General features: G+C 33.2%; 1 protein-coding gene and 1 long non-coding RNA gene across 3 annotated transcripts; one reads left to right on the top strand and one right to left on the bottom strand.

The window, feature by feature from the left end:
• Positions 1 to 383: 383 nt before the first annotated feature.
• MINDY3 (MINDY lysine 48 deubiquitinase 3) lies at positions 384 to 89,971 on the bottom strand. 2 transcript variants are annotated; one of them, XM_074266671.1, is made up of 15 exons: positions 89,539 to 89,971; positions 80,929 to 81,008; positions 79,420 to 79,480; positions 76,710 to 76,883; positions 73,196 to 73,247; positions 72,081 to 72,195; positions 69,874 to 69,947; positions 68,910 to 68,989; positions 52,325 to 52,395; positions 42,947 to 43,027; positions 22,455 to 22,527; positions 8,493 to 8,565; positions 5,515 to 5,602; positions 2,696 to 2,767; positions 384 to 1,512 (listed from the first exon to the last, which is right to left on the bottom strand). In XM_074266671.1, the coding sequence occupies exons 1-15, from the start codon at positions 89,630 to 89,632 to the stop codon at positions 1,363 to 1,365; spliced, it is 1,338 nt and encodes a 445-aa protein (XP_074122772.1). In that variant the 5' UTR covers positions 89,633 to 89,971; the 3' UTR covers positions 384 to 1,362. The 2 variants fall into 2 exon arrangements, with proteins under 2 accessions (XP_074122772.1, XP_074122773.1); XM_074266672.1 differs by lacking the exons at positions 79,420 to 79,480; positions 80,929 to 81,008; positions 89,539 to 89,971 and having other exon boundaries at positions 73,196 to 73,273; positions 76,710 to 76,820.
• On the top strand, positions 14,102 to 69,517 carry LOC141542366 (uncharacterized). Its single transcript, XR_012482138.1, has 3 exons — positions 14,102 to 14,146; positions 18,232 to 18,489; positions 69,346 to 69,517. It is a non-coding gene; the product is annotated as an uncharacterized LOC141542366 (long non-coding RNA).
• Positions 89,972 to 124,328: the final 34,357 nt, after the last annotated feature.

Consider the following 124,328-nt stretch of genomic DNA (forward strand, 5'->3'; position numbering starts at 1 on the left):
GGAAGATCAAATGAAACGTTTGGAAAGTGCTTTGCAAACTTTAAAACATCACACAGATGTCAGTTACTGTTACTGTTGATACTAGAGGTAGATCCTTCTAGAATACCTGTTGACCAGGTAAGTCAATAGAATACATCCATGTGGGTACTACTCAGCCTCAAATTACAATGTTATTTGCTGTGGGTCCTTTTCTGCAGAATGGGGGCATTTTTTCAAGAAGAGGATCAGAAACTTGGTAGTTTAGAAACTCCTGACTTGGTTCATTTATTACTTTTGCTGGTTTGAGATCTACTACCAAATCAGACAGATATTATCAACACATCTGAATGAAAGAAGAGAAATTCATTTTGGATAATTAATGTAAAAGAAATTCTAAGTTGTACTTCAGGAAAAAAGTCTGTTTTATTTAGAGCCATCAACTAGGATCATAATAAATAATGTAATATACGAATGTAATAACAGATGTTCTCATGCAGTTAACACAGTTACAAATATACAAGAAAGCTGGCTTACATAGTTGTTGGGACAAATTCAGAAGAGTATTTGGCAATACAATAAAAGTGAACAGTTACAATTGTAGAACAGAATCTTTCTATTGAACTTATTTTTATATTCCTTTCATAATCTCTGAATAAATTAATACATCATCCCCTTAAATTTATGCCTTTCAACATGCCAGATAATTAAGCTTAAGCAACAGATAACTGTCAAAAGATGGAGTTGATGATTTATGTTACATAGGAATATTTCTGAAGTGTACCATCTGACCAACATTTGTACAAGCTACTTAGTTGAAAAGGGATTTTAGAAAAGAAACAACAAAAACCCAAACTTTTATGCATTTTAGTGCTGAGGCTAAGCTATGATATGATGTAAGCCAGCATTATTTAAGTAATAAAACATGCTTGGATGAATTAAAAATACAAGCAGAAGTGAAGCTTTTCAATTTCCTAATGTACTGTAATGTAATAATGTTTTCAATTTTGATATCCAGTATGCAGATGTTACAATGCTGGACCTTCATAATCTGCCTGTAACGGATGGCAAATTATCCTAGACTTTAAGAGATGGCGAATTGTCCTAGAATAAACACATTTTATTTAAAGCTTAGAATTAATTTTTATTGTCAATGTCACAATGGCCCCAAATGATAAACTTTAACAGAAGACATTTAAAAAGAAATATAAATTAAATATATTCCAAACACTGAAAAAGTGTTTTAAAATTATTTACAATTTATCAATGATACCAGTGTATATCTTCATTTAGCCAAAGTATAATATTTTACATCTAACTGCCATTTTTTCAACCCTTCCGTAAAGCATTTGTATGTACCACCTTCCTTATAAACACTTGGGCAAATCAGTTCAGTGAAGGAGAACGGTCTGTGGTCCAGAGCAGCTCTATATACGGCCATTTGGTTTGGAGACAGCGTTTAACTGGAGTGTCATCTGTCTGAAGCATAGGATCTTCAAAGCCCATAACAACTGCTGTGCCTTCAACATACATGACCTGTAAATAAAGATGACACCTACAAATTTAGCCTATGTGTTCAGAGAAACTCCATGAGGGATCTAGGCAATCTTTAGGATAAGCAAATAAACTCTTCCACTCGGGTACAAAACTTTACATCTGATTTTGTCTCAGTAGAAATTATGCGTAAAAATGCACTGGGTACATTTGTGATGTTTCTAGAAAAAATCCAGAATTAAAGAATAATGTGTATATATGTAATAGTATATGGCTGGCTGATAGGTTTGTTTGAGTTTAATTGTTAAAAACATATAAAATATTTGTGACCTAATAGAAAATATGCAAAAGATCTCTAGTTCATCCAGAAAGAATACCTCAAATGAATATTTTTTCTGGTTGTTTAAACTTTATATATTTATATATATAATATAGTCTATATGTTTCTTTATATATCGCACTTATATGGAATCTATAACTTTAATGCCCAGATATTCACACAATAACAACTGACATATCCTGAAAGGCTATTTTTGCCATAGTTCCCCCACCCTCAACCTTCAGTAAATGCTTTTATAATTTTAATTTTATTTTGCATTGGGTATGGACCTGTCACTTCATCATTGTAGAGAATTAGAGGTATGCAAATTTTTACTGATAATATGTAAATAATATGCAATAATATGTAAAACTTGTAGACTTAGAAAATGGCCTGGTACATTAAAAAATTAAGTCACAGGCTAATAGTATGAATCAAGGGAAGTCTATAGAAGAATTTCTACTAGATCATGTTTCAATAAATTTTAGCCAAAAAAAAATATCTTATTTGAATACTATATGGGAAAATAAAAGGTAAATTTTTTTTAAAGAAGAAATTGGAAGCAATTGAAAAAAAGATGTCAGGAAGAAAGATACAAAAGAATAAAAAGAATTTTATGGGAGGGAATAGCAGTCAGAAAATATTTATATAGGGAAACAATGTCTATATACATACCATAGAAAGAAAGAAAAATAGATAGATTGGTAAATAGCTTGAACTCCCTAAAACATAAGACTAAATGAAAATCAAAAGAAAAAATTTGGACCCAATTGTCTGCAAAGGATAATACAGATAGAATAAAGAGAAAATAAAAAGAATTTTGAGATCATGTTGTAATGTAGATCTCTTATAATACTTATATCCTCTGAACCAATAAAAATAAATGATTTATTTAAATAATCATACCTTTTCATTATAATTAGATTGCTTTAATCCATTGTAGTGGTATACAGTAAATGACTCTGGCACACTGGAATCCTATGACAAGTAAAAGTATCATTATATGTTTATATCACAAACCAAATTGTTTCTAATTAGTAATTAAAAGTTTAAATGTCAAGACTTGAAAAGGATTTTAAAAAGCTGTATCTAGAAAAATGTACCCCAGAATTTTATTCTCTTCTAAATCCAGACTCAGAAATCCAGATTTGTTTGCAGTTGTGCTCATTCTACTGCATAGATTTTGGATTCTCTGCATAGAATGGCCCATGAAGGCTGTCAGGTCTTAATTAGCATTATAATGAAAAAGAAACTATCTCATAGAAAATGTCAGAATTTTAGAATTTTAAGAAAATTTATTTCAAATGTTACTCTACATGAAATGGCCATCTGGAATGTGACTTCTAGCTAACTTTAAATTCCCTGAAAAACCTTGTGATTAATCCCTACTGCCTAAAGGGTAGTAAAGAACAAACTGCTTAACGGGGCATTCAAAGCATTCTGTACTCTGGTCACTGCCTACCTCTCCAGCCTTTATTTCAGTGACTCATTTTCATGAACACTCTGCCACAGCCCAGGTATTTTATTTACTCTTCCTCAAAAATGCTTTCACTTTGAGACACAATTTTCCTAATTATTAATACCAGACTATCAACTAGAATTTCATCCCTTCTCTAAGGGCTATGAACATTGTCTATTTTTTTTGAAATCCAGGTCACATTCATGTTCACTGACCACTGGGAAGTGATTTCCTTCTTTCAATTACTATGGAAATTCCTTGAAGCATTCACTGGTGATTGTTCACCTCTTGTTTGTTATATGTCTGCCTGTGATAGAAGGAATAAATTCCTATTGGAAGCAAACAGTATCCTAATTGCTCTGTATTCTCTGGTATATCTTGCACAGCTGGTGCTCAATAGGGTAATTTTTTAAAAGAATTTTATATATAGCTTGTGTGTCAATGACAGCATTTTAATAAAAAATCTATAAGGACCAAGCCATACAAATGGAGTGATCTAATTAATTACTTGACAGTGGCAATAAACTATAATTTGAAAAAATGCATCTAAACACATTATCTGACTTCTAAATATAACTCTATAAAAATACATAGCTCTAGAACTTTTTTTTGTTGGGGGGGGGAGTAGAGTACAGTTTTAAATAGGAAGATATCCTACTTCCAAAAAAGTTAGAAATTACCTCAAACATTAACATTTTTTTTAAGATTTAAAAATAAGATCCATTTTTATGAATCTTTCCAGTAGGATAATGCAAAATTAAACATTATATGGGTGGGACTATATATATTTTGTATTAAGATGTCATTGAGAAATATATTTGTGACATATTAAGACCACATCAGAAATGCATTAATTAAAAATCAGATTTTTATTTCAACTACAGAAAACAAAGAGGGTGAAATCTATAAAGTTTAAATACTTAAGAAACCTAACATTTTAAGTAGACATTTTAAAACATTGGAATTCACTGGAAAATACTTTCCCCAACTTTCTCATTATTAAGTAACTGCAAAGAATGTTTTAATCAATAGTTTAGGATTTGAACCTCTATTTAAAAAACAAAAACCTCCCTCCAATCTTTTTTTCCTTTCTCAAATTTCTGGGGCAGTAATAGTTTTAGAAAGTAGATGCTTTAGTCATTTAAAAGATGATCAAAGTTTTATGTTCATAATGCTATTACCATTTTAAAACTATTAAGTATTATGATTCAGAGCAATGTGAATCCGACATGTGGGATTAACAATTTAAATTCTTTTAAACTTTTCTAAATGACTATTAAGTCTTTAGCATTTTTTCCTTTCTGTTCTGAGTTATTTTTCTACTTGGCAGCTATCTCCTTTTTGTAATAGTGGTGAAAATGATATGGGTAATTTTACAAAACCACTTAACTTCAAGTTACAATCATGTTATTATTTGAAGAGTAAAGGACCAAGGTATATTTGGATAACTGAGCAACTCAGTTAAGTGATAAAAGCTTACATTAGAGAAGAGATAAGGAACAATCTACAGGAGAGTAGCTAACTTCCCCCAGTATTCAATGGCTCATAGGAGACCAAGAAGGGAAAGTCAAAACTGGTTTGCAGTAGAGCAATAACAGCCAATATATTCCCTAAACTGGCACTGACACACATACACTCACACATACTCTTTCCTCTCCCTCTCTCCCACCTGTGTGTGTGTGTGTTTCTAAGAGATTTCTACCACCCATCTACCCCTCTAGAAGAAAGAAGTTATCCTTAAGATAATTAAGTTGTCTTTGGGAGAATTCTTACCATTTGCCACCCTGGCTTTCTTTCTGGCAAAGAAGTCATTTAAATTTTAAAGATTCCAGGATATGGGAACTGGCAGAAGGAAACTTGCTGCCATACAATACTAGTTATGAGCCTCAGACTGAGTAGAACTCATTTGTATCCTACTTTATGCAGTGATTTTACATGCTACAATGTATTTTTAGTACACAACTATAAAATGCTATTTTTTAAAAATCACAAAATAAGCAAGAGCAGTATAAATAGCAATTTCTCAAACGAAGTGAACATATACAAGTATTTGGAACTCGAGATAATCTTTCCATTAAATACAATGTAATTTAACTATGTCCATACACAAACACATATATCATCAGTATGAGAAGCTTTAACAGACTCTCTTGACATAAATTAATTATCTATAAGCAGGATAGTTTTAAATGTGTAGGAAAATTACCACCATGATCTCTGAAGATTTCAACCATATTAGGAATCAACTAACAATTCCTTACATTACCTGATCGGGAAAGAACTCTTGGAGAAAAGGACCCAGTAAGATAATTCCTAGTCCTTCTGGGTCTAATTTGTTCTTCATGAGGTTGACACTAGAACAATATCAAAAAATACAAAAACAATAAGTGGACTGGTACATTTTTATTCTTACATGATTAAAATATGTGGCATTACAACACATCTCACTGCCAAAAACTTTTGAGAGTTGTTCTTTTTAGAACCTTAATGACAAATACATAGGAATGGCACTTGATTTGCCAAAATGTGGTTATTTTTAAATCAGAGTAATCTGTTACCATTTACAATTTAAAATGAGAAGATAATTTTGAAGGTTTGTTCCTTATTAGGTAAAGCAATTTTAAAATTGGGTGTTTATAAGCCTAGATCCATGACACTGCCCCCTGCCAGGAGGAATTTCCTTCTTTTGTCTTTTTTTAAAGAAAAATTTTTATAGAAGTATATTTCACTGTGAAAGTACAAATCATTCATCTACTTTTTCTCCTTCTCTTTCCTGGCAGAGTGGAAAGTACACTGAACTGGAAGTCCAAGATCCTGTTCCCAGCTATTATGGTATCTAATTGTGAAATCTTGAGCAGATCAGTTTCTCCAGGTTTTATTTCTTGATCTGTGAAATAAAAGCTTGTACTTGTTCAATAAGGGTCCTTCAAACTTGATCATGCTATACTACTTAGGTATAAGAATGACAGTGTTATAGAGTAGAAAGAATGTTGGGCAAAGAATGTTATCATAGGGTTTTCTGTGGTTATTGTTCATCTATAAAAACGCATTTATACTAACTACCTCACAAGGCTGTTGTGAAGAAAAACAACATCAGTGGGTGTATAAACACGAGATCTTCATAACAAGAAGCGAACTTTACCACACCACATGGTTAAAAAAAAAAAAAAAAATCTTTTCAATTCTTTATTTAAAAAAAAAAAAACAAAAAGTCACTTTCAAGAACAAAAAAGTAAGCCCACGCAGTATTAACCTATAAATCTTGGGGTGGAAAAAGGGAATTACTCATTCCAGAAACAGAAATGTGATATGATTTAAAGTGGGAATATATTAGGCTAGTCACTAAAGATCACAAAGACAAACCACATTGTATTTTGTCCCACTATTCCATTTTTATTCCAAGTCTTATTTGTTGGGGAGAAAAACACTGCACATCAGTACTAAGGAGGACTGACAATAGAAAGTGGAGTGAAAGATAGAAAATAAGGTTCTTCAAACCTGAAATTTCTATTTTAAAGCCAGCAATTTAGGGTCCTTTGGAATACCAAAATATAAAAATGTTATTCTTATTTATTTTTTAATTCTCTGCTGTGTCCTTTAAAGTGTATATGTCTCTCTGTGTGTATTTACATGTAGAATAAGGATATCAAACTACCAACTATCTTAAAAAATAAAGGATTTGTATATTGTATTCTACCTAATGGGTCTGTGATGATTAGATCAATAGGTTTGAACAGGAGGCTAATGAGATCAGACTCATGGATTCTAGCCTACTTAAAAAATGATAGACTCTCAGGGAAGGGAACAAGTCATTCTAGTACCATAGACTGGACCTTAGAGTAGGTATGAGGACCTTTTAATTCACCCCTCCAGTCAGCTAGAAAACAATTTTAACAGATCACTGTTGTCTACTTCATACAGCAAGGATACCACCAAATATTATAGTAAGGCATGAAAAATGTAGATTAATTTTTAAAATGAATTTAAGACATGGGAGTGGGAGTCAGTGAAGGCAAAGATTTGATCTTAAATGTCTCTGATTTTTAGTCCAACATTTGCTCTACTACACAACACTGTCATTCTTATACCTAAATAGTATAGAAGAAACCTGGCAAACCATCATCACACCACTTGCTAAAATAGCTGAGGTTCCTTTAGACATCTCCTTTTTATTTCTACCTATGCTTACCTATTGAATATGTCTAAATCATAATTCAATATAAGATTCTTCGATATTAATTTAGATTTGATTAGTATATAAGTGTTTATATGTGGCCGTATACTTGTAAAGAGATCACATCTGAAATTCATCTAAAAAACACGAACAGGATTGTGAATACCAATATTGTTTATGTTGCTTACATTGAAATTCCTTGTTGTATTACTTTACATGTTAAAGTTTATTTTATTATTGTCAGCTAAAAACTGTGCAGAGCCTAAAAGCATTGGAAGCTATCATGCTAATGTTCAGAAGAAACTGGTCAAATTTTCAGATTCAATTTCATGTTTGATTCATTAATATTTCACTTAGTATAATAAAAATGCAAATTATCTCTAAGGAGAAACAAAATGAAAAAATGCTTTTTAAAGGAAGCTATTATATAGTTTAAAAAGTGCCTCTTGCATAACACGTTATGAGATGAAAAAAATGAACAGAAGGACTAGATTCTTCATGTACTGACACTTAAATTATTTGATCCAAATCATTTAGTTATCTAGAAGTATTCAATATTTTTGACTGCCTTTAAATATATATGGTTGAAGAGTCAAAGGGGGGCTGATTATTGATGGAAAACATTATTATCTATATCTATAATAAAGAAAACTGTTATAATTTCCTTCAAAGTTGTCCAAACCAAGTTCAAAATGTCAAAATAGAAAAAAAAATATTCAAAAATTAAGTTTTAGTAGTTAACAGAACAATACTTTAAAATTTAAAAAAAAAAAACTCCACAAAAATAAACAAAACTCCAACACAACTTTTAAATGCCTAATAAGAGACAAGAATATAAACAAGAAAGGTAATTTAAATGAAACTTTAAAATCTTTCTTTTTTATCCATAATCCAAACTGATTATTCTTTTAATTATACTATTATCCACTATGACATTTGTGTATAATAAACACATTGGGTAGAAAGAATATATATCTCAATAAAATAATTAATGATGGTATGGTAAATTTTGATTCTAATGGGAATTTTATTTATGGTTAAATAAAAGCTTTAATTTTCTATTCTCTTACTATTCAGGATCTGAAACAAGGTCCAAAGCTTTCATCACATCTTCTAGAAGTGTATCAGGTATAAATCCATTATCTGTAAAAAATAACAGAAAATAAGAAATTATGACAGAAAAAGGCAACATCTTTTTAAATATAGTCTTCAAAAATCATTGTAGCCACATAAATTCTCATAAAAATCAAATAAGAGGGAAAACAAACACATTAAACTTATTTTAATAAGCTTTTGTCACATCCTCATTTGGACTTTTATTTTGCTTAACCTGGACTTTCCATGGCTAATTAATTTTACTGGCAAGAACTCAGCATTATAATACCACCACATTTATATCCTAACTTGTTCATCTATTCTCCAATTTATGGGCACCTCTTTACTCCTTCTTTCTTTTCTTTCCAGTTTCTCTATGGTGTGAAATGTATGTGTTCTTCCTACTTTTGATCAACTGAGATGAAATTGACTTTCATGTGTCAATTGTTTTTCTCTACTGTCTTTCCTTGTTTGAACTGGTATCTACTTGTACAACTTAATTACTTGAGATAATTTTCCCTAACCTTCCTTTCCTTCTCCTTAACACCAGTATATTCTTCTTCCCCTCAGATCATCAAGATATGACATGACCACTCCAAGACCTTATCTAATTGGTGAACCCTAATGACACAGAGGTTCAGAGGAGACACATGTATCATCTCTCCATATTTGAATGTAAGCAGTTTATCCTTTATCAATGCTCATTCTTATAATGTTTCTCTTTATATTTTTGAACTTCATTGTTTTTAAGCAGCTCTAGTTATTTTCACCAGAAATGTTTGAAGTCTTCTATTTAATTTAAAATTCCTCTTCCTCCCCTTCTCCCCCCCCCCCCCAAAAAAAAAAAAGCATCATATTTAGTTTTGCTGGCTAAGTTGTTCTTGACTCTAAACCTAAATCTTTTGCCTTCTAGAATATCATTATTCTAAATTCTCTGTTCTTTCAAAGTGGTAGTTGGTAAATTCTGTGTGATCCTGATTATGGTTCACTAGTGCTCAAATTCTTTCTCTTTACTTGTAGCATTAATCCATTGAAGGGATTCTATTTCGACTTTGCTTTCTGGTTAAGATATATGGGTAGTTTTCTTTTCATTTTTTTTTTTAATATGATGTCAACGCTTTTTAAAAAGTTATTGTATTCAGATAGTCTAATGAGTAAAATTTTCTTTCTCCTCGTCTGTTTTCTATATCAGACATTTTTGCTATGATATACTTTACAATCTGTGGATTTTGGTTTAATATTTTTGGTTGCCTCATGGTGTCACTGGCTTCTATTTGGTCCATTTCAATTTTCAGGGTAGTTTTTTTTGTGCCAAGCTTGTGCCAAGCTATTAATTTGCCTAATTCTTCTTCCATGGCTTTCAGTTCTTTTTTTTTTTTTTCTTTAAGTTTTTTCTTCAAGCACTCTAATTCTATGTATAAAAAATATTTTAAATTATTTATTTTTTAAACTCTTGCTTCATCTCTCCCAGGAATTCTAGATGAGTGTGTGTCCAAGCTTATTCTGAGGCTTTGCTTATAGATGTTTTGGAATCATTCTCTTCTTTATTGTCTGTGTCTTGAAGGGTATGATTTTTCGGCTGGTGCTTTTCCTGTTTCCTTGGAGTATTGAACTCAAGGGAAAGGCTGGGATATAGAAGCTTCTAGTACTTCCAAAGTGGGCTGATACACACAAAAATTTGATTGTTAGCTTCCTAGTCAGAGTTCTTGCACACTCCTGAGCTAAGATTAGGACTGAACAAGAGTAGACCACTATTGGATTAAGCTCCTGTCAGCCAGTTTAAAAACTTTTTTGGTTCAGAGTGAGCTCCTTTTTGGTTTGGGATTTCTACTCGACTATTCCTTTGCAGGCAAGCTTAGATGCTTCTATTGAGACTTCATGTCTGTAATCTGAGCAATAATGCTTCTTCTGGCTTTTAGGCTTTCTCTTCTCAGTACACTGCCCAGGACCTCCTTCTTTGGGATGCCACTTCCATGCACAGGTTTGTTCAGGAAAACTAGTGCCTCTTGAGGCTTGCTGAGCTCTTTTTAGGGCTGTTCACCCACCTTTAGTATCCACCTGTTTAATCCAATTCTCACTTGTGGCTCCAAAAACCTGTTGCATGTTTAGTGGCCACGCCTCACTGAACCATCTTGATAGACAGACTAAACCCAGTTGAGAGTACCCAACAGGTCTCAAATCTGTCAGTGAGTTAGGCAACGTCTACCCCAACCATTGGATGAGTTCCACTAAATTTTCTGAAAGGGCCAATAAGAATTTATTCCAGCAGCTATTAAGGAGGCTGAGGCGGGCAACGCAGAGGGCTTAGATCTCGATCTAAATCTATCCACTCATACTGGGCCACCACTGGCTAACTGGACGTCGGTTCTGTCACTCCACAAGGACTCGGGAAGAGAAAGGCTGACGACTTAGTGCCCATCTGCTCCACTGAATTCCAATTCATGTGCAAGTCACCACTCCATGATGTCATGGGAACTCTTTGAAAACAAAGTAAATTCTATCCTCACACCTGTCCTCCCTGGCTCTGTGCTCCAGGAGTAGCCACAAAGCTGCTGCCTGTCACCCACGATATGGATCCAGTGGTCCTGAGACCTCCTGTTGTCTGGTTCCTCTTCCTGGGTGTCGAGCTGCTGTTTGCTTCTGGCAAACTTAGTCCCCAGTGAGTGCACATATTTGTCTGACTCTTTGCTGAGCTCAGATGGCCAAAAAGGCTCAATGTGACTTTTTCTAGATTTCCCCATAAGGATTCAATTTGGTGCAAATTCTCACTCTGTTTGAAGAAGTCTGAAGTGGAACTCACTGTGTTGCTTCTTCCTACTTTGACATTGTAGTCCTATTTACTTAAGCACATCTTTTTTTTTTTTTTAATTTTTTTTTTATTCATTTTTCCAAATTATTCCCCTCCCTCCCTCCACTCCCTCCCCCCGATGGCAGTTAATCCCATACATTTTACATGTGTTACAATATAACCTAGATACAATATATGCGTGTAAATACCATTTTCTTGTTGCACATTAAGTATTAGATTCCGAAGGTATAAGTAACCTGGGTACATAGACAGTAGTGCTAACAATTTACATTCACTTCCCAGTGTTTCTTCTCTGGGTGTAGCTGTTTCTGTCCATCATTGATCAGCTGGAAGTGAGTTGGATCTTCTTTATGTTGAAGATATCCACTTCCATCAGAATACATCTTCATACAGCATTGAAGTGTACAGCGATCTTCTGGTTCTATTCATTTCACTCAGCATCAGTTGATGTAAGTCTCTCCAAGCCTCTCTGTATTCCTCCTGCTGGTCATTTCTTACAGAGCAATAATATTCCATAACCTTCATATGCCACAATTTACCCAACCATTCTCCAATTGATGGACATCCATTCAACTTCCAGTTTCTGGCCACTACAAAAAGAGCTGCCACAAACATTTTGGCACATACAGGTCCCTTTCCACTCTTTAGTATTTCTTTGGGATATAATCCCAATAACAGCAATGCTGGGTCAAAGGGTATGCACAGTTTGACAACTTTTTGGGCATAGTTCCAAATTGTTAAGCACATTTTTTAATAAAAAGTATTCTTTTTACTACTGTTGAAATAGTTGCCACAAGTTCCAATTATAGAATACTTTTTCCCCCATAAGACATATCTTAAAAAAAAAAACCAAAAAAAACTTTTTTCCCCCATAAGACATATATTTAACTTCTGAAAGGAATTCAGTGATGTTATTTTTTTAGATAGATAAAAATAAAAAATCTTTACTTGGATCTAATTAAAGAATATTACAATGTTAAAATGCAGAGTAGTATTTAATGTGGATAAAGACTATTTTATGGGAAAAAAAATCCTTTTTTGGCACAACGGGAAAACTATATGAGTTGTGGCTAAATCATACTCATCAGAGGAAAAATATGACACAGAAATGTTGCTAAGATAGTTTAAAATGAAAGTAATTTTAAAGAAACATCTTTTTATATCCATAAATGTACACTGCCCTTTCCCCATACCTAGTTATTCATTCCTGAGGATTTTCTTAGTTTTAAAATACCTTGCATAAAATATACTGCTTAGCAGTTTTACATTCTGCCAAGTAGAATAGGGTATTTAAGAGCTCTGCTTCTATAATCAAACAAAGCAGTCACTGCAAAGTAAGATTTAGTTACTGTTCAACAAAATGTGGAACATACTGTACGGCTTCCTTCTCAATATCGTATTTTTTTTTGGCTCATAAGCAAAAATAAGTCCATGTGTTTATCTGGACTAATATATCAATGGGGCCTGATTAAGTAATGAGAATCATTTAATAAATTTCAAAATCAATATACTTTCAAGTGGTTTACAATAATGTACATGCCAAGATATCTTAACGTAGAGTTAAGCAGAAATTTAAAAAAGGAAAACATTTAAGTAAAGTAATTATGAGCTGTTCAGGCTTAGAAAATTCTAGTGGGCAAAAAAAGGCTTACAACTATTTATTTTGCTTAGTTGTGTTCAGAACTAATAAAATTTAAAAAAATTTCCATATTTGGATAGAGTTTATTTATTAAACTACCTAGAGAAAGACATATCTATATGAAAAAGAGCAAATTTCTGTTCATGGGGCATAGTATATATGGCCCAACCCTACTTGTGTATACTAATAATTATCTTTTTTAGTAAGATTAATAGACTGGTGCTGAACTATCCATGCATGATCACTTAGTTTCAGTGTGGTAAAATAGCAGCCATCTATGAAGCCACTGACAATTTCATGCTAAAGAAATTTTCTATTTGTTGATACATACAAAGCTTATTGGATTTCATGAGAATTGAATCCACACTTCATCTATACGACAAGTTTCAAACTTTTAGTCTACAAAATTCCCAAGAACAGCCAGAATTAAATTAAAATGTAATTGAAAAATGTTTACTAAAATAAATAAAAATGCAATATAGCACAGATAATGCTAATTTGTAGTTTTCTAAATTGATAGTTTTCTAAGATTTGTCCTGAGTTTGATAATGCAGATCTACAGTATGTTCCAGTCTTAGTATCATTTAACCTCTATATAACATAACCTCTATATAACATTACTTTGATTCCTTGTATAAACATGCAGACCTACCCTATCTATGTATATACATAAAATGAAATCAATATTGTCTCTTTTCCACATATGTCATTCTTAAGCTAAAAACATACTGAAAATATCCTAACTCAATTAACCTGCAATACATTCATTAGTTCAAGAAAATGGTTTGAGATGACCAAGGTACAGAATTGTCTATAGTTTTTTTTTCTTCTTTATTTCACTCTCTATCCAATCATGAAGACTTGAGTAGAAGAATTTACTTTTAGAAAGAGACCAGAAATATTAATTATCAAAATATAAATGTAAAAACTTCAGTAATCCAGGAGCCAGGCAGCCAACATTTTTTTAAAAATGGCACAATGGGAAACTGGAAATAGGAAGAAATTGAGGAATACTTGTGTTACCAAAAATATACATTTCAAATAAATTTAAAAGAAAACCTCACTAGATTGGTCATTTTCCTAACTAGGAACCTCTATAGAGCTGAAAATCTTATCGGTTTGTGACCTAACCATGAGATCACAAAAGCCAAGACCTACAGAAGTTGGAGTTCAGAAGAGAGGTAGTGTTATGTATAAAAGTAGCACAGTATGGAAAAGGCACTGGACTTGGGAGTCAGGAAACTGAGTTCAAATCGTACTTTAGTTAGCTATGAAACTCCAGGTAATTTACTTGATTTATGACTCAGTTTGTGACTCATATCTGTAAAATGAAGAGGGTTGGATTTGACTGCCACTAAGGTCTCTTCTAGATCTAAAATTTTAATATTAACACATTAGCCACACTGTAAAAAAGAAGGGATAAGAGGAAAACACTGTATAACTTATTTTAAAAACTTCTTTCTGAATTGTGCTTTTAAAGGTTCCAAGAGAAAAAAAAGACATGCTCCATTTAAGAAAAAAGCAATTTTAAAAAAAATGGCAGAAATCCAGTCACTGAAAACCACAGAAACTGTAAAGCCAAAGAATAATTAATGCTAAGTGAGTCCTGATGGAATAAGGGAGTTGGGAATATGACTGGTTTTAAACCAGAAGGAAATCACAAAGCTGGACTTTACACAGATAAGACAAAAGAGATGTACTATTTCTTTCCTCCATTTTTTCTGTTTTCAATCATATACATACATACATACATATATATACATATATATATATGTATATATATGTATATGCATATGTATATATATAAAATCAAAAGGATAGAGGATGTATGGGAATGTTTGGGGCCTTTACTAAGACTAGCATGATGACAGCATACTTTCAGGAAAGTCACTAGCTACGAGCATGAGCAGAAGGAAATCAAGTCATTAATGACTTTCAATTAATTCATTCAATAGGACAAAAGGCTTTTTAAATATTCAAGCTATAAGTTAATTTGCCAGGAAACTAAGTTAAGGTTGATCATTTATGGATTTTCAAATGTTTAGAGCTACTATGAGTGAGACAAAATGTAGATTTTCTTAGGAGAGGAAAATTTAAGTAATTGCTGTTGTTTAATGACTTAGTAATGAAGTTATCTGTGCTTTTCTAAATTTTGTACTGTTACTATAGCTTACTTTAAATTTTAAAAAGTAACTAAAGATAAGAAAATTATTTAATTAAAAACAATTTCAACAGAGGAAAAAAAAAAAGAGATCCATGGGCCTGGAGAAAAGATAAATCATGGGGTTTACCTAACTAAAAGGAAATCATAACTCAGATGGTGATCATGGGGTTTACCTAACTAAAAGGAAATCATAACTCAGATGGTGGCAATAATTTGACTTGTATTCATAGTACAAAAGTGAAAATAAACTACAGGGATTTCTTCGCAAATCCAAAAATATCAGATGAAAGCATATGGTACAGGTGTCAAGAAAAGTATGATTGCTATGACAAAGAGAAATGCTTATGTAAATAGCAATTAGCAAAGCAGTGACAGAATCACAGCAATCACTGTAAGAGAAGCAGCCCCACCTTTCACAGATGTGTATATGTGTGTAGAAACACACACACAATTATTTATTGCAAATATTTTCAACCATAATGACTGAAAAATGAGAGAATTTAAGTCAGCTTTTAGCTCACCAAAGCATTCATGATGAGCTGAGATATTAGGATAATCAAGAGTCTATTAAATTGCCATCCAATAACTCAACAGAATTAAGTGCTTTTGATTGCTATGATTCCTTTCTACAATGAGCTCTAGGGTCAAAGAACATGTATACAAGTAAAATTATAAATTTTAATATTCTTGAAAAACATTTTTAAAATCAGATCTGTCAAAATTATTTGATATTTGCTACTCAGTATGTATTCTGATTCCATTCTCATTTGCTAATTGTTTTTCTGAAAACATCCTTTTGACTTTATACAACATACAGAAACAAATAGGAACTAAAAAGAAAAGGAAATCAAACTATAACATTTTCTTAGGTCCACAACCTGATTTTTATTAAGTTTGTCTAATTAGCTAAATTTAGACCTTGAGCATATGGGATAGTGTTTATTTTTACTTTGAATTAAGAATTACTCCATAGACAAGGAAGTGAATAATGGAAGGTGATCTGCCAAGGGCTTTCTAAAATTAAAATATTGGTAGGATTCCAAAAGAAGAAATAAACAGTTTTAAAAAAATATACCATCTATGCAAATATATATGTCTTAGATCTTATTTTTAAAAGTATGATAAGCATATTAAAATAATTATCAGTCTTCTAAGATTCTAAGCTAAAGATTTCCTGATCTTAGACAAATTGAGAGTTAAAATTAGTCTCTATAGTTTCACCTTTTTGGTTTTTTTTTTTCCTTTCTCACATTTTTTTCCTTTCAAAATACAGACTTTTCTTTTTTTCCTGTGCATCATAAATATGGAAATATGTTTAGAAGAACTACACATGTTTAATCTATACTGGATTACTTAGTGTCTAGTGAAGGGAGGGAATTTGGAATACAAGGTTTGCAAGGATGAATGTTGAAAACTATCTTTACATGTATTTTGAAAATAAAAAGCTATAATCCACATTAAAAACAAAAAAAGAAAAAGAAAAATGAAATATAAAAAAATAAAATTTACTGCATGAATAAATTTGAGAAGGATAAATAATATTGTCATTTGTGTATTTTTCTTTAAAAATATTGTAATTGAATAGAAAGATGCTTCAGTATACTAGAAAGAACTAGTATTAAGAAAACCTATTGGGGGCAGAGTCAAGATGGGGAAGTAAGTGACTTCTTAATTATGGGAGGGGATAAGGGAGAAAACCTAGAACTCAAAATTTTTTTGTAAAAAATGTAAACATAAAATTTTATTTTGAATGTAACTGGGAAAATTTTTAAATAAATAAATAAAATGCTTGGGGGGAGGGAAGAAAACCTACTTGCTCATCATAGAATTATTACTTACTACAGGGTGACCTCAGACAAGTCATTCTGAAATTTCAACTATAAAATGAAGATAATAAACTCTCTGAATCTCATAAGACTGCTGTAAAAATCAATGAAAAATGGATGGAAATGTCCTTTATGAACTCAAATAACTTGCTTTTTGTTGTATATGACATTTTCTGACTGTTCTCCTTTCTCAGGTCTGCCTTTCAAGTTTCCTAGCTTCCTTAATGTCTCAGCTAAACTTCCACCATCAATAAGATTAGTACTTAAGATTTATTTGTAGATAAAATATTACTCTTAACACTTAACATGCCACTAAGTTAATGTTTATAGACATTCAAGATATTAATTTTTGCTGCCTCCCTCTTGCTTTGCCTCCTCCTAGAAGTGAAGTGGCTCAAAATTGAAGGTTGATTTTGTACTTTTGTTTCTTGAATGGACTTAATTAGGCTTTAGCACCATGTGGCCAGGCTATTGGTAGTAGACCTAAATGGTCCTTTGACTAGCATTGTGCTTCCAGGCATGGTATGATCTGCTAGAGCTTGTACTCTGTTTCCAAAGTTTCTTAGAAAGTTGGGGTCATTTTCATGTCATTATGACATAACAAGGCAGGTCTTTATGGAAAAGTGAGAGGTAGCAAGAGCCAAAAAAAAAAAAAAAAAAAAAAAACCCAAAAAAAAACCATCAACCAAAAACAAAAACAAAACAAAACAAAACAAAACAAAAAACAAAAAAACGACTGCAGAGCAAATAGACAAAAAGAGAGAAAATGACATGATTAAGATATAGTTGAGTTGCAAAGATCTGACAAATGAGACCATGTGGAAAATGGGGGAGGAGGCAGAGTCAAGGACACTATAGGCAAATAGCCAATATCAGGAAGAATGGGGAAATTATAAGAGTAGGAGTTTTAGAAATGTCCTCCATTTTTGTTACAGATTGCAGGACAGAGATGGCACCTCAAAGGTCATCTAATTCAAAGCCTTATATGGGTCTGAATGTGGTGCCCACAAAATTATAATTTATTATCAGTAAATGCTTGAATTTTTATACCTATTTTACTTACATATTAGGATCATGTTAATATTTCTCAGGCAAAGAAAGGCTGTGAGTGACAAAAATTTAAGAAGCCCTGATCTAATCCAATCCTTTCCTTTTATAGCTGAAGAAACTTAGTACCAAGAAGTTAAATGAATGTTACTAAGTGGCCAAGCTTATAAGATCCAGAGGTCTTATAACTGCCTATACGGCACTTTCTATTTATTTTATCTTCCACCAGGTTAAAAGTAAAGTGCTCTAAGAAAATTTCAAGGGAACTAACAACCAGTGAAAGAGGTCATAATAATTGGGAAACTGAGCTGAGCTTAGAAGAAAGAGAAGAATGGATACTAAAATATGGACACAATGTGGTATGCATTCTGCATATGGAAAATATCCTGTGGAAATGCAGGAGGCAGTGGATGGTATTTAGTCTAGTTGGATGGAACATAATGTGTGAAGGTAAAGAAGTAAGATTATGGAGCATTTTAAATGTCAGGTAAGGAAGAAGTTTGCATTTACCCTGGAGATTAATAATAGGGACCCCATGAAGTTTTTCATTTCAATTCAGCTTAAAAAATATTAAGTGCCTACTATATGCAAATCTGTTGATCTCACTGATCTGGAAATTTACTTTCACATGTAAAATTGCAACCATGCCTGTAATTCCCATTTATGTCCACTATAACTTCAGCACAAAAAGTCTACCCGTGTTAGAAGCCGCCTTTGATTTTTTGATGTTGCAAAGACGTCATTGATCCACTAGAAGTCCCTTGTCCTGATCACGAGCCTCACTTATGTTCTTTTTTTGTTATACATGTCTTTGAGAGGTTTCTTTAATCCTAGTTCTCTTTGAAATCTCTCATTATTTCTGTGTTGTAGCCTGATGGTCCACAACCAGCAAAGACCCAAGTATGGCCCACTCTCTGTGATCTTCATTTTCAATCCTTCTGAGTCCATACTGTTTCATGTCTTGTATCCATAACATTATCAGAGTACCAAATTTAATGGATTAGGCTTTGTTTCTGCATGAAGTCTGGGTCATTCAAGGAGTTTTGTAAATTCTTGAAGACATTCTAGCCCAGGCTTCTGGGAGCCAGGACTGGTCTTTGCTACTGTGTTATTTTTTGTGGTTGTTCTTTTCATTCATTTTATTGCAGTCAGGGTGTGTAACATTTTCTTGTGACTCTTCTTGTTTTCCTCTTCATTAGTTCCAATAGATTTTTCCATTCATCTCTGTACTTATCACACTCATCATTTCTTCCTGCATAGTAACATTTCACTACATTTATGTGCCACAATAATTTAGCCTTTCTCCAAATGATGGGCATCCTCTTTGTTTCTAATTCTTTGGAGCTATAAAGATTTTGGTATAGTATATATGGAGACTTTGTTTTTATGAATGACCTCTTGATGTTCGACATGTTACTTGTTACTTTACAAATTGTTCTGCTGTTTTTGTTTTTCCTTCTGTCTTTCCTGTACATTTTAAGTAGTATTTCTCTTTCTTTTCTTTTCCTTTTTGGTAGGCCTATTACTAGCTGCTTCTTTCCTTTAAATAATGAAATATACATGTATACACATATATACAGACACACACATATATAAACATACACACATAATAAGCACAGTCAAGCAAAACAAACTTCTATTTGAAACAGGTGTTAACCTTTGACCATAATCTCTTTCTTCTTGAAAAGCAAGTCAAGTATTTTCTGATTAAGGCTTTTAAGGCTTTTTTGGTCTGCTTTTTATGGCAATGAATTCCTATCAATTAAAATTCTGTACAAAATTGCAACAATAGATGTCAATGTCATTTCTGTAATCATTACACTTTTTTTTTTCATATCTTTCCTAACTTTTAAAAATAGATTAGGGTTTTTTTTCCCAACCGCAGTGTGTGTGTGTGTGTGTGTGTTCGTTCTCATGATTTAGATAACAAAGACAAAAATGAAATAGATCTTGTCAAAGAACCTACATTTTATTGCTAAAGTTATTGAGCATAAGAAGGACATGGTCTGATCTATGCCTTTGGGATGAATATTTTGGCAGCTGATCAAAAAAGGGCAAACAATTAGAAGGATTTAAGAATATATGAAAGGTATCAGGAGATTTGTCTAAGGGCAACTGCCATCATTGGAGGTAAAATGAATTCCTTAGAGAATTGATAAATAAGGATTATCTATGAATATTAAAATCATGACAAAGATTTCAGGGACAGAGAGAAGAATAAGAGCCTAAGTGCTAAAGCCACTATGAAAAATGAATGTAATCATGGAGGTCAACACATAGCAGAGACAAAGAATGGAAGAAAATGCTATAATAGGATTGTTATAAATCTCAAAGAGGAGGAAGTTTTTGAATCATAAAGGGAGAGCTTGTCTTTTTCTGAATTACCTTCTTTTATTTCTTTTTTTAATGTGTCACTGATGTTTTTTCCCCCATTCTCCTCTTTTTTTCTTAGAACCTTTATCTTTACCTACTTCTCTCCTTAGAGATTGTTCCCTCCTCATCCAATCTCCCAAATCCTCTCTTGTTACAAATAAGCCAAGAGAAACAAATCAACAAAATAGCAGTATCTGGAAAAAAACTATCTCTTTCAGCAGTTCTTCTCTATAATCTCTGTACAATGAATTAGGAGAATGATTTATTATTAGTTATTTGGATTTGTCTTTGCTCATTACATTGATCATGGATATTGAATCTTACATTTTTTTTTCTTTTACAATATTGTCATTGTTTATTTCTCCTGATTCTGATTACTTCAATGCTGTTCATATAAATCTTCCTAGTTCATATGAATATAAATTCACTGGATTTGTTCTTTTCATCATTTTTTTATGATACAATGCATTCATGGTTACATTCACATATAGTTTGGCAAATGTCTTCTATGCAATAACACTTTCACATAACACCAGAGATTATTTGGAAAAACATTTTCAGATTAAATATAGATATAAGGTTCTGAATGTTTAGCAAATATAAACAAATTAATCTGATATTGTGACCATATTTAATATAATATTATTTTATATAATTTCTTTCTGAAGTTCTGAGTTTATAAACTGCTCACTTAAAACCTGCAGTTTGAAATTTGTAATACATGAATAAAATATTGGCATTATCTTACTCAGAAAGTAATATTACTCCTTTCAGATTATGCCCAAGGTTTGAGTGCTACTATAAACTTAATTGTCAATTTTGATAACCTAAAATAATTTCTAGCAAGTAAAATGAACATAGGATGAAAAAAGAAATAGCTAACTAGAAAAAAAAAACTTTAAAAAATTTTTAAACAAATTACCCTAGTGTCCAAATTTTCAGGAAATTCACACAAATATAAAATGAGAACTATACCTAGATAGAGAAATAGAAAGACATGAATAACTTCAAATTACTATATGGAACTTATCAGCAGTCATAATTAAAAATTAGGTAAATTAAAATAATTTTGAGGTTTTACTTCACATCTACATGATTGACAAGGATGATAGAAGAAGAAAATGGAAATTGCTAGAGGGACTATAGAAGGATGGGGCACTGATATAGGTGTAGTAGAGTTGTGAACTAGTTCAACTATTCTGCATATCCTTTAATCCAATGATAACATCTTTAGGCACATTAAGAGAGAAGACAGATACAAACAAAAATATTTGTATCAGAACTTTTTGTTGTATTAAAGTATTAGAAACAAAAAGTGTTAATTAGGGAGTGGCTGAGCAAATTATAGTTTATGGATGTAATGAAGTATTACTACATATTAAGAAATGATGAATCTGATGGATTTAGAGAAATTTGGAAAGACTGATTCAGAATGAAATAAGCAGAACCAAGACAGAAAAACTTACAAGCTAATTTTAGAAAAGGAACTTTGAAGGATTAGAGAATTCTGATCAAATTAGAAAACAATCAAGATTTTAGGCAACTGATCCACATATTGGCAGTGAAGTAACAGAGTATAGGCAAAGAATAAGACTAATATCTTGATTTATTTTCCTTAACTATATTTGTTACAATTAAACAGATCTACTTGGAGGAAGAGAAGTAAATACTGACAGCAATGTCAGATAAAAAAGCATCAATAAAACATCTTAATTATATACAAAAGAAAATGAACCAAAAAAAAAAACTCTGAATCTTCTTGTTACTATTAAGTTAAATTTGACACATATTTGAAAACAAAGTATGTAAGAAAATCAGTTTCATATACAATTTTTGTTTTCCACTGAAATATAAAGATTTGTTGAAACATGTTTAACTCATAATTTTCACCTAATTATTAAGTGTTGAGTATTGTGTTTCATTTTCCACTTTGCAAGAATATTTCATTTTTTATTTGTTTTCAAGTTAACAATTTATTAAATATTTTGATAAGATTGAGATGAATATCAATAAATATCAGTTTATGTAGGGACATAGAAAGATAAAGTCAACAAAAGTGAAAACAATGATGTTTCTTACCTTCAGGGTCATATGTTTGAAAAACTCTCCTAGCCTGCTCTGAAGGAGCTTCAGGTGCAACTAAGGCCATATCCTGAAAAATAAAAATTTTTAAATACAGTCAATTCAAATCAACAGCTCAGAGGGGTGGAGCTATTATTTTAAAAAAGGGAAAAAAAGAAAAAGAAAAAAAGAGACAGGGACAAATGAAATTAAGTAAAAGTTGCCCAAGATCACACAAGAAGTCTTTAACTCCAGGTCAAGTGTTTTATTCACTATTCTACCTAACTACCTATGTCTCTGCATAGACTAAAATTCCCCAATAAATAACCATCAAAGAATAAGAACAAACAGTTCTTAAAGTAGAACTGACAAACTATTAACAACTGTGTGAAAAATCTCTGTTAATAAGAAAAAAGCAAAGGAAAAATCCAGAGGTTTTAGATCACACAGCAAACTGGCAAAGACATCAAAAGATGGGAATAATCAATGTTGGTAGGATTGTGAAAAGTGTACTGATATGTTTTTGGTCAAGCTGTAAATGAAAACAACCACCTTGGAAAGCAATTTGTAATTATGCAAATAAAGTTGCTAAAATTATTTAGATCTTCTTAACCCTGAGATTCTAAGGTTAAACATTTATTATAAGAGCACTAAAAAAAGAAAAGCTCCATATACTTCAGAATATCTACAGCAGTACTTTTTGTGGTATCAAATAACTGGAAACAAAATGGATGTCGATCAGTTTGGAAATGGATAAACAAATTGTGATAGACAAATTTAACAGCATAATTCTGTTTTCTAAAAAAATTTTAAGCATGATGACTTCAGAGAATCATAGTTAAGACTTCTATGAACTGGTGAAAAATGGAGATAAGACGACTAAGGAAATAATATCAAAATGGCTACAACAATATAAATGGAAAGAATAATCGAACTAATCAAAAATGAATGTGGTGAAATTATAAAGAACAAGTCTGGCCCCACAGAAGAAATAAGAGAAAAAAAAAAACTTGTCTTGATTCATTATAGAAGGGAAGGGAGGAAGGCAGTTCACAGATGCTGAAATCCTGTAATAATGTCAGATTTTTTGATGTACCCAATGTTTTTGATGAATTTTTTTTTAATTAAAAAAACCTTTCATTATAAGGGATAGCTTGTTGAGTAAAGGGATAAAAAAAGGAAATCTAGGTGATATAAAAACAAAGTATCTCAATAAAAATTCATTTTTAAAAGAAGTTACTAGAAAAATATTCCCAATACACATTTGTAACTAGAACACCTTTTTCCATAGCACTTTGCTCAAAAAGCTTTTGGCAGATGTCCAGTGTTCAAAGGATAATAAAACACATTTAAGGTATTCGAAAATTGGGCTCCAAACAATATTTTCAACTTTATTCATTCTTCTCCTCTAAATTCCATCCAAACTATAACTCTATCTGTTCCCTTATTTTATCCTTTCTGAATTTGTGAGGCCTATCTTACATAACTGAACTGCAGTGTTATATCAGAATTGAAGTCATCTCCATTAAAGCCTTCCCTCTGATTTTCCTGCCTCAAAGTGTGTAGCATTTTGTTTGGAAATCTCCTTTGCTCTTACTTATACTAAATTATATTTATCTTTGGAGATATCTTATTTCTCATTTAAGTGCTTAAGTTCCTTAAGGATAAGAATTGTTACTTCCTACCATGCTAAGAGATTGGAAAATAATCAGGAGAATGATATAGGACAAATAGATGAGAAACTTTCAAGAAAGACTGGATGATCAACAATGTAAAATGCTCCAAAGAGAGCTGAAGATGAACTTTTTTTCTAACCTCTGGTTTGGATAAAAAAGTAGTAGAGATCAATTTTAACAAAATAGTAACCATGGGGATAAGGAATATAAAAAAGGAGGGTCAACAATCTAGATCAAAACTTCAAGCTCATTGAAAGGCTAGAATAAGTTATTCAGTTAGTTATTAGAGTAAGTTATTATTCTGAATAATTATTTAGAGAAGAGGACATATTATAATCATTATTACCATCTCATCTAATTCTTTCCTTGATCTTCATTGGATGACTTTACCTTTGCAAGTCTTGTCCATATGAGACTAATTTTTGTTATTTAACTTCCAAACATTCTAAAATTATGTAGCTGAAAGAAAAGTAAGACCTGGAATCCTTGTCAAAAACAAATAAATGCCCACATATTTTAAAAAGGCTTACTTTAAAAAATATCTAAAGATGAAGTGTCTAACTACTCTAGATAACATATTCTAATATTTAGTCAATCTGCTTATATCTAATCAAACTAGTGAGTCAATTTAAACCCACTCCCTCTTAAGCAGATTGCCATGAATATAAAAAGAGGAAGTTAGCAAAGTATTTTTAGAGATGGTATATCACTCATTAATATTTAAAATGTTAATAGATGGCTTTTTTCTTTACAGTCTAAGTAACACGAGTATAACAAATTAAAATATACATCCCTAACCATGTATAAAATACTTTGGCCTGGTAACAATCCCTCACTTTTCTACTCTGGAAAAGAAAGCATGTTTTCTTTTCTTTTTTCCTAGAATTTTTATTATTTTTCTACCCATTACTTAAAGTCCTTTTAGTAATCACTTCACTTACACTGCAGTAGTAATTCAGCTTGGTTTCTTTGGTTTAGATTATTTCACTAGGATAATTTCTTAAAATCTTCCTTCTCATGTTTCTCTGAATTCCTCATATTTATAATTTTTTGCTCTTCAATAACAGTCTATGAATTCAGTTTATTTGACCACTTCCCACAAGATGGGCACTAGCTTTGTTTCAAGTTCTTTGCTTCCACAAAGGGTGCTGCTATTTTGTTACATAATTGATCTTTGTTTTTCAAGATCACTGTATCAAAGAGCATTAGCTCTTTGGGCTCTGAACCTGAGGCTTACAACTTGTTTAAAAATATTTTACAGCTCTATTATTCCTTCATTTATTTATATTAAAGCCTTTTATTCAAACATATGTGTGGATAATTTTTTAACATCAATCCTTGCAAAATCTTGTGTTCCAATTTCCCCCCCTCCCCTAGATGGCAAGTAATCTAATATATGTTAAATATGGTAAAAATATGTTAAATCCAATGTATTCATACATATTTGTGCAATTACTTGCTGCACAAGAAAAATCAAACCAAACTGGAAAAAAATGAGAAAGAAAATAAAATGCAAGCAAACAACAAAGAGTGAAAATGCTATTTTTGATCCACATTCAGTTACCACAGTCTGCTTTCTGGATATAGATAGCTCTCTTCATCACAAGATCATTGGAACTAGCCTGAATTATTTCACCCATCATAATTGATCATCATATAATCTTGTTTTGCTATTACAGCTCTACTTTAATAGAACTGGTTTCCTTTGTAATCTTATTTTATTTTATGCATTTACAAATATTATGTCTATGAAACAAGAAAGATTATAAACTTCTGATTTAGTCACTTGTCTTGTATAAATAAAAACTGAATCCAGAATACCTGAATCACTTCATAGTGATATCACTATGATGATGGTGGATAAGAATGCTTACATTCTCATATGATGTTTTAACATTGACATTCTCTAACACTGATATTCTCATCTATGATCTTTGTTAATATATATGGCTTAAAACAACAACTCAAAATTGTTTTAAGTTGCATATTTCTTAGTTATTGGAAGAATGTGTTTTCATAGGCATTTAAAAGCTAAATTTCTTTTGAAATTGTACTTTTGACTAATGAAAATAAATTTTAGTGCCATATAATTATATCAATTCATTACATATTTTGGATATCAAATTTTTATGTTTTTTTGATGCATATAACTTTTCTTCTCTTCTGACTTTATTCACACGAAAAGTCTAAGTTTACATGTCTTTTCCACTAATTTGATCTTCTGTTTTTAAATAGTATCAAAAAGCTTTGATGATTACTAATTTATAATACAATTTGAGATGTGATGTTATGCTCCTTCCTCAATACTTTATTTCTCCTTATTTTCCCTAAAATCCTAGACTTACTTTTTCGAATAAATGTGGCTAACATTTTGTATAGTTCCAAAAAGATCCTATTCAGTAATTTGAGCACTAAACCTATTTAGATTGCATGTTATTTATTAAATTATATTGGCAGGGCACATCCACAAGTAGTGAACAGCTCTCCAGTTAAGTCTCATCATATTTCTATATGATGTTTTGTGGTAATATTCTAGATTAAAACTTTCTTGGTGGGTATATTTATGTACTTTGTTTTTCTTCTGAATGAAAATTCTTTTATTGCCTGCTTCTAGTTTTTTGTTAGTACTGTTTAGAAATGCTGATTTTTGCAGATTTGACATCAAGCTACCAGACTGAAGCAAGTCAATTAGTTTCTTTGCTGATTCTCTGGGGTTTTCCTAAGTAAATAATTATATTATTTGAAAAGAAAGATATGTTCTAGTTTTACCTATTTCTAATGGGAAAGCCTCTAAGATTTTTCAGTTGCAAACCACCTTAGCTCTTGATTTAAATCCCTTACTATCTCCCATATAAAGATCTTCAACACTGGTCTATTTGTTGTTGCTCAAAAAGGGTATATAGATCCATCTCTTGTTTCCATGCCTATGCAGCAACTGTCACTCATGCCTGGAATGTCTGCTTCATTCATTTGAATACCACTCCTTTCTCAAGATATAAAGCAATTTGCATTTTAAATGTTTACTATTTTCTAGGAATTATGCTAGATTTTGGGGATGTCTTTGATAAGATAATTAATAACTAATTCTGTGAAGGCTTGAGGTAAAGCTCAATGGTTTATATTTTTCAGATGTCATTAATTTCCCCTTTGTAAAATTAGGACATTTATCCTTTTCTACTTCTATGAAACTTCTATAATTTTCACAATATTTTAAAGATCACTATCAACAGTTTAGCAATCATATCTCCCAATTTAAATTAATGGATATCCTCTATGATAATCTCTAGTTCTAAACTGATGATCCTATGATGCATATATTTTCAGGACATGAATAATTTGCTTACTATGAGTGGACATACTAAATTTGAGATGGAACATCCTGTATGACATATCCAAAAAAGACATTTGGTAATACAGATTTACAACGCAGGAGAGATGCTAAGACTGGATGTAAATATTTGGAAATAATCTGTATGAAGATATTAATCTGATGGTAGCTGATGAGATTACCAAATAAGACAGTATACAGCAGGGGTCCTTAAACTATGGCCCACAGGCCAGATGTGGCCCACAGGGTTATGGAAAAATCAGACCGGAAGTTCAACCTAAACTCGCTTTAGCAACACACACTTCCGGCACTGGGCTGAGATGGCAGAGACAAGAGTGTGAGGAGCTCCAACAGTCTGAGGAACAGTGAACTGGCTCCCTATTTAAAAAATTTTGAGGACCACTGGTATAGAGTGAAAAGAGAAAGGACTAGAGCAGGAATTAGGGAACATCCATGGTTATAGGTATATAGAAATAGAAAAAAAAAAAAAAAGCTAAAGAGACTGAGGAGTTCTAGACGAGAGTACTGTACCCAAAGTACTGTCACTAAAAAGAAATAGTATTATCCAGGGGATAAAGGTGATCAACACATCAAATTCTACACAAAGGTCAAGAAGGGTAATGATGGAGAAAAGTCTATTATTGGGGAGGGGGGAGTTTAGGAGAGGAAACTAAGGAGATACCCATCATTTGGAGAATGGATGGATACACTGTGGTATATGAATGTAATGCAATACTATTGAACTGTAACAAAATGAGGAAGATGGTTTCAAGAACCATTTAAGACCTAAATTAATTCATGATGAGGAAAACAGAACCAGAGCAACAATTATTATAAAAATGAACCATTATGAAAGATATGTGAATTTTAATCAACTATAATTCCAGAGAACTGATAAAAAAAAAATACCATTTCTTCCCTTTTTTCTGCTTTCTTTCCAGTGGATAGGGAGGATGTGAGAAAGTGAAAAAAGAATGCCTGACAATTGAAAACAACAAAAGAAAATATGTTCATTAATTTTAATTAATATCTTTGGACAATTTCTTCTTCTATCTCTCTAGAACTGCTTTTTGTATTTCATCATGAAGGACTTCTCTTCCCCTCCTTTTGTTCAGTTCTTCTGTAATAATTTAAACTAAAAGATGTCACCCAGGCCTTCCATGAGCTATGTAAAAGCTGTTCCTTATAAATCTAGATCATCTTCCTACTTCAAGAAAGGGCTGGAGTTGGAGCTATGCCTAGAAGATGGCTAGGATTTCAATAAAGATAAAAGAGGAAGGAAGCATGTCAGTTGTAGAAAATAAAAAAATGGGGAAGAAGTGGCTATTTGGAGGGAAATTCTTAGTTTGGTTTTGATATTCAGTAAGATAATAATCACAATTATTTAATAGTTTATGATTTACAAGGCAATAAACATTAATTATCTCAAATGATACTCATTAGTCCTGTGCTATAATTAAGCTCATTTTACTGATTAGGAAAACTGATTCTCAGAGAACTAAGTGGTTTGCTAAGAGTTACAAAGCTAAGAAGTATGTGAGGTAAGATCAAAACAAGAATTTTTAGGTCCATAGCTCTAGATTATACATTGCTGTTTCTCTCAGCTTACAGGAATACCAAGCCAAAGAGTTTTGACTTTTTTTTTGTGTGTGTGTGTGTGTGTAAGGCAGTGAGGATTAATTAAAAAAAATTTTGAGCAAGATTATCAAAATTACAACTGTTAATTGAGAAAATGCATATGCTAGGAGTAATCATTTAAAGTATAACATTTCAATTAGTTACTGAATATTATTTCAATACAATTTAAAATCTAAGTCCAAACAAAAAACAAGAATTTTAAAATGTGGTTATGAAATAAGCAATGAGATAAAAGAATTTAATTTTCCATCTTACTCAAGGAAAAGCCTTAAATACACTGATGTGTCTTTTCTGCACTACTTACTTTACCATACAAGTGAAAAAAGTTTCAAGAAAATGTTGCAGCAACAACAAAAATCCCTTAAACATTAAACCTTTTTTTTTTATATAAGTAACCTAATCAAGCTGGTTGTTAGGTTCTTACTAAGTGCTAATGAGATAATGAGATGTTAGGTTCTTATTAAGTGCTAAGTCGGTACTTAACAATTCTCTAGTTCTGGCCTTTACTGGGAGTTTACCCCTTCAAACTCCTGGGGAGGAGCTTGCATGCTTAAGAGGAGCAAGTTCATTGATTGAAGTAATTTTTCCCAGAAGCGCTTGCGTTATCCCACGCCCATTCTCTGGGAAGATAAAAGAAGGCGGCACCTGAGAGATGGAGAAGATTCTCTAGTCTAGATCAGAGTTGAGGTGGCTCTCTGGAGGAAGAAGTTTCTAGAGACAACAGCACATTACAGCTGGTCACCTCACCTAACCAGGAACATAGCAAGTACCAGAAATCAAAGTTTTTTTTTTTTTTTGGTTTTTTTTTTTTTTTTTTTGTCCTCACTCAAAGTATCTAAAATATGCATAACCACATGGGCTATTTTATTTTAATACCTGTATATAAGCAAGGGAAGCTAGGTGGCTCAGTGGATAGAGTATCAGGCCTGAAGTCAGAGATTCAATTTCCAGAGTTCAGATCTGATACATATTAGCTATACAAATGTGGGCAGGTTATTTTACCCCATTTACTTAGTTCCTCATTTGTAAAATGAGGTGGAAAAGGAAATGGCAAATCATTCTAATATCTTTGGTAAGAAAATTCAAAATGGAGTCAAGAAGAGTTGGACATGACTGAATAACCCCAATGCTGATGAACTTCAATATCCAATCTCAAAGATCAAAAGTGGCAAATTAGAAGGGGGGGGGAAGCTACTACAGGTAGACATATTGATAACAGTGGATAATAACAACAAAGGAGAAAGAGCACTATAAAAAGTACAAAAATGAAAAAAATATCATGCTGGGGTCACTTGGAATAAGTGCTCTTGAGTAGTTTATGAGGGTATGTATCACTGTTTTGTAGCCTACTACAGTAATGAATTTGGGCAAGCCACTGAATTTCTTTGATGATTTCCAACATCCTTTTCAACTGTATTACTCTTTGATTCTTTTAATGACTGAGTAATAAAGGTTAAATTATATTCAGATTTTTTTTTGCTGAGGCAATTGGGGTTAAGTGACTTACCCAGAGTCACACACCTAGGAAGTATTAAGTGTCTGAAACCAGATTTGAAGTGTCTGAGACCACATTTGAACTCAGATCCTCCTGACTTCAGGGCTGGTGCTCTATCCACTGAGCTACCTTAGAACATTTTATTAAGACAAATATTAAGGCACCTGTAATATATTTTAACATAAATTTCCATCAACGTGATTAATCAATTGTATGGAAAATCTGATTGTTCCAAAATGATTAATTTTTCTGAAAGGTCTCGATAGTCAAGATTTTATTATATTTGATTTGGAAAGCATTATGTGATTGTACTGCCTCATATTTACAATTTTAATTATGTTTCAGTTAGGCTGACAAGAAAATTAATATTCATTTTCTGGGTAGTGAAGATATATCCCCAAAGCAGTGAGGAGATGAAGCTTAGAATTTAAAGCACATGTAGTTTTTTTTTAACAAAAAAGGTCATTTTAAACTTGATTCTAGAAAATTGTCATATACATATACATATATATATATATATATATATATATATATATATATATATATGAATTTTATATTAACTTTCTACCCAAACTCTTCTACATTTCCCCTTGGAATATAAAGGATTAAATTTAAATACTCTTTTTTTTCCCTATCAAAAAATGCAAGTGTAGCAAGTCATATTACATGTATTAAAACACAGTAAAACCCCATCATTATTTGTCCCAGATTTCCAGGCCAATCAACTACAGTAATACATCTTTCTCTGTAAAAAAAAAAAATAATAATAAACACATTACTGTCCTTTCAAATCAATGTTATAATGAAGTTTTGCTCCATTAAATGTAGAGAAATTTACTGAAGTGGTAAAATGGATGTCAAATTCTGAAAATACCCACATATCTCCTTCCAAAAAATTAAAAGCAAAAGGTTTTTAATGGATTTCTAATATTACATAAGTGAATAACAGACAAAAAGAACCTGACTATAGAAAACAATCCTATCTAGCCTCCCAGTAACAGATATCACAGTAAAAACATTGTCAACAAACCCAGAAAGGTCAAATGCATCTCTCTCCTTTACTCTCACATAAAACTAATTTCTTTACATATTTAAAGTTTAGATCTTAATGTGTTTTAATGTACCCTCAATCTGAAAGGAAAACTGCTTCATCACAAGAAAGGTCAAAGGTAGTACTCTGTATATGTATAAAGAGTCCCTATGTAATCATGAAAGGAGAATAATAAAAGGATGAAAGCAAAACTCATCATTTCCTGCCACATCAAAAGAAACTTTGAAATGGATTTCCAAGTAAATTTAGTCACCCAGCTTCCGAAAAGTGAAACTAGATGCCATAGGTAAGTTTCAATGTTTGTTGTTATTACTGAATCAGTAGCTGTAACACCACACAGTAAGATCTTATGCCCAATCATTGTCACATGAAAAAAAAAAAAAAAAAAAAAAAAAAGGATTTCAATTGCCACTTATTAATGTAATTTAAAAATCCGTAACCATTTTATGGTGTTCTTAATTAATCACATTTTCTTAAAAGAAAATTGTCACAAAAATAAAAGAAACTAAAAAAAAGTTCCCAAATTCAATTTTGGAGAAACTTGAAGGCAAAAATTCTCTATTCGAAGAAATACCCATATATATAAAATATATCTACATGTGGAAATTTTCAAAGAATCAAAAAAAGCACTACATAAGATTGAAATCAAATGTTAATTCCTCATCTTTCCCTTTATTCAATTTTTCTCATATTAAGAATATACTTTAAAGATGAATATGGATAAGACCATTTAACAAAAAGGATTTCTTATAAATAACGCTTTTTACAATCTAACTTATCACACCAAAAGTACCACTTTACTCATCAACACCTGTAACAACAATCTCTGAATTATATTCAATATTTAGCATCTGGAATTAAAAAGGAAATGGGTTGGATAAAAAATACAATTCTAACCGATTACATGTGTGTATGATGGTTAAAGTCACCTACAAATTATTAATTTGCAAAGAAGTATGTGTATACATAATGCTTTGGACTTTAAAAAAACTATAGGTGGTTTGGGCTATTTTTAAAAATATAACTTTCAGAATTATTCCTTTTTTTCCCCCTTTCCAAATTGCTCTTTTGAGTTGATTATATAACTAGGTGAGCAGAAGGTTTTTCACAGAAAAGTCCCACTGTAGTTAGAGATAGCTCTGATGACATGATAATGAAATCCTTTAATTCTACTTAAAGAACAACTCTCCATCTTTAAATAAGTTATTTTTGTTATTTTTAACCTACTAAGAAAGAGAAATATGGAATTATAGAAGCACAGGGGCTTTGTTCTTTTGTTACAATGAACAATTTTCATAAATTTTGTGATTCTCATTACTTAATAAAGAAAATGACTGATATACTGAGTTGGGCTACCATCAGTGTGAAAGTGATTATAAATTAGATCCCAAACACTCACCTCAAATTTCATGTGGGTAACACTGAACTTATTATCTTCATTCTCCCCTTGTCCTTTACCAAAAACTAAACAAATAAAAAAAAACAAACCCCATTTCTTGTAAACTTGTCTATTTTGGTCAAAAGTCACCATAACTACTCTTGTCATCCAAACTTTTTATTCTCACTAGCCTTTTCATTTCTATTTTTACATTTTCTCATGAGGGACTTCTTTTCTCTACTCAAACAGCTAGTACCCTAATTTAGGCCTTTTATCTAAAAAATTTCAATAGCTTTCTAATTGGATTGTCTACCTCAAGGTTGTTACTACTCCAGTCTATCCCACATGGTTCTACAGCCTCCATATTTGAAGTATAGAGCTGTCTCAGAAATCAGGCAACATGAGGTACTCCAAAAGTTAGTGTTTGGTATGCCATTACCAAGTCTAGTATCACTGGCTTTCTTTTTTGGAGCATTTGTAATCAGTGATAAATCTAACTTAGAAATGCTTAAGAATTTTTTCATTCCTTAACTATCTAATAGATAGTTTCTATCAATTAAATAACATCACTTTTCAAAAAGCTAGGCAGGCTTATGTGTGATAGCTCCTGGAAGAGCATTTCTCAGACTGACAGATCAGTAGAGAAGGCCCTTTTGCAATTTGATTACCTTGGTCACCCAATCTATAAGCCTTAGACTTTTTCTTTGGAGTCAAGTCAAAACTGTTATGTATATATCAAAACTTCCTATCTTTGGATAATCCTAGACAGAGCCTGGGATTACAAATGCAATGCTTTCAGTTACTAAGCAGCAACTGCTATAAAGTTTTACAAAGTTAAAAAATTAATTAGAGCAATACATCATAGTACTTAGGTGACTATGTTAAATTGAAATAAGAAATACCAATATTTTAAAATTTTAAATAACTAGCTTTTCAGCTGTTTGCATAAATTTATAGCATTTGTATTTCTTAAGTGATCAGTGCTTAAAACTGCACTAAGGCTTTTGGGATACCCTATATAAATTCCTATTTGGCATTTAAAGCCACTAACAATGTGGTCCCAAAACCTATGTCAGGCCTTATTATATATTACTCCACCACAAACAATGTGGTACAACCAAATTGTCATTCTTGTGGATTCTCATACATGGCACATTCTATGTCCATCTCTCTGCCTTTATCCAAGGCTACTACTCCCATGCCTAGAATGTCATCCCTTCCAATATCCATCTACCAGAATATCTTGTTTTCTTCAAAGCATAACTCAAGTGCCACTTCCCATATTATACCATTCGTGATCCACCAGCTGCTAATTCCTTTTTCCCCAAATCATCTTTTTGTATTTATATATGTACATATTTCTCTATGCTATACTAACCTTTCAGGACAGAGAATGTTTTAACTTTTAGCAATTCCCAGTGTCTAGAATACTGTGAAAACTTAATAAGATGCTTGTTGATTAATTATATTTTCCAGTGTCCCCTAAAAATGTTACTGAACATTATAAAAATGTTCTAAATCTATATTGCTTTTCCCAGCCAAATCTCTCTATCTGACAAATAAATTAAATGTTTGTTCTTTATGGTAGATATTAGGCTGTTTGGTCTCCCTTTCATGACAAATGATTTACATTAGTTAACTACCTTTCATGTCTATAATGTATGTTAGCATCAGTAACTTGCTTAAATAGGTTAATTTTAGAGCTGTTTTAGAAGTTATTTTACTTTTTTGGGTTATTTTATTCTTTCTTCTTATATTAATTTTGATTTTTATTCTAATAAGACTGTGTTCCGAGCTACATAGGTAGTTGATCCAGGAATAGCTCCCAAACTGGTGACAAGTACTTGAGTGTTAGAAATACAATAAATTTCATTTTTAAAAAAATGTCCAGTGCCTTTCCATTATTTAAGAAAGTATACATGATGCATATGAGGCATCTGTGTAATATGAAATCTTTGGTCTCACCCCTCATCCTTCTTCCAACAAAGTTTTCACAGTTATTTAGTATTCTCAACTGTGTATATTTAAATCACTAGAAATGGAACTGCATTATTTTCATTTGCTATTAAGTCCTTATTTGTTATTAACTTAAGACTTAATAAGTCTCTCCATAATCAACGTTTCCTTTTCTTGTGGTCAGTTAACAAGCATCTATTAAATACTTACTGCATACTAGGCACTCTACTAAGTGCAGGCAATACAAAGAAAAGGCAAAATATTGAGTCATTCCTCAAGGAGCTCACAATTTAATGGGTGAAATGACATGTCAACATTTATCTTGTATGCACATGGGCGATGAAAGGTAACCTTAAAGGAAAGGCACTAATAGTGTGAGGAACAAGAGGTAGGTCCAAGATGTCTCCTACCAAAAGTAAGATTTAAATTGAGTCTTAATGAAAGCCAGGGAAGCTAGATAGGAGAGGTGAGTAGGGAGAGTATTCAAGGAATGGAAGAAAATTGATGAAAAAGCAGAGCTAGGTGATTGAAGGCTGCATCTAAGGAACCATAAAAAAGCTACTGCTAATAAGTATAGTTAGGCAGGGAATTAGCAGGGAAGGCAGGACCTAATGAACTTTTTTTTTTTTTTTAACAATACAGAAAAGAAAAGCATATTTCTGTGCTGTAAGGGAGAAATTTGTAGCTAGAGATTGAATATTACAGAGCACATGGCAACAAGAAGGGCCATCTGCTGAAGAAGTAAGGAAGTGATGAGATCAGGAAAGCATACAGAAGTTTGCCTTGGCAAGGAGAAAGGACATTTCTTCATTAGTGCTAAAGGAGATAATAGGGAAAGGCATCTGAGTAAGATGAGGAAAATGGAAAAGGAGGAAAATCTTTTTGAATAACTTTGTTTTTTTTAGTAAAGTATGAAAAAGTGTGCTTCAGCTAAGAGTCTGGAGAAAGGGGTGCTGCTGGATCACTTTAGAAGACCAAGATCTGGATTCAGGGGCTGAATATATAGATTTGTGAATTAGTTATACAAACAAGACATTAAACCTATGGGAGCTATTAATCTTCCATGGAGAATGTATTCATATTTTCAAGGATTATACAAAATGACAAGATATTACTACAGTTGCAAATTTTATCACAGGTGCAATTACAAAACAACATTAAACAACGGTTATATATTATGAAAAGAATGCACTAAATGTAATTTTTAAAAGTTTCCCTTAAAAAGTAAATAATAAGTTTTTAAATTATTCTGCATTAATCACTTATTTGGTGGCATCCTTTAAAAATTTATGTATTTTAATTTTCAACAAATTCAGCCATGGGCATGGAACAAGTTATTAGAGTCTTTCAAATTGATTTTTTTATTTATTATAGGTATCTGTGTTATTGACAATTCTGCTACAAGGAGAAATACAAAAGAATACCAATTTTTCTCCATGCCAAAATGTGCACCAATAATAGTTACTGCAAAATAATACCACCTTGGGATTGCAAAATTCAGTTCTTTAATCTGTTCAAAATATTTCAATATAGAACAATGTATTTTATTTGTTGAGAACTGCAGAATAGAAAGCAACACTGTGGCTGTTTAAATATGTGAGTCAATAAAGCAGAACCACTTCACAGTTATTCTACTGGATTCTGATCAAATCTCTTCGCACAATAACAGTTTTTTAGGTCTGTCAATATCATTACTACATAGGTAGACCAACAAGGTTAACCAACACTCAAAGTAATTCTGTAATAGCTTAGGCCACTTACTTATTCTAAAAACAAGATTTATCTGAATTTGGTTTTATAACTTATTTGTGAATTTTGAGTCTTTTTAAGAAAATAAAATGCTATGGAAAATAGATGTACACTGCTAAACAAAGAAGGGCAATAATTTTTCTGACTCCTTGATGAATACTTTAAGAGGATAACTAACTTAAATAAAACAAAACAAACAAAAAAAAAAACTTGTTTTTTCCTTGGTCATCTAAGTGTTCTTACTGGGCAATTTCAAACATATGTCAGAAAAAAAATCTAAATATGCATATTCAACCACCACTATGAAACAAGATGATGGCAAATTTATTATACATTTTTAAGAAAAGATAAAGTCCTATTTGAAAAAGCAAAGATTCAAATGTGACTATTTTGTGTAAATTTCTAGGACAGCTATTAGAATTTGTCATTTATGAATTTTTCCTTTGTAATTTTTAAAAGCTCTTGGTATCTTTTTACAACTGTAAATTTAAAATTAAACTGACCAAAATTTACCTTCTCTTCCAGAACTATCAAAATTACTTTACTTAATCTTTTGTTAGGCAGCTCAGAAAATGAGGGTTTTTATCAACATGGAACTAAACCTTTATTTCCATTTCAGAAAGGCAGGTCCCCATTATATATAATACTTTGGCAGGAAAAAGAGCAACCAATAGGACTTCTCAAATATATGAAATCATAACTTTATTAAGTACATGGATCAGCACTCAAATTGAGACTCATGAACTTGTACAATCAACATTTCCTTGGAGTTTAATACTATAATTCGAAGTGCTAAAACACCTCATCTTAAAGAGAAAACACAAAACATATGGATAAGTGACATTTCCCCAAAAGGAAACAATTTTCTTATTCATCTAAAGGCACACACAATTACATTTTCATGGTCTAACACCAACCAACCATGAATATTAACTTTAAACAAGCTATTTAGAGTGTATATAATGTGACAAGCTCTATTAACCACATATTTAGTTTAGAAGGAATAACTAAATTTTAATTTGAAGAATTGCTTTACATGTTTGGAACAAAATTTAAAAAAACTAGAAAATAGTAAAAGGAATATAACTTTAGAAGTTAGTAGTTCAATTCAATAGATAGGTTAAAATAACTACATAGATTAGCTATAGTTGTGTGGTTGCTATGATAAAGCTGAGATACTAACAAGGGCCTTGGAAATGATCATTAAAAACTGAGTCAAAACTATATATATGTGTTTGCATGTGTATGTATATGTAGATATGTACATACACATACACATAAAGAATACCAAGTTGTCTTTTGTTGGAATAATACTAAAACAAAAGTCAACATCTATAAACTGTACAGTTTCCTGTACTTCACTATAATTGGTATTGATCATATATCCACCTCACAGAGAAGAAGAAGAAGGAAAAGTGGGAGACAAACATACAGATAGAAAAAGATCAAGATTGAAGTTTGGTGAGAATTCTTGTTGTAGTATGAACCTAATATATCAGTAAGAGTCTACAGGTGAACCCTCATTCTGAGAATGGTATTGGAAGAATTTTGTTGATCAGGTTCCTAGAGTATCTTGTGTACTTTTGTGCCTTTAATGTCTGCTGCTCTGGATCTGATTCATCTGCACCTGGGGGAAAGGGAAAAGTTCTGATCAAAGGACCAGAGGTCAGTTCCTGAGAAAATCCTTGGAGTCGTTCCTTTACTATAATGGTATGTCTATGTTAAGAATTGTGGGACTCTGGAAGTCAGAGTTCATGGAATACCTGACCTGCAGGAAGAATGAAAATGTTATGAGATCAGAGGAAGAAGAAATCGCTTCCAGCTTGAGGAAAGGGAATGGGCAGAGAGAAAAGAGAAGAGAGAGACTCAAGAAAGACTTCATGGAATATGTGACTTAGAGTCTGGCCTTTAAGCAAGGGTAGAAAAATCTATAGTTAGTGACCAGAAAAAAAATATTTCAGCCTCTAAGAACAAGAGACAAAGGCAGCAGACAACAAAGCATCAGGAATGTTTGTAAAATAGAGAACACAACACTTGGGCTGTATATAGAATGAAGGGAACATTATGCTGAAAAGGAAGATTAGATATATAACCGATAGGCCTTGAATGTCAGGCTAAGAAGAGTTCCAAACTCAGGGTGGAATTACTGAATGTTTATAAGCAGTAAAGTAACAAAATCATATTTATACATCATTTCCACCAATCTGTAAAATTCACATGGATTGGGTGGGAAGATCTGTTGCTAAGCAGTATTCTAGCTGAGAGGCTAGGAGAATCTGAAACAGAATGGAGACAGTGAGAGTTGTAGGAAAGGAAGGGAAACCTAACTATGGTCAAGAATCTACAGAACTTGGAGAGAGAATGAATGTATGGGATAAATGATACAGAAATTAAAATTGATTCTTAGGTTATGAATTCTGGTACCTGGAAGAGAAAATTAGTATCACTGGTAAAGAAAGTAAGGGAGGAAGATCAGAATTTGAGGGAAAAAATTTGATGAATTCCACTTTAGATATGTTGGAATTAAGATAATGGTAAGACATTTGGGTGGCGATGCCTAACTGAAGTATGAAAAAGAGAACAGGACTGAAGATGTGAAGATTATTGTCACAAAAATGAAAGCTGATGAGTGAGATAAGAATAGAAAAATCGAGTTTAGAATCCTAGGGCATATCTAGGAAAACAGGAGGGAAGCAGTATCACAGAATCTAAAGAAAAGGAGAAGAATGAAGGAGGACAGGCTTACAAGAATGTTCAAAATTACAGAAGTTGAGGAAATGAATACTGATTGCAGGGCACTGGATATGATGATTAGAAATGTCACTAATGGCTTTTACGATTGCAATTTCAATACAAAAGTGAAGCTCAAAAGGAGTTTAGTATTGAGTAAATAGAGATGAAGTGACAGTGAATATTGACTACTGATTCACATTTTTGGCAGTGACAAATGAGAGCAGTCAAAGGATTATAGACTATAAAGAAGTGTCACAACTTTATATATCAAGAATGCTTCCTTCCAGGGAGAAGGAAAAAGCATTAGAACACTGAATAATAATATTTTAAAAACTGAATTAATTATAATGGAGAGAAAACAATTAATTACAAATGTGGGAATTATTTCTCAGTTAGCTGAGTGCAGTGAGGCTACCTTATGTGTTGAAACAAAGATAACATTCAATATGAAACTAGTAGAATGAATAAAATAGGAAGACATTATATACAACTGTGGCAACCCCAAATTGACCTAAGTGATGGGAAATCCATAAAAGAAAAATGGACTACAATTTTCAAAGGCCTTTTTCTTTTAACCAATGTAAATTAATCTCTACAAAAGTCAAAAAGTAGTTCAGGGCAACAATGATTTAGAGTATTTTTAAGATCTTATGAAGGATGACTGGCTCTATGAGCAGCATTATCTCATAAAAGAGTCTGAAGTGGTGGGAAAAAAAATGAGACTGTAAGAAACTTCATAAAAGATCAATCAAATTCATCTTATAAGTATTAAAAGATGAAATAAAACAATAAAGTATAATTAGAAAACAAAACTTTTTCATTCACTTTCATTTTTCTCAACAACTTCAACTTATCCTAACTTTAGTACTCCTGATACTATTTTTACAGGATGATGTCTCATTCACATTTATTCTGTTACCTAACACTGCCTCCACTGAAACACAGGTGTCTTCTTTGTTCATGGTCATTTCTTTTTTAAAAAGGTATTCAAAATTCTTTACCTGTAATGATCATAAAAGGAGCTAATTTCATTTTCATAACATGATAGATGACATAATTGGCTCTGCTTCTTATATGAACTCTCAAGAAAAGATGATAATTAACTGGCAAATTTACATGAAAGAAAATAAGAATATATGAATAAAGGATACATAATCTACACCTTTGGATCACAGATCTAGAACTGGAAAAGACCCAAAAATCATTTGCTGAAATTCCTCATTTTACATATGTAAAAACTGAGATCTAGGAGAGTTAAAGTATTTGTTTAAGGTGACACAAGTAGTAAAATCTTAGTACTTTTTGTCTGTTTGTCTATCTTAAAAAGAAATATCACTATTCACCTCATCATCAGAGACAGTGAGGTGGCACACTATATATAATGTGCTGGCCTTAGAGTCAGGAAGACATGAGTTCGAATGTGGCCTCATACACTTATGGCCTCAGTACTTCAGTACAAACACTTAGGACCTTCAGTAAATTATTTAATCTCTATCCACAAAATGGGATTAGTAAGGACTACCTACTACTATTCTAGGGATTAGAACCCAAGCCCTGTTAGTGGAAGAATTACCCAAACAAGTGGTCTTGTCCCAATTCAACTTTTAGAATCATCATCTGGGGAAACAACTACTATGGAAAGGAGGCAACCATCTCCAACAGCTGCCAATCAGCTGCAGGATACTCACAGACTAGCCAAGCCAGTCTAAGTGAAGCAGCAAAGCACCCTGAGGGAAGAAACAGGAGGTAGCAGATGCCAGGCAAGTCAAACCATCAACCTTTTAACTACTATCTTCCCTCAGACACTGATAGAAACAGTCTAATACTCTGAACCTGAATCAATCCTTGTAGAAAGAAAAAAGCAGTATGAAATGCTACTTAGTATGTCTGGCTATGTGCTAGAGATGTAAATATAAAAACCACAATCCCTTCCCTCAATTGATACAGCATATGATAAAAAGTGGCCATAGCTACTGAAGGCCCAGGAAAGAAAATTCTTTTCAATAAAGCCCTTGGCACTGTCAAGCAGATCAACATCAGAAACTGATGATGATTTTATTGGTAGAAATGGCTTTAAAGAAGAATCTTTATCATCTGCTGTGTCGCTGCACCCTAGCAATCTTGGGATTTTCCATCTGACTTGCAGTGAAGATCTTCTATAAATTTGTCTCCTTCCTTACAATAAGAGCTCCTGGGAGGAGGTACCACTTTACTTTTCTCCCTATATTCCCAGAACATTGCACAGTGCTTTGCATCCATGCCCCAGTAATGCTTCATTCATTCATTCATTCATTCCTTTTGCTGGCTTAATTTCTCAATCAAGTTTGATCCCAACCATCTTCCTTCCAACTTGCTGCTCATATTCCTTTTCTTCTCCTAGTTCTGGAAACAAGAACACATCAGTGCCAGGGGGGCTTCAGAAAAGGCTGTCATCAGACTTCCCCAAAGCTCTATACAACCAAACTATCCTTCTAGCCAACACTGTTATATGCTGTTTCCTCCTATTAGGATCTAAGTTTTTTGAGGGGAGAGACTTTTGTCTTTCTGTATTTACATCTATAGCACATAGTCAGAGATACTAAGCAGCACTTCAAACTGCTTTTTTGCTCATGTATTCTCACCATTTTATGTATGAGGAAACTGGGGCAAAAAGAGGGACATGATTGTTCATCATCACACATCTTGTGTTGGAAGCAGAAATCAAACTTAGAACTCTCCTGATTCCAACCTCATATTTTAATATTTTGTCTTCTCTACTCTACCATAGCGTCTACTGACCTTGAGTCAGAGGACATAGATTTAAATGTCTCTGACATGTACTACCTGTGTGACTGTGGAAAAGTCACTTTATATCTTGCTGGATGTTTCCACATCTGTAAAATGGTAGGGTTATATTAGCATACATGGAAAGAAGAATGGACTTGGAATCAAATGATCTTGGTTTGAATCTAATTTCAATCTTTATTGTAGGTATCTAATTTCTATAAGCCTTAGTCCTCTCCTCTTTCTTCTCCTCCCCTCCCCCCCACAGACAAATACTTGTAATAATATATTGAGGAACAAAGCTGTTGTGAGGAAAGAACTTATAAACCACAAAATGTCAATTCGGTATTATTGCTATTCTTACTACTGATACTAATATAATTGTTTAATATTACATAGATTACTTTCTCTAGTAGAGCACTCTCAAAGTTTTAGTCATTAAGTCTTTATAAATTGAGCAATTTCTGTGAAACTTGAGAGACAAAAAGTGCAAAGCTAGAAAAGATAATTATAACTGAAATTATACTATAGCTAACAAAAGAAAATAGAGAAAAATGAAGATGTATTATTGTAATTTTTGAAGAGATGATCATGAGATGAATCATAGGTTTCAGAAAAGATTTAACAAATTTGCACAAAGACCTCGATTTAAGGCCATATTGTACCTGTATGCCAGGAGTCTTATTACAAAAAACAAACAAACAAACAAACAAAAAAACCTCCAAAGTATCCAAATATCATACCTTGGCAAAAAATACGGTGAGGTGAGTTTCACTGCCCACAATCCAAATGGGGAACTTTGGCGATTTCAAGTAAGAACCAACCTAGGGAAAATTTAGCAACAAAAATAACAGGTCAGGTGGATTGTTCTATTTTATGATGATAACAGGTATATAAAATTCTTAAATACTTTTTATTTGAAGCTTGACTATTTACTTGAAGGAAGTTTTTATTTTCTGCAGATGTAGGTACCCCTAACCTGGTTGATAAGACACTACTTCTCCAAAGCAATCCCAATAAACTTTAAATAAAAAACACCATCTGAAGCTAAAAAGAGAATTATGGAGATTGAATGTAATGTAATGTGTGGATTATACACAAGCTATATACACTTCTTTTTCTGTTTATTTTTCTCTGCTGTTATTTTTTTTTTCTGTTCTAATTTTTTTTCCTCAACATGATTCATAAAAAATGTGTATTTAAAAAGTTAATATACATTTATAACCAGAAAAATAAAACAATACAGAATAAAATAAAAGATAATACAATACTACTCCTTATTAAATTGGCAATAAGGAGGAAGCTGCAGAACCTCACCTAGAGGGAATCAGAACAGCTCTGAGAAAGTTTTCTGAATAAACTTTTCAGCTTAGAAAGCTATGTCTTGAATTCCAGGTCAGTATCATACACAAAATACCTCAAAACTTAAAATTCCTTCAGTAATAAGTAATGTAGTGATGAATGATTCTTCTATTATTACAAAGAATCTCTAAAATGCAGATCTTAAGTCAAAAACACCCTTGTAATAATAGGCTTATAATGAATATCTCTAAAAAATAAAGTGTGTAAAATATTTTCACTGTAGCACAGTGTTCCATAATTTTAAGTATCATAAATAAGAAATAATTAAATCAAAGTATATGAAAATGTGTACTCTTCCAACAAAAATTCATGACAAAGAACAAAGTGATATCTGACATTTGTATAGTACTTCAAATTTTACAGAATGCTTCCATATTTTTATTTCATTGACTCCTCAAAGCAATTCCATCTGAGGTAACAGATCCATTACTAAAATGGGGGTGCTGCTATACCCATTTTAAAGAAAATTAACTGATTAAATGATCTGCCCATGCTGAAAAAGTGGCTGAGCTAGACTTATAATGCAGATATCTTCATTCTTAGACCCCAGTATTTTCTCAACAAATAGTAATTATTAAGTATCTATTTGGTGTCAGGCCCTATGTTTGGGCTAATGACACAAAGAAAGGCCAAGACAGGGCCTGTTATAGAGGATCTCATAGTCTAATGGGGACAACAACATGCAAACAATATGTACAAAGAGTTATAGATAGGGGGAAGAAGGATGGGGAGGAGGGGAGGTCATGAGACTTACGAGGGATTGAGAAAGACTTCCTGCCAAAGGTGGGATTTTAGCTGGGAACTTGAAGGATGCCAGGGCTATTGGAAGATAGAAATGTGGAGTAAGAGCATTCCAGGCTGGGGGCACATGAGTGAAAAAGGCCTGAAATCAGGTGATGGAGTGTCTATTTCATGGAACAGTTGGGGGCCAGTGTCTTGGGATCAGAGTATATGGTGGAAGGGAGTATCGGAGTAAGAAGACTGGAAAGACAGGTTGAGTGGCAGCAATTATGAAGGACTCTGAATATCAAATAGTTTTGATCCACAGCCCTGTAACTGGTTGCAGAAACGACATGATCAGAATAATCACTTTGGTAACTGAGTGGAGGGAGGACTAGAACAGGGAGGGACTGGAACACTGGTGGGCTCCTGTAATCATGCCGGTGGTGGAGATGATGGCCTGATCCGGCTGTGGGAGAGGAGCAGGGGACCACTAGGAGAGCTATTACAAAGGTCAAATGTTTAGGCTTTGGCACACTGGATTCCAGGTTGGGGGGAAGGAGTTGGGGTGATAGAGAGTGAGGTGAAAGCCTGGATGACTGGATGGGTGGCCAGGTCCTCTTCAGTAATAGGGATATTTGGAAGGGAAAAGAACCCAAGGGAAAGATGATGAGTACAATTGTGGACATGGAGAGATGTCTATGGGTCACCTAGTTCCATTATCCTCTACTTTTTGTGACTAATACTAGATATTGCAAAAACTTCAAGAAAAATCTGCTACATGTAATTAAGTGCCAAAACCAATGGCATTATTTGATACCTCTCACCCAATTTCCTATCCTGCCATGCCCATTCATTTTCCTTTTATACTGCTCTCATCTGATTCTCTTGTTATCTGTTTGAATATTTCCTCTCAATTTCCTTTGTCAAATCAACAATCCACCAAAAGGCATTTATTGAATGCTCACTACATGGCAGTTGATATACCAAATGCTGGGGATACAAAGCCAAAGCCATCTTTGTCTTCAAGAAGCTTACGTTATAAAGGAGTAGTTTATATTTTTTATATTCATCACTCAGATCACACTCCCTAACTGTAGGGTATACCCGATTGTATTAGACCCTCTCCTTTTCTCTTTACACTCCCACTTAGTAATCTTATCAACTCAAATGAGTTCTAAGTAAACTGATTATATTCAGCTTTGATCTTCCTCCTTACTTCTGAACTTTCCTATCATTACTGAAGGTGCCACCATCTTCCTCAACACTCAGATTCGCCATCTTGATCATCCTAGGCATCAGATTAAGTTACAAAATACTGCTTTTATCTACACAACACACTCCATTCTTCCTCACTTCTTACATAGTTATCCCAAGTCAAGCCCTTACTATCTCTTGGTTGAACTACAACAGCCTCTTAACTGATCTCTCTGTCTCAAGTCTTTTGCCTTCTCCAATCCATACTCTATAGAAAACAAAAGAATTTTCCTCAAAAACAAGTTTATTCATATTATTCCACTGATCACCAAACTCCAATGGCACCTTATGGCCACTAGGAACAAAAATAAACAACCCTGGCATTTAAAACTCTTCATAATCTGGCTCCTAAAGGTATTACCTTTTCTTAGTCTTTTCATACATTACAGACTCCTTCTACTCTGCAACCCAGCTCCCCTGATCTATTTAAATTTAGTACTATGTGTAATTTGTATTGGCTATTCCCCAAGGCTGGAACACTTTTCCTCCTTGCCTCCATCTAACAAGGGAGAAAACATGCAAGCAACTATGTTCAAATAAGATAAATATGGGACAATTTAGAGATAATAAAATGAGGGGACGTAGTAGCATTGAGAGATTAGAAAAGGCCTCTTGTGAATGGTGGGATTTTTAATGGAACCTGAAAGAAGCCAAACCATGGAGTTAAGGAAGAAAAATATTCATACATGGAGAGAGGCAGTGTCAATGAATCAAAGAGTGTGTAGTGGGGAATAAGGTATAATATTGAAAAGTTAAGTGGGAGTCAGATTAGGGAGGACTTTGAATGTCAGAGTTTCATATTTGATGCTCAAAATGAAAAAGATCCAAGAGTTAAGTGAATGGGGATAGAAGGAAGGCAACATAGTCAGACCTGTACTTTTAGAAGATCAATTTAAAAACTTAGTAGTAGATAGACTAGGGTGGTTGAGGCAGTTGAGGCAGGGAGAAAGACTAAAAAGCAACTGTTCTATTCCAAGCATGAGATGATGGAAGATATACAAGGATGGTGGCAATGTCAAAGAAGAGAAGGAATATATATATATATATATATATATATATATATATATATATATATATATATATATATATATATATATATATATATATATATATATATATACCAAGGATCTTATATGTATAGAATACCAAGATCTTACAAGATGATGAGGTTGAGAAAATATTACATTTTGTTTTAGACATATTGAGTTTAAGATGTCCAAGGGATCCAGTTCAAGATGTCTGACAGGAGATATTAGTCAAGATTTGGGTTAGTAAATTCAAGAAGCACAGAGTTAAATGAATACATGGAAGTTGCTGAGATCAAAGTGAAATAGTTATAGAGGTAGAAAAGAAAACGGATGGAGAGACAGCCTTGGGCAGGACCTTGATGAAGATACAAAAAAGTGAAACTGAGGAGTAGTTAGAAAAGTAAGAGAACCAGGAAAGAGAATGTGTCATGGAACCTTAAAGAAATGAGTATCAATGAGAAGTAGGTGGCTGGCAGTATTAAAGACTGAAGAGAGACCAAGAATTAAAAAGGATTAAGAAAAAGCCATTCCATTTGGTAATTAAGAGATCATTAGTAACACTGGAGACAGTGGTGTCAGTTGAATATTAGGAAGCCAGACTGGTTAGTACAGAAGAGAATAAGAGGGAAAAAAGCAGAGGAATTGATTGTATATGGCCTTCTCATGGAGTTTAGCTGTAAAAAAAAGGATAAGACATCTGGAATAATAGGCTAGTAGTAATGGATCAAATAATTGTTTTAAGGAAATATGGGTATGTGTGTAGGCAATAGGAAAGCAGCCAGTAGACAGTGAGAGACTGAAGATAAATGATGAGTGAGAACTATAGAAGACATAATCTGCTGGAAACTAGAGGATGGAATGCATGTAGAAACATTATGCACTGGCAAGAATAAGAGCTTTATATTCAAGTGAGCGATGGCAACAAGATTATACAATGACCAATTCTGATGGATGTGTCTGTTTTCAACACTGAGGTAATTCTGGCCAGTTCCAATAGACTTGAGATGAAGAGAGCCATCTGCATCCAGAGAGAACTGGTGGGACTGAATGTGGACCACAACATAGTATTTTCACCATTTTTTGTTGTTGTTTGCTTACTTTTTTATCTGATTTTTCTTGTAGAGCATAATGTGGAAATGTTTAGAATAATCACACATGTTTAACATATAGTAGATTACTTGCTATCTAGGGGAAGGGGTGGAGGGAAAGGAGGGAGAAAAATTTGTAACACAAAGTTTTGCAAGAGTGAATGCTGAAAACTATCTATGCATGTATTTTGAAAATAAAATGCTATTATTTAAAAAAAATGTTCAAGTGAGAGAAGAGATGATGATTGTAGAAGACAGTTCTGACCCTGGGCAAGTCACTTAACTACTATCTGCTTCAGTTTCCTCATCTGTAAAAAGAGGATAATAACAATAATATCTTCCTAAAGTTGTTGTGAGAATAAAATAAGATAATTTTGGTAAACTTTATTTAAACAACATTATTACTGTTATGATGTGAGTAGAGAAGGGGCAAAGAGAGAATTCTTAGTGAATGGCTTCAACTTTTTCAGTGAAATATAAGGCAAATTTCTCAAGTGAATAATAGATGGAGATGGGAGGAGATGGCTTGAAAAAAAGTCTGGAAAAGCCAATGTGGGAAGTGGGATAATGAGACAATTAGGGAGTTATAGTCTTGGTGCATGAGGGTCTAAGTGGAGATTAGGTTACATTAAGTGGATCCAGTAAGGAGGGTTTCTTGATTTTCATTAGCAAATGTTTCCCTTAGTTTTCCCTTCAAGCCTCAGCTCAACTGCCAAATTCTCCATGAAGACTGGATCCACAACTGTCCTCTTCTCTTCTGCATTCCGAATAACATGCTGTGCTCCTTGTTATATATTATATCAATACTTTCAAGTATTTTGCTTTATTGTTTCCCTGAAGCTCTTGAAGGTAGAAGGCAGTTTCATTTTTACCTCTATAAGGCATACTACCTGGCACATAATCACAAATATAATAGTTGTGAACTGACTGCTATATATAATGGCAAAAACTAAATTAAATATAAAATTGTAAGAATCATATAGTAAGTTCTCATTTCTCAATATAATGTGGGTTATTGCAAAGTTAAGAAAAACAGAGTTAATACACAATCATGACCTAAAAGGAATAAAAATACATTTGTAAAAAAGTAAATAGAGTTTGGGAGAGTATTATAAAACAATTATTATAAACCAATATAATAGGTCTGGCTTTTAACTAATGAATAAAAATACTTCAAAATGATATTCAATGTTAACATGGTCTCTAGAATACATTTCTCTTGATTGTCAAATCATTAGAAAAGGGATAGGAAAATGTCCAAATCCAATTACAATGGTCTTTACCCTATTCCTCTAAGCAGCTGGGACAGAACAGATATACTGCTCAAAAAGTTGATGCATCTTCAATACTTTACAAATATGAAACAATACACCTGCTGCTAGCATGTTAGATTCATATTTAAACAGGACAAAAAGTAATAGTCAAAAAAGGAAAATTATTCTTCATTGGTATCTTAACGAGACATTATTCTATTGTATCCAATGGTTGAAAAAGATTATATATTTATAAAATATTCAAGTTGTGATCAAATGAAAAAAAATTAATGCTTACAATATCACAATTAGAATCATCAGGACAACCAACCTTATGTGTCACTAGATTTCATATAAAAGCATATAACCAAAACAAATTGGAGAAAACATTTTTTTTTGTCCTTCAAATTCACATTTTAGTGATTTTAAAAAGTAATTCAGAGATTTAAACATATTTCACTCATTAGGGATTAAATTTCGTAACTTATTAACATTTTTTCATCACAGTTAAAACGTTTAAAAAAAAAATCAAACATAAATGAGGTTGATTCTTCTCTATGCCTGGTTTTCCATAGTGACTATAGAAAGATAAAACATGGTCCCAGTTGTTAAAGAGCTTATGATCTAACTGGGAAAACTAATACATATCACATTGTTAAGAAAGACACAAGACAGTATATACAAAAATAGTGTTGCTGAAAAAAGTCCAACCCTTATAAAAATACCCAACTGCATTGGTTCCTTCCACAAGAGAAGCTACCAACTCAAAAGCTGATAAGTAGTGCACCAAAATAAATGACCATAAAGGCATCTAAAATTTATTCAGTAAACAACTGACACTCAATATATTAACTAGTTACTTGTCATTAATTTTAATAAAGCGAGATTTAGAGGCTCAGATGAATTCTAACAGGCTTTTGCTGTGGCCTCACTTGAGAATCTAACAATTTCCTATGGTAATGTCCTTAGATGAAAATGAATCACAAATAGGCTAAGTATTCCAAAAGCTTTCAAATGATCTTCACGTGGTATAATTCCCAAGCCTTCAACTTTATATAATACTTTTTATAATACTTTAAATGTGGTCTGACAAGGGAAGAATAGCAAACAATAAGTTCTCTTATCACTAAGAATAAGCCTCTCTTAATGCTTCCTCACTTCTCATTAGCACATATAAGTTCCTTGAGAGCAGAAACTATTTGTGTCCTTGGAGTTTAGCAGAGTACTTGGCATGGGGTTGGGAATTAATAACCACTGATTGACTTATGCTACTAAGCCTTCAGTTCTCTCCCTGCCACCTCCCAACAACTGCAAACAATTTATATAGATATTTTTACATTTGTAAGATTCTGGTAGTTGATATTCTCAGATACAAGGTTAAAATTTCATAATGATGAATATAAGGCTAAAAGTAGCAACAGTGAGGAAAATGGACCGGCCAAGTGCTGTTTCCCTGGGATCTACAAAAATATTACAACCAAAAACAGGTCCCTAATATATTAGGTGGAACTTTTATAGGCATTTTTTGAAAGATACGGTCCCCCCTTCAAAAAAAAAAAAAAATCCCACTAGATAACAAAGATCAAGTACAACCTGCCTAGTGTGTCCAATTAAATGGCTTTTACCTTTTGTGCTGCAGATTTTTCAATTGAAAACCCATTTTTCCCTTTTTTTTTTTCTTTTTCAATGAAAAAAACTGAGGAAACATTCTAATAGCTAGATACCTGACAAATATAGATCACCTACTCTAAACTATTCCTGTTACAGATAAGGAAAATGGGTTCTAAAAGCTGAAGTGACTTGATCAATACCATTCAGGAGGTACCAAAGAAAGGTCTTGCATTCAAGACTTTTTGATTTTTAACTCCAAGCCAGATGTCTTTCCCATAATACTACATTCCCTGTAAAAACTCATCTTGTCCAATGCAAAAGGTAGATTAAGATGAGTAGAGACACTCATCTTATTTGACTATTTCAGTAAACATCTATGTGATATATTATATTCAAGGTTCTTAGAAAAGTAAGTTAATATAAAAAAACAAATTTGCATAAGGTAAACATAAAGACATAACAATTTTAACATCAGATTGCAATAATGAAAATATTCAGCATGCAATTTTCTTAATAGCTACAAATACCATATAATATTTTACTATCTTCTATGAAGACGTTATCAAAGGACTCATAAGAAAAAATTGTAGCACTTGATTGGTAAGAGTCTAAAAAATAAAATATTTCTAACTACATCCTATATTTCCTGATAACATCCAATAATATTGCACTTGTTTCTTTAAGGTAGATATATGCAGAGCTTTACATATAAACATTCTTTTGTATGTGCACTTACAAACAAAATCATGTCATGCTGCTTAGGCCCTTCTATAAGACTCACAACTCCACTCTCCATCAGATTGTGAACACTTTGAGTGCAGGGGCCATTCTGATCTTCTTTTTGAATTGTCAGCATGGCACTTTGCATATGGTAAGCATTTAACAAATGCTTTTCGATTCATTCCTATATGTACTAATGGGAAAGTCACCTGGCTTTGCCGTATGCCAACTGTTGGAGGTTTAGTAAAATGGGAACTGAGTGGGAAGGGTCAAAACTACCGGAGAATGAACTAATTTATGTGGAGGAAGTTACTGTTATCAGATTTATTGACCTGTAAGACAATTTTGCCTTTTTAATTGATAAATAAAGTCAACAAAAATTAAAAGAATATAATACATAAAGGGAATGATAAGTAGGAGGGAAGGGAAATGATTATTGCTATAAATTAAAATTATTCTTATTATAAAATCCTACCATCATCAAGGACCTAAAATAGATGAAACATTTTGCCTAAATCTGTCCTTTCCCCTCAAAAAAATGTTATCTTCATACATATAAACCTTTATAGATATCATGCCTCCATAAAATAAATATTTTCAATATTCAAAAATTAAGTTCATGGATATATTTTATTACTAAGGAAAGGATATGACGGATAAAAAAGAGTGCTAAACGGTTTCTACAGTTGGAAAAGATAAAAATAAGAAATCCAGATTCAAATTTCAATTTTTCTTTTCTTTTCTTTATAAACTAGCAAAACTTCTACTAGCTCTGAATTTGCTTTGGGGAGAAACATGAAAACTTTGGACTTGAACTCTACCCATTTCAAAGGCTTGCAATTCATGGCAATTCAAAACATGTTTGCCTTCATGAGATAAATCAACATACAGATACAGATTCATTTGTTATTTTCAAGAAATGAAATGGATCATTATATATTTAGAGTCACTATTGCCTAGCCCTTGCTCTACAACATACTCTCAACATATCCAATAGCAACAAAATACACTTTAAAGCAGTCAAACATTTCAAAAATTATATTAAAGTTACTAATATTCAGTATTTTAAAAAATCAACTTACCTTACAATATCTTAAAGATTCCATTAATGTTAAAAAGCCTATGGTTGCTTGTTTATGTATGCCAAGAAGTTCTGTTTAAAAGAAAAAAAGAAAGATTATTTTATTACCATAAAGATCTGCATAACATTTTCTCAGTTTGGCTTAAAACTATCATTTTCTTTACTCTCTAATAAAGTTTTAATTCCTCTCTCTTAGTAACATTACTATAAGGTCTTATAGACTACCTATTTGTTATCATATGCTATTGGCTCAAATTTAGCATGTGTAAAAGAATACAATATAGTGGCATGTTTACAGATATACACATACATACAAATAATCTATGTATGTAAATATATATATATATATATATATATATATATATATATATATGTTATGTTGCAAAAATGTGTTTTTGATACTATCATAGCAAATTCATCATAGGAGATAACAGTAGACCATAAACTAAAGTTAGAAAGGATTTTTGAGATCAACTAATTTAACCCCCTCCTTTTAAATGAGGTCTCTGATACCCAGAGAGGCCAAGTCACTTGCTGAAATTACACAGTTAAGGAATTAGCCAAAATGACAGCTGAACACTTATGTTCTTTGGCCCCAAATCCACTGATCTAACTACATAAGCAAATTATGTAAAACTTTAAATTTAAGTATAAACACTAAACAAACATCTTTAGAAAATCTTCCCAATAGTAAAAAGCCTTTTATTCATTTAACAAAACAAATGCTGAAAACCTGTAAACTGAGAAAAAAAAAATTAATTACTATTTATGCAAAATACTAATGTACTTTATCCGTATTTCTTATTATTTCCAATAAAAACTATTAAGATTTTCCACTGTATACTTGCACATTACCAAAATTGTGGATATTATACTGTAATATAGTAAATGCAAATATAATAAAACCTCACTAATTCAAAACTAAAAAGGGGGTATACAATTCTGAATTAATGAAAAACTTGATTTATGAACTTTACTTGAAAAATTTATTCTTTTAAATAATTTAAATATTCCTCCAGAAATCCTGTTTACACTGAATTAAGCAAATTTTTTGGCACTGGAATAGCAGACATTCTAGTAACAATTTAGAAAGAATACAAAGATTCTTTTTCTATTTAAACTTTATAAATTCTAAATTAATACAAGCAAAACTGAAGTTTTTTTTAATGTCTGAGGACTACCTGAAATTCTAACAGCTTAATTTTCATTGTCAGAATTGCCCCCCCAAATCCATTTTAATTATGATATAAAGTAGCTAAAGTGTTTTTAGATTCTTATCAAAAGCCAAGTACTTCATTTGATAGAACTTTGGAAATTTGCAACCTACTCTAGCAAGATTTGTCCAAACTTTTCTGTTGATGAGGGGAGAAATTTTTATTGTAATTGTTTTGATCATAAAATGAACAGAATTCAAACCAGATTCAAAATAATTTACCTATACATAATTAGATCTTTTTAACTACTTAATTTACTATCCAAGAATGGTATGATTTAAAACTAGATTTGGCACACAATCTTCCTAATATCATAAAATAGTATGGTGAAGGAAGTAGTAAGGAACATAGGAAGTAATAAGTGTAGAATATGGAAAAAGTTTTAGCTGAAGGGAGAGGAGATCTGGATTTTAGTTCTGTGTGTACAATCAACTTAGCTGCATGACTTTGACCAAACTATAACTTCTATGGGCTTCAGTTTTCTTATCTGTAAAGTGAGAGTGTTAAAATAAATTATCTCATTTTAGATTAAAAACTCCATGATTCCAAGTCTCTATATGTATGTTTTAAAACAATTATGTATATTTATTACATATTATTAAGATATTAAATATGATCATTCTCTTTTAGGGAAAAACATGTACATTAAAATGTCTATTTCTGAAACCACTAAACTTAGAAGTTCTCAAAGAACTACAGATGAATCACAAAATCTTACGTGACAATGACATCAGTAACATAATCATTAAAGTCTTTGAAACTTCAAAATTATTACAGCCAGGTAGTATAACTGTTAGTAGCAAAATTCAGAATTTTAAAAAAGTGACATATTGCTAACTTCATATCTGGATTTCACAAGACTACTTTAGTTTGAACCTACATAGCAGGATAATGTAAAGAAAAATAACCTTGTTAGCTCATAATCATTTTCAGGTAATTCATAAAAATTGTAGCTGAAACTTATGCTATATAGAAAAGTTCTCATTTCCTTTAAAAGAAAAACTTAAGCTTTTGTAGAATTATCCCGTATACTTACAGAAATCAACTTAGAAGAAAAAAATTAGCAACAGACTGCTAAGAATGTAGGCAATGTACTCCTTACATATCTACACCAATAAAACCCTGAAATTCTACCAGATGTAATAAAGGCTAAGAAATCTGATTTAAAAAAAAAAAAAAAAAAAAAAAAAAAAAAAAGGAATTTCTCCTATTGAACAATGCCACAAAAATCAGCTAACCCTTACCACCACCAGCAAAGCCAGCAATCAGCATAGGATAACTTCCAAGTTAAGACCAGAGAAGGACACATGTAGCCTACAAAACTCTATCAGCAACAAAAATCTATTAGCTTTTGCTGGACACAAGCAAATGGGATCCAGGCAGGGCTGAACCCTGGGAGACAGACTAGGTGCAAGAAGGTAGGAAACTCAGGACAAAATTGAACAGGGCTGATAATTTCATCTGAAAGCCGAGCCTGGCCTTAGAAGAAAGTCTCATTCAGGACCTAAAGTTGGAGAGATGAGTAAATAAAACCAAACACTGTGAAGTATTAAAATATAAAATGTTATAACAAAAAGAGCTGACTAAAAAAAAAAAAAAAAAAGGTAAAGATGATTAAAAAGTCATGGGCTTGCCTGAAAACTATCTTTCAAAATAAAAACAAAAAATGTCAATACCATATTTCAAGATATCATAAATGAAAATGTCCAGCATTATTAGGATCAGAGGTTCTAAAAGAATATACTAATACACATACATACATAATACATAATACATATAAAATATGAAAGAAATTCCCAGTCTCAGGAATAAAACAGCTAAAATCTAGAGGTTACAATCAAAAGAAAAAAAAATACAGCAAACATAAAGAAAGAAACAGTTTAAGTACTAAGAATCTATACTGAGGATCAAATAAAATCTATTTTACTAAAAATACATTATCTTGGAATATGATATTCCAAAAGACAAAATACTAGATTTACAACCAAGAATATTTTACCCTGCAAAGGTAAGCATAACATTATAAGGAGAAAAAAATAAGCCTTTAATAGAATAGACATCTTTCAAGTATTCTTGATGGAAAGATCACAGGTGAGCAGAAACTCTGAAATTCAAAGAAAAGGGTCCAGAGAAACTGAGAAAGACATTTATTTGAACAAATAGAAAGTGCTTTAAGATGCTATAATGCTAAAATAGTAATGAGAGAGAAGAAAATTTTTTTCTTCAGAATAGTAAATGTCTTGAAATGATAGTGACACATTGACTCTATTCTTAGAAGAGGAGGAAAGTTAATAAGGAGGAATATATCAGTGCAGAAATAAAAAATGTGGTGGAGTTTGCCATTTCCCCTACGTGGGATGTTTGTGAAGAATTTCACTCTTATCTAAAGTATATAAAGGAGGGCTGAATATTCACTCACAGGTCAATATAGAAAACACGAAAATCAGTCTTTTCAGTTAATGAAGGCTGGCAAAATGCTCTTTACCCCATCCTCACTTATTTTACCTTTAATCTCTTCTTTCCAATCACACAGCTACCCACTTGTTAAGGCCCTCTACTGGATGCTCCTCAGCTTATCAAACTTAAAATGAGTCACTCAAACCCCAAACCAATACTCAAAAATAGTCTGATTATGACAAGAGTACACATGTATTAGTCCTGCAGAACATGTCTCTCTCTAAGACAGTCTAAGATTTTCATCAGGATTTGTTTTAGTTTTGTTGTTGCTATATCATATTTTTGACATGTATTGCAAGTTTTGCAACCCACTAAAACCCTGAATCCTTTTTTCTATATGGCCATAATTTCCTTACCTTATACTTACAAAATTAATTTCCGAATTTGTATATAAAGATTTAACTTTTTTTTTTCCATTAAATTTCATCTTAATTTGTTAGGGGAAAATATAAATAGGTATTCTAGACAAGATCTTATCTACAATAAGTACATGATTAAAATTTTTCAGGACTTATTTTCTCTCATCCCATTTTCTTAGAAATAATTATAATCCTATCTTTAAAATCTTCTGGCTTTTGTTCTAAAAAAACCCTTTTTTGGAAAAAAAATATAACATGCTCATATTTTGAAACTCAAGTAATAATGTTAAGATCATCTTATAATCTCAATTCATGCAGGGTATTTCACATTAAAACTACTGCATACTAAACAACAATGTTGCATATTGAGATAGTTCATTCTAAGTCATTCAAATTTTAAGGAAGGGGTGCTTCCTTAGATTGTATATTCTTGTAACATTATCATGATTCTAAGATCCGAAAAATCTATCACAATAATGGGCATACTTCTTCCAAAAGTAAAAAACTGTAGCACACCCAAGACTTTTCATCACATACAATTTTGTTCTTATCTTCCTATAATAAAACCAGATACTTATAAACTCCTATCTATTCACAGAAGTCTTCTTAGTTTTAAATACTACATGGTACCAGTGCAAAATACTACTGGTCAGCTAATCTCATTTGTCTTATATGGCTGGACAAATTTTTAGTCTCTTTTTGTCAAACACATGAATCTCGCCACTATCCCTGAGGAGATGCACAAATTCTTAGAAATCATGGTATTTTATGAATCAAAACTATGTAATCAAAATGACACTGGTACCGTGTAGTAGGAAAATTTGCTAGTTTTTCTAGCAGCTACTAACCCAGATCCAGGTCACAAATTCAGGGTGATGGAGGAGGGTGCCTGTGTTCTGGAGTGTGTTCCTGGGTAGGGAAGTCATAGGTCCCAGGATGTTCATTATTAGAGGAGCAGAAGTAGCCAACACTGGTATCACACTCCCTCCCCCCCCAAAACAACAACAGAGCAAGGTCTCTGCAGCAACTTTTAGCCCAATCTGAATTCTGCAGCAGAATAATAAGGACAAGAATCCCAGACCAAAGCAAAGCCTTGGCTACATCACAAAATTTTATCACTCAGGACCAGGACAGCTTTCCAGATGGCCGACAGCAGCTGAGTCCAAAAGTGTCTACTCTTGTTTAGACAATCCCAGATTGGGAACTTACACAGCTCAGGCCTGAGGGTGAGCAATTAGATACTATCCCATGTCAAAGGATTCTGGGAGAACTGAAAGCTAACAGATCCTGATTCTGAGCTGGAATAATAATAATAATAATAATAATAATAATAATAATAATAATAATAATAATAATAATAATAATGATAATAATGCTCAATATTTCAAGAAAAAGCCCAGGTCATTCCTCCAAACATATGCAGAGCATAAGCTAAATGGGTCCAAAGACAGAAACTCAAAAGATGGAAGAATGAGCAAATAAAAATAGAATCCCATGACAAAAAACTATGATGTTCAAGACACACAAAGAGAAGAAAATTACTACAAAATACCTATAAGCAAAGCCTAAAAGAAAAACCCAAAGGCATAAATTCAACTTGATTTCCCAGAAGAGACGAAGCAAGATTTTAAAAAGCCAATTCTGATGAGAATTAAGTTCACTCATTCCCTCTTCTCTTGCTCTACTGTAAAAGCTTTTTCTTGCCTCTTTTCTGGCACACAATTTCCCCTTCCCTTTCTCTCAGTATATTTCTCTCACATCTTGATTTTTTTTTAAATAGATAGTACCCCATCATATTCAACTCACACTTGTGTCCTGTCTATATATACTTCTAACTGCCATAATGAGAAAGTCCTAATGAGTTACCAGTATCATTTTCCCATGTAGGAATATAAACAGATACATCTTAAGTCCCTTATGATATTCTTTTTCTGACTATCTCCTTATGCCTCTCCTGAGATCTGTATTTGAAATTCAAATTTTTTATTTAGCTCAGGTCTTTTCATCATGAATGCTTCAAAGTTCTCTATTTCATTGAATATCCACCTTTCCCCCTGAAAGATCAAATTCATTTTGTTGGGTAGGTGATTCTGAGCTGTAATCCTAGCTCCATTGCTCTCCAGAACATCATATTCCAAGTACTTCAATTCCTTAAAGTAGAAGCTGCTATATTTTGTGTTAACCTGACTAACTACACTATATTTGAATTGTTTCCTTCTGGATGCTTGCTATATTTTCTTCTTAATCTGGAATTCTGGAATTTGGCTATAATATTCCTGGGAATTTTCATCTTGAGATTCAGGAGATGATCAGTGGATTCTTTCAATTTTTAATTTATCCTCTGGTTCTAGAATATTAGGACAGTTTTCCTTGATGATTTCTTGAAAGATGATGTCCTGGCTATTTTTTTGAACCTTGGCTTTTAGATAGACCAATAATTTTAAAATAGGTAGACCAATAATTTAAAAATTATCTTTCTTGGATCTGTTTTCAGATCAGTTGTTTTTCCAATGAGATATTTCACAATTTTTTCCCTTATTTTTTCATTCTTTTGGTTTTATTGTTTCTTGATTTCTCAAGAAGTCATTAGCTTTAATTTGCTTGATTCTAATTTTTAAGAAATTATTTTACTCATTGAGTTTTTGTATCTCCTTTATATTCAGTCAATTTTGCTTTCTAAGGCATTTTTCTCCTCATTACCTTTTTATATTTCCTTTTGCATCACTCTTATTTCTCTTCTCAGTTTTCCTTCCATCTTTTTTGATTTTTGAAATTCTTTTTGAGTTCTTCCATGGTCTGAGAGCAATTCTTATTTTTCTTGGAGGCTTTACATGTAAGAGCTTTGATTTTGCTATCTTCTTCTGTGTGTATATTTTCATTTTCCATAGTATCTTTCTATGGTTAGAATCTTTTTCTATTATATACCCATTTTCTCAGTTTATTACTGGGCTTCTATTTCCAGGGTGGAGAGTGCAACATAGGGTCCAGGGATTTTGTGCGGTTGTTTTCAAAGTTCCTTCTAGAGACCTGTACTGTGAAAGCCAGCACTGCTACCCAGATCTGAGCATGAACAAAGCAAAAAGTGCTATCTCAATGTAAGCAAAGAGGCCCCTACAATCTCCCTCTGACCAACCCTTTGTCTTCCCATCTATGAGTTGAGATCTCCAGAAACTGCTGCTGTTGCTACTATGGCCACTATTGATTCAGTTGTTCCCAAAACTTGTTCCTGATTTGCTGGGGCTCCCCTCACATCCTAGAGGGACAAACTTTTCTTGCCAACCTTCCAAGTTGTCCTTAATATCTGTGAGCTGAGAGGTCTGGAGATTGTTGTCACTGCTGCTGATTTAGAGGCTCGGAGGCCCACCTTGCCTTGCTGAACTTGGGGCCATGCTCCTGGCAACCTTCCAAGGCAATTTCACCTGAAAAACTGTACTACTCCATCTCTTTGTAGGTTCTGACGCTTTAAAATTTGTTTGGAATCATTATTTAGAGATATTTGTAAGGATCTGGGGGAGACCTTGGCCTGGTCTTTGCCTTCACTCCACCATCTTGGCTCCCAAAGAAATCTCAGAAAACTACTCAGATCTCTTAGGAACAGAGGACTAAGAAAGATTAAAATTCATAGGTCACATCCTGAAAGAATCACCCAAATTCTGTTACAATCCAGACCTTTGCAGGTCAAAGGAAAAAAAAAAAATACCGCAAGCAACCAAAAGAAAAGAATTTAAATACTGAAGAGCCAGTCAGTACTTCACACATAATTTAGCAGCCACTGTCAAAAAAGAGCGAAGAGCTTGGAATACAACTTATCTCAGAAAGCAAAGAATATAGACTTAGAACAAAGAATAATTTATCCAACAAAACTGAATATAAATCTACAGGAAGAAAAAAATGGACCTTTAATGAAACAAAGAACCTCCAAGCATTTTTGCTGAAAAGAGTAAATAAAGCTGCATGGCTCTGAAGTTCAAACTCAAATGTAAAGAAACAAACAAAACAACAACAACAACAACAAAAAACAAATCAAAACTCTTAAGATGAAAAAAGGATGATATTCAAATATGGAGAGATGTACTTATGTTCCCTTTGAACTCTATCATCATTAGGGGACTCGAGAGTCTAGTTAGATACTACAATTGATTCTGTAAAGTCTTGTTAATCTTAAGAGAAGAATGGAAAGAGAAAGGAAGAGAAATATACTAGGTGGAAGGCACAGAGAAAGGATAAATTAATTTAAGGAAAATTATCACACGTAATATCTCTCTTACACACACACACTTTCCTACAAGGAAAGGACTAAAGGACTTGCTGGCACTTGAATCTCATTCTCACCTAAATTGGTAAAAGAAGGGAAGAATCATATACATATAAAGCTAAGCACAGAAATACACTTCACTAAACAAGGCAATAGAAGAGGAAAGAGAGAAAAAAGAAGGGGTAATTAGAGGAATTACTATTAATTGAAACAGACTAATTCAAGATATACAAAAATATTTATAATACTGCTTTTGAGGCAGCAAAGAATGTAGGTCTGAAGAGGTGCTCATAAAATAGGGAATAAATGAATAAGTGTGATATATAAATGTGATGGAATACTGTTGTTCTGTAAGAAAGGATTTTTTTTTTTTAAAGGTTGGTTTCAGGGAAGATTTTTATGAACTGGTGCAGAATGATGTGAATAAAATGAGTAAGGCAATTTAAACAACAACGATATAGTAAATCTCTATTGATCAGAAAAATGCAAATGAAGACAACTCAGATGCCACTACACACCTCTCTGACTGGCTAAGATGATGGGAAAAGATAATGATGAATGTTGGAGGGGATGTGGAAAAATTGGGACACTGATACATTGTTGGTGCCAGCCGTTCTGGAGAGCAATTTGGAACTATGTTCAAAAAGTTATCAAACTGTGCATACCTTTTGACCCAGCAATGTTACTACTGGGCTTATATCCCAAAGAGATAGGGAGGGAAAGGGACCCACATGTGCAAAAATGTTTGTGGCAGCCCTCTTTGTAGGGACAAGAAACTAGAAATTGAGTGGATGCCCATCTGTTGGAGAATGGCTGAACAAGTTATGGTATAGGTAAAGGAATATTATTGTTCTATAAGAAATGATCAGAAGGATGATTTTAGAGAAGCCTGGAGAGACTTACATGAACTGATGCTGAATGAAATGAGCAGAACCAGGAGATCATTGTTCATGGCAACATTAATATTATATGACAATCAATTCTGATGAACGTGACTCTTTACAATGAGATGAGATGATGCCAGTTCCAATGATCTTCTGATGAAGATAAGTCATCTACACCCAGACAGAAAACTGTGCAAATTGAATGTGGATCACAACATAACTGTTGGAACCTTGTCTTCCGAATCAGCTGGAGTCAGGAAAAATCCTTATTCTAGGTCTTTTGCGGTCTGGGGTCAGGGGATTAGATCTAGTAATCTCCACACCTCCTTCCTCTCCCTCCACCACCAGAGAAAGCCTCAATTTCTTCCTCCTACTCCACCCACTCATGTCACTTCCCTTTCTTTGTCCACACCCACCAATCCAGCCAGCACAGAATAGTTGGGGAGGGTCATCCTTCAAACATGTTAATAGAGAATTATCCAATTGGCAATTAGTCTCATGTCCTCTATTATCCAGTGCATTTGTTCAGTTCTAGCCCTTTACAGATGACATTCTCACTCTTTTTGCTCGTTTGTTTCCATTTTGTTTTCTTACTCATTTACTTTCCTTTTTGATCTGATTTTTCTTGTGCAGCAAGATAATTGCATAAATATGTTTACACATATTGGATTTAATATATATTTTAACATGTATAACATATATTGGATTGCTTGCCATCTAGGGGAGGGGGTAAAAGGAAGGAGGGGAAAATCTGGAACACAAGGCCAAGCAAGGGTCAATGCTGAAATATTATCCATGCATATGTTTTGAAAATAAAAAGCTTTAAAACAAACAAACAAACAAACAAACAAACAAAAAAACCAATGATATGGTAAAGACAAACAACTATGAAAGTATTAGGAACTCTAATCAGCAAAATGAGCAATCATGATTTTGAGAGGACAAAAGATGAAACATGCTAACCAGACTCCCAGTAGAGAGGTGAAGTACTCAAAGAGTGTAGAATGAGACATTTTTTTTTTATTGGACATGATCAATTCTGAAATTTGTTTTGTTTGGTTATAGATGTTTGTAATAGATTTTTTGCTTTTCTTTTATTCTCATTCAGGAGAACAAAAGTTGGCTGGAGTGAGAGGGAGGGAAGGCTTTTTTTTGTTGTTGTTGAATGAAAAATATAATTTAGCAAAAGAAATGGAAAGGTCACAAATGAAAAAAAATTAAGAGCATCCTAATGCAGAAAGAGGTATACTTTGATAAATGCTATGTTAAGAAAGTTAGGCATTTTTTCCTTGCCTTATAAAACAATGTTTATTTAAAGTAAAAATCAAGATCCATTTTGTCTACAAGTCTTTTTATATGCAGAGAACCAAAAATTATTTTCACTTATTTATGTGAAACACAAATTTTTCTGTAAGCAATGAAGTGGGTCAAATAAAGGTACAGCTCATGATTTTCTTAGTCCTTAGCATATATCAAACCAAAATTACTTTAAAGTTTATGAATGCTGAAAAAGAAAGGGAAGAAGAGAGGGAGAGAAAGAAACAGGGAGAGAAAGAGAAATGTCTACATTCTAAGTTATCTCTCTAAATCAATTACCACCACCTAGTGTTAAGATTAAAAATTGCATTAGCTATTGCTTTGTAATTTTAAATAGTATCATTAAGATAAAGGACTAGGCTTTTTGCCCAATTCTCTCAACCTCTAAATCCTTATTAAAACAGGAATCATGTAAAAGAGAAAAAATAATTTCTTCTGTAATCCATAGTCTAGGACATCAACACTGAAACAATCCAACAAACTAACAATAGAGAAAGCTAATCCTAACACCTAATATACATGCTAAGCATCTTCATCTCAACCACCTGCCAGGATCTTGCAGAGCCTCACCAGTGGATTTGCAACAGAACTACTTTTAAGCATCCTCTCCCTCCCTCTGTTGTTGGAAACCAAAAGACAAAAGCTTATCCTAGTAGGGAGGACAGTGTAGCAGTGTTATATTGTAGATCAACCAAAAAAATGACGATTAAAGGGAACTGGGGCAGGGCATGGTATATGTCTATGTGGTACTCCAGTAAACTAGAGGGAAAGAGCCTATCATCCATCTGAGTCAGTACTGTCTCCCCCCATGATTGCCAAAAAAATCACTTTGGCTAAAGAAGAAAATAGCCATTTGTTAAGCACCTCTCATGTGCTAATTACTGTGCTAAATACTTGACAAATCTTATCTTGTCTGATCCTCATAACCACCTGAGGAGTTAGTTGCTATCATTACCCCCCCTTTACATTTGAAGAAACTGAGGCAGATTGCCCAGGCTCAAAGACTAAGTGTCAGAGGCCAAATGTAAACTGGGGTAGGTTTCTTTCCAGGCAAGATGCTCTCTAAACCAAGTCATTTAAATGCCTTCTGTCCAGCATTTTACTTTCTAAAGCCCAGGAATATCTTCAAAGGGGAAGGAGGCAGAAAGTGAGCAACAGGAAGGGAAAAAAAGAAAAAAACAAAACCTGATTACCAAAGATCTCAAGAAGAAGAAAACTCAGTTAAAGACCTTGAGCATAAGAAGATAAATCAACAGGGAAGCTATTAATAATAGAAAAGAATAAGTCCCTCCAACAAATTCATCTATGTATAAATATTGCAAGACAAAGGAAAATGAATCAGCAGTGACTCTCTGGAAAGGGCATGGGACCACAGCTGGATATTCCTGAATGGTTCAAAGGAGAAAAAAAAGAAATTGTGAAAGCAAAATTCATGACCTGCACAATAGAAATAAGTAGCAGGACAAAAACAAAAAAACAAAACAAACCGGATCCACAGAAGTAATTCTCATCAAAGAAACAAAAGACAGAATAACTGATTGGACATGCAAAGAGAGGTTAAAAAAAAAATCAATAACCTTAAAAGAACATGATCTCTGCATTATCAAAACATTCATCCCAAGGCAGAATGTGAAGACAACTAAAGGATTACAAGTGAACAAAGGAAAATATGAAATTTTTTAAAATAGGCAGCTACCCTGAAATACTATAACAATTTACACATAGTAAAATGTGTTATTTGAAACACTTTGGAATAGAGTTATTCTGGAGAGCAAAATTTTCTTCTCCTTTTTTTTTTATTTTTTAAAAAAATTTATAATTATAATTTTTGACAGTATATATGCATGAGTAATTTTTTTTTTAAATAACATTATCCCTTGTATTCATTTTTCCAAATTTTCCCTTCCTTCCCTCTACTCCCTCCCCCCGATGACAGGCAATCCCATACATTTTACATGTGTTACAGTATAACCTAGATACAATATATGTGTGTAAATCCAATTTTTTTGTTGCATGTTAAGTATTAGATTCCGAAGGTATAAGTAACCTGGGTAGATAGACAGTAGTGCTAACAATTTACATTCACTTCCCAGTCAGTGTTCCTTCTCTGGGTGTAGTTGTTTCTGTCCATCATTGATCAACTGGAAGTGAGTTGGATCTTCTTTATGTTGAAGATTTCCACTTCCATCAGAATACATCTTCATACAACATTATTGTTGAAGTGTACAGTGCTCTTCCGATTCTGTTCATTTCACTCAGCATCAGTTCATGTAAGTGAGAGCAAAATTTTCTAAAGAATTAAGTGCTTATCCATTATTCATCATATCTGATGAACAGTTTTGTAAATACTAGACTTGGGAGTCAGGAAAATGTAGGTTTAAATCTATCTGAAGCACTTATCATCCATGTAATCCTATGCATGTATTTTAGCTGCTCTTAGCCTTAGTTCTCTAAGATCACCTGCCTCATACACATGCACATGTGCATGTCTATGTATAAGATTGGTCATGTGACCAGACTAGATCTGATTTATCTAGTATAGAGAAATACTTTTTGGATAAGGAAATTATACCAATGTAGGTGGCTACCTTCTCTGCAATTTACAATCCTCAAGTGCAGTTGAGGCATTAAGAGGTTAAGTAAGTTTCCCAGCTACCATGTGCCAGACAGGATTTAAACAAAGGTCTTCCTGATTATGAGGCTAGTTTTCAAGGCACTAAGCCATCATACTCCCTTGTATAACTAATCGGTTTTTAAAAGTTTATATAAATGTGAGCTATTTTTATTGTTTTTGTTATTATTATACTTTCTGATCACAGTATAATGTAACAAAACTGAACCTTTTGTTGGTGGTTCAGGACATTATTATGAACCAATTATTCCCATTTCAATATTTTCTAAATCTAACTCTGGAAGTATGAGAGGTTAATTGCTTAAAACTATTATAGCTCTAGACTGCTGGGCACTTTTTGTTCTTATTTGTATAGCTTTTTTTTGCCACACTAACACTCAAAAGGACAAAAAGCAATCACTTAAAACAATAGTAAATAAGATTGACTAAAACAAAATTGTTTAAATTGCTTTAAATCTATTATAAGTTAAGAAAAACCAGTATCATCAAGTCGGAATTAAAAAAAAAAAAAAAGAAAGAAAAAGAAAACATGCCTCCTTCCCCAAACTGGGGTGAATGGAACAGTATTCAAATGAGGCAATTACCCAAAAGAGGATTATTTTTACCTTCACTGATAGCTTCCAATTACTCATACTACATTTTAATTTATAATATTTTTGAGAGAAAAAGAATATGCATCTGAATCATCTATGTTAATTTATTAAAGCTATTCATTTACATTTTCCACAACAGTACTGAGAGTTTGAAAGCTCACAGAATATAGCATCATTTTTCATTTCATTAACCCTTGACACCAGTTCACTAACTGTGGTGCACCAATTCTCTATTGAAATCAGAATATCTGCAATATACTCAAAAGCAAAAATATAAGGAAAAGAAGCAAAATGTCTGTCATATTCAGGGCAAAATATTGCCCTGAACATTAATATTTCACAATATTATTATACATTATATTCAAAATCCCATAATATTTAAAAACCCTTCTGTAATGCTGTTTTTCCAAACATCCTATAAAATTAATGTTTTTGCTCTTTGTAAATTAATGGAACAAATTAGCTAAGTTGGGTTTGCTGTACCTATATTGTAAGTCTCTCCCTTGATTTCATCAGCTTCCTACGGTTCTCCTGAACTTCAATCCCACAATACCAGTTGGACATCCTCAATGAGGCATCTCAAACTCAACATGTATAAAAGAGAACTAATATTTTCCCTAAAACCATCCTCCTCCAACACTTTCCTATTTCTCCTATAATCATCACCCACCTATGCAGCTACTTGAGTTTATATTCCTGAAGTCATGCTTACCTATTTTCTCTCCACCCTCCCCTTATATCTAAGCATTTGTCAAGACCTGTTTATTTTTATTTCCATAACTTACCTCACAATTCCTCTCTTTCTCTGTATATGATATTCCATATTAGTTTGGGTTCTCATCAAGTTTCACTAAGTCTACTACAATACACTCTCTCCGCAATCCAATCAATTCTCCACAAATATGACAAACTGATATTCTTAACACATTTGACTATATCACCCCATTACTCAAAATCTCCAAAAGCTCCTTAATGTCTCTAGGAAAAAAATTCAAATTCCTTAGCCTGGCATTTCAAGCTCTTCCCATTTTGTTTTCCACCTATTTTTAAAAATTTATTTTCTATTCCTCTAAGTCATTAATTCTCCCTTCTTGTCTATGGAGCTGGGTGGTTTGTGGACAAGATATTATAGTTCCCATATCTATGCACTGAAAGTAGTTCTTCATGTCTAGAATTAAATTTCACCTTAAATTTTGGGCCACAGAGTCTTTAATTTTTTTCAAAGTAAAGCTTGGGTGATAATTTCTACAAAGTCTTTATTGATATCACCTGATAATTAACACTCTCTTACTCTAGCAAATACTCTATATTTATTTGTGGACATGTATTCTTCCCTTTGAAAGCAGGGATCATTTATTTTACTTATTCATTCATTCATTCATTCATTCATTCATTCATTCATTCATTCATTCATTATTTATTTTGTTTTGTATTTCTTAGAACCTAGCACAATACCTTGCAAAAATAAATATTTAAAAATGCTCCTGAACTGGACTCAGGAAAAGATAGTCGAATGAGAGAAACTGCCATAGAACTAGACAGTTTTAAAGTTAACAATTTTCTGTTTATTATATTGGCTAAACATATCGACTTTATTTAGTATTTAATATAAGACCTATATGAAAGGGATGCATCAACCAGGCCATCTAATTATACCTTCTTCAGCGTACTGTGAATCTCCTAACTATGAGCATTATCTTCTCCCTCCTTAAAGGTCTGTTGCTATGATGAACAAAGACTTCTAACCATATGTTTTTGATATATGTACAGATGCCACCTAATTTCCAGTATAGTACAGGAGATAGGAGGTTAAGTGACTCAAGGAAATGAATTCATGTTACTAAAGAAGAGAGAAAGGAGTTAGTAGAATAGTGCAAAGAACAATGAATTAAGATTGTCAAAAAAATTAGAATCTCCACCCAGCTTTGCCAATAATTGACTGAATGACCTTGAGCCACTATATCCCTTTAAACTCCATGGGCTTCAATTCCCTCATGTGCAACACAAGAAGCCTGAATTAAATGATCCTGAAGTTTTCTTCTAGTTCTAGAATTGGTGATTTGGGGAATTTAAGAAGAAAGAAAGATAAGTTTCTTTGGGGCTTTTTTCCTATGAAACTGTATTCTTTCAGCTATTTGGAACTAGGACGCTTACAATACATACTTGTAATAAAAAACAAAAACACAGAAAAAGACATTTTTGTAAAAATAATGATTAAGAAAAATTATGTCATCATTTTAAATGTAGTTATTATTGTATGGCTTTATTCTTAAAGAAAACAATTTAAGCATCATTTTATAAAAGGTATGCATTGGCAAACAATGGCAATTACTATCCAACTTATTCACACTTTTTTAGGTAATTTCTTTTAGAAAGTCAAGCCTATTCTATTTTCAACTGTAGTCAATTGGAAAATCTTTCTTTGAGTAGTTGGACTGATTAAATGATTTCTCACAGAAGTTATATTCATTGTCTTATTTCTGCAACACATTAATAGTAAATGGGGAAAATGGTAGATTTCTGAAATGAAGTGATCAGATTTATTATTAGATATAATCTAAAAAATTTAAAGTAGCAAAAACATTAAGTTACAAAGAATGGGACATAGGAATTCCAAAATTGTGAGTATTTGTGAGAGTTCTCTATATACTCTTGTTTATAAAGGCTTTTCAGATTTTTTTTTATACTTTCAACTTAACAAAATTAGGTAGATTATAAGTACCTCTGACCCTGTAAAGGATTCTACTATTGGGACACTCTTGTCCTCTACAAGGTAATGGAAAGCTAGAAAACAGACAGAAAAAATAATCAATTTACACTAGACAAAAATTATACAATAAGAAAAAGTTATACAAATAACAAAGAATATACTTACTCATTCCTGAGCACTCTCTATCTCCATCCCATACATTAGAAACAGCATGCCCAGTTAGTAGAAGGTTAATTAAACTTTGGCTATTTAATATAAAAAAAATCTATAATTAATAAACAAAACCCCAGAAGCAAACATTTGTTTTTGAATGAAATTATTTCAAAGAAACATAGCATTTAACTTTGAATTCTTTGTATTGATTTTTTTGGGGGAAGGGTAGGGATGTCTTAATTCCAAAATTTTTCATTTCTCAAATGTCACTTAATTCTTAAATTTTATTCCCTAATCTATATATTTATATAGACTATTACATAGTCTATATAAATTTAAGATCTTTACAAAAGATAGTATTATATAGGTGAAGAGAATGTTGAACTGATAATATTTAATATTAATACCATTTACTTTCATTACTGAATATCCAAATTATTAATTACAGGTACTGACACATGTGTTGAATTCACAAGAAAGAAAGTCTGTTGGATGTCAAGAAAATAGGTGGCAATTAGTGACTACAACAATATAATGGACAAGATTAATCTTTTTGCTATTTTCTTTCCACATCTCTTGAAAATTATTTTGAATAAAGGTAACAGAATAAAGTGAAGAAACAGCCAAGGTTAGAGATGGAATGAAATTGGTACTAATTTTCATTTTTAAGAAGGGGTAAATTTTATTTGGAAAATAAAGGAAAATATTCATCTATGAAATGGAAACAAAACTGAATTTCAAAAATCACTAAGTTTCACTTTTCTAAAGCAAAAGTATTATCCTGTGAAGTGTAAAATATTGTTAATATATGGAAGAAAACTTCATTCAATACTTTATAAATATGAGGAAATCAAGTCACAAAAGAACAAGTTATGTTCCTGAACAACACTGTTCCTGAAAACAATACTGTTAACTAGTTCCTAGTGCAGTGTCTTATATTAGGTGATGATTGTATAAAGACATCTTAATTCATTACCTGCCATGTCCATATACAGGATCTATCAAAGGTTCTGTTGAATCTTCAATTTCATTTTTTATGTTTTCAATACCCTAAAGAAACCAATTATTACAATTCAATGGCATGTTTTTTAATTAGATTAAAAGTGTTTCAGTGATCAATCTCTAATATAAAATAAACAAATAGGAAAAACAAATAATATTGCTTGTGGCGAGACATCTCAAGTAAAAAAGAACAAGGAACTTTATTAGAAAGGAACACAAGTCCTAACATTTATCTTTTTTGGGGGGCTACAATAGGTTCTATGAGCTTAGAAGGATAATGAGATATATTTCTTATGTTAAAAGACTTAAATTAAGTCCTGAATTTAAGAGACAATAGAAGAAAAATGAAAATTTTAAGTTTTATTTTTTTTGGGGGGGGAGGAGAGAACATTTCAATTTATGCCTTTATTCATGGGGAAAATCTGATGTAGAAACTGCTTTCACAATCTGGGAATTTAACTTGTTTGTATAGTGTAAGACAACTGCTTGGGGTCATTGAGAGGTTCAATTTGTACATGGTCACACAGCTAGTATGTATCAAAGGCAGGGCTTGAACACAGGTCTTCTTAAAACCAAGCCTAACATTTTATAATTATGATTCACAGTCTCTCAATTTATCTGTTATATGTATTGAGGTATACATTAGAGCAATGGTCCTCAAACTTTTTAAATAGGGGGCCAGTTCACTGTCCCTCAAACTGTTGGAGGGCCGGACTATAGTAAAAACAAAAACTCACACTCTGTCTCCACCCTCAGCCCATTTGCCATAACCCAGCAAGACACATAAATGTCCTTATCGGCCGCATCTGGCCCTCGGGCCGTAGTTTGAGAACCCCTGCATTAGAGTATGGTAGCTAAATGAGAATTGCCCAAGTATATTTCAGAGAATTCTGTGTGTTTAAAATATACCCTAAGCGCTATCTGTAAAACTATAATGACAGACCAATATCAAATGCATCCTGAATATCTCCAACACTTATAAGTACTGCAGGAGGATACAAAAACAAAATAATCTCAGTGAACTTTTTACTGATCAACTTAAAAGGCAGAAAAGTACATGGCAATTACCAAATATGGAGGGAGAGACCACTGTAATGAAATGATCTGCAAAAGCTTCACATTCATACAACTGATCCATTAAGCTTGACAGGTAGGTAAAAACTAAGCAGAACAAAGTTTTAGGCAGGTCCTGGTAGTTTAATCAAAATAGGTTAATGTGCATAGATAATATAATGGGTTTGTGTAGTTGAGTAGTGAGAGGTATGAATGAAAAAGTAAGTAATCAAATTAGAAAGGGACTTAAAATGTCATACTACATGGGAAGAATCCCAATAAGCTTTTGATCAAAATAGTAATTAGGAAAACCAGTTTGAGGACTAGCTACAAGATGGACTGGAGTGTAGAGAGACTTGAGAAAAGTGAGGAGATAATGACTATGATGGTAAAGACCTTTACTGATGGAGGTGAGATAAAAGAAAGAGGCAGATGCAAGAAACATCATGAACAAATAATCAATGGAATTTGCTGACTGATTCAATATTAGGGTTAAAGAAGAAAGGTAAAAAGGTTATTAAAGATCACTGTGGTTTTGAATTTACATGCCTCTGAGAATGTTTGGCAGAAATAGAGTTGCAAGGAGGAGAAAGCACTTCAGGGTAATGATGAGTTCTATTTAGACTTGGGGAGTTTCAGGAAATAACAGGATAGTAAAGTAAAAATGATCAGTAAGAAATTAAAGATGAGGAGCCAAAACTGGAGAAAACAGGATTTGAAACATAAATTTGGGAATCATTCAGCTAGAAATGATCACTAAACCTGTGAAAGCAGATAGAAACTAAGGAAAAAGAATACTAAGTAAAAAGTGGTGGGGGAAAAAAAGATAAAAGAACAAAATCTCAAAAAAAAAAAAAAAACAATTGGATTTGGTCATTAGAAAGTTACTGGCAATCTCTACTGATTACTTCACTGTAGTGTCTGAGAGTGGGGAAGTTAACTCTTAAAAGGGTAAACAATAAGTATAGATGAAGATTTTCCCCTACAGTATGAAAAAGAATATAGCCATTTCTAAACTTTAAAACAAAAAATATCTAAACTTTGAGACTAAATAATATTCATCTCAAAAAGGAAAGAAAGTACTCAACTGAAATTAACAAGTGACAGGTATTCACTTCTTAAACAAACCTTTGTGAGTATCACCGAATACAGAAAAAGCAATACTCCAAATTTGTTTGCCCACATGGAATACTGATCCCAAATAGCTTCTTTTAGCTCAGGAAAATTTTTGAATGATTTTTTGCTGGGAGAAAAAAGGAAATGAACATTAGTAACTTATTCATAAAAAGTATAAACCAATAATCAGGGAAAAGGCAGAATGTGGATATTTTAAATTCTTTTACACGTTTAAAAAACTGTAACAAATAAGATATTGAGTATTAAATAGGTTCTCATACAATCATATCCTTCAGCAGAGATGAGTAGACTATTGGTTTTGCCCAATACATGGAATTCAGTAAGACAGAAATGCTTCTTGGGAGAGACATCATTATATCTTGGACCTAAACATTATATGGGTAATGTCTGGGATTAACATTATTCAATTATATGTGCGTGCGTGTGTAATTTAGAAAATAAGGTAGATTTGATATAATTCAGTCAAAAAGAATATTGAATTTCTAATATTAAAAATATTTGCTAAACAGTATACTTCAAATAATTATAAAAATTTTCTTTTTTGGAAGTCCTTTAGAATTATGAAATCATTGGAAAAGTTAAAAAAAAATTAAAAACCCTCCTGAAATATCAAAAGATATTTATTATAGATATGAATATGAGAAACCAAGTCACAACTGAGCTAATTTCAAAGAAAGTGCTAAATTCTGATCCAAACTTCACTTTAATAAATTAATAAGGAAGCATGTCTACTCTTTTATCATGTAATAAAGAATTGAAAAGAAGTTGGGAACCACATAAATCCTTCTATTCTCTTAGAGTAAAGGCAACTGTAATTTAGCATTAATTACTTTTTTTCCCATTTTCACTATGAAAATAAATTTCTATGAATAAATTATTATTAATTTCAATAATTAAGAATTGGGGAAATTTTAATATATAAGTACATACTATTTTCTATCCTTTAAATAAATATAAAGTTATTCTCAAAGTATTCACTTAAAAGTCACATTCCATAGTTTCAATACTGTTTTTAAGCACCTTTCCCCTTTCCATAGTATGAATGAACTTCAAAAAGTAATGTGCCCACAAAATAAGTATTTTAAATGTTCCAACATGTTACTTACTGAATTAATGAATGAAACCGCTCAAAGCCAAGCTCTTCGACAGCCAAGGCAGCTATACATAAAAGACACTTTTCAGCACTACACATGGCAAATAAATGACACAAGATACACACAGCAAGCTATAAATATTTTCAAGCTTCAAACATAATGTCTATCTCTTATTTCCTTCCCCCGTTTAAGATTACCAGTTTATCTTCAATTTTATTATTATATAAAGAAATAAAACATTTTGGCATTTAAATTTTTGTGATTAAAGTAAAATATTTTTGAAAAATTTAAAAAATATTAATTTAATAGTCACATTTCCTTTTAATTAAGCTAAGCTATTAGGGCTTGCAGAATGGGAAGAAATTTCAGGTTAGTGTTTTGCCCAATTTATAATTGTAAGCATAAATTCAGACCTTTAAAATTTTTATTAGCAGTGTCAACTAAGTTACACTTAACAATCAGCTAAAAAAAAAATTACTTTTTAAAGAACAGCGAGTAACATAGGAATTCTATTTTTTAGAAGTTAAAATAGCTAACATTCAATTTAGTAAGACTGCTTTTAAAAATTCTCATTTTTAAAATTTTGTCATCCTTTGTAAAATATTCTTTCATTACTATTTTTCCTTTATCTTATTATTTTTTGGTGTTAAATGCCTCAAATGTCAAAGACATAGCAATCTGAGTCTATTCAGGTTCAACAACTGCTTTAGATCTGTTTCGTTGCAATTATTCAAATAATTTTTGAGTACTTTTGTCAATTTACCTCTTTATAAATTGTATTTTGAGAATGTACAAATATAAATGAAAAAAAAAAAAGCAACCCACAAAATAATGAAATAAAAGGAAACAATGTCCCTAAAAATCCAGTATCAATGCAAATGCCTCATTTCATTTAAAATAAAAGAGGCTTTAAATTCTAGCACTTAAAAAAAAAAAAATTGAACTAATGAACAAGACTTCTCAGTGACCAGCTATGTAAAATTCCTGATTGATTCTGAATTCAGTTTCAACCTAACCTGAATCTTCTGAAAAGACAAAAACTTCAGATATTTTAATAATTAAGTAGAGAGATGAATTCATGTGTCAAATATATTACTCATGGAAACAAAGTTGTAATTGAACCTGAGACTCTAATTTTGCAAACAAATGTGCATTTACTAATAAGCCACAAATATACATCACATAAGCCACTGAAATTGGTATGCTTACACAGAATAAAATATGCAATTCAGAACAAAAACCAAACAATTTGTACTAAAATGTTAAAAGATTGTGCTTAATTGTCTACAAATACAATTAATTCTACTGGCTGACAATCCCAATAATTTAAATTGCACTGTATCCCATGAAAGCAGACAAAAAGAGTTAATTTACAGTAAAATGTACAGCAAAAAAAAAAACAGAAGACAAAACAGCTTAGCAGGCAAGAATAATGGAAAGATACTACAGAAATACAACAGAACAAAGCATAGAAAACAGGAAATAATAGGCACAAGAAAATATTTATGAAATAATATTTTACATAATTCTAGTTCACTTTTATTTATCTAAGATAAATTTTCAAAATTTCCTGATAGAAACAAAAACAGCTCCACATCCCCCCCAAAAAACTCCTCCAAATTTCAGGAATCATTTTAAAGGATATAATACTACCTTAAATTTTTAAAAAAGTATACTTTGAATGAAATATCATTCAGAGTTATAAACTTTTCAATGAGGCCACAAAATAATACAAAATCAATTTACTACATTACATAAAAGGCTTTGGTATGACACTAAGTATATTGGGACCTCAATTGAATTAGTTAAGGAAGTGCCTACCAATCTCACTTTTAGAAAGATTCTAGAACAGATACCTAAATTTACCAAATATGGTAAAATCTTGAGAAAACAAGACTGTCTATAAATCCATAATAAGACTTTTAAAAATACAGGGTACTCAGGTTTTAACACATCTCATATATAATAGCCTTATTAAAATAATATATTTGATTAATGGTCATTTAAATAAGTTAAGTTTGAAATTAAATACTTTGAATATCCATATACTATCTATATATCAACTTAAGAATATTATATTAAATATTTAAATGTTCTTTACATTAGTTAAAAACAATACACATAATATGTCATAACTTGGTCTATTATTTTCACATATCTAATAAGCATTAAAATTCTCCTTCAACACATATATCAACTACAAAATTAATTTGAATAATTTGGAAGGCCACTTTTATTAACTGAAAGAGGAAATGTTGTTTTTCCTGTAGTTTAATAATGAAATACTGTATTGATGTGCTAAATAATTACATTAAATAGCTGTCAGAGTTCAGTGGAATGGGATTATAAAAGAATCAGGAGAGATGTTGTAAGGATAAAAAAAAATTAATTTTTTTTAGAAATCTGGCACCCAATTTTGAGAAAGAAAGGATACAGGAAAGAGAAGAAGCACATGGAAAGAGAAAATAAGGAGAGTTTCTAAATTTTTTTAGTACTTTGATTTCTTTGGCTGAAAATTGAAATAGTGTAAAATGCTTAAGAGTGTCAAATGCTATAAGGTGTTATCTAGAACTGATTGTAGAACAAAAACTAAGTGTTGATAACTATCAACTGACCTCTATAAGCAATTCAATAACTGAAATAAAACAAATTTAGAAGTGGCTTCTTTACTACCAGAAAATAGCATATCACAAAACTCATAAATGTAGAGAATTTCAGTCAATTGGCACACAGAGATTGAAAGTCCATTTTTAGGATTAAAAAAAAAATGTCTAGTAAAAATAGCTAAGAATTTCTTGGATTTTCACTTTAGACATAAAAGTCACCACCCTGTATTTTGACATACATTTAAGTATGTCAAAGTACTTTTATTTTAAAAAGTACTTTAAAACTCTTTTTTTTTTTAATTACTCTTTTAAAATTGTAATGCCAGGTACTTCAAGAAAAAAAATTGCATAAACAAGATAGACAAATAATAATGACAAAAGTCTGGTAAGAAATGTCTCATGTAAAAAAAAAAAAATCTCTCAACTTTATTTTAGGAAAGACCTAAAAAACACCAAGGATATTATTTTTTTTTTAAAGGAATAAAGTACAATAAGAACTGTATTGTAGATTATTTTAATTTTCCCTTTTGGAATACCTGAGAAGAATGTTAATTACAAATAATGATGAGAGTGTATAGTAAGAATTACTTTAATAGACTGAGCTCACAAGATGAAGCTTGGAAAGTACAATTCATGGTAATGAAGGAAAAGGTAACCAAAATTAAAACATTTTTGCTTTGATAGATGTATTTTTTCCTTTCTGAAAAAATAGAAATGAAAGAGGACTACTAAAAAAAAGCTAATATCTTCTTTGCTTTTAGATAAATGAAAGCCTTACTCAAAAAGTATCAGTATTCAAACTCCAAGTTCACAAATGAAGATAAAAGCATAAAAACAAAGGTTGATTTTTTTTTCTTAAATTGTGAAAATTTAAATAAAGTGCAAAATGCCATTAATATCAAAATAAAGTAGCATCTTACAAGTATGTTCTTCTTGACAACTAGACTCTGCAGGGCCTTCTGAAATACTTGCAGTGTCCTCTGTAGTCTTCCCTCTTATCCATGCTGCCAAGGAGTAAGATCCAGAGTTTTCAGAGCAGGCAGTTTCTAAAATATCACACAGGGTATGACAAAGAAGATCCTTCCGTTCTTCCTCTAAAATTGATACAAATTAAAAAGTTACAATAAATATTGTCTCTAAAAAAAGATTAAACATTGTATCTTGTCATGAATTATAAAACCATCAAAATGTGTGTGTGTGTGTGTGTGTGTGTGTGTGTGTGTGTGTGTGTGTGTGTGTCTATAGAGGAGAAATAGAAATAATTAACAGGGAAGAAAAAACATTTAAGTGGGGCTGGAGAAGGTTCTGTAGAAGGTGGGATTTTAGCATAAATTAAAAGACAACAGAGTTCAATGGTTAGAGTTAAGGAAGAATACTGTTCCAGACATCAGAGACAGTCAGAGAAAATGCATGGAGCTGAGAGATGGAGTATGTTGTTTATGGAATGGTCCAGAGACCAGTGTTATAGGGTCAAAGAGTATATACATGTTGTGGAAGAAGGTGTCTGACGACTAAAAAGGTAGCGGGGGGCTAGACTTTGAAGTGCTTTGAATATCAAATTGTGCATTTTTGCTTTTGGTCTAGGAGGCAATAAATGGGAAGGTCTTAAGTATTGTTGGGTAGGGTGTGACATGATTGGATCTAAGCTACAGGGAAGTCACTATAGTGGCTGAATGGAGGATGGATTGGAGCCCACAAAGACTAAAAGGCATCAGACCTGGCAATAGGTTATTGCAGTAATTTGGATGTGAGGACCTGGACCAGGGTAAGGTCGGTGTCAGAAGAGAGAAGAACAAGTGAACTAGAAAAATCTTGGCAAAGGCTTGGATATTAAGAGAAAGAGTGAGAAATCCAGCATGAAACCAAGGTCGGGAACCTGAGGGATGAGGAGGATGGTTTTGTCTTCAGCAGTAAGTGGAAAGAAAATGTGCCATATTTTAGATGAACAGAGTTTAAGACTTCTGTCACATATCCAGTTAGAGAAGCCTGAAAGGCAGCTGGAGATTCAAGATTAGATATCAGCAAAGAATCTACAGCAGGAGAGGTGGACTTGAGAATCATTAGCATGAAGGCAGACAAATATGCAACAGAAAAGTGCTAGGTCAGGAAGATCTGAGTTCAAATGTGGTTTCGTACACTTCCCAGCTGTTTAACCATGGTCAAGTCATTTCACTTTGCCTGCCTCAGTTTCCTCATCTATCAAATGGGCTAGAGAAGGAAATGGAAAACCCTTCTAAGATCTTTGCTGAAAAAATACCCCACATAATTTCCTGAAGAGTTGGACATGACTGAACAAAAGCACAAAGATGATAATTAAATCCATGGGAGCTGAAGAGCTCACCAAGTGAGGTAAATAGGAGCAGGAGAAGAGAAGGACAGAACCTTCACAGACATCTATGGTCGAGGGCATGCTCTAGAGGAGGATCTATTAAAGAAGACAGAGGTTGGAGGTAAAATAAGAGAGTGGGCTGAGAGATAATATGAGAATAAAGATTCAGGAAAGACCATGTGACTGTCTGGAAAGAGCAATGGTGGAGGGATCGTAAGGTCTGAAACCAGATGTTAAGGGTTAAAAGGACTGAGAAGAAAGAAAGTGGACACATCTATTGTGGAAGCTTTTTCAAGGAGTTTGGCTTCCAAGGATAGATATTAAGAGATGAAAACTCAAGTGAGGGTATTTTCAGGATAGGGGAGAACGGGCATGTTTGTAGAGTGGGAAATGACAGGAGCGCTGACCTGCTGGAGAAAACCGGATGGAATGGAATTGCCTGAACAAGCTGAGGGTAAGGAATCAGGACATTTCATAAGGTGAGAAAGGAGAGAACAGAATCGCAGAAGCTATCTGATTTTGTATATATAGTCAAGTACATATTTAGTAGCAAAACAGTAACTATTAACTTAAAAAAATTAAACATTCTCTGCATTTCTTAATACAGTTTTACTGATTTGTGAATATTTTCACACAAAAGATTAAATATGAAGTGTTATAAATTAGGAAAAACTTATTTTAGAAAAATTCATTTTATTTAAGAACTGTGGATATTTTCTGAGATCTCATTTTAAGGTTGAATGGTGTGCTAGAAAGAGCACATAGTATAGATCATGAACATATGCATTTGATTCTTTGCTGTACTTATTTACTGTTATAAGTTTTAATTTCTTAATCTCAGTTTCCTCAAACTGTAAAATTAGGATAATGCCTATTTAAGATAATGTTCTTTCCGAATTGAACAGGGTAGTTAAGAGTAAGTTGGAAAGGTAGTTCAAAGAATCAACTGAGAGAATGTATTTTGTAAAATGTAAAAAATTATTTTAAAAAAAAGTGATGTATACGATTTTACTTTTTCCCCTTGTAGTTTTTCCTCAATTCTTCTTTCACAACATGAAATATGAAAGCATGGACTGTACATGTATTATTTTTATCAGGTTGCTTGCAAATTTGGAACTGAGAATTTTATAAAAGTGAATGCTGAAAACTATCTTTACATATAATTGAAAAATAATAAAATATTATTAAGTGGAAAAAATGATGTAATTATAATATACTTGTTGATTAGATAAAATGCATTTAAAGTAAGTTTCTACAAAATCAAGATGAATAATTAACAAAAACAAATAACAATAAAGTACCTTGGCAATCTCTCCAAGAAGACTTTTCAGAAGTAAACAATAGCTTCTTCAAAAGAAATGCCTTTATGAAATTGAAGCAAAAATTATTAGAATATATAACATAGCAGAAACCCAATCTCTAATTTTAAAGTATAAGTAATCTCTCACTGCTCTGTTCAGATCTTTTAACTATACTTTGAAAGTTTCTACTGAATTGAAATTTCCCCAATATGAAAACATTATTTTAGGTTTTTCTCATATGAACTTGTTTTAATTGCTAAAACTGATTTAAAGTTACATTTAATTTTAAAACTAAGTTTGCAGTGACAGAAATTCAAAAATATTATAATTGTGTATTGTATATGTTTATGTTATATATTATATTTTTATATATACAATACATATTTAGATCATAATAGCATATTCTTCTGTCAGGCATATTATTCTCAACAAATGGAACTGAATGAAAGCAAAAAGCTTTACAATCATGTGCATCATTTGGACTTTTCCATCATGCTCTCAGGAATTTCATCATCCCCCAAGACTTTTTTCTACTCACACTGAATCAATATCCTCTGGCCCTAGGATGCTTCTGATTAGAGAGTGAAGAGCTCTTCTCTAAACTTCCACTTAAGGAGGATATTCAAGTCTGTCATCTATTCTCCACTCCTCTTCCTTTTGTGTGTTATCTTCCCTGTTAGATTATAAGCTCTTGGAAGACAGGGACTTTCCTTTCTGTATTTGTAAGCCAAGCATTTAGAACAATGCTTGGCAGGTAAACTTTTATTGACTGACAATTGTTATTTGTTCATAGTGAGTAGACTAGTGCAGTGGAAAACATACTGATCTTGAAGCTAAAAAGATTTGAGTCCAAATTCTACTTCTGACATTTCTGAGCTCTGTGATCAAAAATGTGGCCTCTCTGACTCTTGGTTTTCCCTTGCTCACTGGATTATCCAATAAGATAAAACCCTGCAAAACACTTTGCAAACTTAAAAGTGCTACATAAATAAGTATTTGTTCCTATGATGGTAAAGTGTAATATGAAAAAGAGTTTAAGTATTCAAAGAAGTATATGCATGAACCCTATAGAAATATATATATTTATAAATCAGCATTTTACCCTTTTAGGCTTATATAGCACCTTATATTGTTCACGGTGAGTAAAAGCCTTATGTCCACAATTAACAATTATACAAATTTTTGTAAACTAGAAGCTTTGCAAATATGGGAGGCAGTGTGGCACAGGCATAATAGGTAGAAAGGCAGCTTTGAAAGCAAGAAGACCTGGATTCAAGATCGCCTCTATTTATGTGACCCTGGGCAAATGATTTACCTTCAATGCCTCAGGAAACCTAGAATTTTAAATTATAGGTGAAATACCCAGAGATATATACATTGCTTGAGAAGTTCCCTAAAGCAATGCAAACATGGGTCCAGATGAACCCCCTTATAAAAACAAATAACCCTAAGATTGAACAGAGTCTCCTCACCATGTATGTTGTAATAATCATCACTAGCACTTATTACCTGAACAGGAGCAATAACTGCACAGGGGCCACCTTCAAGTTGTTCCAGTGCAGAACCTTCCGATTCACTAAACACAAAGCCTAAAAGTAAAAATAAATAAAATGATTAAAAAGATCATGAAATAAATGGGTGTATGAGAAATATCACTCATCAGAGCAAGCAAAATATCTACAGAATTGATTGATTAGTGGAGTAAAAGGCTGGAGACACCTCAAGTCTATTGCTATTAGTATTGAGTATGCCTCAGATCTTCCTGAGTTTGGTTTCAGGGTGATGAACCTCTAAAGCTTACTATTTAATATTTACTCAATGCTCAAACAAAAACAAGCTAGGCAAAAAATGACAGAGGTTCTAGATCACCTTTATTTACAAATGTCATTATTGACTCTTCTGAGGATTAAAAAAGTTTGTTTTGCCTATCATAAAAGTTGTGCATCGGCAAAAACTAGATAGCAATTAGGAGTCTAATAAATGTATGCTGGTACTAAAATGGTTTCGTTCCTTCCTTAGAATATCTATATATATCTATATATATATATATGTATATATCTGTATATATATATCTATATATCTATATCTATATCTATATATATATATAATTTTTTTAAGAGCTGAATTGAAGAGTATGTGTAAAACATAATAACAACTATTATGCAAATGTGTAAGAAAGCCAGAAAAGTGGGTAGGGGAAAGGTTCTTTGAAAGTCAAGTACAGAATTTTATAGCTGATCCTGGAAGTGATAGGGAGCCATAGATGTTTACTAAGTAGGAGAGAAGTAACAAGTTCAGACCTGAATTTCAAGGAAGATCATTGAGAGATAAATGGAAGATGAACTAGAGTGGGAAAGACATGTAGCAGGCAGACCAGCAATAGTCCAGATATGAGATGAGGATGGTAGTAGGGTTGGCAAAAAATTGGGTCACATTCGAAAAATTTTATGGAGGTAAAACAGACAGGCTTTTGCAACAGATTTTATACTGAGGGGATGAGAGAGAGGAAATCAAGGATAACACCAAAGTTGTAAGCTCCAGTGACTATAAGGATGATGGTACCCTCAACATTAATAGGGAAATGTGCAAGGGGGGAGAATTTGAATAGAAAAATAATTCAGTTTTGGATATGTTTAAGATAGAAATCCAGTTCAACATGGCCTAAAAGAAGTTTGAGATATAAGACTGGAAGTTAGGAGACAAATTAGGGTTAAATAAGCAGATTTGAGACTCCATTAAAGTTGATGAAATTGTCAACTGGTATCTAGTGGGAGATGAGAAGAAAATCAAAGACAGAGTCCTGAGGGATACTCACAATCAGTGGAGCCACTGGATACAGATCCATTAATGGAGACTGTGAAATAGTGTCATGAAAACCTTTCAGTTATCAAGGAGATGAAACTGATCAACTTTGTCAGAAGCTATAGAGGTCAAGAAGAATGTAGATTAAGAAAGGGTGATTAGATATAGTGAATAGATCATTGGTAATTTTGGGGAGAGCAGTTAGAATCTAACTTAGTTGATTAATTTATTAGTTTGGCTTAATTTCTTCCCCCTCCACTTTTATTCTTTATTACAAGGATAGTTATTTGAAGAGGGAATATGATCAAAAATTAAAATGATGTAAAAGTTAGACACCAGTAAGAACTTTAAACAAGAGTTAAGTTGATGCCATAATATGAGGGTCACTTAAATAAACTTAGGGTGTTTAGCTAGGAGAAAAATAATTTTAAGAAGAACATGAAAAGAATATTTCAGTACTGAAAACATATTAATTAGAAAAGAGATTAATTTGTTCTGCTTGATCCCAAAATGCTGAATTAGGAGCAAGGAGCAGAAATTGAAAAGAAGCAGATTTGATTTAAACGACCTGTTTCAAACCATTAAAGGTAATGTTTTGTGGCTAGTTTTTCCAGTAGGAGAAGAAAAGAGTAATATGCATTCATTAAGTACATATTAAGTGCCAGGCACTGTGTTAAGCGCTCAAGTTATCCGATTCTCACAACCACTTCAAGAAGTAGGTATCACATAGTTACTAAGTGTGAGAGGTGTCCCAACTTAAAGTCCAGCATTCTATTTACTGTATTGCTTAGCTGCTTTTTGCCCATGTTGGTCATTATAATTAATTATATGTCATGAACTTTAAGTGGTGGGGGTTTTTTGGTCTGTTTTTTACATTTTGTAGCTATTAGATATTTTATATTGTTTTTATTTTTAATTTATTTTTTGAGACAGTTGGGGTTAAGTGTCTGAGGCCAAATTTGAACTCAGGTCCTCCTGACTCCAAGGACAGTGCTCTCTCCACTTCACCTAGCTGCCTCTTGTTTTTAGTTTGTTCTACACCAGGTCATATTATGTCTTCCGGTGTTAGAATTTAAGTTACAGAAAAAAGAAGCATGTGTTAGTATAAACTAAGTTTAAATTTTAAGTGGGAAGACATACCAAACACATGAAATTAATGAACTGACATTGAATGAAATAATTACCAAAAATACAAAATGATTATAACAATGTAAACGAGAAAAAACAAAAACAAAAAACAAACAAACAAAAAAAAAACACTGAATGTTGTATAATTATGTTGAAAATTGATACTTAAAAAAGGAGAAAATACATCTCCCTTCCTTTGCTGGAAAATGGAATTTTTCAATAGTTGCTACGTATCCTTTGCAAAACACTGCTAATCTCTGGGGGAGTGGGGGTGGGGAAAGGGGGCATAATAAAAAAAGGCAAAAAGTAAAACCTGCTCTCAAGGAGTTTCCAGTCCAAAGAGGGAGATAATATACAACTATGTACAAGTAAGGTACAGGATAAACTGGAAATAGTAAACAGAAAGAAAACATATGGGAGGCAACCTTTACCAAGGTTCTTCACCAATTATGACTGTACAGAGGAAAAAAAAAACCCACTGGAACAGAAGAAGCCAAACTTCAATCAAATTCTGTCTCTTTCACTTACACCTTGCCTGACTCTGGGCAAGTCACAAACTATCTGGGCCCCAATTTTCTCATCTCATCAACTCTTATCATAAGAGTTTAACTAGATGGCTTCTAAGATCCCTTCTAGCTCTAATTCTATGATCCTCATTACTTTCTGTAGTCATTCTCCACTTCATCTATGACTTTCCTAAAATATAGAATGCAGAACTGAACATAAGGTATGATCTCACCAGAGGAGAGCAGTACGATGCTATCGCTGTCCTAGTCCTGGACATTAGACTTCACACTATGCATAGTGCATCTAAAGTTCACTAAAATACTCTTCCATGTCCAATCATTGACTTTATGATAATAAAAAGCTTTCCATGTCCCTGTTTTTTATACAGTATCTTTTTACTGAACCATAAACATTTCAATATACAAAGAATGAGAAACAAAACAATTTCTAATGTAGTTTTTCTTAAATATATGCAAATTTTAAAAATAGTAAAAACCATTAATTTATGTCCCTTTCTACATACTTTTTGTTTGTTTTGTGCATTTTAAATGTTACGATTCCCTTTTGAGGGGAGTCAAAATCATTATTCACTAACTTATCTCTATCCCACTACAGAAACTTTCCCTTGTAATACCCCCTACACACATACATATGTATCCTGGGTGCATATATATATTTATATATGTGTGTATACATATGTGCGTATATTTTAAACAAAACAAAACATTGGCCAGTCTGTTAAATTTCATCATGCAGAGATCATTTTTGTAGCTTATCAAATATTTTTTGTGTCCTGACTTTATCAGTGTATTAGCTATTTCTCCTACCTTGTCACCTGCATATTTGATATGAACACATATATACGTGCCATATATGTATATATTTGCTGTTTGCATTATATATTTAACTATAGTATATGTTTACATGTAGAATATGCATCTTATACATACATATCTATATACACATACATATATATATGTAATCGATTTCTCTATTTAGCTTATAAACATATACCTATATTCAGGTCAAAAAGGTATTAAAACAACACAGATAAGAAAAGATTTCTAGAGTAAGTCACTAAATCCAACTGCCAAGTTACCATCAACCTACTAATGACTCACCTTTCTGTTCTGCTCTTTAATGAGCTTCCTCTCTCCCTCTCTAACCTATCATTTAGTCCACATTTCTCCATCTTGTTCACAAGAATAATTATCAAACATTTTGCTAATATTTAGGTAAACCATAAACCACACTTATAGCCTCTTTCTGATACTAATTAACACAATCTAAAACAATCAAAATGAATGAGATTAGCCTGTCGATGTATTTTTGACAGTTATGCCAGCTATATAGGGATGACTTTCATTTCTAGATATTCATGAAAATAATTTGTACTGGAATTCTGCCATTTCAAAACTCACTCATCTACAATATAGTTGCCAGCGTATAGATGCCTATGCTCTGACTACATTTCAAAATTTCTCCATTTGATCAGCCAGTGGCAATTCTATAATAGAAACATCCTCTAAACATGGTCTTTAAAAAAGCCTTATTTCTAAAAATCAAACAATAACAAAATTAAACACACAAACCAACATCCCAAAAAAAAAAAACAAACAAACAAACCAAAAAGCAAATCTTAAATCAATTGTTTCTTTATGATGGCTCAAGATCTGAATGCAATCCAATACTAAGTACCATTATAGATTTGTGAAACAATGCCAGAGTTGATGTCAGAACACTAATGCAGCATTTTAAGTGCAGCAAAGTGGAGTCTTATTGTCTACTCTGATATCCCAAATGACCACTGGAGCAATCTCTGGCAACTGGAACTTCAATAAATAAATAAAATAAAACAAAAGCCAACTCTAAACTTCATTTCAATGTAACCAATTTAATCACCAAATGCATATACTTAGTTGCTCTGAAACATTAACAATGTTTGAAATTGCTCATCTAAAGCATTTTGTTCTGTTAAGTATTTTTCTAAGTGAATATGAAACATTCTAAGTTCTGAAGTGATATTTATTAAATTATTCCTGTAAAGGCATCTACTCTAATTAATATTTCAATGAGTCCTTTTCAGCAATTTTATAAATATAACCTTTTATCTGCAAATAATCCAAAAGTCCATTAGTTAGTCATATCAATGCTGAAATGTATGTACTTTTCAATTTGATTAAAGTCTAAGTCAAGACTTATGGAAAGTTAGAATCACAGATAACAGGCATGCACTTACTAGCAGAATGGCCACAAGTATCCCACCTACCTGGACAACCCTAGCTAATCTATCATTAAAAAAAAAAAAAAAAAAAAAAAAAAAAAAAAGGAACAATAATTGTGATCCTACTTATCTCACCCACCGCTGTAGTGAAGAAAGCATTTGGCAAACATTAAAGCATTGAAATGGAAGTAGGTGTAGTAGTTCTTTAGGTGTGGGTAACTGTCAAAGAAAACTTGAGAACACAAGCATTTCTTTTAGGATTGAGAATATATCAGAGTGAAACTATCCAGGAAAATGATATGCTTCATCACTATTATTCCTCTTGAAAACTTGTCAAGCTCAATTTTATTTTGCATTTTGTAAAGGATAAATATAAGAGAACATATTCTCTCAAAGATTATTTTTGGAACTAGAGATTGACAGCTTCTTGAGGACAAGAGCACCCATTTAAACTCTCTCCCTCCAACTTTCTCATCTATAAAAATAAGGCAGTTGGACTTGATTTCTAAGATAGCTTTCTAGTCTAAAAACCTGGTAACCTCTAGGTTTGGCAAAGCCCACAATTAAACTATTTCACACTACACTACCACACTGTAAGTTTACAGTACAAAATGAAAGTTTAATATTTCCTTATTTTAGCAAGGTAAAACATTATCACAGATTATACACAGATTAGATGGTGAGTTTTGAGGCAAGCAAAATAATGCTTCATTAAGTTTTTTTTATTTCAACACTATGCATAAATATCACCAGCTTTATTCATGTTTGTTATCAAAATGCAAAGATCCAAAGAGTAATTAAAAGGAAAACATAAAATTTAAGATAAGATTTGAAAATGCAAGATTTTAGACCAATTACATCTCATTAAGATGGACATAAGATTTATTCAAAGTATAGTACCACCGCAACAACCACAATTCCTAAACCAAATATAAAGTAATTTTGAGGAGTAACAGCAGTACTAAGAAAGAGAAAAGGCAAAAATCAGTATAGATCTCATGCAGAAAAGAAATTAGTGATTCTGAGGAGGGAGGCAATGTTTTGCAGGTACGGAGGATATCCTATGCAAAGGTTCAGAAGTGGGGGATGTTTTAAAGTGTTTGGGGAACAGCAAACAGTTTAAATGGAAATGATTTAGTAAAGAATTCAGGTCATATTCTGGTCACTAAAAAAGCTGGGAAATTTAAGGGTGGAGGAGACTGGGATGTGATTGGCTGTGTTCATGTATTTGAAAGATTGCTATATGGAAGAAAGATCAGGCTTTTTCTTTCTGGTCCAAGAGGGCCAAATGTAGGATCAAAGTAGTAAAGCTATAATAAAAGGAAAAAGGGAAGAAGGGGAGGAAGGGGAGGAAGGGGAGGAAGGGGAGAAGGATAGTTAGACTCAAATAAAAGAAAAACTGAACAATTTACCCATTAGAATTATAAAAAATGAAATGGGCTTCGAAGAGAGTAGTGTGTTCCCTCTCACTGGAAGTATTAGATGACTACTTAGTATGACATAGAAAGGACTCTTATTTAGGCATGAACTGGACTATTTGGCCACTTGAGAATCCTTCCAATTTAAAGATTCTATGATTTTACTACTAACCAGAGCTATGACTTTGACATGCTACTTAACCTGGGAAAGGAACCAATTTCTAATCTGTCATTAATCAACAAATATATATTAAGCAGCTCTCAACACACTATTTTTGGTTCTGAGTTTAAATAAAAACCAGCTGTCCTAAAATGAAGTACAGAAAGGATGGAATAAAGTATCTTTAAACTTCCAACTCTAAAATACTAAAGTTCTTAATTTGAAAGATATTGAAACAATTCCAAGAAAGGGATTATTATGTTTTTCTTTATGATGTATATTTTTTCAATTTTAAATATTTAATAATTACTTTATCGAGCAGATATTTGTTCCATAAATAGGCTGTTAGAATTTTTTAAAAATACCCAAAAGGTGGTCTCAAAAGTAACCACAAACTTTTACTCTCATACCAAAAAATACAATTCCAAATGTGATCTGCCAAAATTACCACAGTACTAGGGGAACTGTTTGGGGTTCTTGGCTCCCCTGGGCTCTGAAGATAAAATTGCCACCCTTTCATAAGAGAGATATAAGCGAGAGTCTTGTCTCATCCAAACTCTGAAGGCATTAATATAGTGTAATCTTACATTCTGTACCACACCTTGAACATTAGTGACAAACCACAAACAATTACAACATGTAAGTTGTAATAAAACAGCTTCCTCTGACCACCCATCTACCTCTTATATTCCTCCCTTAATACAAACAATCTAAGTCTAAGAAACAAGCTGATGTGAACAGCAAAGAGGCGTCTTAATTTATCTCAGTCTGGAACAATCTAATTGAGTCATCCTTTTTTGGTGGGGAAGGATGGAGGAGAATTGATGAGGGTACAAAGTGTGAACTAAGAATTTTTTATTAACCTTAGCCTAAAATATTCCAACTTAGTCACTCATTTCTATGGGAAACTCTCTGAGAACACAAAATATAGACAAAAAGTTCTAAACCAAGCTGAAAACAATACAATTAAATCATCACAGCCATCTTCTTTTTTTCTTTTTCTTTTTTTTTAACGGGAAATTGATGAAGGTGAATGAAAAGTGTGGAAAAGGGTTTAGCCTAAAACAGGTGAACTAAGTCAGTTTTTTTTTTGGGTTGTTGTTGTTGTTTGTTTTTTTTTTTTTTTTTTTTTTTTTAATAGGAAACCGGTGTGGACAAAGTGTTGACAAGGGGATCTTCGCCAAAGTCTAGAGTAATCCAACTAAAGGAAATCTTTATAGGAAACTGATGAGGATTTAAGTAGTCAAGTTCTTAACCTTAGCCTAGAATAATTCGATGAGATCACCCTTTTAAAAGTTGAAACTGACAGGAATGGAGGGCAGACATGAGGCTCCATAACCTTAGTCTATAACAATCCCACTAAATCGACCTTTTCTAGGAAACTGACGCGGATGACAAGTGCAGACCGAGATCTTGCACCTTTCTGTACCGTGCCCCCTCTGGCAGTCTAAAGACGCCCACCTGCCCTACTCGTAACGTTTTTCCATAAACTAAGCCCCTGGGGAGCAGGGTCATTCTGTATGGCTGTCTTTCTTTGTACTCTTAGCGTTTCACAAGGTGCCAGACACATCGCAAGGGCTTCGCTACTGCTTGTTCACTAAATAAAATGCCTTAACTCTGTGTAAGATTACAAAGGAAACCGATCCTACTGACGTGAGTTATCTTTCTTTTGAAGTTCCCGGACTCCGGGTAAAAGGAGCAGCGCTCTCGGAGCCAGCCCACACCACCGCCCTCTGGGAGCGCCTCCGGCGGGGACCTCCCCGCCCAGGTGGGGTGGGGTCCCCGAGATCTGGCACCTGCCCGCCCCGCGCCCGGAGGGCCCACGCCAGGGGGGCGACGAGCCCCGCGGGACCGGGGGAGGGGCGCGGGCCCCGCGGTACCTTGAGTCCAGCGGCAGAAGATGGTGTCGGAGAGGCCGGGGCTGGACTTGGGGCCCCACACCAGCTCCATCAGCTCTTTCGTCAGTTCGGACATGATGAAGTGCCGGCGAACGGGTTTTCGCTTCCAGGCCTCCCGCCCCGAAACATGGGGATTGGGGAGGCTGGGAAGGCTCGGGCTGAGGCAGCGGAGGCGAAGGAGAGGAGAAGGCGGCAAAAGAGGCGGAGGCAGAGAAAAAAGAAAGAGAGGAGGAAGAAGAGGAAGGAAAGGAGAAGGAGGAGAAGGACGACGAGGACCGGGGAGAGGAGGGAAGGGAGCGGGCACTTCTGCAGGATCCGGCGCCTGTCAGCCAAGGCACCGCGCCGAGTTTCCGCAGGACCGGAAGTTGTTCTTCTCTACTTCCTCCCTTTAGCCCCACCCACCCGTCCGAGCCTGGGAGGCGGGGACGGCTTCGGGGCGTCCTTCCCGGAAGCGGAAGTGGCCGGAGTGCTAGAGGCGCTCGTTCCTTCTTAGGTCGGGAGCTGTCCAGCCAGTTCTTACCTTTGGTTTAGTGGGTGAATCGAGACTGGCACCCGCTGGGGAAGTTCCTTTAGAAGCCAGCCACCGTCCTTTTTTCCCCTTCTATGTGTCTCCCGTTCCCTTCCCGATCCCCACAGCGCCTCAGTCATACCCTAAAGGGAGCTTTCCAAGGCTCGCCTGGAGGCAAGGTCCGAGCTCCCTTTGTCTGGGAAAGTGTTATTCAGTAATAATAAAACTACATTGTTGTTCGGTCTAGTCTGTGGGTGACCCCGATCAGCAGATGAAAATCTCGCCAAAGAACGGACACCTCCCAGTCACTGCCGAGTCCGACTCGTCCTTTGGCTCTTTCTCTCCTCCTCTTACTGTATTGTGTGTGTTAGGTATTGTCAGTGGCAGTGACAGGAGTGGTGGTGGTGGTGGTGGTAGTAGTAGTAGCGTAGTAGTAGTAATAGTAATAGTAATGGTAGTGGTAGTAGTAATAGTAGCAGTAGTAGTAGTAATAGTAATAGTAATGGTAGTGGTAGTAGTAGTAGTAGTAGTAGTAATAGTAATAGTAATGGTAGTGGTAGTAGTAGTAGTAGTAGTAGTAGTAGTAATAGTAATAGCAGTAATGGTAGTGGTAGTAGTAGTAGTAGTAATAGTAATAGTAGTAATGGTAGTAGTAGTAGTAGCAGTAGTAGTAGTAATAGTAATAGCAGTAATGGTAGTGGTAGTAGTAGTAGTAGCAGTAGTAGTAGTAATAGTAATAGCAGTAATGGTAGTGGTAGTAGTAGTAGTAGCAGTAGTAGTAGTAATAGTAATAGTAGTAATGGTAGTGGTAGTAGTAGTAGTAGCAGTAATAGTAATAGTAGTAATGGTAGTGGTAGTAGTATTAGCAGTAGTAGTAGTAGTAATAGTAATAGTAATGGTAGTGGTAGTAGTAGTAGTAGCAGTAGTAGTAGTAATAGTAATAGTAATGGTAGTGGTAGTAGTAGTAGTAGTAGCAGTAGTAGTAGTAATAGTAATAGTAATAGTAATGGTAGTGGTAGTAGTAGTAGTAGCAGTAGTAGTAGTAATAGTAATAGTAGTAATGGTAGTGGTAGTAGTAGTAGTAGCAGTAATAGTAGTAATAGTAATAGTAGTAATGGTAGTGGTAGTAGTATTAGCAGTAGTAGTAGTAATAGTAATAGTAATGGTAGTGGTAGTAGTAGTAGTAGCAGTAGTAGTAATAGTAATAGTAGTAATGGTAGTGGTAGTAGTAGTAGTAGCAGTAGTAGTAGTAATAGTAATAGCAGTAATGGTAGTAGTAGTAGTAGCAGTAGTAGTAGTAATAGTAATAGCAGTAATGGTAGTGGTAGTAGTAGTAGTAGCAGTAGTAGTAGTAATAGTAATAGTAGTAATGGTAGTGGTAGTAGTAGTAGTAGCAGTAGTAGTAGTAATAGTAATAGTAATGGTAGTGGTAGTAGTAGTAGTAGCAGTAGTAGTAGTAATAGTAATAGTAGTAATGGTAGTGGTAATGGTAGTAGTAGTAGCAATAGTAGCAATAGTAGTAGTAGTAGTAGTAATGGTAGTGGTGGTAGTAGTAGCAATAGTAGTAATAGTATTAGTAGTAGTAGTAGTAGTAGTAGTAATGGTAGTAGTAATGACAGTGGTAGTAGTAGTAGCAATAGTAGCAATAGTAGTAGTAGTAGTAATAGTAGTAATGGTAGTGGTAGTAGTAGTAGTAACAGTAATAGTAATGGTAGTAGTAATGGTGGTAGTAGTAGTAGCAGTAATAGTAATAGTAGTAATGGTAGTGGTAGTAATAGTAGTAGTAATGGTAGTTATAGTAGTAGTAGTAGTAGCAGTAGTCATAATGGTAGTAGGAATGGTAGTGGTAGTAGTAGTAATAGTAGTAGTAGTAATAATTGTAGTAGTAATGGTAGTGGTGGTAGTAGTAGTAGTAGTAGTAGTAGTAGTAGTAGTAATGTGACATAGTGGGAGAGAGCTAGCCAGGTGGAGTCCAAAAGACCTACTGATTGTAAATCTGGACAAGTCATTTAAACCCTAAATTTGGAGCTATGGGATTATGAAATTGAGCTTTATTGTTTTCTGTGTTGAACCTAGGCTGCTCACAACCTCTAGGAATCCTTAGACAATTCTGATGGAAAAACCTCATCCACATGAAATTGAGCCCAAATTAGGCTCTTCCTTTGGGTACTTGTGTGGAACAAGTCCCCAAATCTCTGGACTGCTACTTCCTCAAGTGGGATTTGAACTAGGTGACCTATCTCTGAGGTTTACAAGTCTAATTCTACAAGCCTATAAATTGCAAAATGATGTTTCTACATTTCCTGTTTAAATTTGAATGTGAATTATCATCAGTTTAATGTGTGGCTATAAGGTAATAATATTGACATTTGGTTGAGTGACAGGTTAATTAAATTATATTTATATAACTATAGATAGTTGTTATAGATGTATATAGATAGATATGAGAAATGAAAGTATTCTAAAAGAGTCAAGTCATCAACCACATGTTTATTAAATCCTTAGTACATGGCAGATGTGTTAAATACTGAGATACAAAGAAAGGAACAAATGAAAACAAACAAACAAAAAAAAGTTCCTACACTCATGAAACTCACAATCTAATAGAGGACAATAATATGCAAAGAAATATGTACAAACAAGTTAGAAGTAATTCTAAGAGGGAAAGCACTAACATTAAGGATGTCTAGGAAAGGCTTATTGCAAAAGAAATTTTATCTGATACTTAAAAAAGGAAGCCAGAAGACCAGAAAGTGGAGGTGAAGAGGGAAAGAATTTCAGATACATGGGATAGTTAGTGAAAATGGATGGGAGGGAGATGAAGTGTCTTCTGCAAGAAGCTCAGAGTTATTGAATCATAGAATATGTGCAAGTCTAAAAAGACTAGAAAGATATGAACAGAGCTTTGAAGAAAAGAATTATGGTGTGGGGGGTAATATGTGACATTGTCAGACCTATATTTTATTTTATTTTTTAAATTATAGCTTGCATGGATAAATTTTTAGCATTGAAAATTGCAAAACCTTTTGTTCCAATTTTTCTCCTCCTTCCCTTCTCCCCCTCCCCCAGATGGCAAATTGATCAATACATGTTAAATATGTTAAAGTATATGTTAAATACAATACATGTATACATGTCCAAACAGTTGTTTTGTTATACAAAAAGAATGGGACCTTGAAACAGTGTACAATTAGCCTAGGAAGGAAATAAAAAAATGCAGGCAGACAAAAATAGAGGGATTGGGAATTCTATGTAGTGGTTCATAATCATCTCCCAGAGTTCTTTCGCTGGGTGTAGCTGGTTCAGTTCATTACTGCTCTACTGGAACTGATTTGGTTCATCTCGTTGAAGAGGGCCACGTCCATCAGAATTGATCATCATATAATATTGTTGTTGAAGTATATAATGATCTCTTGGTCCTGCTCATTTCACTTAGCATCAGTTCATATAAGTCAAGCCTATATTTTAGAAAGATCATTTTGACAACTGAGTGACAGATGAACTAGAGAGTTGAAAAACCTGAAGCAGAGAGGCCAACAAGAAGGTAGTCAGGGAGCAAAAGGGAAAAGCATTTGATCTATAATTTTCCTTAGTATTGGGTTGGTATGAATCAGGGAAATATAAGTCAGTAGATATTAATGAAGTTTCTCTTTATTCACTTTCCATTTCAAGACAGAGCATCACCACTTTTAAAGTATCAAAGCAATAATTTTGATGTATCCTTATTAAAGTAGGTATTATTGGGACTGCTAGATTCCACATTTTGAAAGATAACAAAGCATCTTCTGTGCCATAGCAACCTATAACCTAAGTGATTATTCTCCTACTTCATATAATTTTGTAGCCCTCCTTTACATATGATGATTAAATTTATAATTAGTTAATTCAATTAAAAAGTATTTTATACTCAACCCCATAACTCACAAAGGGCCAGATAATTTATATTTTCTTAGTGTATACATTTCCTTCTATAAAATTGGAGCAGGACCTTAGGTCATAGCTATTGAGTTGTAAGAATCAGTGACAATTGTGGATAGATTTGCCACTTTTTTTCAAACAGTATTTTTTAAAAATCTTTTTTTTTAAATAGAATTACTCCTTTGGCTGCATTATAAAAGTAGGGCATTTTCCATGACAATGACAGACATTGGGTAAATATGTCCCTAGTTATTTTATATATTGACTGATATAAAAATAATTTTTAAAAACTATCAGTTATCTCTGATAAGTTACTTTTTAAAAATATTTTATATGTTAACATATAACATATAACATAATATGTTAACATATAACATAACATAGAAAATTTGTTGGAGGAGATCCTTTGCAGCTATGTTTTGCTCTTCTTAATCAAATATTTTTTAATAATTAATGATTAATAAACATAGTAAGATCTTGTATATTTTGTGTGATGTATATTTTCCAGGCACAAATATATAAGGATTTGGTCTTTTGTAGAAAATCATCTTAGACAGCCTGACAACAGGCTTACATTTTCATCAAGGATTACCTACATTATGTGTGCACCCTATTTTCTTTATTATATTGAGATGAGAAAATTGTCACATGGACAAGTGATTTTTAATGTTCTTTCAAACACTTTTCCCCACCAAATTATAATTTCATTATTTGGCATCTTTTAAAATATATCTTGGAAAGTGATTCCTCAGTGCTTTAAAAACTGTCAGGTTGGTGGGCATAAGTTTTAGCATGTTAGGAATAATGATTTGCATGCAAGTAAGAGATTCCCTACAAAAAACATATGACCAGAAAAAGAGGCGAAATGACCTTCAGTAACAAATGACCTGCTAGCTTTCCTTCCTATAATGTATAGAATCTTTTTGTGCGTGCTTGAGCTGGTTGTCCCAATTTCATCTTAAGCATTGCATTTGTAGTAAAAAACATCTGAATGAAAATCCCACTTTTGCTACTTACCAGCTGTGACTTTGAACAATATATTAATTTTGGGGCCATTGTTTCCTCAGAAAGGGGATTGGACTCCACCTTAAAGGTATTTTTGAGCTCTTAAGTACATGATCCTAACTGCCTTTTCCTTCCTTATATTGAATATCATGTTCTGAGATTTTTAGAATCTTTTAGAATATGGCAGAGATCATTAACAAGAATAGATAATTGTAGAAATGCTGATGAATCTTGTCCATACTTTTTTTTATTCATTGCTTTAACTCTAATTCTGGGCATAACTATCTTGGAATGAATTTCCTTAATTATTTCCCAGACTCTTTTTTTTTTTTTTTTTTTTTGCTTATGGTGGGAGGATTATTCTAATGCCTTGTTCCATTCAGGCTAGATTAGTTTTGCTTCTTAGAAAGTATCATAGATTTCCTTGAGATTTAATTGACTCAGGATATTAATTTGGCTTCCTGGTCTCCTAGAGTATCAAATTGGATATTGAGGTTTAATGGTTAAGGCTGATGATGTAGGTACCACAGGGGCAGAGGAACTGCCTTCCTCTTAACCATGGAAGTGTCCTCACTGAATATTCCTACTCCATATCCCTCTGCTGCTGTGTCTAAGTATATCTTTATTAACTATCAGATTTTATAAGAGCATTTCCATTTAATTCTAATATTGAATCTAAACTAATGGAGGACCAATATTTCCTATATTGCTTCTCCACTTTTTGTTGTTTGTTGTGAGATGATATTGCTTGCAATCTTCTGCTTTTGATTACACCAATTAGTGGCATGTGACTACTCTGTCTCTCTATTTGGAAAAAAAAAAAAAAAGTATTTCTTCTATTTCTACTCATATGAAAGGGTGTTCCAAATCACTATTGATCAGAGAAATGCAAATTAAGACAACTGTGAGATACTACTACACACCTGTCAGATTGGCTAGAATGACAGGGAAAGAAAATGACGAATGTTGGAGGGGATGCGGGGAAAACTGGGGACACTAATGCATTGTTGGTGGAATTGTTAATGGATACAACCCATTCTGGAGAGTGATAACTATGCTCAAAAAGTTATCAAACTGTGCATACCCTTTGACCCAGCAGCGTTACTACTGGGTTTGTATCCCAAAGAGATCTTAAAGAAGGAAAAGAGATCTATAGGTACAAAAATGTTTCTGGCAGCCCTTTTTGTAGTGGCCAGAAACTGGAAATTGAATGGATATCCATCAATTGGAGAGTGGTTTAGATAAATTGTGGTATGTGAATGTTATGGAATATTATTGTTCTGTAAGAAATGACCAGCAGGATGAATAGAGAGGCTTGGAAAGGCTTATATGAACTGATGCTGAGTGAAATGAGCAGAATCAGGAGATCATTATACATGGCAAAAACAATACTGTATAAGGATGTATTCTGATGGAAGTGGATATCTTCAGCAATGAGAAGATCCAATTCAGTTCCAATTGATCAGGAATGAACAGAACTAGCTACACCCAGAAAGGAACACTGGGAAATTGTAACGTTCTGTTGTCTCCAGAGACTGCCGATCCCTCTCTGGGAAGAGTTCTGCTATCTCAACTCAATCTCTTGGGCAGATTCTTCTTCCTGTAGCAAGCCGCCAACTCTGACCTAGAGTAGAGACTTCTCTCCCTTACTCACTGTTGCTTCTTTTATCCTCCCAGAGAATGGGCATGGAATAACTCAGGGACTTCTGGGAAAAAATACTTCAACCAATGAACTTGCTCCTCTTAAACATGCAAGCTCCTCCCCAGAAGTTCAAAGGGGTAAAACTTCCCTTAAAGGCCGGAAGTAGAGAATTGTCAAGTACCGCCTTAGCACTTAGTAAGAACCTAACAAGAAATGAATGTGGACTGCTTGCATTTTTGTTTTTCTTTCCAGTTTATTTTTACCTTTCTAAATCCGATTTTTCTTGTGCAATAAGAGAACTGTATAAATATGTACACATATATTGTATTTAAGATATACTTTAACATGCATGAAACTGCCTGCCATCTAGGGGAGGGGGTGGAGGGAGGGAAGGGAAAAGTTGGAACAAAAGTGATTGCAAGGGACAGTGCTGAAAAATTACCCATGCATATATTCTGTCAATAAAAAACTATAATAAAAAAGTGTTTCTTGACTTCTTTTTTGTGATGATATTTATTGCTAAACTTTTGTAAGAAAACTGAGTCTGATTTCTTGAATTTCAGTTTACAAATTTCTCATTTTTTAGCATTAAGAACTTGTTTGGATAGGTTAAAATAAAACTATTCTCATTGTATGCAGTTTTTCTCTTGTTAATCCCGTCTTTGGATTTTTTTTTTTGTTATATTTTTATTAAAACTTTTTATTTTTCAAAACATATGAGTGGGCAATTTTTCAACATTAGCCCTTGCAAAACCTTGCGTTCCAGTTCCCCCCCACACCCTCCCCTAAGTGGAAAATAGAACAATATATTTTAAACATGGTAGAAATATATGTTATATCCAATATATGTATACATATTTAAACAATTATCGTGCTGCACAAGAAAAATCATATCAAGCCATTAAAAAAGAGAAGCAAACAACAACAAAAACAGTGAAAATGCTAGCTGTGAACCACACTCAATTCCCACAGTCCTCTCTGGGTATAGATAGCTCTCTTCATCATTGAACAATTGGAACTGGTTTGGATCATCTCAATGTTGAAGAGAGCCATGTCCATCAGAATTAATCATCGTATAATCTTCCTGTTGCTGTGTATAAATGATCTCCTGGTTCTGCTTTCTTCACTTAGTATCAGTTCACGTAAATCTCTCCAGGCCTCTCTGAAATCAACCTGCTGGTCTTTTCTTACAGAACAATAATATTCCATAACATTGCTATGCCATAATTTATTCAGCCATTCTCCAAATGATGAATATCCATTCAGTTTCCAGTTTCTGGCCACTACAAAAAAAGGCTGCCACATTTTTGCACTTGTGGGTCTGTTTCCCTCCTTTAAAATCTCTTTGGGATATAATTGAATTTGGTTTTGATGTCAATTTTTACTCTAATTTGTTGATTTGCCTGCACATAATTATCTTCAGGCCAGTTACCAGTCACCTCTTGTCTGTTAATTTTTTTTTTCATTTAAGTTTCATTTTGCTGTGATAATATTCATTATTCATCATGTCCATTTTTTCTTACTTAATATTAAGTATCAAATTAATGTTCTAAAGCAATTTTTATGACTATCAGAATGCAGAGAACATTTTCTAAGCACTATGAGAAATATGAAATTTGATATGACTCCTATTCTGTAAGAGCTTGTGATTTAATAAGGGCACTAGCCATAATGCAAACTATGTTATATAAACTGGGCCATTGGGGAGGAAGAAGGGGAGGAGATCATTACTGACATTCTTAGTGTATCTCAATAGACAACACTACTCTCGTTTCTGGTTCATTTCAGTTCAGCCAATACATCAACAGGTGGTGCCATTGTGTTACAGTTGACTTTATTTTATGGAATTTGAATTTATTTTATGTATATCACATGTCACATTGTTAGGTGTCTGTAATGAAAGGATGCCCTATAGGGACTTACTCCAACCAAGTAGGTAAGTAAATAACAGAGTTGCCTAGAATACCATAGTACATGTCCATCTGAGGTATGCTCTGTTCCTTCTTATTTCAAAACTGACCCTGTGTCCACTGTGCCAAGCAGTCCTTTATATGTATATATGTGTGTGCACACATGTACACACACTTTTTAAAAGGTACTTAAGATCATCTATCTGCTGAGTTAGGTTGTTTAATTTTAACTATAATTGAAACTTTAATTCATTTTCTAAACAATAGATATTTGGATTTAATGATTATACTTCCTGACATAATGAAACAATATGTATATATTAAATATCTTTTGTCAGGTTTGAAAAGGATTATATATTTTGTTCCCCTGCCCAATTCCTTTAAAATGACACAAAGAAAAGAAGTATAGAACAGTGAAAAGAGGATGGGCAACGTAATGCAAATCAGATTTCAGTTCCCGATCTGAGTTTACTAACTTGGTAACTTGTGAAGTCACTTAACTTTCCTGGGTCTTAGTTAAAATGAGGTTTAACTCAAAGGCCTCTGAGGCCCCTTTCCACCATAGATCTAGGATTCTAAAGATAAATTTCTAATACCATTGCATTAAAAGCTTTCCTTACAATAAGAAACTGAGAATTTTCAGAAAGTTCTTAAGTCAAAATTATATATGTATGTAATGATTTGCTGATGGTACTATTGCAATTGAGTATATAAGGAAGAATTTTATACCAGATTTCCTTTATTCCTACTCTAGTGTCACACTGTTTCTCAGAAAACATGCAGACATACATAAATCTTTATACATAAGAATTATGGGATAGCCTTTCTCAGAATATATATTCAGGGATTCTCAAACTACGGCCCTCCAACAGTGAACTGGCCCCCTATTTAAAAAGTTTGAGGACCACTGATTATATATAAATGTATGTGTGTGTGTATGTGTATGTGTGTGTGTGTGTGTGTGTGTGTGTGTGTGTGTTCTGAGAAAGGCTATCCCATAATAAAATGGGAACATAAATTTAAATTCTGAAATCCCTAACTGAAGGAGATATGTCTTAGAGAAAAAGAAAAGTTTTTAAAGATGCTGACAAGGATGTGGATGTATTGACTGACTGAGTTGTAATCAGCTGACTCTTTCATGTTCCCTGTGCCTAAGAATTAAATTCACAGAAAATTTTTCTAGGGACACATCAAATATAAATTCCTTAGTGTTCAAACTTGCTACTCATTCCCCCAAATCTTTCTAGGTTTTTAAAAAAAAATACTTTAGCCCTTCTCATTCCACTTCTCTATACTCTCTGATCTAGTGATACTGGTATCCTTAGCTTTTCTTCATGTCTGGACTCTAGGTCTTTCCCATGTCTGGAATGCTCTCCCTCTGTATTTCCTCCTCCTAGCTTCCTTCAAGTCCCAGCTAAAATTCTGCATTTCTTGATACCTACTAATTTTAGTGCTCTCCTCTTGATAATGTCCTATTTATTCCTTATATTTGTTTGTGTATAGTTGTTTGCATGCTATCTCCCCCATTAAACTGTGAACTCCTCAAAAGCAGGGACTATCTTATCTTTCTTTTTATCTCTAGCACATAGCATAGCCCCTCGCATATAGAAGGTGCTTAATACATGTTTATTGAATGACTGACAAGGAAACAGAGTGCCATTCCACCAGACCACCACTAGTGGTACACTGTGCTGGACAGATCATCTTTGTTTTTTTGTTTTTTTTGTTTTTTTCCTTTAAATACTCACAATTCCATGATTGTGTTTTAATAAGCCAATCAAAACCATGTCACTTTCTCTTTGTATATTCTCTCTACAATTAGATTCAAAATGGAAGAGAGAACAATGGGGTTATTGGAATTAGCTATTCCTTTACTGTCTTTCAGATCAATAACACATTGGATGACCAAAGAGCTTCATCCTATCATGATTTCTGCCATAGACCTTGAATAGGCAACTTCTACTCAAAGTGACTTATCAATCATATTGTAATCATTGTGCAAAGTAATGGGGGACAAGACAGTGACACAGAATGGTTTGAGGCTTGTTATATTTTAAACACTTATTCTGTGCCAGGCATTGTGCTAAATGCTGGGGATACGGGGCAAAAGAAATAATCCCTACAAATAATGAGCTACCATTACAATGAGAATGCTATTTAAAATTGCACATGGACATGCAATATATGCACAATATGAATATGAGTATTCTTCCATTGCTATGGATGATCTGAACAATGATAAAATTATTCTTTCCAAATGTATTCTAGGTAATCCTGATTACTGGTGATATCTTGTAGCAGGTGGCTATATTAGACTTGGAATGAGAAAATCTTAGGTAGGAATATTATCAAAGAAATTTAGTAAGTCTATGACCCTAAACAAGTCCCTCAAATTAAAAAAAATATGTATATATAAGAAAGATCATTCAGGATTTTTGTAACAAACTTTTTTCTTCATTAATGACAGTGGAGCCAATACAAGTCAACTTTTACATACAAGTCAACTTTTGCGTAAGGAAATAATGGGACTTAACATTATTGTTTTTTTGTCTTTAATTTTTTGTTACATTGCAAACTATGTTATAAATTGGCATCCATCAAAGCCATTTGTTTTTTCTTGGCTAAGAAACAGAGTAATAGATCAGTGCAAGAGGTTACATACACAAGATACACTATTTAATGATGATAATAATCTAGTGTTTTATAAACCCAAAGATTCCAACTTCTGGAATAAAAACTCACTATCTGTATAAAAATTCCTGGGAAAATATGAAAATAATATGACAGCTACTAGGCATTGGTCAACATCTCACACCCTATACCAAGAAATATATAGAATTGGGTTCATGGTCTAGACATATAGGGTGATATTATAAGCAAATTAGTAGAGCAAGGGATAGTCAACTTGTCAGATCTGTGGAAAAGGGAGAAATATATAGCCAAAGAAGAACTAGAGAACATTATGAAATGCAAAATGGAACATTTTGATTACATTAAATTAAAAAGGTTTTGCACAAACAAAACCAATGCAGCCAAGATTAGAAGGGAAACAGAAAGCTGGGAAACAGTTTTTACAGCTAGTGTTTTTGATAAAGATCTTATTGTAAAAATATATAAATTACTGACTCAGATTTGTAAGAAATTGTAAGAATTTCCCAATTGACAAATAGGCAAAGGAGATGAAGAGACAATTTTTATTTGAAGAAATTAAAGCCATTTCTAGTCACATGAAAAAATGCTCTAAATCAGTATTAATTAGAGAAACGCAAATTAAAATAACTCCAAGGCACTATCTTACACCTGTTAGATTGGCTAAGATGAGAGGGAAAGATGATGATAAATGTTGGGGAGAATGTGAGAAAGCTACTTCACTAATGCATTATTGGTGGAGTTGTGAAATGGTCCAACCTTTCTTGACAGCAATTTGGAACTATGCCTAAAAAGCCATAAAACTGTGCATATCCATTGATCCAGCAGTGTCACTGCTGAGTCTGTATCCCAAAGAGATGATAAAATAGGGAAAAGGACACATATGTGCAAAAATGTTTGTTGCAGCTCTTTTTGTAGTGGCAAGAGTTTAGAAATTGAGTGGGTACTCATCAGTTGGGGAATGCCTAAATAAGTTTTGGTATATGGATGTTATGGAAAATTATTGTTCTATAAGAAACAATCAGCAGGGCGATTTTAGAGGCTTAGAGAGAGTTATATGAACTGATGCTAAGTGAAGTTGTACACAACAACAAGATTATATGATAACCAACTCTGATGGAATTGGCTCTTCTCAATAATGCAATGATTGAAGGCAATTCCAAATTGGGATGGAAAATGCCATCTGCATTGAGAGAGAGAACTATGGAGACTATGTGGATCAAAGCATAGTGTTTTCACCTTTTAGTTTTGTTTTGTTTTTTCTTTCTTGTGTTTTTTCCATTCTGGTCTGATTTTTCTTGCACAACATGACAAATATAGAAATATGTTTAAAAGAATTGATTATTGTCTTAGGGAGAGAGGAACTAAGGGATGAAGGAAAAAAAATTGGAACATAAGACTGTGAAATGAATGTTGAAAACTATACATGATTTTAAAAAAGTAAAAATACTACTGTGGGAAAATAATCTCTTGTTGCATTTCTGGATTTTTTGTGTGTTTTTGCTACCATTCCTTTTCCAGAATATAAACTATTTATTAAAAATCTTATTTTTTCTATGCCATTATTTTTCTTTTAGAATTAATTCTGCAGTAATAATTATAATTTTGCTCCTTATCTTTTGAGTTTTTATATTCATTAAGTTTTTTAATAGTTCTGGAAATCTGTTTTTCCCCTCTAGGAGTCCAATTGTAGTAACTACAGACTTATTTCCTTCTTTTAGTGCGTTTTTTCCCCTTTTTTTCTTTTACTGCATACTTTAGTGATTATAAGGGAAAAATACAGTACTTTAGTTATCCTAATGGTATAAAGACCCTCATTGTTTAGAAAATAAGTTCATTTTGGAATTAGCTCAATTTTCAATTTTTAAAAATTAATTTTTTGTTTTAACCCAATTTTATTTGTATTTTCTTTGCTATTTAGTAGGAATCTTGTGACATACATTAATACTTTTTTTTGTCAAACTTAGTAGAATAGGAATTTTTTTGTTTTTGTTGTTGAGTCTTTCAGTTATTTTTGATGCTTTGTGATCTCAAGGAACACAGCATGCCAGGATCTATTTTCTATTATCTCTTAAAATCTTTCCAAGTTCATTTTCATTGATTCCATCATATTATCTATCCATCTCATCTTCTGCTGTCCCCTTTTTCTTTTGCCTTCCTTCCAACATTATGGTATTTTCCAAAAAGCTCCTTTTTGTCATTGAGTGACCAAAATACATACACTTCAGTTTTGGTATTTGAACTTCCAGTGAACCTGGATTAATTTGATCTATTTGTTGTCCGAAGGATTCTCAAAAATCTGCAGCACCACAATTTGAAAGCATTGATTCTGTGTCACTCAGTTTTCCTTACAATCAAACAATACGTTTGTTACTGAAAAAAAATATGGATCTTTGTAGGCAAGGTGATATCTCTGTTTTTGGTATGCTATCCAGTTTTCTTCCACAGAATAAGCATCATTTAATTTCTTAACTACGATCACCATGTACAATGATCTTTGAGGCCATGAATGTAAAATCTAATACTGCTTCCATTTCATCTCCCTCTATTTATCAGAATATGATGGAACCAAATGCCAAGACCTTAGCTTTTGTTTTGCTGTTAAAATTCAAGCCAGATTTGACACTCTCCTTTTTCATTCTCAGCAAGAGGCTTCTTAGTTCTTCTTCATTTTCTGCCATCAGAATGGGATCATCTGTATATTTGAGGTTGTTGATATTTCTTCTGGCAACCTTAATTCCAGTTTTTGATGTATACAGCCTGGTATTTTTCACATATGTATCAGTTAAATAATTTTACTCTGTGTATAACTTAAATAAAGAAGATGACTGGTTATACTCCTTTTCCAATCTTAAAATCAGTTAATCTATGTTCAGTTCCAACTATTGATTCTTAATTTATGTATAGGTTCCTTACGAGACAAGTAATATGATCTGGTACTTGCATTTCTTTGATGATTTGTCACATTTTATTGTGATACACATAGTTAAAGCCTTTAGTGTGGTCAATGACACAAAAGTAGATTTTTTTTTCTAGAATTCTTTTGTTTTCTCCATAATCCAGTTAATACTGGCAATTTGTTCTTTAGTTCCTCTGCCTCTTTGAAAACCAGCCTATTCTTCTGGCAATTTTAAATATTGCTAAAGCTTTCCTTGAAGAATCATAAGTATAACCTTACTGGTTTGAGAAATGAATGCAATTGTTTGATAATTAGAATATTCCTTGGAATTGTCCTTTAGGATTGGGCTATAAATTGATCTTTTCCAAACCAAAAGTCATTGTTGAGTTTTCCAAATTTGCTGATATATTTAGAGTAGCACTTAAATGGCATCATATTTGAGGATGTTAAATAATTCAGCTGGAATTGCATCATCTGCAGTAGTCTTGTTAGCAATGCTTCCAAAGGTCTCAATCAACTTTATTCTTCAGGATGCTTGCCTCGGGATCAGTAACTACACCAATTTTTGGTCTTTTAAAGATATTTCTTGTGTAGTTCTATTGTAAATTTTTGCCATTTCTTCTTAGTCTTTTTTTTGCTTTTGTTAAGTCTCCATAATTTTTTTCTTATCATGTCCATTTTTGCACAAACTTTTTTTCCTTGATATTTTTAATTTTGTTGAAGAGATGTCTTTTCTTTCCTATTCTATTTTTTCCCATTTCTTGTGTAAGAAAGCCTTCTTTCCTTTTCTTGATATTCTCTGAAATTTTTCAATCAGTTATGTATATCTTTCTCTTTATCCTTTCTCTTTCACTTTCCTTCTTTTTTCAGTTATTGTAGAGCCTCATCAGACAGCCATTTTGTTCTCTTGCTCTTTTTCTTCAGAATTTTTTTGTTGTTGCTACTGCTCTCTGTACAATATTGCAAATCCCTGTCCATGGTTTTGCAGACACTCTACCAGATGTAATCCCTTAAATCTAATAATCACTTCCACTTCATTTTATCAAGGGATATTATTTAGGTCATACTGATATGATGTGATACTTTTCCCTACTTTTAAAAAATTTAAATTTTGGGTAATCCTACATGATGTATGATGGAGCTGTTCTTCTACTATTATAAGGTAATTCAATGTTAAAGAGTAATAAAATCTACCAAATGAGAAAGCATGGAAATAATTAAAGAAAAATCTAACTGGATTGTAAAAACTTTATTTAAATAGATAATAATAGGTGATTTTTAATATTATTCGTTCAATCCTTGACAAACTTAACAGAAAGACAGACTCGAAAGAAATTATAGCTCTAAACAAACTTCAAAAATTATACATGATAGACTTTTATGATTATTGAATACAAATCTTAAAATGTTCATATTTTATAGCATATCATAGTACCTTTGAAAATTTAGAATGTAAATTATATAAACAGATCATAAATGCAGAATTATTAAACATACCCTTTGTAGAAAATTGAAAAAAAGGTGAGAACAAAATATATTGATGGAGACTAACTATATTTTCAATAATTACTGGATCAAAGAATAAATCAGAGAAATAATACCTAATGATAAATGTAGTTATAAATGATATATAGTTATTCCAAAGAGAACAATAACAAAGAAATAACAAATGTGTTGGATTCCAACAATCCATGGGGAAAAACATTAATAAATATTCTACAAAATATAGTATTTGTAAAAAGAAAAACCCTACTAAGAAGCTTAGGAATAAAAAGATCCCTAATATGATCAAAAACATTTTTTCTAATTTGAGTTAACATCATTTAAAAATACTTTAAGATAAAATTTTATTGTATTAAAAATGTGAAAGTCATTCTTAACTTGGTCACAAAGAGGGTAAGAGGACTCTGCTTGACCCATGAGCTAGTCCAGCAGCTTTATTTAACAAATAATTAGTATTATTATAATAGAAAAAACATTTGTAGTTTTCTGAATAAGTTCAGATATGAAGCAGTATGCTTCTACTATTATCTGACATAGTGATAGAAATGCTAGATATAAGAATAAAAATTTTAAAAAGTAAATAAGATAACTATAGGGAGACACTATTTATAGGTACTATGGTAGATAATCATCAAGAATTGAGATAATAGCTTTAGCAAAGTAGAGGAATATAAGATAAATTCTTCCAAATCATTATAATTTCTATATATTCTAAATAAGTAAGCAAGTATTTATTATTGCTATGACAGTGTATCAAGTTCTGGGAGCACATACAAAGGTAAAAACACTATCCTGGCCCTCAAAGAGTTCATAGTTTATAACATGATAAAAACCAAGGTCATACAAGATATACAAAGGATAAAGTGGATATAATCTCTAAAGGCAAAGAGGGAGAACATTCCAGGCACAGAGACAGCCAAGGGAACGATACAGAATAAGGAGATAGAATGTCTTGTGTGGGAACAATAAGGAAGTCTTTGTCACTGGAGTGAAAGTATATAGAAGAGAGTTTAGTATAATCAGATTTGGAAGTGACCAGAAAATGGCTTTAAAAGCCAGAGGATTTTATATTTCATCTTGGAAATAATAGACAAGGAAAATAAGAAAATTGGAAAGAGAAATTCCACTTAAAGTTGTAGCAAAAGAAATCATAGCAGCTAACCTATTTAGATATATACATGACATAAATACAACTATAAGATTTTTAAATTATTTATTTATTTATAATTTTTTGACAGCATATATGCATGAGTAATTTTTTTTAAATAATATTATCCCTTGTATTAATTTTTCCAAATTATCCCCTCCCTCCTTCTACTCCCTCCCCCCGATGACAGGCAATCCCATACATTTTACATGTGTTACAATATAGCCTACATACAATATATGTGTGTAAATCCCATTTTTTGTTGCACGTTAAGTATTAGATTCCGAAGGTATAAGTAACCTGGGTAGATAGACAGTAGTGCTAACAATTTACATTCACTTCCCAGTGTTCCTTCTCTGGGTGTAGTTGTTTCTGTCCATCATTGATCAACTGGAAGTGAGTTGGATCTTCTTTATGTTGAAGATTTCCACTTCCATCAGAATACATCCTCATACAGTATTGTTGTTGAAGTGTACAGTGATCTTCTGGTTCTGCTCATTTCACTCAGCATCAGTTGGTTTAAGTCTCTCCAGGCCTCTCTGTATTCCTCCTGCTGGTCATTTCTTACAGAGCAATAATATTCTATAACCTTCATATACCATAATTTACCCAACCATTCTCCAATTGATGGACATTCATTCATCTTCCAGTTTCTAGCCACTACGAAAAGAGCTGCCACAAACATTTTGGCACATACAGGTCCCTTTCCCCTCCTCAGTATTTCTTTGGGAACTATAAGATTTTTTTAAAGAAACAAATGAAGGCCTAAATAATTGTAGAGATGTTTAGTGTTTGTGGTTGGGCTACACAAATATAATAAAAAATGAAAATACTAACCAAATGCAATGTTTGTGTTATCCTAATTAAATTACCAATATGCTTAAGATTATGCAAATAATAGCAAAATTTACATGGAGAAATTAGATCAAATGATAAAAAATTAAAAGGAGGATTTTAAAGTATAAGAAAAGCACATTTAACAAAAACTATCTGGTACTGTATTTTTAAAATGTGTAATAAATGAGATGAAATTCACAATTAGATGAACAAGATTTTAAATTATTATAAAAGAACTGGTCATCTAAAGCTCAGTATACTCAAAAACACAAATTGGTGGCCTAATGGTGTTTGTACTTGGAGTCAGGAAAATCTGAATTTAGATTAGTTGTGTGACCCTGGGCAAGTCAGTGAATCTGCTTCAGTTTCCTCATCTGTAAATCTTGCAGGAGTGTTGGGAAAATGAAAATGAAATATGTATAAAGCTCTTTTCACTTTGAGCATTATGTAAATGCTAGCTATTGTTGCTGTTATTTTGATGATTATGGTGGTGATGATTGCATTTTAAAATAAGAAATGATGGAAAAAAAATCAAAATCAGTTTGGCAAAAAAATGGTTTAGATAAGCATTTTTTACTGTATCTGAGAAGAAATAACAAATAGATCATTAGACTGAGAGATGGAAAGTGACTTAGAGATCATCTAGGACAACTCATTATATTTAGGTAACTCAGACTCAGAGAAGCAAAATAACTTGTCCAAAGTTGTACAAATAGTAAGTGGAAAAGGTCAAATTCACAGCCAGGCCTGAATCCCTCCAATTCCAAATCTAGTGTTCTTTCCCCTACACTACACTGACTTTCTAAATAATACCATTTATAAAGATTAGGGATAAAAAGTGAAGCAGGGTAAGAAACAGATTGAGGAGTGTTGTGTGTTCATTAATAAAATTATTCATTATTTTAGGGTCAGACATATTCATGCAAAATAAACTTTTGTGCTAAATTGGCTTTATTGATTACATATTGACTAATGGGCAACCCTAATCTTGCACATAGTAGGTGAATAATGAATGTTCATTGAACTGAATTGAGTATTGAGAATGAGATAAAATTCTAAATAAAATTAAACTACAATCAGGATAATTAAATTAAATTAAATTAAAAGCGACTTCCGGCCAAAATGGTGGCTTGGAGGCAGACAGCTGCTTGAGCTCTGCATTTTCTCTTAGAATTTACTTCCTGATAAGCCTCGGAGTTAATGCTTGACCAGAAAAGAAACCCACAAATAATCACCAACAGAAGACATCCTTAAAATTCACCAGATAAGGTCTGTGTTTGCTCAGGGGAGGGTGGAACAGACTGGGCTCAGACTGAGGGTAAGCAGCAAGAGTGAGGCAGGCAGCTCACACAGCTCAGACCCAAAGGGGGAGGGGTGTGATCTCTTCCGTTTCTGAGAAAAGACTTTTTCCCCAGTGTGAATGTCCTATCTTGGCAGCAAGCCAGGAGCAGCAGAGAAGGTGTAAACACCAGAGGTGAAGAATAAAACTTTGGAAAGCTAGTGTCTCTCAGGACCTGGCCACCCTCACCCCCACCTGAAGTGACTCTGCATTCTTAGAGCCTCAGAGCGGCAGATGCAGCACAGCCATTGCTGTCCTGTTAGTGTTTCCCTGCTGTCTCCCACAGTCTGTAGAGGAAGCCCATTAACACAATCCAGCCCCATCCCCACCAGAAACAGACCAATTGTTTCTCTTGTCAATCTGTTTTCTTTGATCCCCGCTCTGACAAAATGAACAAAAAATTTAAAAGGGCTCTAACCATTGACAGCTTCTGTATGGAAAGAGAGCAGACTTCACACCCTGAGCAGACTAAAAGCAGATTGTCTCCAGAAGAATCCCCTAAGAGGGATATGATCTGCTCCTCAATACATAAGACTCTCATAAAGGAAATCAAAAAGGCTCTCACAAGAGAGCTAGAAGAGAAATGGGAAAAGGAAAGGGAAGCTTGGCAAGAGAGCCTGGAGAAGTTATCCAAAGTGGATAAAGAGATCAAATCATTGAGAAATAAAATTAGTGAATTAGAAAAGGTAAACAACTCCAAGGAAAACAGGATTAGTGAGCTGGAAAAAGAAAACAGCTCTCTAAAAAATAAAATGGATAAAATGGAAAAAAAATTCCATAGAAGATAAAAACTCAATTGGACAATTGCAAAAAGATATAAAAAAAGTGAGTGAAGAAAATACATCATTGAAAATTAGACTCAAACAAGTAGAAATGAATGACTCAAGGAGAAACCAAGAAGTAGTCAAGCAAAACCAGAAAAACGAAACAATTGAAAAGAATTTCAAGTACCTTATTGGAAAAAAAACAGACCTGGAAAACAGATTCTAGAGAGACAATTTGAGAATAATTGGACTCCCTGAAAAATGTGAGGAAAAAAAGAGCCTGGACACTATTTTCCAGGAAATTATCAAAGAGAACTGCCCAGACGTTTTGGAAACAGAGGGTAAAATAGACATTGAAAAATTTATCAATCACCTACTGAAAGGGACCCTAAAATCAAAACACCGAGGAATATAGTGACCAAGTTCAAGAGCCATAAGACAAAGGAAAAATATTGGAAGCTGCTAGAAAAAAGCAATTCAGATATGGAGGAGCCACAATAAGGATAACCCAGGATCTAGCAGCGTCCACATTAAAGGAACGAAGGGCCTGGAATATGATATTTCAAAAGGCTAAGGAACTTGGTATGCAGCCAAGAATAACTTACCCAGCAAAAATGAGCATTGTTTTCCAAGGAAGAAGATGGACATTTAACAAAATAAATGAATTCCATCTTTTCTTGATGAAAAAACCAGATGTACACAAAATGTTTGATCTTCAAATACAGAACTCAAGAGATTTCTAAAAAGATTATTTTTACCTTCTGAATCCAATTCTTCCTTTGCAACAACAACAACAACAACATTCTGTTGTGCACATATATATTGTACCTAGGATATACTATAACATATTTAATACGTATGGGAATGACTGCCATCTAGGGGAGGGGATGGAGGGAAGGAGGGGAAAAATTCAGAACTGAAGGGAGTACAAGGAATAATGATGTAAAAAAATTACTTATGCATATGTACTGTCAAAAAATGTTATAATTATAAAATTAATTAAAAAAAAGAATTAAAAGCAACTGAATTTAGAAACATTATATCATTTATATGAATGGACCAGTTGATGGCAAACGTAGTTCAGAGTAGACAGAATACTGAAGGAGAAAGGAATACATGAAGTTCAATTTGAGCACAACAGAACTTATCTATTTTGATTCTGAATAGATTCATTCTTTCCTATTCTATGTAGTCATCTCAATTTTCCCAATTTAGATGTGTCAGCATTTATGAACATTTTGCAAAATGACAGCTCTTTTGATAGATATTTTAAGAATCTTTTCTTTCAACAACAAAAAAAATTCATTCAACATAGTTTGCATTTTTAGTGTGGTAGGTAACCGTAATGTATTAAAAAGAACATTGCATTTGTACTCTAAGTGCTTGGGTTTGAGTTTTGGCTTTGCTGCTTATCCATTTAAGTTTGGCAAGTCCTTCACCTCTGGACCTTTATTTTTCTCAGCTGTGAAAATGAATCACTTGGACTGTTATCTTTTTGGTCCATCTCAACTTTTAAAAATCCTATAATAATCACTTATTATTTTTATAGGAATACGGAGTGGGAAAATCCTTGAATGCAATTAGAATGCAACAATATCAGTGCAATCATTTTTATTTCTTTATACAGATTTATCACATCTTTAAATCTAATGGCAATATATCTAAGATAAGAACTGCATTTCCCAGGAGGTCCCAGGTCACAAAGATAGTCCTTATTCATTTGCCATAGGACTGTGTACCTGAAATACAGGATAATTGTATCAAGAGGATAACAGAAACTTTTTAGAAATGAGAAGACCCCTTGAGAGACTATTGTGGTAGCCTCCATGAAACCAAAAGCCTGAGCAAGTCCATGATGACTTTGTCACAGAGGGAGAAGAGAGAGTTTCTGAGAGCAGATAGTTAACTAGTTTTGGCTGTTTTAAGACTAGGCCAGGAAAGCAGAAAGGGAGAGGGACAAGGAATAAAAGGAGAAAAAGAAAACAGAGACAGACACAAACAGAGATAGATATACAGACATAGTGATTCTGAACCCCTGGATGTCTTTATTCTATCCATGTTATCCACTCCCTACTATCCATTTCTTTATTTTCACCACTCTTAATTCAATATTTTCTCATACCCCACTACTTCCCCTGTCCCTCTCTAAAGCTCCCCACACTTTTCACTGTGCACTCTAGAATATTTTCTTTGATTTTAAACAGTTTCATTTCATTGTCATTTCATTATTTCTTGATTCTTACTGAGACCTGGCTCCCTCTTGATGTCAAAGACCACCTTAGTCATCTTTTAGTCACTAGTTTCACTTTGAGTCTTACTTCCTAACTCCCTGGTAGAAGTGGAGGAGTTGGGATGTTCCTTGCTCCCCATTAACACCTCTGGACTATTCCTCTACTATGATTACCCAGTAACCTTTTCTCCTTTGAGGTTAAGACAACCCATATTTATCACCCAATCAAGATTATGGTGGCTGTTATCTCTTGATCTCTACTACACTCTCCTTCTTTCTCAAATTTGTTCAATGCCTGGCTTACAGTCTTTCTCTCCCAACAACTCTTGTCTTTATAGTAGGGAACTTCAGCATATATACTGATATTCTCTTAAAGACTCTAACCTCCAGATGTCTCCAATAAATATTTAACAATTTGCCATCTAAAACAAAGATAACACTTTGAAGTCTGGTATATTCTTAACATTTTTCCTATTACTTTCTTAAATCTAGACAATCAATAAAACAATGAATCAAGCCCTAATTCATGATGTCTATCATTTTTGAGTTATAAATTTTCACACTAAAATTTTAATAATTAGTTTTTGGAAGCTCAAATAAGTTGATTCCAACATATTCCTATTAACCTCCCAGGCAATGTATTTATTTCCTGTAACCTACTCTTTCATCTCACCTCAGTTGTAGAACAGATCTTCATAACCCTTAATTGTGCCATCATCCATAAATGTTCCATTTCTATGTTTATGAACATTGAAAATGCTGTATCAGATCATATTGTTGTCATTCTATTTTCCCCTCTATTTTTCAATCTCAAACCCTGTTTTATGTCCTTTCTCAGATGCCTTCTACCCCTATTTCCCTCACTTTGTCTCAAATGAAGAGGTAATTTTTCTGTTTGTCAGGGAAAATTCCTCTTTATGTACAAGCAATCCTATTCTGTCCTGTCTTCTCCAGCAGATTATCTCTTTCTTTATCACTACTCTTGGATTCTGTGAAAGAATGTTTTTCTTCTGTCTACAAACATATCTAGGTCTCTCTCATTCTCAAATATTCTAACTTGAGCTGTTCAATTACCTCATATCTCACTTCCATTTTGTGGCCAAACTTCTGGAGAAGGCCATCAATAATAGATGCCTACATTTCCTTTCCCCTCACTCGTTAATTCTATAATCTGAATTCTAATCTTAACATTCAACTAAAATTACTCTTTCCAATGTTGTCAATGAATCTTCAGCATTCCTGATTTCCCTGTAACTTTTGAAACATCTTTCTTTTTTCCTTGCTACCTTTTTCCCTCTGGGTTTTCAGGACACTACTGTCTTCTGGTTCTCCTCCCATCTATTTGATCACTTTTCCATTTCCTTTCATGAATCGTCATCCAGAACATGTTTGTTAATGATGGATGTCCTCTTAAATCTCTCCCCTGAATACTGTTTTCTATTTCCTCCATATTGTTATATTTAGTGATTTCAACTGTTCCTGTGTTTCCAATTATCATTTTTATGCTGATGATTCTCATATGAACTCATTCTAACATAATTTCACTCAGAACATCCAGATTTCACATTTCCAATTGACTATGGGACTTCTTTAACTGGATGTGTCATAGACATCTTAAATTTAATCTTTCTAAAACTGAACTCATTATCTCCATCTCTCCCAAATCTTTCCTCTTCCTACTTTTCTGATTATTATAGAGGGCAGTACCAGCTTCTTAGGTAATTACCTCACAGATGCCCCCTTCTCTGATAGGACTATCATCCTGATGCAGTCCCATATGCCTCTATTATTACAATATCCTGCTGCGCCTGCAGTCTTTCCCTACGCCAGTCAAGTCTTCATAGAGCTGTTAAATTAATCTTCTTAAGATCCAGGTCTTACCATATGACTTATTGGCCATTCAATTAAAGATTGGTGATCATCAATTCTAATCATATCAACTTCCAGATAAAATATAAAAACTTCTGGTGTTCAAAGCCCTTCATAACTTGGACCCTTCCTCCCTTTCTAGTGTTTTTATTATTTACTCCTAAGCATGTGCTCTGCGATCCAGTGACATTGATTTCTTTGCTATTCCTTATACAAGCTCTATAAACTAACACTGGGTATTTTTCTCTGGCTCTCTCCTATGTTTTAAACCCTTGCCATCCTTATATCCACCTCCTAGCTTCCTTGGACTTTCTTTAAGTCTCTGCTAATGTCCCACCTTCTGCTGTAAGCATTTTGCCAACATCTTTCAATGTTGATTATTTTTACTTTTTCTCACTACTTCACTTCTTTGCATATTATTGTTTTTATGTTCTCTCCTCCATTGGACTGGGTGCTTTTTTGAGCAAGATCTGTCTTTTGCCTCCTTTTTTTTTTCTTTTTATTCCCAACACTTATCACAGTGTCTAGCACAAAGTAGGTACTTAATAAATATCAATTATATGATGAATTTGGTCCTTTCTCTTTATGCTAAGAAATAAATCCTATTTTTAAGTGCATAGTGAGCTATATATCTATTTCCTCTGAGAATTTAAGCTTTTTGTAAGGAGTGACAATGCTTTTGATTTACAAAATTATGTTTTCAGTTCTTTCTCTAACCTTTTCATGCAAAAGCAGTTTACCATTAAGCAATGCTTGAAACTGATATCAGTTTTGTACAGCTGGGGAAACAAACATAGAGAATTTAATTGTCTTTTTGAAGGTCAGGTAAGTCAGATTGAAGCTCAGAAGATTGGAATATGTCAAGTTTTCTTAATCTTGTTTATACTACTAGAGCATTTTAGATAAATGGAAGCAAAATTCTTTAAAATGGAGAAAGTGGAAATGAAAAGATTTAAAAAAAAGCATGTTATATGTTCTTATTATGTGAAGCCTCCAAATTGCATTGATTCTTGCAACATTGTTTGAATTATCTAATATTTATAATAAAGGAATACATTTGTTGATTCCCCAAAATATGTACCCATAACTTCCATTAATACTGAGAAACAATTCCATTGCATTCTAAAGAGGCTATAAGCCCCCAAGAATTCACATTATATCAATTGACTTCTATGACAGCGTCATTCACATAGAAGATAATCAGTAATATTTTCTGGATGAATTAATAAAAAGAAGTTAATGCTATAATTTACAGAATAATCTCAGTAGGAAATCGACAATATTCACATCACCAAAGGCTATATTTTTTTCAAAGCTCACAAAACAAAAAGACCAACAGTAAAATTGATTCCTACCAAGAAGTAGCTCCATCATTTTCAAAAATGTTGACAAAAATTAATATCCCTATTTACACAGCAAGAATTGGATACAAATTTGACAAACATGTTGTAACATTACTATAGCAAATGATACTATGGATCTGGCTAAAAGACAACCTTTGCTTGAGGGCATGTTTTGCTTATTAAGAAGAGACATTCATATTTGGTTTTTGACTTTATTTTCAAAGCATTTATTAATTTGAATGCTAATTTATATTAATATGACTTTGGGTTATAGTCAGAACTATTACTAGGGATAGACATCTACCTAGGGTATAACAGAGGGTGGGAGACACAAGAGCTATTTCTTAATATTACTTTTATAACAAATGCATTTTTTTTCATTCCAGAAAACTTCATTCTCTTTAGCTTGTACATATTTATTTTGTAATAAATCAAGTTTAATATGTAATAGTAAAAGCTCAATGTCTCTAGTAGATTATTGTGGATAGACATAAGGGCACAATTTTCAAAGCTTGCTTGAGGTGCACAAATGCCTCTTTCCAGTTCTTGGTATAACATTCTGATATGATTATTTGTACCCATGAAATGAGTCTTAGTACTCAATCAGCAGTATGTTATTTTAGAAGATTTCATTGTTGCTATTTTTATATGTTTATAAGGTCTTAGCAGGAGTGTGATTCAATTAAACCTACATTAGGCATCTAATCTGAGAAAGGCACTGTAAACCAAATAGGAAATAGACTAAAAATACTCCTAATCATGAGAGGTTCTCATGCATTCTCAGGCATATAGCACAGGTACAAAAAAGAATACAAGGTGACTTTTAAAGGCTAAGACCACTAAAATTGGTGGTTCAAGAATGTTTTGAGGAAAAAATAGCAATTTAGATAAGTCCTAAAGAAAAGAAAGATTCTGAGAGGGAGAGATGATAGTAAATGTTAGATATGGGGTGACTGTTGGTCAGGACAGTGATTCAGTTATGCATGGGATAGGAGATAAGCTGAGAAAACAACCAGTAATTCAGTTTTATGTTCCTACCATGGACTTGATCTGAGCAAAGTCTTTGATACTGTCAGTCATAAGATATTATGAAATACGGAAAATTATGTCAAAATTTACTTGCCCAGAAAATTTATCAGTAGTATATGTCAATTTCACAATGGCATCCTTGCCCAGGTTCTGGACAATGGTCATTGCTCTTGTGCTTTCTCAGTCACCAAGAGAGTGAAACAAGCATGCTTCTATGATTGTTAGCATAATATTTTCAACCATGTTAACAGTCAAACATCTTCAATGAGGATAAGCATAGTAACAAGGTCAGCTGCAACACTGATAGTAAACTAATCAACTTGAAAAGCCTATAAACCAAAACTAAAGTGAAGGTGTTTAAAGTGCATAGGTTTTTTTTTTTTTTATTTTAAGATGATTGTGCACTCAATGCAGTCTCTGAAACCAAGATACAGCAAAAGTATAGACAACAAAAATATAGATCAACTCTCAGCTGCTTATGCTAATTTTGCCATGACAATTAACATCAAGAAAACACAAGTACTTTGTCAGCCAACATCACACTCTCCATATGGGGAGCCATAGGTTATAACAAATGGAGAAATTTTTAATGCTATGTATAAGCTCACTTACCTTGGCATTATATTTCCCAGGGGTGTACACATTGATAATGAGTCTGATGCACGCATTGTCAGAAGTAGCTCAGTGTTTGGGAAGTTCTGAAGGAAATCATGGGAGAAAAATGGCATTAGATTAACTACCAAACTCAAAGGATATGAACAGACAATTTTCAGATGATGAAGTTAAAACTATTTCCACTTATATGAAAGAGTGTTCCAAATCACTACTGATCAGAGAAATGCAAATTAAGACCACTCTGAGATACCACTACACACCTGTCAGATTGGCTAAGATGACAGGAACAAATAATGATAAATGTTGGAGGGGCTGTGGGAAAACTGGGACACTGATGCATTGTTGGTGGAGTTGTGAAAGAATCCAGCCATTCTGGAGAGCAATCGGAATTATGCCCCAAAAGTTATCAAACTGTGCATACCCTTTGACCCAGCAGTGCTGCTATTGGGCTTATATCCCAAGGAAATCCTAAAGAAGGGAAAGGGACCTGTATGTGCCAAAATGTTTGTGGCAGCTCTTTTTGTTGTAGCTAAAAACTGGAAGTTGAATGGATGTCCATCAATTGGAGAATGGTTGGGTAAATCATGGTATATGAAGGTTATGGAATATTATTGTTCTGTAAGAAATGACCAGCAGGAGGAATACAGAGAGGCTTGGAGAGACTTACATCAACTGATGCTGAGTGAAATGAGCAGAACCAGAAGATCTCTGTACACTTCAATGCTACATGAGGATGTATGCTGATGGAAGTGGATATCTTCAACATAAAGAAGATCCAACTCACTTCCAGCTGATCAATGATGGACAGAAACAACTACACCCAGAGAAGGAACACTGGGAAGTGAATGTAAATTGTTAGCACTACTGTCTATCTACCCAGGTTACTTATACCTTCGGAATCTAATACTTAACGTGCAACAAAAAATGGGATTTACACACATATATTGTATGTAGGCTATATTGTAACACATGTAAAATGTATGGGATTGCCTGTCATCGGGGGGAGGGAGTAGAGGGAGGCAGGGAAAATTTGGAAAAATGAATACAAGGGATAATGTTATTTAAAAAATGACTCATGCATAAATATTGTCAAAAAATTTATAATTATAAAATAAAAAAAAAGAAAAGAAAAAAGATTAACTACCAAACTGAAGGACTACAGAGTGTTTTGCTGGCCTTATTGTCATGCCTTTGAAACCTGGATAATATATGAGCACCATGCTCATAATTATTTCCATTTCAATTGTCTTAGGAAGCTTCTGAATATCACCTGGCAGGATAAGGTACCAAATATTGATATCCTTTCTTGGACTAAACTGCCAAAGAACCCACTCTACTGCAGAGAGCAGAACTCCAATGGTTTGGCCACAATGTTCAAAGGCTTGCCTAAAAGACTGTTTTGTGGAGAACTCATAGCCTGGTGCTCTAACATTGCACTACTGCCCCAGGGTTGTGGAGTACCTGGAGGGAAATAAAGTATAAAATGACAGAAAAGGTAGGAAAGAAAGAGGTTACAGAGAGATGATTTTATATTTATTCCTGCAGGTAATTCTTTGAGAAGGAGTATGTCCTTATCTAACTACTCCTTTTTTTTTTCTTTTCAATTATAGCTTTTTATTTAAAAGACATATGCATGGGTAACTTTTCAGCATTGATCCTTGCAAAACTTTCTGTTCCAACTTTTCCCCTCTTTTCCCCGTCCCCCTCCCCCAGATGGCAGGTAGACCAATACATGTTATATATGTTAAAGTATATGCTAAATACAATATATGTATACATATCCATACAGTTATTTTGCTGCACAAGAAGAATCGGACTTAGAAATAAGGTAAAATTAATCTGAGAAGGAAATCAAAAATGCAAGCAGACAAAAACAGAAGGATTGGAAATGCTATGTAGTGGTTCACACTCATTTCCCAGGGTTCTTTTGCTGGGTGTAGCTGGTTCTATTCATTATTGAACAAATGGAACTGATTTGGTTCATCTCATTGTCTAATTACTCCTTAGAAAAGGAGTGGCTGTGGAGTGAAGGATGGATAGGAGTAGGGAGAGAAGTAGGAGTGAGTCCAATGAGAAAAATTATTTTGTGAAAGCAAACCAGGCCACCTTTTACTTCAATCCTCACCTAACTTTTAATTACTGAAAGCGTGTTGTGTCAGACCAACTGAGATCTGGGAAAGACCTTACCTTAAACAGGCCAATATCTCCCACTGTATCCAGGGCCATCACAAGTCTTCCTGACCTATGTTTTATCACTGGATTCTGATGCCTGAAAGAGATAGAGGGGCTGATGACTTTGTACAGCTCTGCTTCACTTAAATCCAATTTATTTTCAAATCAAGACATCACTTACCTGATGTCATTGAGAGACTTGAGAACAAAGTGAACAACAATACAATAATACAAAAAGAAGTGATGAGGGCTTGAACTATGTGGGGTGAGTGAGAATGAAGAGTTGAGGATAATACTGAGGTTGTGAGGCCTGGTCCATGCCTAGGCTGAAGTTGATGCCCTCAAATGGTAACAGGGAAGTTCAAAAGAGTAGGTTTTGGGGAAAATAAGTGAGTGGCAAGAGACACTAAGAGTTTGAATATAGTGATGGCTTTATGGGCCAAGACAACTGATCCTAGTAGAACAACACCAATTACTATTGACATTTACTATGTCTGAAACATTACTCCTTATCTTTCTTCTTTCCTGTACCCTTTTAAAATTTCTCTATTTCTATTGAGAAATTTTTGTTCTATTTATTCCTGTTAACCATCATCCTAGTCATCCAAGTTTGCAATTTTGGAATAATCCTAGAGGTTTATTTTGTTCTCACTCTCTTTCCCTTCCCTCTCTCATACCCAATCAATTATCCAAGTAGAAACAATAAAATCTGGCAGCTGATTGGCCAGTGGGAGAGAAAAGAATCAAAAATTACTCTTGTAAATTCTATAACCCAGATTCCTGAGAGGATATTAGTGCCTTCAAAAAAACAAGGCAATTTGAAGAGGAGTGGATTTAGATTTAAATTTTGGAGATATAAAATTTTATATGACTTCTAAGAAAAGGCCAGTAAGCAGTGGTCAATATGGTACTAGCATTTAGGAAACAGATTGATATTTTTGGATTACCAAATTTAGGGAGCAAGAGATGCATGATGATATGGCAAAACTTACTTAAAAGAAGTAGTCAAATAGGTTTGGAGTGAATCTTGAGAGTGAAATGAGTATCTTGGATAATAAAAAAGGAGAAAAAATATTCAGCATCAGAAGCATCATTTGTATTCCAAGGAATCTAATAAAAACTTGGTGGAGCCCTAAGAAATTACCTGATGAATAAACAGTTTCCACCCAATCACCTTCATACACTTTGAACTTTCAATGATTAATATCTCATTTTCTTTTCCAACTCCTTCCTTAACTATCTCAAAAACTTCCCTCAACAAATTCCACTTTTTCTCTATCACCTTTACTTTTATTTATAAAATGGGAAGATCTCCCTCATCCTTAAAAAAGACAACCTAACAAACAAAAATCAAAACAAACAGTCCCATCCAAAATCCTTTGCTTGACCCTTCCTTCCCTTCATGATTATCATCCTGTCTCTCCTCTCATTCACAGCCAAACTCCTAGAAAAAAGCTCTCTCAGCTCCTTGCTTTCATTTTCCTCTCCTTCCACTCATTTTTCACTCCTCTCCCCTAGATATCAGACTTCTACCTTACTGCTGAAACATTTCTCTCCAATCTCTCCATCACTGATAAATCCATTAGTCTTTTATCTGTTCTCTTTATTCTTTTCTCCTCTGTAGCATTTGACACTATTTACTTGTCTTTCCTTCAAGGATCCTTTCCTTCCTGGGTTTTCTTGACACTGCTTTCTCCTAATTATCTTTCTATTCTCATCACTCAGTCTCCTGAGGGTGTCTATACCTGAGGCCTCTGGTGTGGACCCTCTTCTCTTCTGTTTTGTTGGTAATCTTATCAGCTCTCATGACTCTCATGGGCTCAATCATTCAATTTATGCAGGTAACTTTCTGATTGATTTATCTGGCCTAATCTCTCTTAAGCTCTGTCTCACAATTCTAATTACCCATTGGACATCTCTAGCTCTATTCCTAGGAATGTCAAACTCAATATGTCTTGAACTGAGTCTGGAAAAAAACTAGAGATTCACTGAAGTGAGAAGAGAGTGCATTTAAGGCATGAGGGAAAGGCAGACATCGGAGGAAAATTGGTACTGTGTATGCAAAATAATACAGAGGCAAGTTTGATTGTCAGTAGAGTATAAGAAGATGAGTAATGTCTAATAATATTGGGAAGGTTGGCTAAGGATAGATTGCAAAGAACTTAAGTGCTTCACAAAAAAAGTTTTATTTAATTTTAGAGGTAACAGAGAGCTACTGGAGTTTATCGAGTGAGAGAGTGATACTTTCAGATTATTGTTGGACACCTTTGTGGAGTATGAATTGGAGTGGTTGAGATCTGAGTTACTGAGACTAATTATGACGCAGATAAATAGTTTAGGCAATAATCTGGGCCAGAAGTGATGAGATCTTATGTAGATAATGAGTTACACAAAGAACTAGCTCTTTTCCCCTGAAGCCCTCCACTTTACCTCTTATCCTACTCTTGAGCTCTCTAGCCCCCTCTTCTAGGAAACATCTCTTCCATAGCTAATTATTGGAAATTATGGAGTAGGGATGATGAATGAGTGGGACTGAGCATTGTAGTGGAGTTCTGAAGAGCTAAATGCAGGATGAATGAGGCTTGAGGGGCAGGGCTCCTGAGGATTGTTTGCATGGATATGAACACAGACATCTTTGTTAGGGTGAATGTGATGATCTGAACAGTGATTCAAGTGAAAGTGGGCTTTCTAGAAAGCTTACCTCGTGAGCACATGTCCTTGAAGGACTGGAAAACAAACTGTGACCTTGGTAGGGGTGAAAGAATAGCGATGAATTCAAACTGTGTCTTAGTGCTGATTCAGATAATCTGGTTTAGGTACTTGATATCTGAGTCCAGAAGAGTTCACTTAGGAAATTAAAGGGAAATTTCTAAGTATTCAGAGCAGTGATAAAGTGCTTTTGCTTGATTGTAGGAGCAGGGGTATCTATTCAAACAATTTCTATAAGGAAATAACGGACTGAAAAATAAAGTTACTAATAAAATATTTAAAAGAAAAAAACAGCTCGGGAATTGAAACTTAAATCTCTCTTTAATATACAGTCTTTATGAGTTTTTGTGGTCAAATATGGTCATTATCTGATGGCCAACCTTTTTCTGTTGAGCCTTTTCAAATTTATCTCATCTGAAATTCAGGTGATAAATTAAATCTTCACATATTTTCAGTAACTTTACAGCTTGGACAGCGGATCAATGAGAGCAGAAATTCCATGTATGTAGTCTTTAAGAACTTTAAGAATTTAAAAAACTCAGGGTCAATTGCATATACAGTGAAACTTTAAAATAGAAGATGGGATCTGACAATAATCGATGCTAACTTGACTGACACTTCCTAATTTCCAAATCCATTGTTCTTTTCTCAATTCTTTATAATTCTTGTTCTTTTTGCAGCATTTGGTATCATTGATGAATGTTTCTTCTTAGTTGTCCTCTGACTTTTAACGATCTTCCTTTTTTCTGACTTGCCTTCATCTGTTTGCTTATTCCTTGTCATATCATTGGCTGGTGCATTATCCATGTTCCATCTGCTAATTGTGGGTAATCTCAGAAGCTCTATATTGGTCTTTTTTCTCTCATTGTATGCTATCAATAATCTTTTCTCATGATTCAATTATCATTTCTTTTCTATAAAAATGACTTCTAATCTGTATACATACACATACATACCCACATACCCACATACATATATATAGAGACAGAAAGAAACACACACCCAGAAACAGAGACAGGGAGACAGGGAGAAACATTAAGACAGAAAGAGATTCAGAGGAAGAACTTAGACACTCTAATGAGTTCAGTCTTTTTTTAATTATTATTTTATTATTATTTTATTTGAAAAAAAAAGAGTAAAAAAAAAAAGAAATATGAAAAGAAATGCAAAATAAAATAAAACAAAACAAAAGAGAATATTGTCATGTGCCCAGCAAAACATCAGGGAAGATTCAAAATATATAATAACATATTACCAGATCAAGAAAGTATATACATTAGTAGAAGAAATTATATTCATGAATGTCCATTTTTCTTTACTTTCTTGTAAATTTTTCTTTGGTTCTCTGCTGCCCACCTTTTTTACTTTATTCTTTTTTTCTCTTTTCATCCTGCCCAAGAAAGCTGTATTTATGTATACATACATAGATATATACATACACATACACATTCACACACACACAAACACACCTCATATACATGTGTTTTTCCTATCCCTGATGATTCTTTAATTAAATTCTGCTCCATATTTTTCCCTTACCCATGTATCCCTCCCTTGTCTTTTTCCCTAACCCTTTGCTTCCTCATCCACAATCCGTTCCCCCTTATTTCTTTATAGATTTTAGAGGGTGCTATATCCTTCATTGTATATATGTAGTGCTTGAACCTATTCCCAATGTGAGGCAGGCTTTCAAAACCATGAGTCCTTCTATCCCCTTCTAATGCCTGTCCTTCTGTACCTCATTTGTATAACTTGACTACTATATTTACCTTAACTCAGCCAATCTTGCTTTTACCCTATTGTTAATGTGAGTATTAAACATAATATGCATTTCCCATGTAAAAAAACATTTAAAAATGAGTCCATGTTTTTAAAAAAATAAGATTACGTTGAATTTTCTACTTTTAAGTCAAAATAACCTAGACTCAATTCTCACATCTGGCACATGTTCTTTTTTTTTTTTTTAATTAAAGCTTTTTATTTACAAAATATATGCATGGGTAATTGTTCAATATTGACCCTTGCAAAACCTTCTGTTCCAAATTTTCCCCTCCTTCTTCCCACCCCTTCCCTAGATGTCACGTAGTCCAATGCATTAAATATGTTAAAATATATGTTAAATCTAATATATGTATACATATTTATAGTTATCTTGCTGCACAAGAAAAATCAGATCAAGAAGGAAGAAAAAAAACTGCAAAAGAAAACAGAATGCAAGCAAACAACAACAGCAAAAAGTGAGACTGCTATGTTGTGGTCCACACTCAGGTCCCGTAGTTATCTCTCTGGGTGTAAATGATTCTCTTCATCACTGAACAGCTGGAACTGGTTTGAATCATCTCATTGCTGAAGAGAGCCATCAGAATTGATTGTTGTATAGTCTTCTTGTTGCTGTATATAATGATCTGGTTCTATTCATTTCACTCAGCATCAGTTCATGTAAGTCTCTCCAGGCCTTTCTGAAATCATCCTGCTGGTCATTTCTTACAGAAAAATACTATTCCATAACATTCATATACCATAATTTATTCAGCCATTTTCCAACTGATGAGCATCCACTCAGTTTCCAGTTTCTGGCCACTACAAAAAGGGTTACCACAAACACTTTTGCACATACGGGTCCCTTTCCCTCCTTTAAGATCTATTTTAGATATAAACCTAGCGGAAACACTGCTGGATCAAAG

The sequence above is a fragment of the Sminthopsis crassicaudata genome, chromosome 5 (genome assembly GCF_048593235.1).
Source record: "Sminthopsis crassicaudata isolate SCR6 chromosome 5, ASM4859323v1, whole genome shotgun sequence".
NCBI lineage: Eukaryota > Metazoa > Chordata > Mammalia > Dasyuromorphia > Dasyuridae > Sminthopsis > Sminthopsis crassicaudata.

Excerpts from the sequence above, each read along its gene's own strand:
- MINDY3 (XM_074266671.1), bottom strand. The coding sequence starts at position 89,632 with ATGTCCGAACTGACGAAAGAGCTGATGGAGCTGGTGTGGGGCCCCAAG. Across the intron at positions 72,196-73,195 it reads CGGTTTCATTCATTAATTCA|CAAAAAATCATTCAAAAATT; the intron begins GTAAGTAACATG and ends TTTTTCTCCCAG. Across the intron at positions 5,603-8,492 it reads CTTGTTTCAGATCCTGAATA|TGTCAACCTCATGAAGAACA; the intron begins GTAAGAGAATAG and ends ATATTGTTCTAG.